General features: G+C 42.3%; 2 protein-coding genes across 4 annotated transcripts; one reads left to right on the top strand and one right to left on the bottom strand.

Moving 5' to 3' along the window:
- Nucleotides 1–29,758: 29,758 nt before the first annotated feature.
- PLAC9 (placenta associated 9) lies at nucleotides 29,759–51,699 on the top strand. Its single transcript, XM_077821133.1, has 4 exons — nucleotides 29,759–29,903; nucleotides 47,909–48,009; nucleotides 50,336–50,456; nucleotides 51,513–51,699. Exons 1-4 carry the CDS (start codon nucleotides 29,846–29,848, stop codon nucleotides 51,521–51,523), a joined length of 291 nt encoding a protein of 96 aa, XP_077677259.1. The 5' UTR covers nucleotides 29,759–29,845; the 3' UTR covers nucleotides 51,524–51,699.
- A 1,352-nt stretch (nucleotides 51,700–53,051) lies between these two features.
- ANXA11 (annexin A11) lies at nucleotides 53,052–109,787 on the bottom strand. 3 transcript variants are annotated; one of them, XM_077821132.1, is made up of 15 exons: nucleotides 109,546–109,787; nucleotides 76,949–77,009; nucleotides 75,177–75,289; nucleotides 72,721–73,110; nucleotides 72,129–72,216; nucleotides 71,584–71,678; nucleotides 71,002–71,115; nucleotides 69,690–69,780; nucleotides 69,419–69,498; nucleotides 66,888–66,944; nucleotides 64,079–64,172; nucleotides 61,561–61,656; nucleotides 56,804–56,862; nucleotides 55,725–55,847; nucleotides 53,052–53,810 (listed from the first exon to the last, which is right to left on the bottom strand). In XM_077821132.1, exons 2-15 carry the CDS (start codon nucleotides 76,998–77,000, stop codon nucleotides 53,751–53,753), a joined length of 1,512 nt encoding a protein of 503 aa, XP_077677258.1. In that variant the 5' UTR covers nucleotides 77,001–77,009; nucleotides 109,546–109,787; the 3' UTR covers nucleotides 53,052–53,750. The 3 variants fall into 3 exon arrangements, with proteins under 3 accessions (XP_077677258.1, XP_077677257.1, XP_077677256.1); XM_077821131.1 differs by having other exon boundaries at nucleotides 109,605–109,787; XM_077821130.1 differs by lacking the exon at nucleotides 109,546–109,787 and adding an exon at nucleotides 93,341–93,446.
- Nucleotides 109,788–110,696: the final 909 nt, after the last annotated feature.

Raw genomic sequence — 110,696 nt, 5'->3', positions numbered from 1 at the left:
ATTTAGTGGTCAGATCTAGAGCTGAGCAAATAACTGATTTTTCACTTCAGTGGCCCAGCCAGAAAACCAAAAAATACAATAAAAATGGTGGTTTGTTTTGAACTGAAACTGAATGGTTTTGTTTTTTCCCCTCAATAAAACACAAAACGGAAAAAAATTTGTTCAGGTCAAATGCAACGTTTTAAACGTCAATTAAAAATGGTTTAAAAATCAAATGTCAATTTTAAGTGACATTTCAAAATGAAATATCAGTTCAAGTAAACATTTAGTTTCAAAAATGTCATTTTGAATTAACATTTCATTTTGAACATATCTAGAGAAAAAATGTCAACATTGTCATAACAAAAACTATTGTGACTTTTCCAAAATTTTTGTTTTCAAGGTTTTTTGGCCAGATTATTCACAATTCAGGTCAAATTCTCAAATAGTTTCAGTGCCCTGGAAAAATTTATTTCTCAGTGAATTTGTTATTCGTAAGGGGGAAGGGGAGAAATGTGCCCAGCTCAAATATATTTGTCACACAATGTAAATCATGGCTGTTTCCAAAAGAATCAGCTGTGCTTTTCAATCGATTCTCCTAGAAAAGTTCAGTGAATGAGCTTCTTTATTTCCATGTGATGCTCCAGCGCACACATTAAACAAATATCCAGCTGTCAAAGTTTTATTGCATGCCTATAATTCATGCCATTTCACCTTCAATGTGGTTAGTAAAAAAAACCATGCAAACATGGCTTATAAACCTACTTTTCTGTGAACAGTTGCTCAGCATAACTGGAAAGAAAAAAAAAAAAGATCCATATGGAGACATTCCAAAGAGAATGAAGGAACTGTAGGAAAATTTACTTATACAGATAGTTACTCAATGCAAAGTCTTAATGCAGCTGCATGGTCATTGTTTTGAAATATGCTCTTAAAATGATGAATAAGTTTTGTCTTTTGTTTTGTCTGCTTTCAAAACTCCCATCATTGTAAATTAAGCAAAGTAGCATTTGGGGAAAAGAAAATTCTGCACACTTTATTCGAACCACAAAATTGCCTTTTTTGTTTCAAGGAGGAAAGAAATAACCACTTATTATAGTTATCTTGCAGTACCTCCTCAACTGGCTAAACTCCACACTCAGATGCAACGTAACTGCTAAATGAAACCAATAGGCATAGGACACATATAAGAGGACAAAATCTGATCCACTTAGCTCATTTTGCAGTAGATAGACTGCCAACAGAGTATTACGGGCAGAGATGACAGAAATATGGACATCCATACAAGAAGTCACTGTATGGCTTATATTAGCCCTAAGATGATACAGGAATGTAGAGACGGCTGGATGTTAAAATACCAGAGGCCTCCCTGCCTTCCCCCCATCCTCCAGCCAAAAAAATCTTCAATTTAAAAGATGATAAAATGTTTAGGATGGCTTGAGAACATTCTAACTGGGCATTTATAATTTCAATCTGTTCTGATACAGCTAATTTCACTAATTTCACATTGGGCTTTGAAATAGGTTGTATTTACCGGGGTAAGTACTTCTGGGAACACCCACTGAGTAAAGAACTGCTCTAGTAAGAATAGGTATGCTATCCTGATGCCACATTGACAGGTCAAATTCAAGACCAGAATGCAAATTCAAGGAAATTTTAAGATGATGACCTTATATAGCAAACCTCCCACTCCTAGAAGAAATCATTTGAATCTTGCTGTTCAAACAAGCAAATCTTGTGCATTCTGACAGCTGGTATTAATGAGTAAATAGTAATTAATTGCACAAGATTTTGTGGTGCCAGGGGCCAGTCAAAGCCTTAATTACTACTTATTAAAAGATAGAAGGGTACCTGTTGCTCTTGTAAATAGATTTTACTTACTTGTGGAAGTACGGTTTAAACAAAGTTGATTACAACATTTTCCAAAGAGCGTTCCTCAAATCAACGTGCTCAATAAATCCCCATGACATCTAAACCTTACCAGCTTCTGATGACTTGCACACCCTGTCCCTTTGAAAATTGAATATGCTGACAATCTAGTGGAAAGTGACAAAAATGACTGGCTATTTCAGCCATTTTTAATACTACGGTGTGGTTTGTGTGTGAAATACTTAATTTTGTTATCTACTTTCATTTAAGAAATTATGGACTCTAGTACAGTTCAAGAAAAAATTGTTTATGTATATCGAAGACCATACTTCATTTATCTGTTCTTATGTGGTCATTAGACTACTGGAAAACATGCTAGCTTATTTAGAGATTACTACTGCTCACAGTTCACCAGAATTTTTGCTATCATTGTATGATAAGTAAAAGATAGTCCATGGAAATAGTTGCAGTATCTATCATGTAACTGTGAACATAAGAACAAGCCTTTATTTATACAGGCTGTCACAGAACATTTCCTGCCTAAGTATATTGAATTCTCAACAGTATGGGAACAATATTAGAAAGGTGATATATTTTATTTCAGTTATAAGACAACGGGTCAAATTCTGCCCTTAGTTACAGTAAGGGGACCTGTCTGATTTGTATGTGTTTCACTAGTATAATTGAAAGGAAGGATTTGATTCAATGGGCCAAATTCAGCCCTACTGCACGTGGGTGAAACTCTACAGATGTTAATAGAATTGTACCTGCTTGTGTGGGCCAAATTAGGTTCATTGGACAAAGCTTTCCTAACACAGGCACCTAACTTCAGGCACTTGAGTGCACTAAGGTCAATGGGAGGGGAGGTGCTTACTTTAAGTACCCAAGTTATGCATGTTTTGGGCAGTGAATCTAATGTGGCCCCCCAAGATAAGCAGGTGCAAATCCACGGGTAATAACCATTCCAGAATGCTAGACAAAAGGCCATTCTTCCCCATAAGGGCAATGACTGAATATTCAGTCTCCTTATGTGTGTAAAATATGAAGTTATGCAAGTGTTATTTGTTAACTACAAGAGATACCTCCAAGTCCATTAAAAAGCATCAAGCTTTCCATGTTATTATAGGGTGCCTGCTTCACCAACTACCACGTAGCCATGAAGAAACTCCTGAACATGCTAGAGGATATTGCCACCCCAGACCTGCCTAATTTCTGACCACCAAACCCCGACAAACTGTCCTGCTCTAGAACACTGTCGAATGTAGCCAACTGACAGGATCTGAGAACTGTGAATTACCCTGGTTACTCTCGATTGCTCCCTCCCAGAGAGGGGTTTCCTTTCATGGAGGAAACTCATTCATATGAGTTTGTGTAGTGCTCTTGAATATTTACAAGAGAGGTCACAGTTAGGAGTCAGAATGTTCATTTTTTTAGCTGTAGCACAGTCAGAAGAGCCAAGATTGCAGCTCTCTTCTGTGGTACTGGAATTGCTATCACTTTTCTTCGCTTCCACAGGAAGTTTACTTGGGCATGCCTTGGAGCCCAGCCCTATAGGGTAGGCTGTTTGCTTGCTATATATCTGTTTGAGAAGCAAGCCCAGAGGGCATTAGAGTCCAGCTTCCTTTGTTCTGATGTTATCTAAACCCAACAAATGAGGCCTTTCTCAGAAGGGGGTCTCTTTGTTTGTTTAAGGTGAGGATGGCTGGATTCCAGGTCCCCAGAATTATAGAAGGTTGCCTTGTGGACGCAAAGTGGCCTCAATTGATCACACAGCCTGTTTGTTTGTTACAAGTAGCCGAGCTAGAACTCATGTGGTATAAGGGAAGCCTTCTCTTATTAGAAGGTCCATTTTCTAGGCTTGACCCCTCCAGTATTTCTGGAGTCAGAGGCCTCAGAGTCAGGCTGGATATTTTCTTTTGAGCTAAAGAGGTAAGTGGAACGTGGGGCTTGTCTGATGTCCCACTCATTATGAAGTAGTTGGATAATTGTAAATATATAAACATATTCCTTCGGGCACTCATGCCCCTGAACAAATAGACAACAGACTAAGTGGTGTTTTATGTGACTAAGCGGTGTTTTATGTGACTAAGCTATGAGGAACCATGTCCGCATGGATGGCCAGTCTGGAAAAAAAAAAAAAGAAGAAGAAGTTTTTTCGTAACAAGAGCTGCAGTCTAGATGCACAGCACATTCCTGGCGTAAAGAAAGTGATAACAGATGGGTTGTACCAGGGGAAAGGTTCAGGTCCAGAGAGATTTCTTCCCCTGTGTCACACAATGTCCAAAGCTGGGCTTGTTCATCAGTTCTGAAACACCCACAATTTTTTAGAGGACAAATGTGTTCTTGATGCCCTTGACAGGACCCATTGGCTTTCTTACACCACACTCCAAATAGTTCTGGAAAAATTAATGAAGGGTTTGCCAGAGAAGCATCTGACCTTTCCCATTGAACTTCCAGGCCCCCATTTATCAGTGATACCATTTTAAAAGTCAGACTTCCCTCAAATCATCTGGAAGCTGGGTAAAGTAGCATGCCAACACTGGGAGTAGGAGGACACCACTTTTGTGAATGGTTCTCTAATGATAGTGCTTACTGTCTGGCAATGGTTCCTCTCGAACATCTGTGCGCAAGTCCCATGCTTTGCATGGGCAAAGAACGCTTCTGCTTTTTTTCCCCCTTTGCTGTTATGTTCATGACAGATTAAAAGACCCTGGTTCTGAGCTTGGATAGCTCAGGAATGCCTATGAAACCCCTACACAGCTGCCTGCACTCAGATTATTCAGGTCAAGAGGGAAAATAAACGGAGCGGGAGTGCAGTGAAAGAGGGAGGTATTTGCTAAGACCCACAGAGTAGTCCCCAATCCCTAGGTCCCACCCATAATGCTGTGCTGTGGCTGAAACCATCAAGGAACTGCGGATGGTCTACTGAGTGTGAAATCCAGAGTTTTGTGGGGTTGATGGCAAGTTACAGTTGGGGCACAACAAGCTTCTCATTGATGAGTCGATATAAATGACCAACAGAATTTGGATCTACAAGTTAAGTTTCAGCTCTAGAACAGACACTAAGAGACTATACTGGGGCTATTAAGGGAGGATGTTAGAAGGGTCATTGTATGTGTGTTTATTTCTATATGATCCAAAACTCCTCTGCATAAGTCACAGTGAACAATGGTAGTGTGCAAATTTGCTAGGGATTATTTATGCATCAACTCCATTCTGATAACGCCAGTTCATGTGGATAAGCCCCCAGTTTATTTTAACAAACATCAAATCTGGGCTTAAAAAAAAAAAGAAAAGAGCCAGATTCTTTTATAACCAATAGGCCCACTTGCAGTTTGCATTCAAGATAAGGGCAGTCAGATCTCATGCTTCTAAGTCTCAAATGACTACGAGGGATGGAAAGATTCCTACCTCCGTAAAACATTACTTAGCTGAGGCCTGACCCTCCAAGATACTGAACATCTCGTTAAAAATGCTAAGCACCCTATCACCTCTCAGGAGTGGCTCAGCAGTTTACAGGAGCCAGCCTTTGTGACACGCATTACAGATTTTTTAAAAAAAACCTTCCTCAGAAGCAGGTATGGGCCTCTACACTTGATGGACTAGAAGTCTGATTGACCAAGACAAATACTGTAGACCAATCCTCCAGTCAATGGTAGTTTTGGACTAAGGACTGCAGATTCATAGATTTTAAGGCCAGATGGGATCATTATGATCCACCAGTCTGACCCCTCTGCATAACACAGACCATAACATTTCGCCAGAAATTTCTGCATCAAGCTTATAACTTGTGGTTCAGCCCTATGTTCTGAAGTGCATTTAGAACAGAGATCAATGGAAAACAAATCAATACTTGCATATTTATAAGTTATAAAAGCATCACCACCAGAAGCAATTATAAACTGCAATATCAATTTCGATGTATTTTCTCTATCTGTGTGTTATAGCATTAGCTTCACTAATTCAGCATCATCATAGGCAGAGGCAAGTCAACCCCTTCATTAGGCTTCAGCCTGACCAACAGTCCTGTCTGAACAGTCACTGTGACCTCAGTCCAAACAAACGCCATTGCTTAAAGCTGGCAGTATTATCCCTTTAACGATCTGACACCTCCTTAATATGGGAATTAAAAATGTCGCAGCACAATGAGTTTAAGTAGCTACACTTTGTATGGTTCATTCCCTCTGATGCTAATGCTACAATAATTCCACAAAGTCCCTCAAATGGATGGAGGCTTCTTCCTTAAGAAAGTCAAATGAACAATATTTACTTCAAGGCTGGCTGCATCGGTTAGGAAAGTGAAGGATCAAAGCTAAAATGGTTGTAAACATTTTTATAATTTAAAAAAAAAAATCTTAAAATGCAGAGTTCTGAGTTTTCTATTAGTTTTCATGTAAGAAATGACAAACAGCACAGATGAGAAGGGCGGTCTTGTGTTAGAGGCACTGGACTCAACTCTGGAGATATAGGTTCTATTCCTGACTCTGCTGAAAACTTCTTACATGACCTTGGAGAAGTCTCTCTCTCTCTCTCTCTCTGTAACTTAGCTCCTCATTTGTAAAAAATGGAATGATAATACTTCTGTCAGTCTTGTCTGTGTAGGTGGAAATGCTCAAATGTGTGCTTAACTTTGGGGCTACTGAATATTAAGCACAAATGTAAGGATTTGCAGGATCAGGGTGTTGGGTTGTAAGATCTTCGGGGCAGGGAACGTTCATAGCTGTCTGTACCTAGCACAACTGGCCATTGATCTCCACTGGGGACTCCACACACTATTGTAATAATTATATAATAATTATAATAATTGACAGTAGACCATGATCACCAGCAGAAAGACATCTAACATGCCATTAACACCAGATTCCAGAAATACACACAAAATAAATGTCCGACAAGACCATTCATTTTTCAATATCTCATTGACCACTTCAGGCCTTTTTCCATCAGGATATGTTTACAGAAAGGTAAAATCTTTGAATCCCATAGATAAGTCAATTCAGTCCCCATCTGTACTGGTGGGACAAGTTCATTCCCAGCGCTGCTCCACTGATTCCAGTGCAGTGACCTCAGCGATCACTTTGGCCCACTAAGAGCTTTAGAAAACACTGAAAAACTACAATCACTTTTGTTTTTCTAGGGAACTGGGAAAGGAAAGGGAAAACAAAAGGCATTACCTATAAAGCAGAGCAACAAAATACACAAAGAGGTGAAGCACAACTCCAACTATAGCACCATAAGGAGGCAGAAGGGATCCAGGGGAAGCGATGCCCGCAGCTCCAACCCCAGGTACAGCCCGGGGGCCGTCCATCACTCGTAAGTAGGAGAAAGGAGCAATCTAGTTCTAAGTCACAGAGCAATATTCTCCAACCTTTGCCAGAAAGGATCATAGTCTTCCTCTTCCCTGGAGCATTCCCTGGGAGTTCTGTTCTTTAAAAACTTGGAGTAGAGAAACTGCGCTGCAAAATTCATAGCAATTCCCAGTGTTAGCCAAAGTGGCGAGACCCCAGGCAACTGACTCACTTGCCTTTGGACTGTACCACCGCTATCAAGCCTGGAAGGGGTGTGTGCTCTGTAGGCGACTTGCTGTAAGCAGCTCTCCAACTCTAGACAGGGCAAAAGAAATGACTTTGAGAATTGGCTGCTGCTATTTAAAGAGATTATTTCCCAGGCCAGCCTGTCCCTGTCAATTTGAGTCAGGGCCTGGATTATACTTAGATGACATTCAGATGGCAGAACATGCAAAGCTTTAGAGACTTAGCTACAGAGCATGGTCTAGGTTTGTTAAATGGATCGTGAAGTTAGCAACATTGACTTCTGCAGAAAGAAACCGCAAGGAGAAGCTGCCACTTTCCTGAGGAGGTTTGTGAATTCACAATGGGGCATTTTACTGAGACCTGGGTTTTTATACTACTTAACCCACAAGCCTAGGAAGCAGAGTTTAGCATGCTGGATCCTTGGAAGTCTGGAATCCAAGCCCTGAATTCAGCAGTGTCAGCAGCAAAGTTGCTGAGTGATGGGCTGCTTTGCTCAGGGTCTTCATAGTAGGAGAAAAGACTACACAGCTCGTTCAGGGAAAGTAGGAAGACGAGCCCTTTGGGGCTGGAGGCACAAGATTACAGTGACATGTCTCATAGGTTGATTCCAGGAGCATTACCAAAAATCAGTGGCAGAGGTACAGAGCTGCAAGACTTCCGTATTATTGGTGCAGAAAGATACATTAGGAACAGGGAATCTCACTTCTTTCCCAGGTGACAGAGCATACAATTTAGACTGCTTGGGAACCCCTGCATTACTGCAAACTTGTCAAGTGTACCACCACAGCCGCAGTCATTTTCTCTCCTTCCTCCCCACAACAGGCCTGTAGGCGTTCACCCCCTCATGCGTACTCCCCAAGCTGTGACCCAGTTGCTGTGCTTTCCCTCAACTTTCCACACTTCCCCCCGCCTTTCCAGTTCTCCACCTCATTAGCTGTTTCAGGTGGGGAGGTGGCCTTGGCTGGGAACCATGAGAGGCCATGCTACACGCAGTCTCACCTCAGCAGAGTGCCACGGGTGCAGACACACCATGTTCAGGTCAGTGGCTACAGCCTTGTACATGTGAGCTAAGTCCAGGGCCATTTTATTAAGGGGCAAGGAGGGAAGGTGAGTGGACTTTCAAGGAGTCGTCAGCTGCTTTACTCAGAGAACATTTGAAGTGTGGGGATAGAGTGGATATAGGTTCACACTGCTCCTGTTGATATAAACCAATGCTCTTCATTTAAAATGTTCGGAGAAGGATCCTATTATTATTACAAGCATTTATGAGGCACTCCTAACGAATTGCCAAGTGCACTTCACATAGTTTCAATTAAAGACAAAAACATTTCCCAAGGTATAGGGAGCCCCTGCAACATTGCTGCTTTCAGAGCAGAGATGGGGAAAACTTGCACTGAATGTTAGGGAGAAGGGAGAGAGAAACGAGGACCATATATTTCAGGTATAACAAAAGTGGTGAGTGCCCCATGCTGGCCTGGCACCCCCAGGTTGAAAAACACTGTTGTAGATGCTGAAGACTGCTGTCCCCATTTTAAAGATGCTACAAGCCAAAAATTAATACTAATTTTCCATTCTATCACTTCTCACATACCAGCTTCTCAGGAATTTATTTTACTCTTTTAATACATGAGGAAGCTGAGGCACAGACAGACAGTGACTGACCTGGAGTCACACAGTGAGTCAGTGGCAGGGCTGGGAACAGAACCCACGAAGTCAACTTCTGCCAATGACCACATACTTTTAGGTTTGTACAGCACCTAGCACAAAGGAATCCACGTTTGGGACCATGAGGTGCTACTACTATTGTTTGTATTATGGTAACAGGGAATCCTTAGAACTATTTTGCCCAGCAGCCGCCAACCAGTTTACCAAGTTGAGGCTATTCTGGGGAGAAACATTCAAAACTAAACCGCCATCCTGCAAAGACACTCTCCAACTGCTGGGAGAAGACACTTCCACAGTGAGGTTCAAGTCCATGTCAAGTGTCCATATGCCAGACTGAAAGCCTTGCCAATTAAGTTTAGGCTGGAAACGCTGACTGAGCTGTATCTCAGAAGGCGCTGCATTACCAAAATTGCTCTAAGTTAACAGCTGCTATTTCCTTAACGAGAGATAAACGGTTAACCATGCCCTATTATTAGATGTCTCTTCCGCTCATTCTTGCCTGTCAAACTTCATTGTCACTGAAAGCTTCTTACACTCTGCTGGCTTGCACTGCCCAGACACACACTGGCCCTGCTTACGCACTATACCACACACTCACACTCTTACCTGCCTTGCTTTCTCCTCTTTTAAAGCAACCGGATTTTATCACCCTTTGTGGGCACCAATTTTATTTTGAATGTCTATAATTATTTCCCTGCACTTGACCTCTCTCCATCTCACTTAAATCCTCTTCATAGCTAGGCAGCCTTCATCTAGGAAGTTAATCTGGTCTCTCTCTCTCCCTAACATCCCTCTCCAGGAAATTGTATTTCCTTCCTTTTTGCTACTACTATTATTAGGAGGAGTCAGATTATGATGGTGCACTTCCCATTGCTGTCCAAAAACGCGAAACATCCAAGCCTGTCTCCAGTACTGAGTAGTAACTCTAGGGTTTAATAATGAGGCACATGATTCCCTTTTTTCTTTATAGAGACCAAGGGACCTGTCTCAGACTCTGTGCACCTTTCACTTAACATTAAAAAGGTCATATATATCCATATAAAGATATCCCAAAATAATTTATCTAACGCACATTAAGATTTAACAGAGGTGGTCAAGAAAATTTTAATTCAGAAATTGGAATTGCATAAAAATGATTTTTTCCCCGCACAAGAAAATTTTATTGTTGATTTTTTTTCCAGTTTCTCTTAACAGGAAAAAACAATTTCCAAAGAGATTTGTTTCAGAATTGTGGGTTTTCCTCCCTGCACACACACACACTTTCTTACTCCTCCCCCGCAATATTAGAAAATGGTAAGAAAGTGTGATAACAGCCATGAAGAGTTGAAAGTATTACTTTCTGTCTGGTAACAACACTTTCAGAGAAAGTCATATTTTCACCTTTCAGAGTAATGCTTCCGAACACTTAACAGTATTTCCTCACACAGTAAGAAAGTTTGTGTGTTGACACTTTCCCACCTTTTCAAAATTTCCTATGGGAAAAACTCAAAAGGGGATTTTTCCTGCAAATAATTTCATGGGGGAAAGATCATGGGTTTCCATCCAGCTCTAAAAGTAAGGGCTTGCCTACACGGCCCAACAGTTGGATTATAGGGGTATGAATAGACACACACACACACACTCCCACCCCCAAAGTACGGCACCATAACTCCCATGTCTGAACATGAACTAAAATGTTCCTAGTTTGCATTAATGTTGTTCTGTTTGAAGAGGACTAAATTAACGTGAACTAGGAACCCTTTAGTTTGTGTCCAAAGTGTTCACGTAGGGCAGTGACAGTGCAGGAAGTGGCTGTGTACTGCTGTTCACACCCCCATAGTCTGAACTGTGGGGCAGCGCAGACATAGTCTAAGAGACCCCTCCTGTGGGACTTAATTCTAGTGAATTCTGAAGCACCTAAAACCGGGGCAGCTAGACACTACTTAAGGAATTAAAAGATGGACCAAAAGCCAAACTGCAGATGTGGCTATGAACACCTCACTCTAACAGATACAGCCAAAACCCAGAGTCACATCACTGCAGAACTCCAATGGTTCCAATCCAGACATCCCTCTGGTTTAGGGAGTTTGAATTCAGCCCAGTGCGGAGAGAGAATGAGCTTCAAACTTTTGATCAAAACTCAAATCCAGGAGGTTGGTACCATCTTTAATTACAAATTTTATGTATAATCTGCAGCGATTAGGTTGTGAGATCAGAAGTAGCATTTGAAATAGCCTATTCACAATGGAAAATTAAATTAGTTCATGCTCCTATACCAACACTTTGCTACAAATATCCCCAGCCCCAATTCAGCAAAGCATTTAAGCAAATGTTTAACTTTAAGCACATTCTTTGCTTAATAGGAATGGTCTGGTTTTAAGCACATACTTGATGCTTTGCCAAATAAGGGCCTAAATCCAATACAAAACTATAGTATTTGAACTGTGTTAACCATATCACCATAAGCAACAACAACATGGTAGTTTTAGCAGTCTTATTCCTCAGTATTTCATGGTCTTTTCAGGCTTTCCCTCCCTCAGCCCCTCCCCTCCCACAAAGCACTGTAGTTGCTAGAGGTACTTTGTGCTGGTCTGAATGATCAAGTAAACATAGCAAAGAAACCCTGAGATTAGCCCCACAACTGGTCAAGTGGACACTGACTAATATTGGAAAAAGGCATTTATAGGGAATTGGATGGCTCATTGGGGGGGATTGTTAATGGGATAGAGAGTCATCACCATGAAGTCACCACACTAGCTCTCTCACACTGCCACCAAATGCAACTACTCTCAGCTGTGAGGAGGACATCAGTCCACCGGGAGCCACAGTGAAACATTTCATATAGGCCACCAAACAGCCTTTTGGTCACTACCGGCCAGCAACGGATTTGAACTAATGACCTAGAAGTGAAAGATTCTCTATCCCATTAGCAATCCCCCCCAATAAGCCATCCAATTCCCTATAAATCCCTTTTTCCAATTATTAGTCCCAGTAAGTCAGTTATTTGCAAGCTTTAGTAACTATCACAGTTGACTGAGTGACCCGCAAGGTGCCTTGTTCCCTGCTTGGTTCTGCAGCAAGCAGCATACTTATGCTTCTGCAGTACACCATCTATTTTAAGCTTGATCCAGATAACCCTTCACATGTAACCTCACCGTCTGCCTCGTGGATATGAATTACCAGCTGTCCCACAATTAGCTCTTGCATAGCACTGGATAAAGTACATTGTGTTAGATTCAATCGTTCTGAACCAGTTCTGAAACTGGAAAAAGATCACATCCTTCGGGACATGCCATCTCACGAACCTCTTATCAGCCGAGTGCAAAGGGAAGTCACCTAACTATCTAGGGAGTGGTTTGTGCATGTATTTAAAGAACAGTAACCTTACTTCCAAGTCAGCTTGCTACAATGATTTTGGATGAGTTCAAGGTTCTAGCCAAACTCTTTAAATAGCCCTAAGAGCCCTTGTAATTGCTGACTAATTTTTTTTAAGGATTTACTAGACTATTAGCCTTAGTAATACCCTGTGGCAGTGAGTTGCCTAGGACACATTGTCCCTTTCAATCTCTTCCTTGTTCATTAACTTCCCATATTGTGTGTAAGAAGTGCAGGGCTTGGGATTCACACTTTTCTCAGACTCCTTGAATATCTGGATTCAACAAGCTGAACAGAAGAAGCACGTGAGCCCTAACTTTCAGCCTCCTTCTATGAAGCAGTTTAACTCAGAAACCAATTTACTACCACCACATTTTGCTGATCTTGCATGGACTTTTTGTTCTTTGACTCAGCTTTAAATGCCAAGTATTGCAATTATGCTGGCAAAACACATTTCATAGGAATGCAATTAGTATTGTAATTGTATGGGGGAAGTAACCACAATTTTGAAACAAAACAATTTGAACAGGGCTACAGAGTTAGGGGCTTATCCTACAAACAGTTACTGCTTTGTATATTTCAGAGTCCCAGTGACTTCTCCACACAGCAGAGCCCGTGTCACCCAAAAGGATCGTAAGTACATTATACAATTAAGTGACATACAGGGATCCATTTATTCCCCACTGAAATGCAGCCACCTCCAAGTCAGAATGCTGTTGAAGAACATACAACCAACACAGGAAGGAAAAACTACCTTTCACAATTGAAATTATAATGGGAATTTAAATAGACAAGACAATGAACCCAGTGGCCTGGCTAAATTCCAGCCTGAAATAACACCCCTATTCAAATACAGAACAATTGCTATGAGATCTTTAAAGACCATAAGGGGTCAAGATCGCAAGGCAGAGAACTTCCAAAAACACTGTGTTCTTTAAACACCACACTGTAGCTCAGTACTGACCCAAAAGGGAAGAGAGCCATTATCTTCACACTATGCAGCATTCTAGGAGCCTCTGATTCATCCCACACCCACACTTTATCTGGAGCAGGGAGATCGCAAACCAAGGTAGCATGGACTATAGGCACATCTGGCAAATGGTTCCCAAGTAAAGTCAGCCTTCTGTCAGAGGCCTTTTAATTTTATAAAGAGACAATCTTTTCCATGACTTTACACAGTATACCACAGCGCCCCTCCCCCCATGGTTCATATGTTTGTGGTATTTTATTCTGGGTCTCTAATTCACTACCAGTGTGACAAGTTTTACCTACTGTAGCATTTTATGCCAATACCGAGATGAACTCATCTTCAGGGTGAATGTCACATGGAAATCCTTAATCTTTTGCACCGGCACATGAACACTTCACCTTTAGTGAAACTCAAATCTAGTGAAAAGATATAGACAGTAATAACAGATCGTCTTTTTAGACAAACATTTGTGCTAACTTTTATGCCTTTTGTACACTTCTGACACACACCCAGTCATAAAAACGCTCTGCATGCTGTACTGGGATCATTAAGGTACATCTTATTCCCCAGACAGCCTGCCCTTGGCACTGACCGCTCCCTCCTTCTCATGAAAGACATCCCAAGGCTGTGTAATGCTTTCCACGTGTGAAAGAACAGCTTGCTTGTTTGGCTGTAGCCCTTGTTTAGAAGGTTCTGTGCTGTCCTTTTTCCAAAGTCAACACAAAAACAAAGTGATCATGTTGGCTTTTAAAATGGGGGAGGAGGGGAAATTCACTTGCATGAAACCAGAGTGAACTCATTTTGGACAGCACAAGAGGCTATTATCTGAGTAAAGAAAACCTCCCTTGAATTATATCACTTAAAGGTGGGTTCACAGGATGTAGTCAAGTTTTCCATATCTAAGAGGGTAATATTTCCAATGTAAGTATAAAATGGCATGGGCGGGAACTAGAGATCTCTGCAAGGTGGAGGGCTCTTCGGGGAATTTGATTAGCTACAGAAGGAGGGAAAATGGGGCCTGTGGTAAAGCCAACGCTAAAAGTTGTAAAACATGGTAACACAGGAAACCAAAATGATCACTTAGAATTATGCTGTGCAGTGATGCAACTGACATTTTACAGGACATCATTATATAAAAACTAATGTGGATACACAAATTATGTGAGGTAAAGAGCCAACAAGAAACAGACAAAATATAGAACAAACACTAACCCATGTCAAATTTCTCTTGATCAGTTTCAAGTTCTGTTCTACCTAATGCTCTGCTCAATCTTACAGGCTGCATAACTCAGGCTTCAGTAGTGAGTAAGATCAGAATGTGTCCCCATCTGTTCACATTTGTAAAATAGCAGCTGAGGTATGTGGGCAAGGTTTCATCTTATTGTTCATTGTCTCCAGGGAGCAATTGAATAACCCCCCCAAAATGATGCAGCAGGCTGAAATGAGTGGGAACAGATGCAGCTTTCCTACGCTATGTCAGGTGGGGAGAAGGGAGGAAAACCAATTCAAAGAAAAAAGGTCTGTCAGTGTAAAACTCTGGAATGGAGTCTGAGACTCCTCTGCGAGACGTTGACTGTGTGGGATACAGACACAGACCGTGTTCATTTATCATTCAAATACACATGCAGAAGTTAGCTTCCACAATTCATATTTAGACACCTATGTAAGTGGCCTGATTTTCATAAAGGCTGAGTACCTTCACATGCCTAGGCCAGTATGCGCTAGTCCAGTGACACGCAGACCTCAGTGGTTTAGGAGCCAAATGTTGATTGCTATTATCCAAAAGAGCCACAGTCGTGTGAATTCGTTGTTTCATTTACAATAGTGCTATAGATTCGTATTTAAACAGTATGAGAAGGGAAATATTTAATGTTTATATCTTATTCTCACAGCAAAATGACTGACCAAGTAGTTTTATTTTTTCAGCTACAATTGGTTAACGTAGTAAAAGCATCCTGCCTGGTTAATAATTAAATCACACAGTATTTTAATATGATGTGCTGCAAAGAGCTGCTGGACACACATTAAAGAGCCATTTGCAGCTTGCGAGCCTGAGTCCGAGTATCACTGCTCCAGTCCTTCCTACAGTTCAGAGACAAAAATGGGTGTTGTGTGCTCTTTACACAACAAACAATGTGAAGGAACCACAGGCACAGTGGGGACCAAATGAGTGCGTTTACTCACTATTTACAGCACACTTCGCTATTACTCTGGTCAGGTTCTACTAGACTCAAACAGAAGAAACAGTGATGGCTACCAAACAGGGCTCACAAACTATTTAAAGGGATAGTACCCAACTTTTATACCTACAGTTGTGCATCTCTCTAACTGCCAAGGCTGATGTATCAGTCACAAAATGTGGACAAAAAAATTACTTATGCAGGCAACTGATTGCTGTGGGATTCATTCCTTCAGTGTAAGTAAATTTTTATACTTTCAGTTTCGTGCTTCATTTCTTATTTAAACCATTTGCAACAATGAAAGTGAAGCAACTCCCAGTTTGGTGGAAGGAAGGTAACTTTGCGACTAAAATTAGGGTGACAGAAAGTAGTGCACCCAAGTGACCTGTGGTTTAATGCCACAAATGAGGCTTCTGCTTGCCTTAACGTCAAAAAGCATCATTTTAACACAGACAGACGTAGAGACAGTAATGCTAGCACTGCAGATACACAAAAATGCCTACAAATCTATTAGAACCAACATATTATGATACTGACCAGGGAAAATGACATCCAGGTAGAGATGTCTGAATAAATTCATATTGCTCTACCACACCAGTCTTTACTTCCCCTTTTACAGACACTAGCATCCCTTGCTGACACCAGCATTGTCCCTCAGATGAGTGGTAGCAGATGGCTGGAGCCTTGCAGGTTGCCTTCCCAGCGCAGGAGAAATCAATAACTCAGATAGATTATATGTTTAGTTTGCACTATTCACACGTGTCAGTCCTGGAACAGAGGTGGTCAAACATCATGCAGGGCAACCCCATTTTTCAGAAATCACAGCCCAAAACTGATGTCTGGTTACTAGGAATTTACTCTAATTTACAAGAATTTACTCTAATCAGAGATCAAGCTCTGATGCTGCCTCACAGCTCCCTCTCCAAGGACCCTTGCCCCTACACACAAACTTGCAAAACAAAAACTAGCAATAACACAGCTTGTGTTCCAAGATGGCACTTTTGATTGCTTGCACACTAAGGAAGAACTCAGAAGAAAACTATGTAACACACCATTGGGGGACACCTGCCAAAACAGCATACTAAAGACCAAAGACCAATGAGACAAAGACGAGAATAGACAAGAAGAATGAGCATCAGGAAAGGAACAAGAGTAAACTGATGACTGAGGTTTTCCCCTTTTGTAATTCATTTACATTTATCTCCTAACACTGGAGTGGAGTGTGATCTGCCATTATGGATTAGGCAAAAAAGGAAAGTCATCCTCCCCACCCCACCCTGTCAGTCTGATCATGGCCTGAAGGTTCTGCGCACATCGTCTGAAGAGTACCAAGATGTGATCTCGATTCAGTCCAGACTTACACCCTTACCAGAAAATACTTATGCACTGTGAGTAGTCTCATTGATTTCAATGGAACTACTCATGGCTTCTAAACTTAAGCATCTGCTTAAGTCTTTGCAAAATTAGGGTCTAAGCCCTCAGACCTGCAATTGCATCCAGGCAGGAGGAACCCCGTGCAGAGCCCCTGAAATCAGCAAAGACCTGCCTGGAATCAGGAGTTGCTTGGTGCAGACTGGCATTCTTGCATTTCAGACTACTTCTTGGAGGGGGAAGTGGACTCTTCCCACCACTTTCTGGTCTTTTTCCTCTAACAGCTGTGAATGGAAGTGACACATTCCATAACTCACAAGGCTCAAGAAATACAGTATTACTATCATTTTCTATTAGCTGCCCTTCTATTTGTTTCCCCATCTGTGTAATGAGGATAATGATACTGACCTCCTTTGTAAAGCACTTTGAGATCTATAGATCTCAAACTGTTATATAAGAGCTAAGTATTGTTTATTTTTAAAACCCAATATTAACTCAAAATTTAAAAATCATTCATTTTATGTACAATGTATGTATGTCTACAAATGTAGCCAAAGAGCTAAAATCCTAATAAAAACTGAGAGCAGAGACACAAGTAGATTATTCTAGAATTGCTCAGAGTAGCTAGTATTCCTTATGGTGTTTAGTTATGTGGTGTGTTGTGTTGATAAGAGTTCAAAAAGCCTTCATTTATGATGAATTGCTGCCTAGATGTGACAGCAAAAACCATGAATGATTTAGCACTTTGCTGAAAGCAAATAAATGTTTCAGCTCAGTGTTAGACAATACATCAGGGCGGATTTGGAAATGGAACACTAAACTCTTTGCTTTCCAGTCAGCACTAGTAGTCTCAAGGTAAAGTACTTAATGGTTCAAAGTCTATTACCCTGTTCTAGACTCTCATTGATTTAAATCCTCTTTCCTAGCCTCCTGATGTGTCTGATTAAAACACTTAGCTTTGGATCACAGTTCAGGCTGTGCTTAAAATCAACTAGATTGGCCCAGTGCCAAGTAGGCCTCATTTTTTGTTGGTGCAATTGTGGCAACATTGAAATAAACGTAGTGTCTGAATGGCGGGGGGGGGGGGGGGGAGGAGAACAGCTGTGCAAAATGTATGCTTATTTGGCACACAGGCCAGTAACAATAATGAAGGGACCCTGACAAAAATATATGCATAAATAGAAAATAAACCTAAGAAATAGGTAACCTATAAGTGCCAGAATCAAACTAAGACATGAGCGAGATCGGGTAAGTGGACTACCTGTGCAAGTTTCCGGATCATAGCGCTTAGGTCCAGGAAAAAAAAAAATCACATTTACCTGGGTCCTTCAATCTCATTGCTACCCACGACCCACCTTGCTTTTTGGTTGGTCTACTCCCTATAATCATTCCCACTCATGAGTTAACTAGTCTAGAATCAGATCCTGCAGTCTTTGTGCAGTCAGATCTTCTGCTAACTTCATAAAGGCTGAAAGATCAGGCCCCTTATACTGACTATTTCCAGGACGGAAGCATGGCACTTCCCCACCTCCCACTCGTCTTACAATACCCAGTACCCACATGGGGCAGAACATTTCCTACTGCCTAGTTGACCACATTTTTGACTTTGGACCATTGCTTCTTGTCTTACCATCTTTTGAGGTGGAAAAGAGTTCCCTTCCTTAGTTGAGAGAGAGAATTCCTTCCTTGAAATTATTCATAGGCTTATTACAATTTGTATCACCTCCTCTTTTCCCATCCTGACTCTTCATTTCTTGAGCATAATCAATTAGCTCCCTAGTTCTCTCCTGTGTATTTTATCTTCCAATCTGTATAATATTTAGTGCTCTGTGAATTCTCTGTATCAGCTTTCCTCAGTGGCAATGTTAGTAAGTGACCTTAGAAGTGCATTAGCTTTCTAAGTAAAGCATCACAAACATTTTTGAAGAGGGCAAAAAAAGTTATGCCCTTGAACTACTATTTGGGTCAAGGGCATAACTTTTTTTGCCCTCTTCAAAAATGCCACACAAAATTTTATCAGCATATGTAAAAAACTAGTGTTATCATAAAACTATAACTGAGGTACCCAAACTTCACATTATAAGCAGCATCTAGCTTTCTAAATAATGCAGAGCTTCACATGAAAGCCCGCACTTTATTGCGCTCTCTGAATCTTGGTCATTTGTTCATTTCAGTTTCAGCATTTATTGGATTCACCACTGTGTCCCTGGTGTAACCATCTATACCTGAAATTGTACAGAACTGCAGTCTGGTGTATATTTCTGTGATGAATAGTGCATGGTAATAAATACATTGTCTTTTTTTAGAAAGAAACCTCAAGAGAAAAGGACGGAGGGAGGATCATAATTCATATTATGCATCTGGCTCCTGACAACATGAACCCAAGCCTTTGCTCCGGCTATCTGCATTCCTACTCATGATCACAAAACATCCGTGTAGCAAATGCAGCAATTGTTTCCAAGAAATAAAGTCTTTGGGAAAGTATTTAAGCTGCCTTTTCATGCAGGTTTGTAGCTGGAAATGAGGAGGAGAAGCCAGTGCTATATGATCAGCCAGCTCTTGTTTGACAATTTTAGGCTTATTCTACATGCCAGTGCTGGTCAGGAGCCCTTATGTGATTAACTATGTAACTAAGAAAATATCAGACACTTGCATTCTCTGCTCAGCGAGTTATGAACTGAAGTTCCCAGGCTTGTCTTTTGAAGGCGTTGTGCAGGTTTCCTTTAGGACAAAGACTGAGAGGTCAGATATGAAGTGATCGCTTTGTGAAAATTGCCCACTTCACTTCACATGGTGTTCTACAGCACACGTGAACCCCCTGCCTGTACTTAACGCTCAGTTGTACCTTGCATTTAGCTTGGACATTCTGGTTACCTCCCCCAGACCTGAAAAAAGACCTCTGCGAAGCTCATCAGCTTGTCTCTCTCACCAACAGAAGTTGGTCCAATAATAAGATATTACCTCCCCCACCTTATCTCTCACATCCTGTGACCACCACAGCTGCAACAGTATGGAAAACTTTCCTCCTACAACCTATTTTAAAGGATTCATGGCTTGCTTCTGCTATATGCCACCTGAAACATGACATATGCACACTGTATGTTATCAGAAGATGGGTAAAGATTAAACCTCATTTCTGCCGGTTCCCGCCTCTTAAAAAAACAACAACCCTGGAACATTACAGGTAACGTAGCAGGAACATGGGGGAGCATTGAACATGTCTTTTATTCACTATGCAGGTTTTCATTGAAATGGCTTGTTTGGTCCCTCCCTTTGGCAAGACATTCCCTTTTCTGAATCAGTCTGTGACCTCCTGTAGCTATGGAAAAGGGAGCATAGGCCAATGCCAAATTAGGAGTCAGATTCAGGTTCTATTCCCAACTCCACCTCTGACTTGCTGAATTGCCTTGGACAAGTTTGCTTGATATCCTGCCCCTCAGTTTCCCCACTTGTTAAGTGTTACCTATGTCATGAGGCTTAATACACTCAGGCACCAACTCACTCATGGCAACTGCTACAAAAATGCAAAGTAATACAGTGCTCAGCCTCATTGCTATTTTACAACACAACTTCCCTTCCTCCACAGCACGAGAACCGTCACTTGCTGTATTCAAGGCCTACAGCCACCTAAGCCTCTCTCAGCAAACAATTTTTCATTCCTGTGAGGAAATAGGTTCTTCCTCCACTTTCAGTTGTTTTCCACTTTGACAAGTGCAATTTACAAAGCTAACCTGCCAAAGACCCAAGCAATCTAATCCTGATCTCTGGGTTACTCAGAGAATTCCCTGACTAGTTTTTCTGCAGTATGATATACCATGGATCCATTTGACCATTTGGTAGCCCTGGTATACTCCACGTTAGTGATGGGTCGCACTCTTGTATGATCTAAAGTTGTATTATACAGTACAGCTTTACAGCAGACATGTTTTGGTTTCCAGGAAGTGTGTAACAAATGGGTGCAGCCCATTTAACAGAAAATATTCTGTATATTTTGGAAGCAGCATGCTTAGAATAGGAGACTGGGACTCACAAATTCTACTCCTGCTTCAGTCATTTAGCCACTGTGGGACCTTAGTTAAGTCAATTTCTCTAGGCCTAAGTTTACCCCTCTCTGATGTGTGTATAACTAATATTCACTGATACCTATACTATTTCACAGGGCTGTTCTGCATCCTAATGAGGCTTCATGAAGAGCTGAGATTGTCAGACCGAGGCTGGTTAAAAATGCAAAGTGACGATATTACTCACTTATTTTCCACTTGAACCCCCTATTTTCCTGTCAGTTTCCTGGCCCATCTAGTTGATCACTCACAAATCCTGAAGCAACTGCTGCAAACAGCTAGGAGGTATTAGATTCTTACCCAGTTTTGGCAAATACACTAAGCTAGATTGTATTGGCACCAAGACAACCTAGGAGCAACATTTCCAATTACTGACTCACTGCTGGCTTTCAACACAGTACAAACTGTATTGTTCTGAAGGGGGCTGGCTCCGAAGAGGTCTGCTACATTATCCGAAGGTTTCTCTCTTTCTCCCTGTGATCCTGTATGTGTGCATACAATTATGCATGCAGTTATTCTCAGCAATACATTCTGTAACCATTTGGGTTTTTTTGCTTGTTTCCACAGCGTCCGCTGTTGTTTGCATTTTTGGTGTAGTCATGTTGGCCCCAAGCTATTAGAGACAAAGTTGGTGAGATGGAATCTTTTATTGGACCAACTTCTGTTGGCAAGAGAGACAAGCTTTTGAGGTTACACTGAGCTCTTCTTCAGATTCAAAGAGCTCTGTAAGCACGAAAGCTTGTCTCCTTCACCAACAGAAGTTGGCTCAATAAAAGATATTACCTCACCCACCTTGTCTCTCTACTGTCATCTGCACCGCTGTACTTCAGTATCAGAAAATAGAGCTCTTTACCGAAACAATGTGAATCTTCATGCACAAAGTATAGAGAGTAGACAACACAAGTTCAGTTCAACTGCTATATTGCTGCTTAGGACAGTAATACTAGTGGGACGTAATGTGAAGGCATTCACAATGCAGGCTGTAGCCCTCAGAATCTTGCAGTGTTGATCAAACGTGCTCTCATGTATAATATGTCTTCAGTGGAGACTGCAGGTCCTAGGATGTCACACTCCTGATGCTTAGAAAACAATGTGTATGGCTGCCAACATGATCCTTAATTAGGCAAATACTGACTGCCCCGTCTGTGATTTGTCGTCTGTGTCTTTTTATTCACCCATTTTGTTTGCAATTAGATGAGCAGTTCTTTCATCTTTTCAGAGGATCTAAACGGTTTTCCCATTCATGTTAATTTCTTAAAGTAAGGACTGAGAAATAAAACACTTGCTTATATTTCTGTGCTTTGTACCTGGGGTTCCCACCCTCTCTTATTGGCCTGTTATATATATTTTCATACAAAAATTAGCAGATAATAGGAACAGTTTGTGTGACATTCTAAATGTTAAGGTGAGTTTAGCGCTGGTGAAATCTCTGGTCCTTGGACCTTTACTTATTCCCAGAACAGGTTACAGCAGCAGCAATGCAAACTTCCCAGACAAAGATCATCCCAAGGGCTGCAGTGCTGCCCTGGAGGGACCCACCCCTGCAGGCAAAAGGTCAGTTTAGTTTCCATGTCTATTCAACCCTCACTCTCTTGCCTGCAGATACCAACAAAGAGGGACAGGTGTCCAGTGGGACCTATCCAGTGCACACTGGAATGGATCCAGAACAAAAACCCTTTTTTTTACATACAAACAGCTTTGATAACTTCTGGTCACTACCAGCCAACCACCATTAGCTAAGTTTACATGGGGGAGATGAGACAATTCTCAGAGTACCTATAGGCATGTCTCCTTGGTTTGATCAGCAAAATGATCTCCTCCTAGTGATGAAATGTCTTATCCATATCTGCTCAGGAGAAAGCTCGTTGGTCTTCACCCCCTTCTCTCTAGTGAAGGATGTTTTTCTTTCCCTATACGTTGCCACAACATTACTGTTCCTGGGGTGATTTCCCTTTGAAGCCTATCACGGCATCTCCTTCCCTGGTCATAGGGGACTCCACATCAGACAAAATCCTTGCCCAGGACATGCCCAACCCTAACTTCAGTCAGCCCTTTTACAAGAAATCAGAACTAGGAATGCTACTGATGTTTCTCTCATTGCAGTACAAAATCTGCCTACAGACATCCCCTCTTTACTTCATTTCTCCTCCCTACAACTCAGCAATATCGTTGAGCATTTATTTACTTCTTTTATCAAGTATTGGACTTGTTCAAGTGAGAGAGAGAGAGGGTTTATGCAAACATCACTGGCCAGTGGTATGTTGGGAACATCTCAACAGCCGGATTTTGTACAAACCCATGTTTGCATGACCTAATTAGTTTCTCATGTTATGCCATTGCCAAAATGAATACACTGGAGAATGCTTTCTCCGATGGTAATTAGTAGCTTACTTTCCAGAGAACGGCATCTGTAACATTCTGTTTCCTCTGTTCCAAAACCTTCCTTCCACTCTTCTGTTGAAGAATTTACTTAATCAGGTCAGTCATGCATGTGCTGTGTTTTTTTATCTACTAAGTCACTTTGTTGCTAGTTATGTGCTCTTTGCCTGTATTTTTGTTCTGAGGCCTAGATCCATAAAGAAACTTGGGTGCCTAGCCAGTTTTAGGGACAACTGCAATCCACAAAATCCCTGCTTGGTGGCCACCTAACCCTGCAGACACTCAGAGTGCCTAAATTTCTGCCACTGGGCATGCACATTGCTGCCTCACTTCTAGCTCCCAGATGCCTCTCTTATGTTTAAGGCTCTGCATGATTCTCAAGCCAGGTATAGATAGGTGTTCCTCCCCGCCCTTGCCAGTGGGGCCTGATCCGGAGCATGCCTAACTCCTCACATAATAGCTAGGGAGGTGCTGTGGTGGCAGCAGCCTCCCTTATAACCATTAGCCCAGTTGTTAGGTTACTCATCCAGGTTGTAGGAGATGCTAGTTCAATTCCCCCCCGCCCCACACACACATCCCTGTTGAGGAGAATGGATTTGAACAGTAGTTTCCCACCTCTCAGGTGAGTGCCCTAACCACCAGACTACAAGTCACTATAAATTTAATACAAAGTGGAGCAGCTTCAACAAGAGAAAGACCACCTATCAATATTGTATAGTTCAGCTGCTCTGTCCCAAGAATGGGCCTCAAATACAGCAAGTGAGAGAGACCAAACTCTCCGCTGTCTGCAGCAGCCTCTCTCAAAGGACATCAGCATAACAAAACTAAAAGCAGCATTTCTTCAAAGAGTAAAAATGTGTGTGCATCCCTAAGAAAGAGCATTTGTAAGATTATGTACAACAGCACCACCTGGAGCAACATCAAAGTGGGGTAGATTAAAGCGAACTAGGGAATTTCTAGTGCAAGGCAGCAGGAGCCACACAGATTTCCCTTGTGCACTCCAGGTGAGCATGGAGTCGATGTACACCTCATCTTGCTCCGAACTAAGTGTTCATGTAGACAAGCCATTAGGGTCAAATCTGTTTTATTGACACAGCCAAACGTTTACGACCACTAGCCCTGAAAGGTCGATACAGCCACAGAACGAAGCAGCTGGATTCTATTCTGCCTCATGCATCAAGGAAAACATAACTGAATTCCAACTGCAGAATCTTTATTAGTGGGGATGACATAAGAGGTAGAAGGGGGACACATAGATTTTACCAATCCCAGTGGAGCTGGTAGGGATTATTTTTAGTCCTTTTGGACTGTGAACTGACCAAGGTTAATATGGAGGCTGAATAAAGATTGAATCCCATGAGGTCATGTATAAAAGCTGACTTTAAGCAGTTTTATTTTCAAATAACTTGATTTCAACTTTCCTAGGAATGTGTCAATTAGAACATAAGAAAACCTGTTTAATTTAGCAGGTGTTTTCAATAAAGGGGGCCCTGTTGATCCTGGATAGTGGCCTTTAAAAAAAAGAAACAAAGTGCATTAGCTCACCAATATATAGCATCTGGCCCTTTAGATTTGATGGTTTGAGAAAAGGCAGCTCCTGCTCAGCTATCACATTAAGAAAATCAATCTATGGAGACATCTTAGTTGGGCCTCTTGATATCAGTCTCATGAACGTCTGTTTGAAGCTAGATTATACCCAATAAGACACACTGGGAAGCTCCACCGTCCATTTTGTCTCACAAGTGGGAGGGGAAAAAAATTATAATAGGACCAAATTATAGGATTTACCAGCCATTTTTCCAGCTCGGGGTACTTAAACATTTCCATAGTGCAGACCAGACCTTATTGAATAAGTTGTAGTGTGCATCATCAGCCATCGTATGGTCCCTCCCCATCCACAATGACCATGTGACACAATGACTGCTACGTTGCAGTCACCTAACATTTTGGCAGTGGATACAACAATTTCTTTCATGGAAAACCATTCTTACAGTTTAGCTGCCTTTGATGAGATAAGCATTTTGTCCTTTAAAAACAAGTAAACAGTGTGATTGTTTGTTTTTGCCATTCATTTCATCTCTCCCTCCCCTGGGCTCTATTTTTGGAAATAAGGAGGAAGAGATGTAGTACAGGGCCCAGACAGGTTTCAGGAGGCACTCCAGCAAATGGCTGCTATGTTTCATGGTCAAAAGACAAAGTTGCAAAACCTAGGATCAGGTCCACCCACAACACCAATCTCTTTGAGTAATGAAGCTGTCAAAACAGTCTCCAGATTTTGCTGTTTGGGTTCTATACTCACCAGTTCCTCCAACTCTTGCATGGAGGTTCTCCACTGGATTGGATCACAGTGTCTGCCATGGGTCATTTACAATGAATATGGAATCAACATAATCTCAGCAGGATGACCACGTTCAGGATCTATTCAAGCTGAATCCTGTCCGTACTGCTGTATGGTTGCAAAACGTGGACATTGTGCCGCTCAGACTAGGCAAAGCTGGAAGCTTTCCACACAAAATGCCAATGTCATATATTGGGCATAAAGTGGAATGACTTCATTTATAATGCAGATGTTTGTGGTCGCTCTGGTCTACAGACTACTGGGGCCGTTGTCTGCAGACAGAGTCTTACACTTTGGGGACACATTGTGAGAATGCCAGAAGTCATTCCGGCGAATGCTGTTCTCTGGGTGCTTGTAAAATCCAGAATAAAAATTCCACCAACCAAGAGGTGGAGCCAGCCCAGAGGTAGACCCCCTTATTACAGGGGTGCGTCAAGTGTGTTCCAACTTTGGACTTTTGGCCCATCAAGCCCCTGTGGCTGTACAGGAATGGACCAAATGGCTAACTATCACTACAGCCAACCATTTGGTGAAGCACTGAAGAAGAAAGAAAGAAAGAAAGAAAGAAAGAAATGTACCACTATGTGACCAGCCAGCTCTCCAAAGACCACCAGCAAGTTCTCCATGGACTACAAACTAGTTTGGAAATCTTTATTCTCCCTTTTAAAAGAAAGCAGATTAATTACCCTAAGCAACATTTTGATTCTTTTGGATTGCTTCCGTGCTGAGCAACTTGGGACAGGACCTGAGCCAGTGTAAATTGCCATCACTCCACAAATTTTAGCAGGAGGATGAGCTTCCTAAGAAATTGTTCAGCCCCATCCGATTTCCTAAAAGGCTTAACATTTCAGAAACTCAGCTGTCAAATTCAGTTTGTCCCTTGAACCAGACTGCAGCATGGCAGTGTTAACATCCCGAGACACCAGCGAGAAGGGAGAATCAGGACAGCTGCCTACTAAAGCCACACCACCTTTGGCTATTCTGACCTGTGCTATTGACAGGAATCCAACTGTGCCAGTGTCTTGATGTTGTGTAGACAGCAAAGGCAACACCTTCCAAATAGACTCACTTTCATTTTGCTAACAATCCATGGGGCAAAGTGCTGGTTCTTAAGTTTCCAGCAGCTGAATTTCATTTTCCTTTATATCCTTTATTGTATGATAATCACATTAGCTCTGAGAGTTCACATAAGAGGCGTAGGAGGGTAGTTGTCAACGAGATACAACAGTATTGCCAGCCTTAAGACTTAAACACACACAAACAAAATTACAAATCAGGTCTCCAAAAACCTGGAGATTTTTGAACATTTAGGGCAGTGTGCACCAAGGTGCACTCCTTCACCATCCAGCACGCTGACTGTTACAATAGTGTCACCACAGAAACATAGGTACTAGAAGAATGCCCCAGTCTCACATCAGTGTTTTGCTAGTTCTCTCGTATTTTTCTAGTCCATCTGATAACCTGAGATTTCCGCCTTTTTTCATTAGAGCCAGTTAGAACTACAGAGAGTTTTGCAGAGAAAATGGACATCAGGGTTTATTTATCATTTTATCACCTGGGGTTGTTTTCAGTTCTGCAAAATTGATCTCTCCCAGGTGTAGAACAGCTTGTGAAATCCACTTTTAGGAAATTCTGAGCTTAACACTATCATTAAGTGCAGAACCATCATGCCAGTCATTCCATTGTGAAGTCTCCAGAGGCATGCTCTCCTGCCCCAGCATAACTAACTTGTTGGAAAATGGAATTACATTCATTAGTGAAGTACATGTAAAATCGACCACTATCACGTCTCAAAGCAACCATCCATGTAACATTCTCACCACCCCAAGCACATCTCAAACAAAACTGGGCACATTCAAGAGAAACACCAAGCATCTGTGAACAGAGAAGGTATTGATCAGAGCTGAGTGGGAACCGGAGTTCCCATTCTGTGGAAAATTTCACAATTTTGAAGAAAAAAAAGTTTCTGAATGGGAATCAACAATCCGAATTGTGACATTGTTTGTGAAACAGAATTCCGTTCAAGAGAATTAAGGGCAGTTGGGGAGCAGTCAGCCAGGGAGTCTGCCCATCTACCAGCTGGCTGGAAGGAAGCAGCAGGCTGACCAGTCAGCCAGCCTGCCTACCTAGTTTCCAAAGAGACTTTTGATGGGGTCAACACATTCTCGTGGGAGATTTCAATTCCGTCAAATCAGCATTTTCTGATGAGAAACATTTTTTTCCTTGAAAAATTATTGTTTTTAGCAGTTCTGGTATTTAGGAATAACCTTTAAAAGCAAGTATATTCCAAACAAAACTTGAGGCTCTGTTCTTAACTTATGTCTTTGTACTGAGAAGATGTGACTGTATCAGGCACTAAATTCAGGCACTACTTGGTAATCTCCTCCTGGAAGGGCAAAAGACAGAGTGTAAAGACACCAAGTGTTGCATGGAAACACACTGTCGTGAAACCTGCTTTGTGCAGGCTCTGTCTGACAGAGCGGCTGAACTAATCTTTTGGTACACTTAGTAAAAGTGAGACATTTCAGACTGTGGAAGACATGCTGCTGCTTTTGTTCCCCAACACTTCAAAGGAGGCACTAAGGATTTGGATCCACGTTAGGCTTCTGTTAACCTTTCTGCTCAGGTCAAAAGGTTCACAAAGGTCATCCTCAAAAGCATCCAAGAAAAATACTAACTTTACAGGCTCAGTCAGACAACAGGATTTCCAGTGAGCCCCACGCAGAACAGATGACGTTATCAAAGCCACTCCTTGCTGAAGTGGCTTTCGTAATTTTTCCCCCCGTGTGTTAATTTTCCTTCAACAAAGAATAATGCTTTACTTGTACATATCCACTTTTCCCAAGAATCTCAAAGCTCTTTACAAACATTAAGAAAGCTTCACAGTCCTGTGAGGTAAAGTAAGTATCTTGTTTCCACTTTGCAGTTGGAATCTGAGGGACAGATGGTTTAAAGCGATGTGCTTAAAGTTCCACAGGAATTCTGTGGCAGAGTCCAGATTACAGCCCAGCTGAACCCAAACCATAGTCCCATACACTAATCACTGGCCCAACCGATATAGGCTAGCCCCATTAGACAAAAATATATGTTTGGTAACAGTTAGTTGTGATCCTGTTAAAAGATAACCAAGTCTTCAAGATAAGCCTTCCTTAGCACTGAAATTTTCATGCATGACAGTATCAAAGACAAATATCAAGATTTGGGTTAGGATTTAAGATGGCTCCAAAACTGAAAATTCAGTGCAATGATCCCCAGATTAGGTACACAGCAGTACTTTTAAAGACATTAGGCAGAAAGAACAACGACTAGTAAAGGCAGTGTAGGCAAGAGCACCGGTCCAGGATTCAGAAAACCCGGGGTCTATTCCTGATTCTGCCACCAGCCTACCAGGTGATTTGGGGCAAGTCATTGCCCCTCTGTGCCTCAGTTTCTCTGTCTGTAAAATGGGGTAATCATAACCTTTGTAAAGTTATTTCAGATCTATGGATAAAAATCCCTACACAAGAGCTAGATATTACCACCACCTGTGATCAATACTATTTAATCCAGTAGAATTTTCAGCTGTCTAAAAGAGACTTAGCCACTAGCCAATATCTTTAAAAAGAAAGAAATTGTACTGCCAGGGAGATTTGTGGATTTAAAAACCCAAAACCTGTTAGACCATATGCTGAAAGTCATTATGTTCTTAATCGTTCACCCTCACTATTCCCACCCTAGACAGACTCCTAAAGGAGGAATAAACATGCACACGCCCACTTCTGTCTCAGGATCCCAGGCAGAGCAGTCCCCTCTTTTTCTTGCCCCATTTGCCTATGGTCAGGGTTCGAAGCTCTTCAACACATTCCATTCATGCTCAATATAAATAAATACAAGAATTAAAAGTTTTGGAGGCTTGGACTGCAGCCAGCTTGCCTGGTTAACTGGACCCTTTGTGGCGTTTGAGGGGTGTTTTTAAAAAGAGGAAGGAAAGAGCTCAGCTTAAAAATCTTGGCTCAGCTTTGGAGTATTTCCTCCAAGCGCTCTGGCTAAACCTCAGCACAAAAGCCTGGACTGGGAGGCTATGTAAACGGAGGAGGGACTCTGCATTGCTCCTCTCCTCCCGGACTAGGCAACATCCCCAGACAGAGCTTGGAGGCTTCGAAACCATGCTGTTCATTTGGACTCTGGCTTTTATTTTAGTGCTTCAGGAGCAAGATTTTTCAGGTAAGTGATTCCAAGCTTACAAGGAACAAACTGTAGGATAATTAACTTATTGGGTGAAGGGTTTGCATGGGGAAAAAAGTAGATAATTTCTTTGTATAGGTGCTGAAAGCAAGTCAACAAGGATTTTACGTGAAGATGACGTAGGTAGTGTTTGTAAAGCACTACATAAGTATTTTTTATATAGGAGAGGCTCATATTTTGTGCTATTAAAATGCATGTGAGCATTACAGCTCTAGTTAGAAATGTTACACAATAGGAGAAGTTTCATCACTCATGAAACATATCACTGAGCTATTGTCGAAGTTTAGAACCACATCCTCATGCTGCTTCTAATGCCCTGCGTGTTTATAATGATAGCTGTGGCAGTCTTAAAAATAATCTACACACAAAACCATCTTGAACTAACTCCACATCGGCAATGGGAGATCAATGTCCCAGGAGATCAGAAAGAAATCTACTTTGAATTTTCCATTAGTAATAACAAATTCTCTTTCTGGTGCTTTTGTAGTTATTGACTTTTACTTGTTCCTGAGCTGTCTAAGCACATAGCTCTAAGCATGTGGATACATGGTGAAGATGAGCCTAGAATAAGCACATAGACAGCACACTGGTATCTATGTTTAATTTTTATTACTAGTACATCTAGCTCTGGGCTACCCTCTAACAAAATTACAGCTGCTTTTATAGTGAGCACGGAAAATCTATTCTCAATCAAAATTTCCATTTGGCTGGTTCAAGGAGTTATAGTCCCCATGTATCCACAAATCTTGCATTGCTGAATGTTTGTTTTATGTGTTTTCTAATAGCTAGAGCCAATCATTTTTTCCTCTCCTCTTACTGCTTAACAGCACTTAACTTTTTGGATTTTATGACAAGTTAGCAGGTTTTCTTTACAACCAAAACAGTTCCTGAAAAACTAGTGGTACCTTTCCCCTCCCAAACCTAGGCCAACCTTCACTGTTATTGTACAAGCCTACATCTTTCAGAGATTATGCCAGCTTTCAGCCTAGATGGGTTTCCTTCACTTTATACGAGCTCATTACCCTTTCCTGCATTTTGTGACTTTCAAGTAGGACTGGCTGCAAAACAGCATTTGTGTTTCATCAAAGAGTCTGAAATGTTGAACTTTATTTTCATTCTGATCCAAACAAACATGAGCAAGACCACCCCAGAATAGCCAATAGACCAAGGTATCGATTGGGAGCAGGGGCCTGAACCTGGGCCTTACACATCTGAAGTGAGTACCCTAGTCATCAGGTTATGGGTATTCTGGGTCCTCTCTCTCCCCTCCCAACCTGAGAAAGTCTTGTCTGAACTAATACATTTCCACAAATTGGCATTTTCCACCAAAGTCACGGGTCTCTGAAAAATTCTCACCCTGCTCTACTGACAAGTAGCTTGATGAAGACTAGTGGTGGCATGGAGTCTCCTAGATTAACATGCACATACTCCCTACACTGTGCTTCACTATGGCGTGCTGGGCTATTCGATGGGGTTCTGTTGCTGCTGGGGTGTGCTAGGCCACCCAGTGCACTGCAATGGCTGCCCCCTCAGAACAACTGGCTCACTCAAGTACTCCAGCGTGATACCCCTATCTGGGCAGCTCTATAAAAGGTACTCAGTGGGCTGTTCTGAACTCAGTGCTGAACAACCCTTAGATCAGCAACCAGACTTGGATGCATAGGTGCCGACTTCCCCTCTGCCCGGTGGGTACTCGACACCCCATCCCCCCACCGCCCCTGGCCCCCACCCCTGCCCTGCCTCTTCCCACCTCTGCACCGCCCTCACCCCATCCCCCTTGCATCCCTTCCCAAAACTCCCTGCCCCTGCCCTGCCCCTTCTTCACCTCCTCCCCCCCGGAGCGTGCCACATCTCTGCTCCTCCCCCTCCCTCCCAGAAAGTCCTAAGTGCGGCCAAACAGCTGTCACGCGGTGCAGGGGCGGGAAGTGCTGGGAGGAATGGGGACACGGCGCGTTCAGGCGGGGAAAAGGAGGCAAGGGGGGGGGGAGGAGCTTGGCTGCCAGTGGGTACAGAGAACCTGCTAATTTTTCCCCCGTGGGTGCTCCAGCCCCGGAGCACCCACGGAGTCGGCGCCTATGCCTGGATGATCAGCATGCCTGAGCATTTGAGAGAGGAAAAACGGCTTCAGATCAGTCTATTCCTGCCAAGTCTGGCTGCATGCATCTTACAATTGCACAGTGATGTGCTTTGCATCCAGGAGTCTACACTCCACTGAATACATTACTCAGCAGGAGAAGCAAATCCATTGTTAAGATTTTAAGAGCATTTCCACTGTAAGCTAGATTTTTGTCCTCCATCCCTCATGTCATAAATCAGTTGTGAGTTAGTTCACATCCCCCAGTCACGGACATTTAATCTCCATATGCAAGTCCAGAAGCGCTGATACACAGATAACATATGCAGGGGTAACCTTTGGGTGGGCTAGAGTTTACTTCACTGTCCTTCTCCTACAGCCTAAAAAAACCCAACTCCCAGAGCAAAGCACATGGAGACCCAGAATTCAGTCACTGAGGATTTTCAGCAATGAATGCATAGAGTCTACACAATCAAATTCAAAAAGAATAATTAATTTAATTTAATAATTAATTTCATTTAGTAGCAATTTTACATAATCTTATAATGATAAAGCAACATAAATAATAACTTAAGTTTTACAACATAACATGGGTACTTTATAATCCACATATATTATCTTCACAGTTAGACAAAAATTAAATCTAAATAGGTCAGTCTCCACAGAAATGCAGTGAGAAGTAACTCCGAGTTCCCAAAAGCAAAGGTTGAGCACACCCAAGTCTGAGTTAGTCTTTCATCACCAACATCTACACAGTCTGCTGGGTCTAAAGCACTGCAACAGTGTCTTCTTTCCTCTTGCTTGTAGAAACTTCCAACGGAAATCCATGCAGACTCTTCCTCTGCTGAAGTCACTCAGTTAGCTAATCAGCTAACTAAGTATGTAGATAAAAGAAACCTGTGGCAAAACCCTTCAGAGTTGGGGGAAAACAGCCTGCTTTCTGCTCCTAGGTTCAGCTTTTCCCAGCCCACACAGGGCACATGGCATTTATAAAGCAGCTGCCCTGACTGCTTGCCCTCATGGAGTCTGAGTCTAGCTACAGGGAACTTATTGAGCATACCCAAAACTACCACACCCAATTCCAGAAACTTCTGGGTGTGGAGAGCTAATTGTGCATCTGCCTAGCAACAACGAACATGCAACACAAAAAACCTTCCAGGTGCCTTTTATGAAGTTCTAAGGCTACATATGTAACCTCGTTGAATACTTCCAGGATGGAGTCAAATGGTCAATATAGACTTGGAAGCTGTTATCTTTTCATACAATAGAGGTCCTGGAGACTACACACAGTATTAAGCAATCATATTTCTAGGAAAGATTGCTTGAACTATTTGTACTGTATAAAGCTTTTCTCTAACTGTTCAACCTCTAACTCTGAATGGAATTTTATCCTTTCCAGAAGAATAAAGAGAATCATGGCCTGTTGAAAAAAAAAAAACAAAAAAACAACGAACCAGACAACTCATTCCTACCCCCATAGATCTCTTTAAGAGATATCTTCCTATTAAGCACTTAGGTTACACAGGCATTGTTATCTGGGAGCTCTGATGGGGGAGGGAAAAGGAAGGTGGCACAATAGAGGGGTGTGTGTGTGTGTGTGTGTCTGGATACAGGGAGGGCTCTGAGCAGAATAAGATCATAAGAACTTAAGAACAGCCAGACTGGGTCAGACCAATGTTCCAGCTAGCCCAGTATCCTGTTTTCCAACAGCGGCCAATGCCAGGTGCTTCAGAGGGAACGAACAGAACAGATTATCTTCAAGCAATCCATCCCCCATCACCCATTCCCAGCTTCTGGCAAACAGAGGGTAGGCCACTTCAGAGCATCCCTGCCCATCCTGGCTAATAGCCATTGATGGACCTAACCTCCATGAACTTATCTAGTTCTTTTTTGAACCTTGTTATAGTCTTGGCCTTCACAACGTTCCCTATCAAAGAATTCCACAGGTTGACTGTGTGTTGTATGAAGAATCAGAGGTCTGAAGAAGGGGTCCAAGTAGGATTAGGCTCTTTACCAGATTTAATAAACCCTTCAAAAGTCCATGTTCCAGACTTTACATTCCATTAAGTGGAGTTTAGTTTATTACTAAATTCGTAAACTAGTCAAGTATTAAATGGAGCTCATAAAAGCCACATGTAACAATCTTAACTCCCAAGAAAGTCAGGGGTCACGTGGCATTTATAAACCCTATGCTGTTCAGCTGTATTTTTAAACAACTGTAGTTGATCTGCTCTGGCTGAAGGAAGCATTGGGTTTAAAATGCTCGAATCTTGCATATTGAATATATACAAGGCCCTACTTAACTAGCAATATTGCACATTCTGCAATATTAGGCTTCCACTGCATTTTTGACAGCGGGAGCCCCAGGCAGCAGAAAATCGCAGAAAAGGAATAGTGGACTTTATTACTGCAAATAAGGTCTAGTATTACTTTTCCACAATTTTCCATGGCTTGTCTACAACTCAGCCACAAATTTTTGACAATCATCCTGCAATTCAAGTAGAGCCTTAAATATACCATATTTACACCACATAGAATGATAGGAAAATGTAATCTGTCTCCCATCTACAGCAAGCTCTCAGGAGTAGCTAAGTACAGTCTGGAAAAAAATAAAACAAAGGAAATCTCCAGAGAGGCTGCAAAGACATAACTTACTCCCACTGTACTGTCCTATTTCTGAAACAAGCTACCTACTTTCACAAACAGCCCATACAAACTACATTCAGTATGGAGCTGACAAGTTAGCCCCAGAGACTCCTGGCATGAGAAGCTACAACAGCTTTCACTCTTCTATCTACTAGATCAGAGGTGGGCAAACTTTTTGGCCCAAGGGCCACATCGGGGAATAGAAATTGTATGGCGGGCCATGAATGCTCACAAAATTGGGGTTGGGGTGCGGGGTGTGTGTGTGAGGGCACTAGGGTGGGGCTAGGGATGAGGAGTTTGCGGTGTAGGAGGGTGCTCTGGGCTGGGCCCAAGGGGTTTGGAGAGTGGGAGGAGGATCAGGGCTGGGGCAGGGGTGCGGGAAGGGGTGCAGGTTCCGGCTGGGGGTGGGGATAAGAAGTTTGGGGTGCAGGAGGGCGCTCTAGGCTGAGATTGAGGGGTTTGGAGAGCTGGAGAGGGATCAGGGCCGGGATAGGGGCGTCGGGAAAGGTTCACGGGGGTGCTGGCTCCGAGTGGCGCTTACCTCAAGCAGCTCCCGGAAGCAGTGACATGTCCCTTCTCTGACTCCTACGCAGAGGCACGGCCAGGCGGCTTGGCACGCTGCCCCATCTGCAGGCATGGCCCCTGCAGCTCCCATTGAGTGAGTAGGAGCTGGAGCGGGGCCATGCCGCAGCTTCCAGGAGCTGCGTGGTTGGGCCCCCAACACATGCCCCGGCCTGAGCCACATGGTGCGGCCCCTGACACAGCTTAAAATGGTTTGCGGGCCAGATGCGGCCCACGGGCCGTAGTTTGCCCACACCTGTACTAGATACAGATTAAGAGATATGTCTCCTTAGGCCAAGAGACAATTTCTGTCTCCTTATCTACTGTGAGATAGATATGGTATAAAACCAACCTAGTTAAGCAACTGCCTAATGGAGTAGGTGTACCTTCTTTCTTGGGGTTCTTTTAAATTCAATTGCTTAACTAAAGAACAGGATTCAAGAGATCAATTTAGTTTTTTATACATCCTTAACAGCAGCAACTAATAATAATAATAAATAATAATAATAATATAGGATATAAGAAGTCAAAAATGGTACTGGACTATGATTTGGCTAAGAAATAAGAAAATTGGTTGATCTAACCATTCAGGTTTTCAGATCAAAGCACGTAACCACAATAGAAAAATAACTCATGTTCAGCCACTATATTGGTGACTTTCTTTTAGATTTTATGACTAATTGTTGCTCAGAACAGGGCCTCACTTGTGTCAATTGGTTATCAGCTCTGGTGTTGCTAACACAATATAGGAAAAACAAATCAAAGATAGATCACAAAACAATTCGGTCAGTTACTCACATGCCAGTTCACCAAAGTTTCCCTCCCAATGGATCTATGGGAGTCAACCCTCATTACCTATTTCCTAATTAATGATATTAGTCCTACAATCTGATTAACACTCCTACAGACTGAGTGCAGTTAAAAAAGCTTGCACCCTTGGACTCATTTCATATCTACATACACATAGGACTTGAAAGGCTGTGTGAAACCATTGACTACGGTAGACATGTATACTGTTCTATAATCCTAGTTAACAGTACCTTATTTAGTTTTAAAGCTACTTTACAGCAATCTCGAATGGAACTGGTTACAAAACAAGACACACCCTGTAACTCTGACAATCTTTAGAACATACACAGGAGCGCATATATTTCCTTACTAATTAGGTACTCTGTTTCAGGAACTGATCAATTAACTGATTTGGGTCATCACTCCAGAAAAAGTCTGTATATTACTTACCATTAGATTTTTGCTCAGTCACCAGTTTTCAGCTACATTATTGTATCAGGTGGAGTGAAGGATGGACACAAGTACAGTCTTTTCCCAATGTGCTAGTGGGCAACCCATATTGCTGAAAAATAGGAAGACAGTTAAACGTGCCTGTAACAGGGTCCATGACCCACCCCTCTTCCTGGGGCCCGCTTGCTGCCCCCAATAAGGCTCAGAGAGGCTTCAGGGTTGCGCAACACCCGTGTCTTTATTTACCGACAGTTATCCTACCACCAGCGTCTATCTATTTACAAGCTTTACAGGATGATCCAACCTCTTTTACAGGCAGAGTCAGCCTTCAGCTAGGAGGCCTCCAGTTCCCTCCCTGACTGACTTCTCCTTGGCTGCCCCCCTAGCTTCTGGCTCCCTCCCAGCCTTTATAGCCCTTGGCTTGTCAGGCCAGCAGGTGTTGCCAATCTTCAGGCCAGCACCAGGTGTTTTCCATCAGCCCCAATCTATTTCCCCTGATTGGAGCTGACTGAGCAGGGGCTAACTAGGTGCTTTTGCACCAGCACCCTGCTACAGTGCCTCTCCAAGATAAGCACTTGATGTCACCAGGAGGGCTCCAAGGTGGACAGCCCTGGACCACACAGTCTTCTCCCTTCAAGTTGTCTTTGGCTTTTGGGAAGCAATGTGCTGAAGGAGACAGGTAGTTTTATCCTATTTCTGCCGGGTGGCGCAACATGGTTCCTTTCCTTGGAAGTGCTGGCATGGGCAAATCAGATTGTTACTCACACTTCTTCTGAAGATTCAAAATGTCCAACCAAAAATGAGAGTCTTCCTCTCTCACCATCCAACCAGGGAATAAGACATCAGACACCCACCCCAGCTTAATGTTTTGTAGCAGCACTGATCACTCCAATGACTGAGTGCCTCAAACATCTGATTGGTCTTCTAAAAACTCTAATGTATAGTCGTACGAGTGCCACGGCATGCATCTTGTTCCCCTTCCAGATGAAGTCATGCAGATGCTGCTACCCACCGCCAGCTGCCTTGGACAAGTGCCAGCTGCAGTCTATAGAACACAGTGCCTCAGTCTCTAAAACAAACAAATTATATTTATAAAAAAAATAAAAAGTGAAAAAGAAAAGCACCTCTCCAAGGATATAGGCACCCATACCGTACGTTAAAAAAACAAATAAAGTTCAGCCATTTGAGGGAACATCAAACTCCCCTCCCCTTTCTGCTTTCCCCCCAAAGCCCACCTCTGCAGCCATTTGCACAAGCAGATTGGCAGCATGGCCTGGAGGTCAATAGTCTTGGGTTATTTTGGACCCAAGGGACGCATGTTCCAGAATCCAGGGCAGAGGACCTGTAACAGAGAATGTTGTACTGCCTGCCCCCTCTTTTAAATCACTGTTGTTGTACAGAACAAGGAAAAAGCTAGTCTCTCAAGTACCAATATCCTAGGGCTTCTCTACACAGTTGGTTAATGCACTCTATATGGTGGGTGGGGGAGGGTGATTTCTAAAGCACACTAATGTGTTGCACATTCATTGGTCTGGGTAGACCGTGCTAGTAAGCCCTAAAGGTTCCCCACTGCACTTTAATGTAGAAGCATTTCAAACAGCACCATATTAAAGCACACCAGCAGGGTCTGCATGGACCAGTTAGTGTGCAAACCATTAGTGCACTTGAGAAACCACACCTCTGTAGAGTGCATTACCCCCACTAAGTAGGCAAGCCCCTAAGACATGTAGGGCTTTATAGACCAAAGCCACAAAACCGGTGACACATGGACCACTGCATTCTATATCAGTATAAATCTTCAGACAGAAGCAAGTAGATGCCCCAGGTGGAGTGCATGGCAGTAATTCCATCATGGGGTGACAAAGGCATGGATCACAACAGCAAAATCTGCATCCAGATTAAATGGTTTCAATCTCCTGGACGGGTGCAGAGAGCAAAAAGTATCCTCGGACCCTGTTGCTTCTGATTTTGCCTCCAAACAAAATACGTAGCAGCACCAAACAATGTCAAACATGTGCACACAATGGCAGAAATGATGCCAAAAAGGAAAACTAAGAACTGGTTTTGTAGTGTGCCTATTTCTTATGTTGACTTTACCTCTATTATTAACTCATCTGGATACACAATGCATGGGAATTCCTTTTCTTGGTACTTCTCTTTTTCAAGGAAAGGCATTTAGCATTTATAGCAGGTACTGCATGAATAGCCCTGGAGATTGAAGTCTTAGAGATTACCTTTAAACTTTTTACAGTTAATGGGCAAATTCTTCCTCTCCAGTCTGCACTGCATACTTTATTTGTAAATTTGGGTCACTTGCTCTTTATAGAATTTGCAGCAATGTTCTGCACTGTAAGTTGGAGGAGAATCAAGTTACATTTGTGCACAAATATGCAAATCCTTGCACTACCTCTGGAATGGAGCACGCAGCCTATGTACAATATATACCATAAGCTCAAAACAATCTTTGCATGTAACTTATTACTGCACTGAGCCTCATCAATATAAATTCCTAAAATACAATAGCTGAACATTGTATCTTAACTGGCGGTTGGGGGTGTGCGGATAGTAGCAGACCCAGTTAGTGACACGAGTTCATCCAGTACCTCTAGCTCTGGAGATGTGAGCGTAATGGAGACTTGGGATTCATGGAAGGTGAGTGATGCCAATAGGTAAGACCCTAATGAGCAGTGATCCACATCACAAAATCACCATATATAGTCTACCAAATTAAGCACGGCAAACAGGGGCTCAGGGCAGAGCAGGATCAACTATCTGAAGCTTGCAGTGGGCCTATTTTTCACTAAACTTCCAGCTAACCACATCAGTCCCCATTTGTAAAGTGTATAATTTGCTAAGCTAACAAGCTCGAGTTTAAAGTGAGATACATTTTTTAAAGCGGAGCACAACACTGTATTTAGATATGGAATCATTTAAGCAGAGAAGGGCAAAGCCCTTGGGAGGTCAGGGCTTCTAGAAGCCTCTCAAATTGTTGTTTTGGTTCACCATGAACTTTTCCTAAACCCATTCTAACCTCCCCACAACCCCAAGGGAGATAGTCATTAAGGGACGCTTCTGCTATGTATCAGGACGAGAAGGATCCTTCCATTCAGTTGTACCCCTCCCCCTACCACACACACACACACGTGCTGTTATCTGCATCAGTTACACCCTTCCTCTCCCCTGTTATATTATTCCCTCTTCCCTTCCACCTTTTGGATATTTTCAAGTTCTCACACTTGTTATCTGGTTCCTGTTTTAGTCTCACTTGTCTGTCATTTAGCTTGCAGTCTGCTCTTTAATTTGATTTTTAACTCTCACTTTTCTCCCCCCCTCTTCCCCACACACACTTTCTTGAGCAGATCCCAAACCCGGTAACATTTCAAAGCCACAGTGGTGTTGAAATGGAGCATTGCAAGTGTTGCGGATTCATCCCTTTGAAGGTCAGAATAGACCATTATTGACTATTTAGCCTGACCTTTACAGACCACAGAACCCCACCTAGTAATTTCTGCAGCAAGCCCATAACTTCTGTTGAGCGAAAGCATATATTTTTAGAAAGATATCCAGTTTTCATGTAAAGACTACAAGTAATGGAGAATCCCCCACATCCCTAGGTAAGTTGTTCCAATCGTTATTTACTGTCTCTGTGTAAACAAACTTATTTCTAGTCTGAATTGGTCTAGCTTCAGCTTCCAACCATGGGACCTTATTATCCCTTCTTTTAGGCTGAAGAGCCAATTACTATCAGAAAGGTCTTCACCATGTAGCTACTTTAAGGCTGAGTTTGCTTATCCTTAATACTAAATCAAATTATAATGAAGTTCAGGGTTTTTGTCAAGTAAATAAAATTATCTAAAGCTTTCCACTTTCTGGCAGGGGAACAATAAGTGCCCTCTGTGAATTTGGAATTGAACCTCACACAGAGAGCATGTATGCAAATAGGCACACATTTAAGGGAAGGCATGTTTGGAAGATAATCACTACATGGATCAGAGTGGGCTCTGTATGTCATATATTTTTATTGGAGTCAATGACATTACTAAACTTAATCGCTTCATCCCCAGTGGAATTTTTCTTACTTGAACAGCTCCACTCCACCCTTGGCTACAGTCCAACAGTGCAACTGGCTGCTATATTTTAAGATAAACCAGAGAAAATTCTGCTTTGACATACATTCATACATCGGATTATTAAAGGATTAGATGTTGATTGAAGTGTCCTGTTAACAAGGTTGGCTAAATCTACACCTGAGTGTGGGCAGCAGTTGTACAAACTTCCCTTCCCACTAGTCTTCTGCACACAAATCAGTCTTGACCTATAACACGGTCATAGGCCTCTGTGTGCTGCAGTTTGTGCTTGCGTTAGAATAAGGACAGATGTTCTCAGGACTAGACTAGGAAGATCTTTTACTTGTGATTTGAACCAATAACATGACATCCTAAAGAAACAATGATCTTGGGAGTAACACAGGGTTTGTCCTCACTGCAGTGTCAACTCATGATGTAACTCGAGTGTTGTCCTTAACTCGCACAAAAAGCCATGTGTGGTGGTGCTTTTAACTCAAGATGGCTGAAGTGTCGGTGGTAAAGACTAAAGCTCAGATTAGCACAATTCGTCAGTGCTAACATGACCACTCTGCAGCATGGACACAAGCTATCGCCACTTGAGTGGCAGTAGGCCTCTAATCCCTTCTCACAATTCCCTCCATCTGCCCAGAAAGGACAAACAATGTCTCCCACAGTTCGCTGGAAAAGAATTCATAGAGCAGCTCAATTTACTGCAGTGCAAAGAACCATGGGACATGCCCCCAGAAGCCTTAGTGCCACACATGGGTGAGTGAGCAGCTCAAATGTTATTTCACAGTGTGGCTGTTCTCTCCGGAGCAAGGCTAACTCCAAAGGAATAGCTTGAGTGTAGATAACGAGTTAACTCTGCAGTGAAGACATACCCACAGAGGGGTGCAAGTAGATTTTGTTGTTGTTGTTTAGTTTGCTATATCACAGCCAGCTTTTGAAAGCAATTACAAGAAATTATGGTTACAACTGGGATTAGACTGGCCCATATGGAGGTCTACAGCTGTGAGAGCTTCCCTACATGTCATCAAGCAAAAAGTTTCAGCTGATGAGCCACATTATGTCTAAAATCGCTGTGTAACCCAATATCAAACGTACACATTATCATTTACTGGTACAACATGGCAAACATTCAACCCATTACTGAAAGTTATGGGCCTGATTCTCTCGGTCATCGAGTGCAGTCATTTACATGAGTTCAGTTCTCCCCCAGCTATAGTAACAGTGGACAAGGCACATGTGGCTGCTGGTGTTTCAGCAACCACACCACACAAACCTGGTGCTTCACACTGGCCACCAGCTGGAGCTCTGTCTCCATCACTCAGATGAATTAACAGTTAATTACTGTAACCATCCCCTATAAAAAGGCGAAGTCCTGTCCTCTAGGGATGGAAAAGACCGACTAGATCAGAGTCCATCCCAAAGTACTCCATTTCTTTCCTACATATCCATGAAAGATTTTTGTTAGCAGTTGATTAAGAGATTTACCAATTTCCTGGTCCCTCTATTAGTTATGGGCTATACCACACAAGGAATTTAAAGTTATTCAACTCATTGGCATAGACAATTCAGTACTTTTAATCAAGAGAAAGGGAAAGGGGGAAAAGGACAGCACAGTGCATGTAGCAGCCTTTTAAAGTTTCCAAGTGCATATACAATGGTCATAGAAATTGTAAGTAACTCTTGATAACACACGAACGTAGTTACCCTGTTACTGCAAAAAGGCTAATTTTTCTGAAGAATAAGCCCTCTTTCTTAATTAATAGCCTATTTAGCATAGAGTTTTAAAAACCGTTTGAATATTAAGATGTCAACCTTCAGAGTGAGTAGTTTGGGTTTTAAGAGTCTGCTTAGCATTTCACTTGCAAAAAGTAGACTGTAGCCCAGGGGTCTTGGACTTGAAGTTTGGAGAGGAATTTGGCCCACTACGACTGATTTTTCCTCCAGATTGAAACGTTATTGCAAAACGTCTGAGCGATCTAGTCTGTTAAGTAAATACAACTGCTTGGAAGACAAGATCGTTACGTCAAAGTTTTGTCCCTTGGAGAATAGCCTGACAGCCAGACGTCAATCCTACACATACCTAAATTTCCAAGATTGACTAGTGATTGAGTGCCTAATTTGAAACACTTTCCCACCCTCTGAAAACCAGGCCTATCAAATTAAGCTATCAAATTGAGCACCCCCCCAAAATAAAAAAAATCACGTGTTATTTTTGAAAACGTAGTCATCTATGTCATAGCGTATAAACTCTACATAGCACAGTACAAAAGCAGGTGGCCTTCACGAGTTCTTTATTATAAACTGCCCATCAAGATTTTACTCAGAGTGGGTGTGTAGATTCTACTGCACTTCTAATCAGAGTTTTCTCACGTGACTTTTCTAGAATAGTAGAGCATGTGCATGGGAACACCTGAACCGTTCAGGTGTGCTTTGTCTACACAGGAACGACTTGTAGCTGACTTATTCTTGGCCTAGCTCGTCTTAGCTTGTTACAGTTGCACTCTCCCCCACCCACAGCTTATTCCTGAAAAAGCTCCATAAAAACCACACCAGAGGAATCGGAGTTTCAGAACCACCTTTAGATTTAATTCTTACCCAGCTATCTTGAGACACTCTTTGTATTACGCTCTTTGACTGTCCTCTTACTTGATCTCCCAGTGAAATGTACCTGCCCTACTTTGGGAGGACTGCTGACTCGTCCTGGCCCTGGCCCTGGCCCCCTCCCCCCGCCCCCTCCCAGTGCTCACCTGCTGAGAGCAGCACTCAGGCCAAGCAGCGTCATGTTGAGGTGCCGCCTATAGAACAGAATCTCACAGGCACCCGGATAGACAAGGCAAAGTAAAGACAAAAGCTGGTTCTTTGAAGAAGGCCTAATTGTACCATCCCTGCTTCTAACTCCCATTTTGCCACATCGTAGTCAGCAGTATTCTCCATGGCTGCCAAGAGCTTATCTACACCTACCTGGGGATCAACGTGTGGCAGTTGATGCATTGAGTCTAGTGAAGACCCGCTAAAGCGACCACGGATCGCTCTCCCATCGACTCCTGTACTCCACCAGATCAAAAAGAGTAAGGGGAGTCAATGGGAGAGCGTCTCCCATTGACATAGCGTAGTGTGGACTCCACCGTAAGTAGATCTAAGCTATGTCGACTTGAGTTACACTATTCTCGTCGCTCAAATTGCGTATCTTAGATCGACTTTTCCCTGTAGCGTAGGCAAGGCCTAAGTCGGGGCCAAGATGTAAGGAAATCTCGTGGTTCCAGGCACTGCAGACTGTTGGAGGAATTAGAGAAGCAGAGAGAACCCCAATATCAGAGTCAGTGTCCAGCAGCACAAGTGTCCAGCAGTGTCCATTCATGCCAATAGAGCCCTGTGTTTTCTATAACCTACATGAACGTTATAAGGATCATAATGAGAGGAGGCAGCATTGGCTAAACACTAACTTCCTTGCATTCTGTTTCCATAAAGCGAGCAAACTTAAATGAATCTGGCACTTAAAGCTGACCAAAGGGTACTTTAACAAATGTACACACTGGATGCTGGGTCCCTACTCAAACCTTCCCCATATCCTCCTGATCCAGCCACCTACCATTAGGTTATCGCAGCACTCAACACTAAAGAGAATAATATTCCATTGTGGGATTTTTACACGGGGTTACCTTCCTGTATTTGCTGTACTAAGCTCAGAACAAGAGCATTCAGTATGCATCAGAGGTTATAGATGTCAATATTCCTTTCCATTTTCATGAATACCACACATTTTACTTTTACAGCATTTACCCACTGTGGTTAAACCTGGGGAAGTTCTTAACAAGCTGAATTAGAAACTGTTTCCTTCACATCTGACCTGCCGCTATGCTCTGTTAATAAATCAACTTTGCTAATGAGAACACTGCATATCTGAGAATCATACATGTAACTTCTGAAAAGAATAGCAGCAGGCAAGGTACGCATGCAATTCTCCTTGACCGAGGTCTTCTAGACAGGAAAGGCTGCAACTCAGCATGCTGCTGAATCAGATCAGTCTTAAATCTGTAAATATTGGAGCGGGAGAGAGATTTTATTAGCCTCTCTCAGTAGAATGGAGCTTACCCCATTATGATAGTCTTGCATAACTGTCATGACAAATTACTGTTTCATAACTGATCTATGCAGTCAGTTCTTATAGCCAGACTTCCTTTTTACTTGTAGTTAAGATAGCATAAAAATGTTTCCAGATCAATAGTAGCAACAAAATATTGATGACTGTAGTGTTCTGTATCCATTTGCAGAATACTGAGTAGCTATGTACAAGCCAAATTCCAGCAGTCCTTGCTGAGAGTTAAATTGGCATATTGCTGTAGTAGGATTCAGTCCCAGCAACGCCACCTATTGGTGAATTCACTGAAACAAATCAAAATCTACCTTCAAAGAGAAGATTGGAAATGGTATCTATTTAAGCATTGACTAACCCATTTTAAAATAAAGATCAAATCACATTGTAGATTAGAAAAAAAATAATCTAGCTTCAGAAAATGTCTTCTTTTATCTGCGACACTCCAGCCTAGTGAATAAAGCGGGGTGGGGGGCGGGGGGAGGGAACAGGGACACAGTAAATGTGATATAACTGGATTCTAGTAAGGCTTTTTGACACAGGCCCACATAACATTTTTATAAGCAAACAAGGGAAATGGGGTCGAGATGAAATTCCTATAAGATGGGTGCACAGCTAGTTGAAAGACTGTACTCACAGCATAGTTATCAATGATTCACTGTCAACCTGGGAGAGAGGATCTAGTGGAGTCTTGCCTGGGTTCAGGCCTGAGTGTGGTATTATTCAATATTTTCATTAATGACTTGGACAAAGTGGTGAGTATGCTTATAAAATCTGCGTATTACACTGAACTTGGAAAGGTTGCAAGCACTTGTGAGGACAGGATTAGAATTCAAAATGATCTTGACAAATTGGAGAATTGGTCTGAAATCAACAAGATGAAACTCAGTAAAGACAAGTGCAAAGTACTTCACTTAGGAAGAAGGAAAAAAAAATCAAATGCACTACTGCAGAAATAGAGAATAACTTTTAGGCAGTAGTAGTACTGAAGAAGATCTGGGGGTTATAGAGGATCTCAAGTGGAATGAGTCAAGAATGTGATGCAGCTGCAAAAAAAAAAAAAAAAAATCCAATCATCATTTGGCAGTGGGTTAACAGGGGTGTCATATGGAAGATGTGGGAGGTAATTGTCCCACTCTACTCCACACTGATGAGGCCTCAGCTGGAGTAATGGGTCCAATTCTGGGCACCACACTTTAGGAAACATGTGGTCAAATTAATGAGAGTCCAGAGGAGAGCAATAAAATGATAAAAGATTTATGACCTATGCAGAAAGGTTAAAAACCTGGGTATGTTTAGTCTTGAGAAAAGATGACTGGGGGTGGGGGGAAGCTGATAAGTCTTCAAATACGTTAAGGGTGGTATGTATAAAGAGAACAGACAATCAATTGTTCTTGTCCTACTTTCACTGGACCCAGAGAAGTAATGGATTTAATCTGCCGCAAGGGAGATTTAGGTTAGATATTATGAAAAACTTTCAAACAGTGAAGGTAATTAAAGTCTGGAATAGGGTTCCCAGGGAAGTTATGGAATCCCCATCACTGAAGGATTTTAAAAGACAGGTTGAACAAACACCTTGCAGGGATGGTCTAGGTTTATTTGGTCCTGCCACAGCACAGGGGGCTGGACTTGCTGACCTCTTGAGGTCACTTCTAGCCCTACATTTCTAAGATTCTGTTCAAGGGACAACTTTTAGTGCAACAATTGTGGCTCTTAGCCACTTTATAACTGTACTTAAGAAATTCAATAGAATATTCATCAGCTAATGTATATTTTGTACCCATTTCCCCTCTCCACAGTTTGTAGTAGAGCGGGGGGTGGTGGGAGGTGGGGATGGAAAAGGTGGCTCAGCACTTATAGATATTGATAGAAAAAACTCCCAATGAGTTCCATGAGCGTTAGCGAACAAGCATCTTGTAACAGTGACACATTCTGCTATTAAAAAGGGCATGATCTATTTCTTTAGTGTTTGTCAGTTATCTTTTTAATAGGAGGTTCTTAAAATTAACTCATTATTATTTGTTTAAGGCCAGAAAGGATGCCTAGATCATTTACTCTGACATCCCACATACCACTGTCTACCAATGCCATCCAGCACCCACACACTGAACCCAACAACAGAAGTGAGACCAAAGGAAAGGAGACGCTCTGGGTCCTGTACAAACACAGAGACAATCCCATCCCAAAGACCTTAAAAGTAAAAATAGACAAGATGTGTGGGGTGTATTAATTTGCTCACAGCAGATCAGTGGCAGAGCCGGAAATAGAACACTGGTCTCTTAGCTCACACCCTTTTCCACAGGACTGTCCTGCATCCTATCCTTTCACATTCAGCATTCCCAGCTGAAATGCTTGTGTCTTTGGAGGTACCGTTAGTTATGAATTTTGTTAAGAACTGATAGGGTTTTAGTAAGCCTTTGTGTAAAATCCTAATGCAGCAGTGCATAACAGACATGAAAGAATTATTAAAGCGAATTCATCATGAGACGGCGACATTAATGAATGAATGCTGGCAGACTCCTAACCCATACCCATGGTCCTCTCAGAGGCTACAGACAAGAAAATGAAAAGTGCACTAATATGAAGTGAAAGGAGCTCATTAGTGCCCTCAGTCAAGTCTCTGAGTAAATCAGGAGGAAGAGCAATGCAAACAATCAACAGCACTACTAAGCAGATAAACAAAGATTAACCGCATTGTAAACAGCCCCACAGACACACCATTTGTCAACAAAACATCATTTGTACACGTCTTGATTATTTCTCCTCCCTGCTGTGAAACTAGAAAAACAGACACATGTTCAATGGCAACAGGCATCACCAAACAGATAGTTGTATCCCTTCAAGCAGCGTAAGCAAACAGGCCTGCCCTTCCAGGCCAGGGTACACCACTTTCCTTTAGTGAAAGGCTAGTACAGAGTCAGGTGGAAGGACAGCTGCACCTCTTTGACCATCAGGATATACATTAGTAGAGATACAGCAATGTTATGGAAAGCACAGAATATGCATATAACAAGGGCTACATGTCAAGGAAGAAAATCAATGGTCTCAAAAAGCGTACAGCTTGATCCCAACAACCCCAGTGTGTGTACCACAACATAACACCTTAGGGACTGGTTTAGGGGGCTTACTTATTAGGACCACAGGTTCAAAATCTTATGTTGGTGTTTCATTGCATTCTCTTTAACATCCCAAGAGCCCTTCAGTCGTTAGAACTCCAAGCTGGGCTGCCTGATGAAAGGTCATCAACTGTTAGCAGTAGCAAAGCCCTGTCACATGACTGTAATGGTTTCCACAGCTGCCGCAGATCCTGTCAGCATACTACCTGGAAGTTCAGGAAGGAGCGATTGGTGCAATGAACACAACACAATCCATAGGCGCTTAGATGTGATCGAAGAGGTAAGAACTGCTGCCACCTGACCCCAAACCAGAGCTTTGTCCGAATAGGCTGACCAAAAAGGTGGGGCAAGAGGCCACATTTTCAGGCACTTTTCCTTCCCAGATTCAGTTTAGCCAGGCCAGTGTTCTTGCCCTATCTGCAGCAGAACTAAGTGCTTAAAGGCAGGAGATAAAATCTTGGTGCCACTGAAGTCAATAGGAATTTTGCCACTGACTTCAGAGGAGCCAGGATTTCACCCATAGTACATCTGTAGGTTGCTGGACCAGAGCTTCCATAGAGATTAGGCTGGACCTGAGAGAAAAGAGAAGGGGCATCTCTTTCCATGCAGTTGTTTAGTTGGTTTAGTCATCATGTGTTATATCAAGGGTACATTTATAGCACTTAATTCTTCATTAAGTACTACAAACATGTTACAGACTGGAGCAGTATGGGTCATAGATGGTCATATGCCCCTCAAAAGAAGGTGTTTCAGATAAGTTATTGAAACTGGGGACCTACTTCCAGAGAACCCCCTCATAGCACAGGGTGGCGCTGCAGCATTCCTACCCCAGGTTTGTATATCTCTTCTAGGGATTCACATGGCTTGGCCCTTCAAGTGGATCACCACCACCTTCACCAATAGTCCTACATTACATAAATTTACACAATTCTTCTATCCCTCCCAGGCTCAACCCTGTTCTTCTGAGCCTTCACTAGAGCGCCGATTCCCTGAGCTATTCCCTCCTGGGAATCCAAGCACAACAGAAACCAAAATGGGCTTCCATCCCACCTGGGCTTCAGCTGATTTAAATCGAGTCTCTCTCCCTCCTTACTAGAGCGCTGCTACACAGGATTTTCCCTCACAGAGAGCCTACATCTCCCCTGGAGCAGAAGAAGTCACTCTCCACTTCTTCCTCTCCCTCAGCTCCGTGGTCCTCTACAGGAACACTGGCCCCCAGGGCTGCCTTCCTGGAACCTGGCCTGGTCAATGACTTATCTGAAACACCTTCTTCTGAGGGGCATATGACCATCTATGGCTAGTTCCTTTGTTCCAGGGCTCACTACAGGAACTAGCCACACCCCTATAGCGCTTTCTAATAGGCCCACCTCTGCTCGCTTCATCCCTTCTTAAAAATCCTACAGCCTGCACAGGTGTGGCATGGGAGGGCATTGCTAATAGAAAAGGGCTGGCCCCACGCCTCCTGGCCTGTAAAGGGCAGGTCACACCTGTTGTATCCATGGTTAAAGATCATATTAACTTATTAGGTTCAACCCCTGATTAACTATTTACTAAGAGTTCACTCATTCACCCTTTATAAAAATCTAATCTTCAACATGCCAATCCCAGCTTCTTAGTGCTTCAAAATATAGGCTGCAAACAGAATTTCTTTGAATATTGGATTGTCCCAGGACAGGACTAGTCCACCCTACCCCTCGAATTCAACTTCAAACCCAGAGAGTTTCCACTCTTAACCCCCACCCCCATTCTTCCCAAAAAGTCTGCAGCGAAGAAGATTGCTTGTGCAGTACGGCTGGAAGGTTAACAAGGCCATTACCTATTTCCAGGTGCTAGACTGGAGAAAAGCCTATGGCAAAAGACTGTGTGTCCACATCAGTGCTGCTGGCTGAGGTGTCAAACTTATGACTGGGTTCATATTGTAGCTCACAGCACTGATATTTAATTGCTCCTAGTGCCCAGCCAAAGCTGTCACATCAGATCATTATTAGCTGTGAGAGAACATTAACACAAGTTCCTTGCAGACTTCATGGCTGAAGGAGGAGGCTGGGCTACTGCAGATGCTTAAAACCCAAATAAAGGCAGTGAATGGATTTCTAGTCAAGTTGGGCCCTTTAGGGTCTTGCCATAGTGTAGGAAGCATCTGCAATACAAGCTTTATGTTCAGCACCCAAGTGTTTTCAATAAGCACACGCGCTGGCTCCTAATCTGCCTTTTCTCAGTTCTTAACAGGCAGTCCCTCCCCCTGGCACCTCTGACCCAGCTTCTCCATTGGTTGGGTTTTCCTGGGTGCTTTGCTGGCTCAGACAAACACATCCTTTCTAACCCGTCCTCCAAAAGCCAACATTACACACAACTCAGTTTATTGACCTGCTACATGTAAAAAACAAAAATTTAATGAAGTGTGAAGGTTTAATCTCTCATGGCCACCAGAGGTCAGTATGACACAAAAGTTATTAAACCAACAGGCAGTTCAACTGATTAGAAGACTACAGGACTGAAACACAGTTGTAGCTCACGTCCTGACCCTCAGTTACCTATTTTACCAGCAAGCTGGGTAGTCTTTCCCCTCCATCCTATCCTGACTTCCCTGCCTCTGTTTTTATTAGCAGGTAGAAAAAACAGTCGAGTATCTTGAGTCAGAAGTGAAGACGTTACTGAAGGACATCAGTGAAACAGCATGGAGTGCCCCAATTGCTCCTGGAATCCCCCTCATGGACATTTTTGATGGTCAGTATCTCCTAGGGATAGTTTGTAGGAAGGTCAGCAATAGTTTTTGTTGTGCTACACCAAAGTGTCCATTTTTCCCCCCCAAGTTGTAGCCCCACATATAGTCTTTTGAAAATCACTGGAAAGATTACATTTTTGGTAGCTTGAGTTTACTTTTGAAATGCAGAGCTTGAACACCAAATGCATGCATGCATGAAGAGCATCTGCAAACCAACATGCCCAGAGAGGTGAAGTGACTTCTACAAGGTGACACTGCAATACACGATTTTGCATAGAACTCATCACTTTAGTAGCTGAGTACCTGCCAGTCATGCATTAAGTGAAGTGACTAATATTTGTCACATGTAGTTTGTTCTCTCTCCCATTCACTCTTCAAAGGAAAAAAAACCTGTGCTTGGAATATAGGATTTTGTTTTGGTGAGGTTTTTGGTTATTTAATGTACACACGGCTGGGTGTTTTGAGAAGGTAGGTTGCAGAAGTGTGCCTTGCACGGGCACATGGAGCCCAAGGTTTATGATGGACCTTGGTTCGTGTGGAAGTTCATTCCAGTGCCTCAGCCCCCCTGAGAAACCTGTCTCCAGGTCAGCATCAAGAGCTAGGTTTAGGACCAAGGGCTCCTGCATCCCAGTCCAGTGCCTATTCATTATACCATGCTGTCTCTCCTTTAACCACAGTTACTGATCAGTACTGAATGCTCTCCCCTACCTTAGCTACACGTTTTTCCAAAAATGAAAACGTTTGAGGGACTATAAAATGGAAGTCAGATGTAACCTGATTTGTAGAATTAGGAAAGAAGACAGTGTTATTTATATTTTACAAGGTACAGTATATACTAGGGAGGTGTGGGGGAAAGGGAAGAAATTGTTGAATTATCAAGAATTGTAGAGAGACTGCAGGGGTCTTCCCTCTGTGACTCAATGAATCAGTAGAGCCTCTCTCATACTTAGCAGAGCCACTCTCTTATTTGTTCTTTAAAGTGTCAAAAAACTCACACATGTGAAGTATCTATTTCGCCTTCATATCACCAAAAATATCATCAAACCTTCTCCCCACAGATGCCAGCTGAGCACCAGGACAATGGAAGAGAACAGAATTTAATAATATTCCACAGTATGGTTGTCTCAGACAGTTGCACTTTGTTGCTTTAATATGCCTTGTAGGATTTCTAGAGATTGAAGAGGGATGAAGAACACTGAGAAGTCAATTACTTTGTGTTTGTGCTTTTTAATAAAAAGAATTGCTTTTCAGACATCGTTGTAAAGCTTTATCTTACAAGCAATCTAGACCCCACAGTGGACGAAACGTGCATTTGGAAGGTGAGATTTTCAAAGATCCCCTGACATCAGCAGTTTTGAAAATTTCAGCCTGATCCTTTCTCCTTATTACCTGGGCCAGATCACACCTGACAAACTCAACTACCACAATCTCAAAGTCCAGGAAGTGGCTGTTACTCCTTTCTACCTAAGAATTCAGCTCTTGTCACCAGTGTGTACTGGTGGAGACATGTATTCAATTATGACTTCCGTTCAGAATTTTCTTAACACACTCCTAGACTGGTCTGACAGAACTAGGGGTGTTCTGAATTGGTATACAAGTACATCCCTACCTTTGCCTGAAATGCGAGTGGCATATCCATATCTGAAGCTAGAATGTTGGATACAGTAGGAGGTAACAAACTGGAAGTGCAGTCACATTATTGTAACAGCCTCACACTGCTTGCCTTGGCTTTTTTGTGGTGAACTGATTCCAAGGCCAAAGATGGAGGCATTCGCAGCAACTAAAACTCTAAAGGCTGAAGGCCAAGGAGCTTATTAGGTGAAGGTAAATTTATTCCCCAGACTATTCTGAGGAAGGTTTTACTAGGCAAAGGTTAAGACTAATTGAGCTGTAAAACCACGGTAGGCAAAGCAGGTTTTTTTAAAAAAAAAAAAAAGTTTGAAGTCATTTGCCTCCCGTCCCATCCCTAGCCAGGCTCCTCTCCCCAGAACAACACCAATAGGTATTTGCTTACATGTTGTTTCAAACCTGAATTTGGAAGGCCTAGGCTTCTCCCAGTGTAAACAAAGTAATTTATCCTAGGAACAGGCGCCTGGCTGAGTTTTAGTAGATAAAAGTGGAAGGAACAAGATCAGAGAACATGGCTTTGCATTTTCTCTAAATCTTTCCCTTTCCCTCACCTCCTACTCTCTTGAAAATTTAAGCATTTTCCTTCTTTGGGAGTGACAAGATGAAGAGGCATTCATGTTGTGGCAAAAGGTCTGACAATTCAGAGCGTTACAGGAGCCAATCATAGAAGAGATGAGTCAGAGTAGAGAGATTTGCATATTTGGTACATGCCTACTGAGAAAAAACAGAGCATTGATTAAACAAGTCAAAACACCCACATCTAATCAGTGTGCGAGAAATTGCATAAGAAAAGAAAAACAGAATAGCTATGCAAAATTAGCAAGGCACTGCCATTGGCTAGAACAGTTCTGTTTGTGGATGATCCTTACTCAGTTCCAGCAGAATGTTTCCATCTAAGTCCCAAGTAATGTGGTTTAACTGAGTCAAAACACAAAATGTAGGATGATATTAAAAACAAAAGGAAGCTGTTGTAGGTGGTTTAAAAGATACATGGCTTTAATTTTACAGTCCTCGTAGATTTATGCATTGCTTTTAAGGCACAATCCAAAAATATTAACTGGAGAGGCTGAATTGATATTGATGCTACATTCTTGTGATATTTGCAGTGAAGCATAAAGAGCAGAGCAGGTCTTCCTTAAAAAAAGTATTTAGTAAAACTTCTTTAACAAACAATATAATTAGATGCAAAACAAAGTGAGGGTGGTTCCATTCATGCACACAAAACCACTGTGTGCAACAAATACAAGAAAATTTGCATGTGGGAAAAAAAAAAAAGAGAGAGACTCATAAAATGCCCATAGAAAAAGCATCCAAAACAAAACCCCCAATCCTCCCCCACCTTTAAATCAACAACAAGACTGATATTTTTTTTTTAAACCAGGAAACAAAATTATTGTAGCTAAGGATGCAAGCAGAAATAATCATCTGTTATTCATTAACTAGAAAGTGATTTAAAAAAATCCCGAGCAGTTTCTACAATAGCTAGATTTTCTTGTGTTTATTATACATTTTTGGATGGAAAGGGGAAGATATGGAGAGTTAGTTTTACACATCCATAGTAGGTTTAGGAAAACAATTCACGGCCTGTTTGGTTTTTTGGAAAACAAAAAGAAACCAAACCCAACATTGATATTTTAACGCAATAACAGAAAAGCAGCAAGCTCCACTTAGTCATTTCCACCACACAACTTGAGCAGGATTTTCCGGTAGTCTCCTGAAGTATCACCCTAGCAACAAATCCAAAGGAAAAAGTTAGGGAAAGAAAGCCATCTAATTGTAACACTTCTTTTTTGTTTCTGTTTTTTGTGAGGGAGGTGAGAGAAGATGCACTGTACGGATCCCAACATTTAGAATGGCCAAAAATAGACTGAGGGTAGCCTTTAATAAAGAGGAGCCTTCATTATTCTAGACTCCACATTTGAATTCCAGATCCCAGGGCTAATAAAGAATTGATTCCAAACACAGTAAAAGTCCACAGAAGGATCCTTAGGATTTATCTAGTAAAAACCCTTCAAGAATATATTTCTTCAGAAGACCGTCCTGGACTCATAAGTACTATGTTATGTTTTCTGTCATGGAGGACACACCAACTTGTCCTTCGGTATTCAAATTCACCTAATTTTCCAGCAGCAGCATAAAAACATCTCCCCTTAAAAAGATGACCATCTGCTATGGAAATGTGATGGAAACTGGAAAATGGGGCCCGTATTTTCTTTCCCTCTGACCTTCCATCCAGCTGTGTTATGGGAACATGCAATGAGAATAAAGCCCTTATAGTGTTCTACCAGACACCAGTATGGCTGAAATGGGTGACTTCACATTAATGACTCTAGCAGCATGATTTCTCACTGCTAAAACACATCTATTGCATTCTGTGGCATGGTTTAAAAGAAAAAGCAAAAAAGCTTCCATTTAGGCCCAAACCAAGTGAGAAATCAAAGAAAGTATGTATGTGTTGGGTAGGATGAAAGAGAGGGAAGTAAAAAAGTTACAAGAGACATCTTGCAGCTAACAAATATCTCATGACAAATGCCATACTGGCTGAAATTCACCAATGGTTCGTATAGAGTCCTGTCCTCAGGAGCAGAGACATGCCAGCTACAATCATTTTAAATATCTGTTTCTGAATGACAATGTGCAATACCTTTTCCAAAGAATATTGTGTACTAGCTAAAGCCATGCTACAATCTGGTTTTGGACATGGCTGCGAACTGTTCTGTGTGGATTAACAGTGTCACAGCAGTTCTCAGCTGTGTTTGGAAGTTGCTTCAATACAATAGGACAAATCCTCAAAATGTAATAATCAGATCTATGCCATGGTCAATGGAAGGAGGGGGCTGTTGTGCATTAAGAAGGGGAATATGGATTAGGAACCTGATCCTGTTTGCATTTAAGTCAATGGAAGTTTCCACTTTTACTTCAAAGGAAACAGAAATAGGGCCATATATATTATAACTACTTTTTAATTCACACCCACAGTCTCCTGAATAATCAGAGTCTAATAAACGGAATCACCATGGGTTCATATCTTTGAACCACAAACTCTGTTTAAACTGATTAGCACCAGCAATTGCTGCTGCCTGGTAAAAAGAGCTGATTTTACACACAACCACACAGCCCTTTCCCACCCAGCTGACAGCATGTCCAATTTTCGGGCTCTAGTTTACATACTATTAATTATAGTGCAAATGCATCTCCACCCAAAGACAGACTTGTAGTGAGCATTTGCTAAGGGTTGGGGACAGTAGTCCACTCCATATCTTCCATGGCCAGGTTACGGAGTTGCTGTGCAGGCAGTTTCTTGGGCTGCCATTACAGCCCGTTACACTCCAGTACAGGCTGGGGACCCAGCACATCTCATCTGCAAGTGAGGTGGCTGCCAGTGAATCTGTGGAGATGCTGATCCTTTGGCCTCTCTCCAAACCCACATTCCACTGCTGCCATGGAGAGCAGACAGAAGCCACCCATATAGCCTCTTCCCAGTCTCCTCCTCACACAGCTGTTCCATGGCACTTTGGCCCTCCATGCATGAAGAGAGAAGCAGGGAGCATACACTCAGTGATTCAGTGTCAGGGGTGGGGTTTTATGGTACGTACAAGAATCAACAGTAGGAGAAAAATAATTAAAAAAAAAAGTCTTACTGTGATGTCCGCGTAGAGGGATTTGCCATACATCCGCTTGTATTCAGTGCGTATATCCAGCAAGTCAACCTCGCTGCGCGACACCATAATTCGAATCAGAGTCCTGTCTTTTGTTCCCGCTCCCTGTGAAGAAACCAGTTAAGTGCATGAATACGATCAGCTTGCAAATTCTAGACAATTCAACGCAAATTGGAGAGTCCAAGGGCCAATCCTTCCCCATGTTATGCCAGGACAACCCCACCAAAGTCAATAGGATTGAAACCGTGTAACAAAGGGCAAATTTAGCTGACAATGCTTTAGTGAATGAAGTGTGTGCTAACAGGACATTACCACTTTCAGTTCCTTGCACAAAGAGCAACCAAAGAGGATGATGAATTTCCACCCATTTCCACACATTCCCATTATTGTTAACCCTTCCTTGCTTTGGTCATTTGTGTAAATAAATGCACTGAGTTGCATTTCTGAGGAAATCCCAGTTTTAGACTCATGCTCTGGCTCTAAGAACAAGAAATAGAAGCTAAATACATTTGTAGGAAGGTGTGAAGGCCAGGGGTTTGCATTACAACGGTTATTAGTTTAACTTTAGTGTCTTGACTTGAATGGGACTTAAGCACACACGTAAGTGCTTTGCTGAATTGTGGCTTTCATAAATAGACAGCAGGTTATGATCATGTGCAGTTCTTTAATAAATCCCCTACTGAAGGCCAGATTCCATCAGCCTTACTCCTGGGTGAGCAATACCTCACTCCTGGAGTAATTCCATGAAAACATATGTAGAGCTTATCGAAAAAAGGTGCTTTTCAACATGAACAAGGGCCAGATATGGACATTAGTAAGTACAGTAATGCCTATCCTAACACAGACAGCACACCCCAAGTTCTTCACATCATTTACAGCCGTAACTGGGATGATTTTCATCCTCACGGCCTAATTAGCTTTATTCTGTGCTCGCACAATAACTGACCAAATCCTTGCTCAGTCAAAAACACTCAACACATTTGACCCATTACTAATGAAGTTATGTTTTATCAGTGCCAAGGCACTTATGCAAAAATACAATGATGCACGGAGAGACCTACCTTCATGGCTTTATGGAGTCTTTCTGCAAAGAAAGCTGGTGTATTTTTCATGCACTTAACTGCAAAAGAAATTGTATTAACAGGTTAGCTACTCACAGCTAAATAAAAATCATTGTACTTCACTGGACTTACTCTGAATCAGGTATGTACTTCTATATATTACACACACACACACACACACACACACACACACACCCTACCCTGTTCCTGCTCACTTGAGTTAGTCACTGAAATTAACTTTTAATTTGCAAGGCAAAGTTTGTAATTTTGCATCAGACTGGCGGTAGTTGTAGTGTCTGAGAAACCTCAGTACTTCCTTGCTAAAAGTAAATCTTTCAGTCAACGGACTGAGTCTAGTTATGGAACTGAGGCAGGGGAACAACATTAGGTCTTTGCCAGTCTTCCTGATGCTGAGAAGTTCTGGTGCAAATTTTCTGCAAGGGGGATTCAATTTCTTGTCCTAAAAGTTCAAGGAAGTGGTGAAGCTGGTCAGATGTGTCCCATTCTCTCAACTTTCCAGCCTCTTGCTGTATCATCAAAAATACTAGTAATTTCCTTCAAATACTTGACAGCTGGTTTCCCTCCAGCTGCCAAGTCTGGGATTTTTAGACAGAGAAATAACCAACAACAGGAATTTAGGACAGTTCATGGCACAGCATTAATTCCAGGTAACTTAGACAACCTAATAGCCGTTGGAGCACATGCAGAAACAGGTGGCAGTTTAGCAGCTACACAGCCACAAAGAATTTGTATTTTAACAGTTCTGAAACATGAAAGAACTATAGTCAGCATAAAATTTGATAAGCTACCAAGCTATACTAGCAGTTCAAATTACAGTTGTTGACTCTGGGGAAGATTTTCAAAGGTAGGAGTATAAAATTTAACTCCTAAATCCATTTAGGAGCCTAAAATCAGTGGGTTAACTTTCTAAAGTTGCTGAGCACCCATAAGAGTCATACTGAGTCAGACCAAAGGTCTGTCAAGCCCAGTATCCTGTGTTCCGACAGTGGCCAATGGCAGGTCCCCCAAAGGGAATGAACAGACAGGTAATCATCAAGTGATCCATCCCTTGTCACCCAATCCCAGCTTCTGGCAAACAGAGGCTAGGGACACCATTCCTACCCATCCTGGCTAATAGCCATTGATGGACCTATCTTCCATTAATCTATCTAGCTCCCTTTTGCACCCCGTTGTAGTACTAGCCTTCACAACACCCTCTGGCAAGGAGTTCCAGAGGTTGAGAGTGCGTTGCGTGAAAAAATACTTTCTTGTGTTTGTTTTAAACCTGCTACCTATTAATTTCGCTTGGTGGCCCCTTGTTCTTGTATCATGAGAAGGAGTAAATAACATTTCCTTATTTACTTTCTCTATACCACTCATGATTTTATAAACCTCTATCATATCCCCCCCTTAGTCACCTCTTTTCCAAGCTGAAAAGTCCCAGTCTTATTAATCTCTCCTCATACAGAAGCTGTTCTATACCCCTAATCATTTTTGTTGCCCTTTTCTGAACCTTTCAAATTCCATATATCTTTTTTGAGATGGGGCAACCACATCTGCACACAGTATTCAAGGTATGGGTATACCATGGATTTATAGAGAGGCAATATGATATTTTCAGTCTTATTATCTATCCCTTTCTTGATGATTCCCAACATTTGCTTTTTTGACTGCCACTGCATATTGAGTGGATGGATTTCAGAGAACTATCCACAATGACTCCAAGATCTCCTTCTTGAGTGGTAACAGCTAATTTAGACCACATCATATGTATAGTTGGGATCATGTTCTCCGACGTGCATTACTTTGTATTTATCAACATGAAATTTCATCTGCCATTTTTTTGCCCAGTCACCCAGTTTTGTGAGATCCTTTTGTAGCTCTTCACAGTCTGCCTGGGACTTAACTATCTTGCACCTTCCACTGACTGATTTAGGAGCCTAAATTGGGATTCTAGTTTTGAGTCCAGCAGCTGCCTTCAGTGGAAGCCTCACCCTTCACTTCCAGGCAAGTTATTTGTTCTTTGTTTTAGTAACTGCACTCAGGTTCCCAAGGACTTTTTAAAATCTTGGCATCCCCATCTAAGTGAAATCTAGCTTGAACTGGCTTTCCATAAATTGTTAGAAAGGTAAAAGAGCATATAAAGAATTTACTGACAAAAATCCCACCCATCATTTCAATAGAATGAAAAAAATCTACAAACTGATCCCATATTTGATATGAATAAACAGTCAGTCACGCAGTGTAAAACAAACTATGTAGTAACCACACCACACAACCGTCTCATTAGGATGGTTCATAGGGAATTACAAAAGCATGAAAAGCAACCAACTAAGATCAGGGTAAAACATAAGGAGCAAATCTGAAAAGGAGTGTTTCATAGTAATGCACACTTTATATGGAAAAAATGTAGGTTTCTTGGTTTTTAATTGAAAAGTAGATGGAAGACAGCAATCCACATATATATATATACACACACACACACACAACTGCCAAGGATGTGCACAATTCACTTCAAAACAGAGAATTACAAAACATTAAAATGTATGTTTTCCAATTACCATAATCAGCTAAAACAATCCACTTGCACTGCAAGATATTTTGAGTTTATTATTGTAAATTACCATCTGTACAATCCAGAAAGCTTTAAAGAGAGCAAAACCAAAAGGAAACAAATATTTACAATTAGACTTTTGTAGACTAGGTACAAAGAACAAATCATCCTAGGGAAAAGGCTGATTTATGCAATAAAAGAAACTGATCAAAACCAGGATTTCAAACACACTAAAAAAGGTTTCAGAGGGGTAGCTGTGTTTGTCTGGATCAGTAAAAACAATGAGGAGTCCTTGTGGCACCTTAGAAACTAACAAATTTATTTGGGCATAAGCTTTTGTGGGCTATAACCCACTTCATCAGATGCATAGAATGAAAAATACATTAAGCAGGTATAAATATACAGCACATGAAAAGATGGGAGTTGCCCTACCAAGTGCGGGGGGGTCAGTGCTAATGAGGCCAGTTCAGATAGGGTGGATGTGGCCCATTCCCAGCAGTTGACAAGAAGGCATGAGTATCAGAGGGAAAATTATTTTTTGCAGTAACCCAGCCACTCCCAGTCTTTATTCAGGCCTAATTTGATGGTGTAAAGTTTGCAAATTAATTCCAGTTCTGCAGTTTCTCATTGAAGTCTGTTTTTGAAGGTTTTTTTTGTTGAAGAATGGTAACTTTTAAGTCTGTTATTAAGTGTCCAGGGAGATTGAAGTGCTCTCCTACTGGTTTCTGAATGTTACAATTCTTGACATCTGATTTGTGTCCCTTTATTCTTTTGCGTAGAGACTGTCCAGTATTGCCAATGTACATGGCAGAGGTGCATTGTAAAAAGGGTTATTGCTTTGCTCGCCAACTAGAGTCCCAGTCCTGTAACTGGATCCACATATCTGGCCCCTTGCACTCTTGTGAAGTCCCACCAAAGTAGGAGTGACTCCATGCGGGGAAAAGGGCACTCCTACAGGGAATCAGACTGCAGGGTCCATGCTGTGACAATAGAGTTTCTTTGCTGTGGCAAATGGTAGCCTTTTCGTATACATCGTCCTCAGTGTTAAATACGATGCCAAAGGTTTTACTGCGGTAATATGTACTTAATTTGCCATTATTTCTGTTCTGTAGGTCTGGCTTTCTAATGTTAGGATATGATTAATCTGCTATGAATTTTTCAATCATGGCAAAAGCCAAAGAAATAAAGTCCCATTTAGGGTTTCAAAAAGCCATTGGAATAACAATCTAGCCAAGCAGAGAAATACAAGCAGTTAACTAAGAGAGCAATCAGTCCTAAAACTAGATTTCAAAAATGTTAATTATTAGTAAAGGATGGTTACCCAGACACTGTGCACATGAGCTAGGGAGTGAAAAATAAAGGACATTTACATAAAATTCAACATTTTGTAAAGTTTTGTTTGGAACTTGCATAAAATGAACCCATAACTTTATCTTAATGCAGCCAAATGGCCTGTTCTTTCTCCTGTTGCAGTTAGCTGTAGTTTTGCTATTGATTTCAGCAACAGCAGGATCAGGGCCCCAATTTTTATGGTCACGTCCCTGTTCTAGTCACTGTTAAACCATGTTAACCAGTTACTTGTTAATGTAATTAAGGAGAAGAAGAATTAGAATTCTGTGAGGCTGCACTCGAGTGTCATAGCACAGCAGTTATTTAGAGGAGGTAATTTGGAACAGATGTGTAAGTAAATTATCTTTAACAATGTGCTTTACAGAGAGGATGCACAGCAATTCTAAACTGGTGAAGCGAGACCCAGTTTAGCTGCTGTTTAAGAATTTGGGGCCTAATCCAAAGCCACTGAAGTTAACAGCCTGATTTTCAAAAGGCACTCAACACATATCACTCTTGTTGACTTCAATGGAAGGTACAAGTGCTCAGTACTTCTGAAAATGAGGCCAAGTATGCTTAATAATTACATCTCCTTTGTCTAACAAATTCTAATTTTAAGTCCAGAGGCTGTCTTTAGTGGAAACCCCACCCTTCCTTTCCAGGTAAGTTATTTGTCGCGTTTTATTAACCGCAGGCAGGTTCACTAGGAAGCTCAACAAAAAGGCAAAAAACTAGAACGACAGGTCAGGTTTCCTCTGGAAAAAAAACCAGCCCAACTCCAGCAAGAATGAGCAGTTCAAACACCGCAGCTATACCTGCTGCTACCATCATATGCTGCAGCAGCTTCTATATACTGAAAGAAAAAGAGACACACCTACTGCCACCATGCCACTTTCGAGGTCCCCAGACATCTCACGAGATATGCTCTTCTCGATATCACGGTTACACATCCGCTGGTACTCACTGAAAACTAGAGGGGGAGAGAGGAGAAAACAAGAGTCTTGTATGGTGGGCATTGATTCATGCCTACACTTTTCAACTTCCTCTGAAGTTATACTTTGCTTACAGAACTTTTACAGTAGCATTTGGTGACGGTGGTTCAAATGCTTTTCAGGCCAAGTTTGCCAGTTTTCAAAATAAAACAGGAAGTTTATCCTTCATGCCCGGCAAGACTTCCCCACACTTTGTACTCCATTTAGAGGCCATGTATTTACAATCTACACCTTCTCTTCATGGTAACTGAAGGGTGGATGTGGATAAATAGGAAATGCCTTCCTCATATCTCCCTGTCTTGATTTCTGCTTCTTCAAGGAGATAGAAGTCATAGTCCTGCTATTGGCGACAACCTTTTAGAACCCAGCATGAACAGAAAAGGTGTCTGTGGTAAAGAGAGGTGTGTGTGTATATACATACATACATACATACACACACACACACACACACACACACACACACACAAAAATCAAATAAATCAATCTTTAAAAAGATCTAGAACACAGCTCTAAATGTAAATGTTAAAAAAAAACAAAACTTCACATTCAAACAGAATAATTAAAAAAAAAAAAGCCACCACCCTAACAATCATTTAAGGTGCCAGACTGACAACCTGGCGACTCAGGTTGTCCAATCACAGAAGAGGTACAGAATGAGCAAGCTTCTCCAGGTAGCCTAGTTAGTGCATTTGGAGGCTGGGGGTGAGTGGGTTGTTCATTCTCCATACTTCTCCATCTTGGCCTCTTTGAGACTGTCAATCATACAACAACTTTCTGGTCATTGCCAGCCAGCGCTGGCTTCGAACTAGCAACCCCGTGGTTAAGGTTGGGAGCCTAATTCATTTAGGCTCCTTTGAAAATCTCAGCATAAAGACTATAGCCTGGTCACAGTTCCTTAAGGTTAAGCAGTTCATTTTTAAAACTGATGACAGACTGGAAGGAAACCTTTAAGACCTTCGTACAGTAAGTGCTACTCTGTTAATCCAGGATTAGCCAGCTGCCTTTTAGCTCATGTGGTAGAGGCTCGTGCACTAAGCTCCAGAGATCCCAGGTTTGATCCTGCCCGCTGAAAACTAGGGTCTGTCAGCGAGACACATGCACTCTCCAACTTAAAATCAAGAGCACTACTAGCTTAGCAACTTTAAGGAGATACTCAGGCAATACTAGAAATAAACAAATGTACTGTTGGTATGTAGTATATTTACACAGGGTTTCTTTCTCGGGGGGGTGGAGGGATAGCTCAGTGGTTTGAGCATTGGCCTGCTAAACCCAGGGTTGTGAGTTCAATCCCTGAGGGGGCCATTTAGGGAACGGGGGCAAAAATGGGGGATTGGTCCTGCTTCAAGCAGGGGGTTGGACTAGATGACCTCCTGAGGTCCCTTCCAACCCTGATATTCTAGGATTCTATGATCACAAGGAGAACCAGGGATGTGGGCGGGAGGGGAGGGCGAAGCATCCTCGTCTACTCTGTCACCATGGGGCATTTCTAAGGCACATCTCTTAGCCACGCTGAGCATGTTGTTACAGAGATCCAAAGGAAAAATGAAGTCCAGGGTCCATACGCAGACTCTCTCTCTGTATCATGAACAAGATATAGACCTGGGTGACTGCAGACTGTGACCATATGAAACTTCAGTTGTGTGGGAGGACAAGGAGAAAAATGCCGATACAAAATCTTCTACAGCTGCAAACTGACATTCTGAGCTATTATGGCCGTGTCTGCACTAGACATATTCCCTAAAATTTCCTCTGCTGCAGCTCCGCCAGTGGAAGCATTAGTGCAGAGCAATTTTCAACCATCATGTTGTCTAGCCCTGCTCAGAGATGGTGGTAAAAAAGCACCTTGTCTACACTATACCTCCCTTGCTAACACCAGTGGAGCTGCACTGAGAGTAGCAATGCTGAGACAGTTTAGGGATGATAGAAGACAAGAACAGAGAAGACCCATGTTGAGATCAGAGCACTATAGCATTGGATATAGAAGAACTAATTGAGCATAGCACCAGATTTAAAGGATGAGATTCAGACCTTCTTTTCCTCTCTCATGCCACCCCAGAGTCCCAATACCCAGCATTTAAAAATGGCGTTAACTGTAGAACAATTACAGTATTTGTGTATAGACTCCAGAAGAGCTATTGATATGACTGTAACGAGGAACATGTGGGATTGCCATGCGGGCACATGGATGTAAAAATTAAGTAGAGCGCCTTAATTTCTTCTGAAGGCACACATTCAGACAAAAGATGAGTCCCTATAATAGTTTTAGATGTAGGAGAGATGTATGCCTACATTTTTCACTGTTACACACACACACACAGCAGGATAAGCTAAAAGCAACGTGTATGTGTGTAATCTAAGCTCCTTAGGACACATTTATGTAGCAAGTCAGGACACCATTACCTGCCCTGAGGTGAGCTCTGCTCCTGGTACACAGAATGGCATTGAACTTGGATTCGTCAGTCCCTAGACGGTTCTCTCCAGCAGCATAGAGCTCCTAAACACAAAAAAGAATCCACACTTCATTAATTAGTTTCCCAGTCTGGTGGCTTTTCGACCTGCCTTCTAGGCACTTAGACACTTCCCCTCTTCTAACACTGACCACTTGGTCCGAACATTGTTGGAAAATAGGATCGAGCAACAAGTGACCCGAGTGGCACTAGACTGAGTCTTTATGCACATTATGAACCTTCTCTGAATCCATAATTACCAGTGAAAGATGCATAGATGCTTAACTACAAGAGCTCCAGAGTACCCATGTTAAGGGGAAACCCCTGGAAAAAAAGATTGGCCACACAGGGTGAGAGTAATTCTTGCCAGTGATAAGGTTCAGTTCTAGTTTTCATCCTAAAATATTCCCAGACACTATCAGAGATCCTCAGAATTCTTCTAGAATAAAATTCACCATGCAAAAAGCTAATTTTATTACTATTTAGTTCACACTAGGGCACTAAATATGCCAGGCATGGTACAGACCCAGAAAAAGGCATAGTTCTTGGCACAAAGATCTTATTCTCCCCCTTCCCCAGATAGTAAATGCTATGACAAAGTGAAACATTTCGTTAGGATCCAAGTGTCTCCCTGCTGCACAAATCCTGGGTTAATGGGCTTTGAGTGGTTGGGAAGGAGAAGTTTTCCTCTGCTCCAAACATGTATTGCACTTAAAAAAATGGGTTTTCAGCCTGTGGATGCTTCACATACTTCCCTTCCACCCACCACACAAGGGCTTTGGCCAACGGATCCACAAATGTACAGAATCAGAGCCTGATCAAAAGCCCATTGAAATCAATGAGAGAGTCTTCCCATTGCCTTCAATGGTCTTTGGATAAGGCCTTCCCTGAAACACACACTACTCCTGGGGGAATTCTGCGCCACTGCGCATGTGCAGAATTTATGTCCCCCACAGATTTCTTTGCTTCCCCTCAGAAAAATGACTGACTTTCTGACAGGGAAGCAAAGAGAAGCCATAAGCATGGTCATGTGACCCTCCCCAGCAGTATGTTTTGAGTGTCCAGGGCAGCCAGCAGAGAGGTAAATCACTGTGGGGCAGGGGGTGGGACTGGGGAACACCTGGCTGGTGGCTCCTACCCTGCACCAGGCTCAGCTGCTAGTCCCGGCTGGGCTGGGGAGGGCAGGACTTCCTCTTCCCCTGCACGGCATCCAGGGCTGTGTCAAACCCACCCCCAGATTTCTCCCCCAGCTGTTGGAAGCTCTGCAAACTTCCCCTCCCGGCGCTTCCTCCATTGCTCCTCCGCTGCAGGAGGAGGGGGTCACTGTACAGGGAACTGCTCCCCACATCCGCCCAACCTCCGCGCAACCAGACCCCCTCATACCAAGACCCTGCCACCGAGCCTTGCCCCTCCCGCCCCCCCCGCACTCAGAACCCCCCATCTCGACAAGTACCACTTCCCCTGCACCTGGACCACCCAGACGAGTCACCCGCACCGGGATCCCCACCCTACCAAGCCCCAACCAACTGCACCTGGATCCCCACCCCACTGGGCCTCACTCCACCTGCATCTGGCTCCCCCCACGAAGCCCCCCACACCCAGATCCCTCTGCCAAGCTCTTTCCCCCTTAAACCCAGACCCCTTCCCCCCCCGCTGAGCCCCAACCACCTTCAACTGGACCCCCATTTCAGAGTCCCATTACTGGTACACCCAGAGCTCCCGAACAAGCCTCAGTGCACCCAGATCCCCCCCACACCTAGATCCCCCACTGAGCCAACTGCACCCAGATTGCCCCACATAGAACCCTCTCCACCCACACCTGGATCCCCCAACATGAAGCCCCTCCACACTTGGATCCTGCCTACCCACACCTGGTATGGAGGGGCAGGGTCCTGGAGTAAGCTCTGTCCTTGTGCTGTGTCAGGGTTGAGTACAGCCTCAGTGCCGAGTTCGTGTCCCGCTGAGTCCGTGGCTTGTGCTCCCCAATGCCATGCTGGAGCCTCCCCATTTATTTGACAAATAAAATTTGCAGAATTTTAAAATATGCACAGAATTCCTCTTTTTGGCACAGAATTCCCTCAGGAGTAACACTCTTTCACCTTCTCCATCTCATTCCTCAAAATCCACTCACTGGGACATAAGGAGCTCCTCACTGAACACAATTCCACAACACGAAAGGGCTGTGTCCTCCTAGCTTAGGATCTCCATTTCCAGCCTCCTGCAGCGGAACCACGCAGTTCTATTGCTCTGTCAGGTTGGTCCACAATGCAATTAGCCACCCACAGCCGGCCCATACCAGCTGACTCGGGCTAAGGGCTGTTTAATTGCAGAGCAGATGTTCAGGCTTGGGCCGAAGCCTGGGCTCCAGACCCTTGTGAGGTGAAAGGTTCCTAGAGCCTGGACTCGAGCCTGAGCCTGAACATCTACACTGCAATTAAACAGCCTCATAACCCAATCCTCATGAGCCTGAATCAGCTGGCATGGGCCAGCCGTGGGTATCTAATTGCAATGTAGACATAACCTCTTTGATCAGTCATTTTTACAAGTAATTTTTAAAAAGGGTCAAAAGAAAATATTTGTACAAAATCAACAAAAGTAGTAACAACATTTTGAAAGAGAATAACTACAAATAAATCTCTCATTTCAAGGTGCCCAGTTTGAGTAGACCAAATCCTACTGGATTTCATGGGAACTGTGCTACTAAACTCCCACGTACGGCGATAAGATACACACCTGTACATGAGGAAGCATTTCTTACTAACCTGAACATCCCTTTGGACAAGTGACATGTCTACATTTGTACTTTCATCTCTGTTTCCCTGAAAGAATTACAAATAGTAGCGATTAATATACACACTTTTCAGTTAACAAAACAGCCCCTTCCACTCAAGCTCCCACATACCCCCAAAAAAGCCACTAAGTGGTTACACTTTAATGTTTATAACCTGGGACAAACAAAACCATTTTTGCTTTGCTACTGTGGGGATTTTGGTTCTGAAGGTAAAGCAAACTGCAGACCCTTTCACCTTGGGGAAAATAAAATTTCTAGTCATAGAAGTAACAGATAAAAATATATGATTTACTTGTAATCAAGTAAAGAAAAAAATAGTTGTGTGCAAGTAATAGTGTTCACGTGAACTCAGGAGAGCGTGTTTGCCTTACTGTTGCAATGCACTGGTGTAGGCATAAGGACAATGGAAAGAATGACATTGTTACCATCTTCATTTACTCCAAAACCCACCAGAAAACGTTATGAACCGACCTGTACTTAAGTGGATGCCAGCCCAAACATTACAGCAACACAAGTTACTCTGTTTACCTAAACCTAAGTAAAGCAAATACTGTCCTCTATCATAATCCTATATGCTAAATACAGCCTTGTACTGTTCATTTAGATCATCAAGAGAGAAGCCTAGATTCTAGACTGGAATATATCTACTGTTATTCCATTTAATAGACAGACATTATGTTATAAAATGTTTTTCAAAGTAATTACTGGGTAGAATATCCTACTAATCCTTGCACAGGGACGGGGAATTAAAATAAATCCATGAAGAAGGTGACATGAGGATTTATGTACGGTAGTTACAGGATAGCAATATTATCCAAAAATGAAGAGGCACTCGTCTTTTTATTTCTCAAAATTAAAATTATTTTGACCTATTTTTCTACATTTCCCCCCACTCCTTTCACTCATCTCTGAAGACCCAGCAGCACTAACACAGACAGAATCATTTTCCCAACTGGGGATCGATCTCTGAAATCATATACTGATTTCATTGGAAGTTTTGCAGGAGTGAAGTTTGCAGTACTTGCCCCTTTTATCACTGCAAAATAGGTAAGTAGAAACCAGTATTAGAAAAACAGGAAACTAATTTCAAACATTTCTTGCTCTATTTTGCATCAAAATTTCAAAATTGAAAAAAAAAAAAGAAAAAAATCAGATCACCTGTGCGTGTGGGTGCACGCGCCACAACAACAAAATTACTTTCTAAACGAGTTTAGTTTAAGCACTTTGCTTCTTTCTTTTAACGCAGGTTATGTGATTCCTGGAGAAACAGCGAACTGGGTTAATTACAACTGAGTTCAAAAACTAAGGCCCCAGTTCTGCAAACATTTATGAACATGTCCCATTGCAGACCTTCAATACAACTGTAATGCGGTTTAAAAATTAAGTTGTGTCCCGCTGCTACATATTATCCTTTCTTATAAGACAAGACAAGAAACAGGGGGAAAGTGGAGAAATATTTAGTGCCTTCAGGCTCCTCCAACCACTTCAGACAAGCTGTGTGTGGGTCGCTCTTTGGCATCGGCTTCTGGCAGACTCCACACGGGGGCATGCCCCCGCCCCAGGAGAGGGAAGGGAAATGGGGGGGGAGGCAGGGGAAACTCCCAGCAACAAGGGTTCAACTAGTCTAAACTAATATTAAAAAAAACTATTTTTAACTATTTAAATAATATATATGTATTTTAAAGAAATATATACAAACAACAAGCAAGCTAGAGGATCACTCATTTGAACAAGAGAAGAAACGCTCCAACGACCGTCACTGACGGTAAGAAGGAACTGGAGAGGCGCAATGGGTACCGCCAAGGGAAAAACCTTCTGGCAACTGTGCACGCAGTGTGTGCACATCTAATTGGAATCAACATGAGCAAGCAGTGGAAGACTACTTATTACTTAAAAAGAAAAGGAGTACTTGTGGCACCTTAGAGACTAACAAATTTATTTGAGCACAAGCTTTCGTGAGCTACAGCTCACTTCATGGGATGCACAGTCTCTAAGGTGCCACAAGTACTCCTTTTCTTTCTGCGGATACAGACTAACACGGCTGCTACTCTGAAACCTACTTATTACTTATTTCCCTTTCTTGTAAAAAAGGCAAGAAAAGAAACGGGGGGAAAGTGGAGAAATATTTAGAGCCTGGAGGCCTGGCCACATGATAATTTTAAGTCTTTTCTATCTATCTTTTGATTCTTTTCTTAGCCAGAATAATTCAACCTGCGTTGCTAAGAGACTTTCACCATCTTATACCATGTGGCACAGTAAGGACCACGTGCTGCTGTGGTGGCCATATTCCTGACAAAAAAACAGCACACTTCAATTTTAGAGGCTAAAAACACAAGAGAGCAAATCCTCAGCAGCTGTAAATTGGCACAATTCCACCAATGCCAATGAAGGATGCCAGTTTATATCAGATGAAGAGCTGGATATCCATCTCTCTCTCATCCCACTATGTCCACTACTTTTCAGGAAGGATTGTACAGAAGTATTACTTGAGTGTTGAAGTACCTGAGAAAGTGAGATTAAAAGCCTCTGGAAGTGTCCAGATGTGTCACTTCGTATAGCTTCCTCCAGAGTTTTCTTAAATTCTGGAAGACCGAAAGTCATTATGCATATCCGCTCATTTCATAAGTACTTGTACACAATTTTACTACAAATCCAGGATTAAAGCCTCCAATGCCTGGTGGAGGCCTCTGATTTTTTTCCATTACTGTTATGTAAATGTGCTCTGAGGGGTGATCAGAAAAAGTACAGTTACTGGGACTGTGTCAAGCCTAACCTGTTTTGTAGGTCCTACTGATTTCTCGAATGTGCTCATTACTGCGAGAAGACATTATTTCAATAAGACAGGCTTCATCTGTGCCAGCACCCTATATGCAAAGAAGAGGGGAGAAAAAAAAAATATACACACATATCCTGGACACAGCTCACTGCTGTAATGTACTATCATGCCAAGAAACTATCGCCAGGTCAGAATTAAAACTAGGCAATTCAGAAGTCATTTTGTGTAAGAAATATTCCAGCTGAATAGTTCACACATTGCTCATAACACAAACACACATTAACAGGCTTTTTTCCCCCTGAGAAAACATAAGAGCCATGTTAAGGACATTAATTAAGTACTTACAAAGTATCTTACGTGATATCATCATTTATATCTGATTTTATACAGCAAATTTTACAGTTAAATGTGTCTTATAATGAACAATACTTGAGAAAGACTGATGTGATCTAATTCTGTTTCTGAGGGCAACTAATGTTATTAACTGTTGTTTCAACCCCATGGCTACTTTGCCTATACCCTGCACCTGAGACCTTCTATATAGACCTTGATGCTGTGATTCAGGGACTTAGATATTTATTTCAGCTCATTTTTGTAAGTTTATCAAAAAAGTTTAAGAATTAACATGTTGAAAAATTGAACTATCTTGAGAATAAAGTTTGCAAAACAGTCTGGAAACTTTCAATAATAATACCCAACATTTCTATAATGCTTTGCATCATTTAAAGCATTGTACGTGAAGTCCTAGATGAGATAGGAAATATATCCCCATTTTACTGATGGGGGAAACCAAGGCCGAGGTTACAGCCAAAGTTTTCGGTGCCCAAGTGACATATTTAAGGACCTGATTTTCAGAGGTACTGGCACCCTAACCCAAAGGAAGCCAATGGGAGCTGTGGGTGTTCAGCACCTCTGATTATCAGGCCCATCATGCCTCAACTTGGCCATCCAAGACTGGAAGAACCTCAAATTAGCAGCCAATCTGGAAAATTTTCATCTAAGTAACTTGCCTCTACCCACACTGCGTGTTAATGGCAGAATCAGGTTTAGAACTCAGTTCCTGAGTCTCACCAACACAGATCCTCTGCATAATGTTGTTTTTCTCTCTCTCTCTCTCTTTTTTTTTTAAATAAAAAAGAGCTTCAAATCTATTTCACAATTACACTTGGTTGTTATCTACTTGAGAGGTGGGGCATAAACTATCATTTAAGAGACACAATCCAAAGACAAGTTTATGGGGGAAATTTAAGCACCCAACATGATTAACAAAAACTACATAATCTTAAAGGCTTAATTTCCCTAAACAAACCTTTATAGCCTCCTTTATTTCACAAACATCATACATGACAGGTGTCTTCAGCATTGCCAAGACTGTCTTCTCAAAGTTGCCCGACAGCTCAGATTTAAGATCTTTGATCAAATCCTGATTGGAGATAATTTTTTAAAAAGGCTCAGAATCAGAGATATTGACAAATACTAGCATTAGATTCTTGCAGCTTACTGGCACTTTTTCACATTCAAGAATAAGTAGCACGTACACAATATAAAATTGTTCCATTTAACGTTACTAATGGTAGCAACTGACAACAACTTTAAAAAAAACAAAAACCTTCAAATGTTGTGTACCGAACAAAAGGTCAAAACGAACAGTTAGCAAAGTGGACTGACACCTTTCAACCAAACTGGATTACAGGCTGGAGGTCAGGGAGGGTAGAGCTATACCTGCATGGGCTATGGTGGCTGCCCACCCATACCAGCACTCCTTTATGAGTGATATCAACATTGGTTAATTCTCAGTGTTTTTTCAAGCATTGGGTCTGTTTGGCCCGTTGATAAAAGGCATGGCAGCAGGTGGTGGTTGGCTCTTTGTGGTCTGCTGTGAAATACTTGCCTTTCCATAAGCTGTTTTGAAGGACAGGATGATCTGCTGCCTTTGCTTGTTTGAGCGACTTCCAAGACATTCTATAATCGCCTGCTCATCAGTTCCTGTGAACACAAAGGGTGCATAATGTATGACATTTTAAGGCTATCACATTCTATTAGAGTCTGATCCTGCTCCTACTTATGTCAGTGGCTAAATTCTTTACTTTCTTGACTTTACTAGGAGCCGAATTGTACCCTTACTGCACAGCGTCCCCAACGTATCAGATGGGACATTACAGCAAATATTCTAGTTATATGCTATGATTGCCAAATTAATTCCAGCACTAATCTCAACTGCAAATGAAATGGAAAGAAACATAACAGACTCATAACGCTAGTTATTCTTGTGGTCTCTCCCAGCTGATTACCTCAGATAAAGGTTTAGTTTCTTACAGGAAGGATAATAGTCCTGGAACTATTCCACTCTTTGCAAGTGAAACAATGAAGAATGGCAGCAGTGGAGCAATGCTGCAATACCACTTTCAACAGAAACTAAGCCCATGGACCACTCACCAAATCCTTTCATAGCTTTTCTCAAGACTTCTGCATCACGCAGGGGGTCAAATCCTGGTGCACCAATGATTGTGCCTCGGTTTCCAGACTAAGTCATGCCAATAAAAAGGATAACTGTTAGATACTGAATTAGCTAGAAAACTGGATTTCATATCATTACTAACTTGCCCCAGTCACAGCCCATGTCAGTGAAGAAACGAAGAAAATTACAATGGAATTTAAATGGTTTATTCATTTTATACTCAAACTATGTGGACATATGGAAAAGAAAGCCTCACGGGACCTAAACACAGCATCTCATTAATTAAGGTTTCATAAAGTGGTTTAGGGAAATGCAAATATTTTGTTAGGAAAGGCAGATTCAATAAGAGGGATTTAAAACTCGCCTTAAGAATTTAATTCAGGATAATTTTGCTAAAATTAGATTTAATGTCACTCAGTCTGTATTTATATTGTTGCTATCAGAATAAGAGCTCTCTCTCTGGCCAAACCTCCTTCTTCGTCCATGATTTTATTGAGCCGAGTTTGTTTCTGGTTCACGCAAAGGAAACATGCAGCAATTAAAAATTAAACACACTGAAATGTCTCTTACTGCTCCAGGTGTGATTGTGGGCATCACAGATCCTGAATAAGAAGGCACAGAAGGATTCACAGCTGGGCCTGATGGATAACTTGGCATTGGCTGTTGCCCAGGTGGTAGCACTGGCTGCTGCCCTGGGTAGGTCATTGGCTGCTGCCCTGGGTAGGTCATTGGCTGCTGCTGCCCTGGTGGTGGCATGGGGCTGCCTGGGTATCCTGGATAAGCTGGCATTCCTGCTGGTGGATTTCCTCCAGGTGGGGGGTACATTCCGTAAGAGGCTTGCTGTCCTGATGGAGGTTGCCCGAAGCCCCCAGGAGGGAGAGGGGGATAGCCTCCAGGTGCAGGAGGATATGCGCTTTGTGGTACATTGGCACCTCCGAAGATTCCTGACAAATTAGAAGCCTGCAATGACCGACAATTAAAGCAATATAGATTAAGATGGATCAGGTGTTGACTTTCAATTGTGTACTTGGCACTGTTTAAAAAAATAAATAAATAAATAAAAATGAAGTAGAGAACCCCCCCCCCGGTCAGGAGAGGGAAGTGTATGTCCATGTGTGAAAATCTCCTTTCCCAAAGGAAACAGATTGACCAGTGTTGGGGAAATGGCTGTTGACCTTGCTGTTGAAACTGACCCCATCCCATTCTGGGGCAAAATCTATGCACTACATGAAACGTATGCAAGAGTTGTAATGCATGCATATCTGCTACCATCTCTTCTTAAGTTTCTCTACCTCAGCCACCAGAACTACAGTCACATAACCACAGCCTCCAGCATTATCGTCCCCATGCTCATACAACAAGCACTAGTAACCACGCCATCCTTACAGCTAAAAAGGTAATCTGATTAACACCAAACACTAAAAAAAACCAAACAAGGCAGAGGTCAATTCCTTCTCTGATCATGATTGTTTTACTGTATCAGCAGGGATCTGCTCTCAGATACTGTGAGTAAAACACATTTGCCCTCCTCCCCGGGGTATTTTATGTGGCAGACAGATGTGCTAGTAGCTCATAATTCATAAAAGCCTCTGCAGCACACTTGGGCATCTGGGTAGAATCCCACTGAACCATCCTTCAGTGATTGCACTGTGCTCTTGCAAAGTACTCCTTTTCCAGTAGCATAAATGAGATTAGAACAGAATGGTTCTAGTCAGTTTCATGCTGCCTGTCCTGCCACTTACACTACTGAGAACACACTGCTTATTTCAATCTGTAGCTACCAAATATCTCCATATATTAAACACTCAGGAATTCACTTTGTGGTGCAAATGTCCACACTTTGCCCAAGTCCATTGTATAAACAGAGAGACCAGGTGGGTGAGGCAATATCTTCTATTGGGCCAACTTCTGTTGGTGAGAGAAAAGCTTTCGAGCCACACCGAGCTCTTCTTCAGGTCTGGGAAATGTTCTGCCAGTGTCCCAGCAAAATGCAAGGTGGAACAGATTGTTTAGCATAAATAGTTAGCACATTAGGGACCATTCAAGACAGAGTGGCTCCTTAATACCTCTGCAGTCTTAGGACAAAAAGGGGGGATACTGAGTTACAGATTTTTGTAATAAGTCATAAATCCGGTGGCTCCTTTCAGTCCACAATTTTTAGTGTCTAGCAGAGTAATGTATTTAAGCACCCAGGCTTGTCTTTTGAAAAAGCGTAGGTTTCCTTTGAGGATGAGGATTGATAGGTCAGATTTAGATTGATCACTTTGTGTATAAACAGCATACAGTGAAAGGATATTTATCCACCATTTCAGTCTTCCTGCAGCTTCTACTTTGAGCACAAGAATAAAATAAAAATAAAGAGATAAATCACTTCTGCATTTTCCTAGGTCTACAAAAGTTACTTTCACCATAATCTGTTGCAAGGAGGAATATCCGGGCTTAGAGAAGGAGTGTAGGAGACAAGGGATGAGACACTGTCTCACACTATGTAAACTCAGCTAAGTCACTTGTTTGAGTGAGCAAGGCTGTGAACTGGCTGAAGAGTTAGGTAAAAAGCGGAACTTGGACTGAGTTTTCCAGTGTGAACCAATTAGCCATATGCACCAGCATTATTAGTTCTTCCCCATCCTCTGTGCACTGCGAGAGTCACAATACCAAGCCAAGATTTAAAAAAAAAAAAAAAAAAAGCCAACTTTCCCTGAAGTTAGGCTCCTAAACCCATATTTAGTTGACTAAATTAGTGGCCTGATTTTCTTAAATGATGAATTCCCAGCAGCACACATTAGCCACAAAGGCAGTACTTTTAAAAATCAGGCCATGAATTCAGCCACTACATTCTTCCCATTTCCCCCCCTTCCTGGGAATCTTGCCCCCAGAACGTATGGCGCTTTGGACTACTCCTGTATGTTCCCAGGCAAAAACACACAAACTGAAAACATACCCAACCCTCTCGCTGCTACGGTAGAAATACAGCTTGACATTGAAGTAAATCATATTTAAAATACGTTAAATGGAAATATACTTACCATCCCTGACATATAGTCTGGATTAAACTGATTGGCATAGTTGGCAACATTTTCCAGTCCAATTGGAGGTGGATTTGCAGGAGGATAGCCAGAACCACCCCAGGGATTACTACCTGAAATAATCAAACAGTCACCTTGAATCACAAAACTTCAAATGAAAAGGAGTACTTGTGGCACCTTAGAGTTAATTAACTTAGGCTTGAATAGAGACTGGGAGTGGATGGGTCATTACACAAAGTAAAACTATTTCCCCATGTTTATTCCCCACCCCCACCATTCCTCAGGCATTCTTGTCAACTGCTGGAAATGGCCCACCTTGATTATCACTACAAAATGTTTCCCCCCACCCACTCTCCTGCTGGTAATAGCTCACCTTAAGTGATCACTCTCATTACAGCGTGTATGGTAACACCCATTGTTTCATGTTCTCTATGTACATAAATCTCCCCACTGTATTTTCCACTGAATGCATCTGATGAAGTGAGCTGTAGCTCACGAAAGCTTACGCTCAGATAAATTGGTTAGTCTCTAAGGTGCCACAAGTCCTCCTTTTCTTTTTGTGAATACAGACTAACACGGCTGCCACTCTGAAACTTAAAATGTTTTTCTGCCCTATTCATTACTACTTGCATTTCTTAACTGTAATATCTATTAAAACGTAGGCTGCTTGGACAAGAGGAAAACAAACTAAAAGGTCTGCAAGGTTCAAATGAGCAGATCTCACACCTACCCATGGCGATAACATGACCATAATAGGAAAAGAAACCTGACCAGAAACATGCAGTCATGTGTGAAGTATCCGTGGACCATTATGTTCTCTATTAACAAAAGCAAACTTGGTAGAGTTATATAACAGAATATAGTTAAAGACACTTCAATCCTCACATGTAAGGACTTGATCTATTTTGGGATTGTAGCAGTTGACACTGGATATTCAGCAGGCCGAGTGTTCCAATAGGAGGGACATTCTCAGGCACTTCACAGTTCTGGTAACACAGCTCTCTCTTTTTATCCCTTCATTTTCAAATCGGGTCAAAGTTCAAACACTGTTCTAAAACAGTAGCTACAGAAGTTTTAGTTCCAGCACTGCTGGGAGCCCTCGAGCAGCCTTGTCTGTTTGATATGCATTTGGCGGTGTTCACTGCTTCATCATATTATGTAGTGCACTGGGGAGAACGTTAGGACCAAGGCCCATGTGGCTTATTGGTCTCAAATTACACAATAGATCCTCACTAAGCATGCAGCAAGGCCCTCTAGTTCTTTCCCCCATCCAGTGCCAACAAGGGCATTTTTTCTTGCTATTTATTTATTCTGGGCAAAATTTTCAGAAGCGACTATTAATGTTGCGTGCACCAGTTTTTGGGTGCTCAACATGAGACACTCTAAGGGGGCCTGATGTGCAGAAAGTGCTGAGCCCCTTCCACTTGGAAATCAGGCTCCTTTAAAGGCAGCACAAGTTGGGTACCCAGAATGACTCATCACATTTGGAAATCATGGTTTCCGGTATCAAAATCAATGCATTTTCTACTGACCCCAGTGTTGAGTGTGCTGCAAGTACCTGTCCATTAGGAGCAAGACTGAAAGTCAATTCATTTCATAAGAGGCCACATAACCACCAGACATAACAATGCTCATTCACTCCTGTCCTGAATTTTAACTGATGACCTAGACACAAAAAGGTTCTGTGTTCCAATCCCCAATTCCTGAAACCATTCAGATCCCTCTTTTTTGTGCTTTGTCTCCACTTGAATTGGGTCGTTTGGATAAGTCACCTGGAGCTGCTGGGGGGTACCCGCCTGCTGGAGGATAGCCTGGGTAACTCATTGCTAAGATCTGAAAAGAAAAAAGAGAGAAGAATTTATGAAGTTGTTTTAACAAAATATTCTGTGTTTTATACACCACATACATTTATTGTGTAGATGGTGGGCTAATAAACTTTAGATCTCTCTGCGCTACCCTTATTGTGTAAACCACACAGTTCTTTCTGACACACACACACGAAGACATGAACAGAGGTTCCCTGTTCCCAGCTCCTGGTGCTGGATCAAGGGATATTATGTGTGTGACAGTGTGGTAACACTTCACGTTAAGAATTAAGTAGCAGTACAAGTGCGCATACTCAAATGACACAAAGAGCAACAGCAATTGACAGCATTCAAACGTTATATAATTAACCTTTATACCTGTAAACTTTGCCCTTTGCATGTGTTAATCATACCTGCCTCTCCATCTACTAACTAGCCTGCCTGACCCCCCAGTTATTCATTAACAACATGGGGGCTAGTTAGTTATCACAATGATTATCTCCCTCCCCCAATAATCATGTAAGCCTCGATCCAACAAAGTGCTTAAGTTTTGATGATTCTAGTCCATAATTAGCTAGCCAACCTTTCCCATTCTTTCAGTATGACAGGTTTCAGAGTAGCAGCCGTGTTAATCTGTAGTCGCAAAAAGAAAAGGGGTCCTTGTGGCACCTTAGAGACTAACAAATTTATTCTTTCAGTAGATTGTTGACTAGCCACTGTTCAATCATATAGTTAAGTGGGCATTGCCCCAACCCACTTGTAATCCTTACTGTACTAGTAATCATCATAGTTCGTCTTATTAGCGGAGAGTATGAGTGTTAGTTCACTAATGTTCCCCATGCCTTGCGCCGCCCTACTCTACAAGGCCATGCATAGTGACTGCATTGGGGTTTAGAGCTTTCACTGTGGGATGTAATTTTGGTCACTGGGTTTGGCATGTGGGTGCTTGCATGGGTGGCCTGTGTTATACAGGAGATCAGATTAAGTGATCTGGTGGTCCTTTCTGGCCTCAAACTCTATGGCTATGTTTATACTTAAAATGCTACAGCAGCACCGGTGCTTCAAGTGTAGGCACTCCCTACAACGACAGAAGGGGTTCTCCCATTGACACAGGTAACCCGCCCCCCCCCCCCCCGAGAGGCGGTAGCTAAGTTGACAAAAGAATTCTTCCGTTGACCTAACGCTGACGACACCAGGGGTTAGGTGAGCTGAGATATGTTGCTCAGAGATGTGGATTTTTCACACTCCTGAGCGATACAGCTGGGTTGACCTAACTTTTTAGTTTAGGCCAGGCCTAAGAGATGGTGGGGCACAGTGGAAGTGCAGGAGGACATATGCGATACTTGATATTAACAGAATTTGTAAACAGGTAACAGGGAGGTGTGGGGGGAGAAAATCAGGTCAAATTTTGGCTACATCAGTCTTGACAGTGTCCCTTTAATCAGTAAAGTATATGAAATAATCAGCTGCCAAAATAATTGCAGAGAGAACAGAGATCCAAACAGGAAAGACAGCTGCACAATCCCAACAATGGTTTCCCAAGATGAAAATAAAGGGTTTGGGGTTTTTTTAATTACTTAAAACAAAAAGCAAAAAAACTTGACCCAGAAATTAAGAGGAAACATTTTTAAATGGTGTGTGAGGATTTTAGTCTTGTGACTCCTACCAACTAATTTATCTGAGTCATGTGGTTACCCAGACACCACTTGGTTGATTTCTCAGGGTGTACACAGTTTATCATTATCAGGAGCTTTTTTGAGTCTAACACTTTGCTAGTGATCCTACTGAAACACTGATTCTAGATTTGAGCATCCTAGTAAATGATAAGGAAAACCTTTGAGAAGCTGTTACCTATACAATGGGATTCACGCACTCGCCCTTTGTTGTATATTTATCCTTCCACATGTTTTGTGAACTATTTAAAAGAAAAAGTGTATATTTCTGACTGTAATACAGTCAGTCTGTTCTTTAACCTTTTTGGTTGCAGAAGCAGGATCTCCAGGCATTAGCCAGCAGTGTAATGAAAGCAGTATAGGAATCTGAGATTGACAAATGTCCAGTGAATCTTCACTCCTAGGTTTTTCAGGTTATTTTTAGTGGTAAGAAAATACCAATGTCTATTTTAAAAAAATATTGTGCAGAGACGAGCCCTTCACTCATGAAACGTAGTATACATTTGGATATGCAGTGCACTGACTGGAATACAGCATCATCTCTCATTACCACTTACTGGACATGCACATCACATGCTATCGTCACTCATCAGAGCTTGAAATGATTGGTAAAGCCACAGATTTAACTGTGGATAAACGAACCAGACGTCGTCTTTAGAAACACATTGTGACTGTTTCAGTGAAATTGTTTTATTAGAGAATGAAAAAGGTTCAAGACTTCAACATGTAATCAATTTGTGATAACTACTTGTGGTTGCAAACCTACCAGCCTTTCACCTTTTCTTGCTCATCAGCAGAAATAAAGGAAGGGACATCAATGACTTAAAAAATTATACCTCGGTCTCTAAATTTTATGTCCTCTCTTATTTCAGAGATCTCCTGTAATGACTCAGACTAGTGAGAAAACACTATTTTTTAGTTTGTTCACATTGGGCACATGACAGCATTGTGTGTCTAGTCAGTTTCGCTATTTCTTCTGCCTTCTTGGATTCATTTCCCTCTTCAGTTTGCATGGATCTTTCACAAAGCAAACAGTGTACGAAAACCATTTTTAAAGAGGCACTGGGTGATCAGGAAAGGTCACAGAAAGTGGCAGGTGTAAGTGTTGTACCTAAAATGCCTATAACCTCATTCTAAAAGACTGACTGGGTTTCAAATTGCTGGTGCTCATTTAACTTAAGAGACAAAATTTGAAGAACTGCAATACAGATTACACTAAACAGGGTAGACTAACCAAAGTCCAAAGAAATAGGTTGGATATACAAGAAAATCTATTAGACTGGGTACTTGAGAATGTACTTTCCTGGTGTGGAGTTCAGCATTAGAAAGGCAGAGAGTATTGTCTCACTTCCAGTACAGTCAGAATGGGATGTCTGCTCACATAGGACCAGTTCCCTGAAATAAGGATTTCCCTGCACACTAACTTAGCCCGGGTATTTACCCAATCACTCGTCCCCTGCGGCTAGTGCAGTGGAGGCTTCATATTGCTGCACCCAGGAAGAACAAGTGGCTCCTTCAATTAACTGTCCCTGTGTCAGGCAGGGAGCATTGAGGAATAACAAGGGCTACACTCTACAGCTGCAAAAAGTATCTGTGAATGCTGTAATGTCCATTCTCTACAGCTGGTGTTAACAAGGTTAATTATTTAACCAACTCCACCAGTCAGGAGAATGAGCAGGAGGAATCTCAGCAGAAGGTGCGGATGTTTGTGTATATTTAGGTCTCAATCCTGCAAACTGATCCTCACAAGCGGACCCTCACACACATAGAAAGCCCCACTAAAGTCAATGAAGCTGCCTTCTAGTGCTGGGATCCATCTGTACAGATCTGATTGCAAGACCATGGCCATCATTTGGCTTCTAATGCCCAGCCAACCTACATTTAAAAGAAAGGGGCATTTAAAAAGGAAAAAATTCTGTACACCGCGTGAGGTGCCCCCTCAATATTCTACAGAAAGCAGTAAACATTTCCCACATATCCCACTGTCCCTGGTTACTTACATAAGCACTTACTGACATGGTAATATCTACATTCACTGAAAGCATTTATAAATGCACAGTCGTTGCTCGCAATTAACTTGCCACCCACACACAGAGGAAATATTTAGCTGCAGGGCCACACTAAAGAAAAAACAGATGCATCTTGCACTCATCCTAACAACCACCAAGTCAGGAACTGGCAACTGTAGTAAATATGATCCACTAGAATTAGCAACGGGCCAGGCGAAATACTAAAATTTGGTCTCTCCAAATTTTGCAGGTATTTTTCAGATCTGAAACCAAAACTTTACAACTCACCCAGATCCCCATAATGTCTCACGCCAAAACCCCAGATCCAGAACACATCTAGACTTTGACGAAGGATTGGATCAAGATCCAAATTTTGTAGATAAGGCCTATTTCTATTTTGAATAGATTTTTCATCAGATTGATGAAAGACCGGGTAGGCAAATGAATCCAATTCTCTAAGATATCCAGACTGCTGTCAAAATCCTATTGCTTACTTTTCTCATCACCACATTCTCACAGCTTCCCTCTCCTGCTCTCAGGGTCTTAGGCCATGTGGGCACACAGTATGACCTAGTAGATAGAGTACTGGACTAGGACTCGGGAGACCTGGGTTGTATTCCTGGTTCTGCCGTTGGCCTGCTGGGTGACTATGGGCAAGTTACTTTCCCTTCTGTGCTTCAGTTTCCCCATTTGCAAAATGGGGATAATGGATCTGACCTCTTTTGTACAGTGCTTTGACATCTATAAGAGCTTTATAAGAGCTAGGTAGAGAAGCCTAGAGTATGTTAATGCACATAAGCTTCAGAAACAACAATAGCCCGAAAGTTATTCGGTAAACGATAATCCTTGAATCAGGGTGAACAAGGCAGCTGATATACAAGGTCCCCCTTCTTTCATGACTGCCAAAGAGTTAAGGATTTAAGAACATGGGGAAAACAAACAAAAAACTCTTTCCTCTATTGCAGTTAGAGAAACTTCAAGAGTTTGTGTTTTATGCTACAGTATTTACAATCCAAGAATACAGACACCTTCACCCACCAAGAACCATCTTCACAGTATAAATATCACAAATTTAAGAGCTATATTCCCTTGCACAGACTTGGGAGATTGAGCTTTTTGCTGCCATGTCACTGGTTTGAATTTGGCATAGGTTCAACAGCAGCATAAAACAGGTGTCAGCAGATGTGTGACTGATCAGAGGCCTATAGAGACTCATTCCTTCCCAGTCTTAGTGGAGACACGATGAAGCAATTCAGACAACCCCTTAGATTGTCATGGGCTTGAGATAAGAAAAATATCTGTGAACAAAACTCACTTTAGAGATTTTTTTTACGATTCATCTAGATGGTGCAGATGTGCAACTCTTCCCCCTTTAGCTAAGGGATTAACATGGTGAGTCTCATGCAATCATCCAGATCTTGCCCTCAGATATGCGCATGCAATTCTCTGACTTCCCTGTTGATCGAATGCACCCCAGTGTTTGTACAGTCTACCTAAATTCAGATGGTCCTCTACCGTACTTCCCCTAAGACAGACGCAATCTTGCAGAGTGCTAGAACCCCCCCCACACAGCTCCCACTGTAATCAGTGGTATGTGAGCATGCTAAGCCCCTGGCAAGATTTGGCTCTTTAGAGCTGTTTCATAGGAACAGTTACTGCTTCGTGAGATTTTTATTTTTAAATTATTCTTGCAGTATTTTTGGTCTTTTAAAAAGCATTTCACTTTAAGAAACAAAACGAAAGCAGAAAAGAAAGAAGAACATGACAAGGATTAAAGAACAAGAATTTGCTTACACATATTTTTTCCTAAAAGTGGGTTAGGAACAATGTGCCAAATGAATGTGTTATGAATTATTCCTTTTAAAAAAAATAATAAAAAACCCACACAATCTCTAGGTAAAATAGATTGAGCAAGTTTTATGCAGCTGTTCCACACATCACATCTGCTACATGAACACTGACTTGTGTATTTTGAGCTCTATTTGGTAGCTCAAGTTCTTCCAAACTGGGGAATTAAAAAAACAAAACAAAAAAAAAACACTACAATTTGACAATTAATACCTTGCAGCCCAATGGGGTCACTGAAATAAGAGGCTTTAAGGAACGGAAGAGATGTAAAGTATTTTGGAGTCAGTGGCAGAAATTCAGCTGTATTTGTTCGGCTACTGAAGTGCTGTATTTGTTCGGCTACTGAAGTGCTGTATTTGTTCGGCTACTGAAGTGCTGTATTTGTTCGGCTACTGAAGTGCTGTATTTGTTCTACAAGCCAGGTAAGCTGCAGTCATCTCATGTAAAACTTCCCAACCCTTGCTTGGATTCTGCAACTTCATCATCATTTTAAGGACAGATTATGATCTTGCTTACACCTGCATAAATCAGGAGTGACTCTGCTGAGGTTATAAACAGAGCTAGTAGGAAAAGCAATTTTTGTCAGAATTTTCAAACCAAAATTGGGTTTTCAACTAAATAAAGTTTGTTGTAGACAGTGCCAGCTTTCCATAAAAATTTTGAGTTTTCATTGAAAGAGTGAAAGTTTTTGGTTTTCAGGTGAAAATTTCTTCTTTCCTCTCTCTTTTTTTTAAATTATGTAAAGTCAAAATTTTCTGCCAAATTTTTTTTGGATTTTTTTCCCCTTCATTTTAGTCAAAATTTTCTGCAGGAGGGAAAAACAACAACAACAACATTTTCTAACCAGTTCTAGTTATAAACTGGTAGAATCCAAATTAGGCTCAAAAAGTGTATCTAGCTCTGTGCCCTAAGGGACCACAAACTGAAGCATAGGCTGATGAACCTGGGAGGCAACAATAGCAAGAGAGGTCAAAGCCAAATCACCCAGGGAACACATTCAAAGAAGAGCTGGAAACTATATTGGTGGCTGTGTTCATGACGGAACAGAGATGTGCGACAGTATTGTGACATTCTTCCTCCTTGAGCCCTATGGAAACCCCCTCCACAAGTCTGCAGATGCTGTTGAGAAAGACCACAAAACATCACCTCCCTTAGAACTCAGGTATTTTCCACACAAGAAACCTTCCCTGCACACTGAAAATGGCAGGGAAGGGAAGAAGTTTCGTTCAGCCAGAAGGTTCACTGATTCAAAGCCCAGTGAAGCCACTTCAGTATGCTTCAAGTTGATCCTTGAGGTGCTCCTCTCTCGCCTCCCCTCAGGCATCAGTTGGTTTCCAGACACTGTGACCGTGACTCTCTCAATACCAACAGTGGCCTTGTGAGCATACATTTCCAGCTTGATCTGAAGTGGGAAGTAGCAAGGGATGAAGGGACAGGGAAACCAGGCCCCACCAACAGGATGCTGTAGTGGAATTTTGTATCTGAGGGAGTTTCCAGTCCCACAGAAGGAATGAGTCCCACCCCGACCAGCTGGGACAATGATTGGAGGGAAACCTCCATGAGTCAAAATTGCCGTATTTTCAAACAAATTTTTCCAGTATAAACAACCACCTATCTCAACATTTGTTCAGTGTTTTGGCATAATCCAGAGAAGTGCTGGAGCAGTGTGAAATATTTAATAGTAAAGGACACAGTCAAGAGCCCCCTGCCCTTATATTTCCTATCATTCTCCCATTTCTATTGCTCACAATCAGATCTTAAATCAGATCAAAATCAGATCTCTGGAATTGAGATTGCTCTGCTTAGCAGTATTTCCCCCTCCCAGTACCCATGATGGGGGTGGGGGGGATGTCTGTCTGTCTGTCTGTGTGTGTTGGGGGGGATACGGGCATTAAAGCATTTGTTTTGAGACTAACTATAAAACATTAACACATGAGGAAAAACAGGGAGGTCATATTTTTGACCTCTGGTCTCGACAATGTCCTTTTCATACTGGTAAACAAGTTTCAAAAGTGGATCCACAAAAGATTTAAAATAATAAAAAGAGACAGGGTGGGTGAGGTAATATCTTTTATTGGACCAACTTCTGTTGGTGAAAGAGACAAGCTTTCGAGCTATACAGAGTTTCCAGCCTGAAAACCACCTCTTCCACTAACAGAAGTTGGTCCAATAAAAGATATTACTTCACTCACCTCATCTCTCTAATATCCTGGGATCAACATGGCTATAACAGGGGAAACAATATAAAAAGTTAAATTCTCCATTTTTTATTTCATCAGCAAGTACATTATATAAAAACTTAAAGTATCAAATCAGGACTAAAACCATACACATAGAGCCCATACTAAATGAGCAATAAGGACCAAATTCCATACTTCGATGTTAACCCATAGATCCCATTGACTTTACTGGGAGTGCCATGTGCGCATCCAAGGACAGAATTTGGCTCCATTGGCGAGCTAGCAGTAACAGAGCATAAAAATCTCAAACTTGGGAAAAGGTCTCTGGTGCTCAGAATCTCTCATCTATTGTCCAATAAGTCACCAATTTTTTTCACCATTTTTACTGATAAGAAATGCTAAGACAAATACTGTAAAGTTATGGTGAAAACTGTGTGTCCCCCCTTTTGCAGGATATAAAGAGAGAACATTCCAGCCTGAAGGTTATTCACTGCGATTTGTTTGTTTTTCTTGGAAAGCCATTGTAACTCTCCACAATGTAACGGAACATAAGAAAGCTGAGCTTCATTAAAAGAGGCTCAAATCCACATCATACTAAACATCCAAGTGCCTTTTTCAAAACTGTCTTATCCCAAAGGATAGTTCATTACTGGAGTTAGTTCCAAACTAAAAGACCCTGTGAGCCATCCATATAAAGGATTTTCTGATTCCCAGTGATAATGGCACCACCTACAAAGCAAAGTATTATTTAAGACTTCTAACCTAGGCTGAAGGCAGAACTGTTTTTTCCTGTGCCTGGAAAAGGTACAGAGGACCTCTTCCTTCTTGCCCATCTTGTGGATTCATACAGGAAGAAAGAGAGGTCAACAACTGAGGATACTCCCCCTATAGTATGAGCATTCAATTGATTTGGAGATGTAGCCAAGGCCCTGCCCCAGCATGGGCTTGGTATCACCACCAAGCAGGCATGGGAAACTACATGTCACACTTTCTCAATGCAGAGGCAGTGAACCTGTGTACAGCCCTTCCTTTCTATCAGCTATACTGTATGGGCAGAATGCCTTGGGAAGCTTGTTTGGCCATTACAGCTGGTAATGCCACTACAGCTATTTGTACTTGAAAGGACAGTTTAGCCCAAGTATGGGGTGGGGGAGGGGGAGGAGGAGAAAAGCCACAGAAGTTATGTAAAAATTAAGAGAAAATTGTTTGGCAGCTCAAGTCCTTATTACATATTAACTTGCTCTACGCAATAAAATCTGACCTTTTCCAAGTGTCTTTATAGACCGACGCCACTAGTTTTTTGTTTTGTTCTCTCTCCCTCCCCACCCCCTTCACCTTTGGAAAATGGAACAGGCCTATTAACATACAGAGTTTTCTGGCAATAAAGTAAACCCTGCCTTTTGAAACGCATGAACCTGAGAAAATACAATATTTTTTAAAAGCCTATACTATTTCCTCATTAAGCAAGTTCTATTTATTAGTACTGTGTAGTACAATATAGCACAGCTTCTTACAAAGCACAACAAAAGGGAGAAACTCTTGTTAAGGAAACCTGGGTATAGATACGCACTTGGTGGATTAAGACTGATGGTACTTCCTTTTAAGTTTAAAAAAAACAAAAACCAGCCAAAACACTGGCCCTGCTCCAGCAAACCCTATTGATCCAGATACCCATCCTTGAATGCTGTTTCGCTCAGTTTATATTTTTCACAGCCAAACTATTTCAGCACCCAAATACAACGTTACCGCCTCCAGGTTTAAAATAAATGCAGAGCCAGCAGGATATTCTGAAACTCTCAGGACTATTTTCATTACAGAACTCCAGAAATAAAATCAAGTGTATGTGTGTGTGCGCGTGCAGGGGAGAACACAACAGACCAGACCTTAACAACAGATTACAGAGGCACCACAACAAATTTCATACAGGTTAGTCAATCACAACTTGTCCTTCCATTCTATCTTCCAGCAGAACCTTTTAAATATTAAGATGAAATTAAATTAAAAATTGTTTTTAAAAAAAGCCCATATAGACCGAGTTGTCAAGTTAGAGAGAAATTTAGAAACATCCTTAGGAGACTCAAAAAGCAAGACTACTACTCAAGACATGCTATTTTCCACTAGAAAGGCAAGGAATCCTCAATATGCAAAATATGTTACATAAAATCCTCTAATCCTTTTGGGTAAATATATTATTCATGTGTTATTAGAATAGATTTTTTTCAACATCACTTTGATTTCAGTCAAGTCCCGTCCACCAGCCAGCACCCAAACTTCCCACTCTCAACAGCTGATTTGTTCACAGCTTCTTGCCTGCTCTGTCAATTTTTCTTGAGACATTTCGCCACCTCTCCAGGTTACTTGAACTGCCATAACCCTCTGTCCCCCTCTTCCTAACATTTCCCCAGCCTGGTGCATGCAGCGAGTGACACATGTCCAATGAGGAGAAAGTGCTTAAGTATCTCATTTCAACACTCATTGTGCCGGAACCAGCTATTTCAACATTCTAAACCTGAGCAGTTGAAACAGGATTTAGAATACACCCCATTGTGTAAACACAGTGAGCATGTGGCACATGAGTTGCAATATCTACATTTCCTTAAGCCACCGATGAAAAGCACAGAAGTGCTGGATATTCCTTCCAAACCCCACATAAATAAAAATAGAAAAAGGGAGTATCGTTAAAACAGAACAAAAACAACTACAGTCACCATCCTCTCTCGCTGAGATCAATCCCACATCCCTTCATAGCGTTCGCCCTTGGACACAGCCTGAAACTCTGAAAAGCTGTACAAGGTTCTACCATAGCAATACAAACTACCTGACCCAAAATTCAAACAGGACTCCTTAGCTATCCAGGACAAAACAGGAAGTGCCTACGACTCAACAAACAGATCTATCTGTAAGAGACATAGCTGGTAACATTTTTTTGAGAAGTTGATGAGGGGCTCACTCTTCAGTAAACTCCCCCATATAAACCAATGTGGTGGTGGTGGGGGGGGAGGAAATCATGAGACAGCATTTGTTTTACAATATGCATAAGACCAAAATGCAAAAAGGTAAATAAAATTATACAGAAAAGGCAGCTTACTGCACAACTAGAGAATTAGTTGGTAATGCTGGCAGAAAGCTTGTTACAAAGGGCAGCAAGAAAAAGCTTCACAAAACTGTATAGGATGCCCAGAGTTAGACTGTATAGGTGCCATGACTCAGGAGCATGAGAGAAGGAACGTCATGGTCTATTTTTGTTCTAAGACCCCTTTTAATCTAATTAGCATAATATGCATCACAGTAGCGTGTAAAGGCCCCAGCCAAGATCAGGGGCCCCTTTATGTACTGTACCAAATATATAGTAAGGAAGTGCCTGCCCCAGAGCCCTTGCAGTTTAAAGAAGACAAGACAAAGGATGGAGGGGAAAACATGCACACAGGTGAAGTGATCTGGCTAAAATCTCATAGTAGGTTAGTGGCAAAACTGGGAATAGAATCTAGATCTCCTGACTCCAGCCTAGCACCGTAATTCTCAAAACCATGCTGCCTCAGCTCCTCTCTTGTTGAGAAATTCTATCCAAGTGTGGTGCCAATTCTGTCACACTTTACCAATGTTTAATCAAATTAGGCTATAATGCTGAACTCATTTATCAGTCAGTGTAGATGAGGACAAGGCACATTCAGCATCCTATCAGTTAACTGTGATTAAACCCAGGGCTGAATAAGATATAATTATTCTCATCATTAAGTCAGATATGTCCTGGTACACACTGAATTAGGGTGACCAGATGTCCCAATATTATTGGGACAGCCTCAAATATTCAGGACTCTGTCTTCCATAGACACTTATTACCACCCCCCCTCCCCCCCAAACACACACCTTGTCCTGATTTTTCACCCTTGCCATCTGGTCACCCTACACTGAATGTAAGTCATGTTCATCATTATGTCAGATTAGAGTTCTTTAATACAGCCCTCCCCCCCACACCCCATAATGGGAAGTATGTGTGTTTATTTTATACAATTTCAAATACTTGTCTAGACTTCCCCCATTTTAAACTGTAGATATGACCTACTTCAATAAAATATTTTGAACCCATTGCAGTAAGTGTAAACATTGACTCAATCTGTGATTTGACATAAGCCCTATCTCATGTGCAGAAAGTGCCATTCATGGTTTCTCTTCGGGAACCTTTCTGGTTTCCATCCAAGAAACATGTTACTGAGAACCATGTATAATCATCCTTAAAAAGGACTACAGTCTTATTCACTGAGCCTGTGATTCCCTACACAAAAGGTGCTTTCAACAACCCATGAGATGATGGTAAATGAGGAAAACAAAAAATGAATTCACCTAAAAAACCCCTCACATTTTAAACTGTGTGTTGAAATTGCCTCTGGAGCAGAATTAGGAGAAAAACATTACTGAAGTCTGCTAATTTTATAACACACCATAATGCTACTTTCTTGGAAAACATCCCAACTTTTTCTGTCCTGGCTGTTGGGGGGAAAAAAATAAAATCACAGAAGCAGCAGTTACAAACCCTGGTCAAAAAAAGGTCAAAGCAGGGTGAAAAACGCTGTTTCCACCACACAGCAGCTCAGTATGAAGGTTCCTCAATAAAGCAGCTCTGTTAACAAAAGCATACTACAGAGTTCTGTTATTTGTTTAATTCGTATTTATTTTCAGTGATACAGAACCATACCACAGTAGGATCAGAAGCAAAGCTAGTCTTAGTAGTATTGACTAGTATTGTAGTCAATAACTACAAATTTCACATTATTCAGAAAATACTCGTGTCAGACATTTCCCAGCATATTTGATTCTGGTATTTAGAGCCTGTTTACTTTCACTTTCAGTGATATTAATTATTTAAGCCATTTTGTTTCACTTCAGCCTGTACACAGCAACTCAGTTCAACTGCAATCAGACAAGATACACTAGTATTGTCACGATTCCCTGCAACAGACTGTGTAGTGACCATCACAGCCTGGAAAACTGAAAGCAATCCACTGATTTCACACAATAGTTTTCAGGAATTTTGACAGTTGTCATGAGTACCGTTAAACAGACCTCAAACTGTTAGAAAAACTTAGTCATTAACACTAAGTAACTAAGGATACATTTAGTGCCATAAAGTCCTGCACAGTGTGTGAGATAAAACAATTTTGTGAAACAAAAACATTCAAACAGGAAAACAAACGAAGCTCACATTAAAGCAGATGTTTTCAGATCCTGCAATCTAACAGGAACATTAGTTCACAGGAACACTAACTAGCCCACACGTTACCTGAATGTAGTGCAACTTTATTATTTGGATATCAGAGAGGGACTTCATAGGGGAAAGATAATTAGAAGAGCATTATTGCCATGACAGAAGAGAGCCATATGTGAGAGTGAGAAGAAGGCTAGACTGGTGGTCTGGCTTAGGAAGGTAAGGAGGTAAAACAATCTTGATATCACTGGACAAAAATACACTTCATGTGAAACACTAATCCTCCTCTCTTGCCCTCCCCCCACCTCCATGGATATGGGGCTCTTTTCCTCACACACCTGAATATGGGGTCTCAGTGGTGGAAAAGAGCTACTAGGCAAATGCTTAAGCCTTTGTAGGATCAGGTAGTCAAAAGTTAATGCAGGAGCCAAATGGAGGTCGTGGGGAAAAAACAGTGGTGCAAGATTTGGGAACCAGGAGAAAGGTGCCACATGGTAAAATCGAGGACAATCTAGGGAGAAATACGCTAATTCATTCCTACGTAACGTGGACACTGCAGCAGAGTCCCCCTACAGATTATCAACTCCACAGGGACTTGAATTACTGACACACTAAGCCCTTTGTCTAAAGTGAAGGTATTTTCCTGTTCAGGGGACATTTGTTAAGCTGGGGTCAGGACTGTATCCCTTTATAGGGTGTTTCCCACAACTGCACATGTAGTATCTGATCATCCTTTATCTGCTCAGAAAAAGAACTTTCCTCCCTTCCCCTTAAGTGAAGTTCTACATTGATTGGTTTCCAAAGGTTGTTTCTCTCAGCCAAATGTTTTCTGACATCCTTGTTTGGGGAAATACTGGCTTAAACTTGTGCATCCAATGGCACACTCAAAGACTATACCTAAGAATAAGGGGGTAAAAAAAAAAAAAAAAAAAAAAAAGTCAATATACATTGGAAAGCATGGATAACATTGGCCAAACAGCTGCAACTCTGCTCCTTCTCTGCTTTCAGTCTGCAGGATTACCAGAAAAAACAGAAACAAAAACAGAAAACAATCCTCTTTGCTATCAGTATAGATCTTCAGCATGCCAGCAACTCTGAAAACAGAGAGGATCTCACTGAACCATCTTAGATTAGATTTTAGACTCTGTGTACTACAGCACTTAAACCAAAGTGCACCCATCATGATGCTACAGTAAATTACTCCTGCCTTCTTTAAGCCACCAGAAGACCACAAGATTTTATCTTTCTTGCTCAAAAATGACCACATTCCAGACAACTTTTAATGTACACAGGTTTTCAAGTGGTGTCACACTGTAAGAGTCAGTAAGGATAGGTAGCAATCTCTTAAAGGCCAAACCAAAATGTATACAGTTTGCACACTAAGAAGTAGGGTGACTGCAAAGTTACTTTTAATATCATACTGCTGTGAGCTGGGTGAAATATGCTTATGCTCCTGAGGGGGTCAGGGCCTCATGTGAGGCATGTCATCACCACCTCCTGTTAGCGTTAATCTCTTGTTTATGAGCTGCCTGAGACTAACAGCCTCTAGCCATAATAAGCACTGTCTTCCAGGTCTCCGCAAGCCTTGCTCTCTCTGTGCAGACAAGCAATAGGCATATACCAACCCACCAACCCCCTTGACACATCTCTGTCACTGGACACTCACAGAAATTAACAGGTTTGCAGGCCCCAAAAGACTAGTATGCACACAGCTAGACTGGTACAATTCAGAATCAGGTCCTTGATAACTTCACAGCACTGAGATATATTTATAGTGAAAACAATTGTAAGTTTATTATTAAAGATTAAGATCTAAGAGACAGTAAGCAAGGCAACAAGTGGGAACAGAAATGGTTACATAGAAAACAAGAAGGTATAACATGCTGCTTAAAGTCTCAGCTTACCTTTTACAGGCAAACCATCTGTCTAAAAGCAGTCTTGTCTCACCCAAAGCTTTTTCGCAGCATTTCCAACCAGGACAAGTTGGGATCCCGTTTTCATGAATGTAATTGCACTGATCAGTTACTCCCAAGGTGCAGGATAACCGAGTCCCCCAGTTACAATGCAGTAAACCTTTCAAGTATACCCCCCCACACACCAATGTTTTGTTCTCCAGTGTGCTCTTTACTGTTGATTTCACATCCCCCAGTCAGTTCCGTATGCAAAATGGGTTTCCATTGTGTTGGCTTACAGTGCTTGATTTAGACATAAACATAGGGAGACTGGAGAGTCTACATCCCTTTGTCTGACAAAACTTGTTTGACAAATCTGCCTGGGACACAGACTCTAAGACACATTTTTGCACCTATACGTAACTCCTTAAAATCATCATGCGTACATCTCAAAATGATTATGAGTATCGGTAGGACAAACATTTATTAGTCACCTCCCAGGCCCCCACAACCCTTTTTTAGACAAATACTATGAAAGCAGCACATTAGGAGTTGCTGTTACAGAAGAGTGAACCCTTCGCCAGTAGGCATTGCAGGGTTCTTAGGGTCACAATGGGTTCAGACAGACACCATGCAGCATAGGAGATTCCATCTGGCTATTCTGTATTCATGTTTCCAGAAAGTGTCTGAGATAAAACACACCAAATAAGTCATAAGGTAAAAAGACAACCACAATCTAAGCAAGACATAATTTTGACCCCTGCAAATACTGGGTCCCTGCATCCCATACTCCCATAAGTAGTTCCGCTGTGCCTGTGCAGTGGTTGACTAATTACCCTTGAAGAACACCCACATAATAAAAGGCAGGCATTCCAGGGCAAGTTTGGTGTCATCACTAAAAACACTATGCACTTAAGCCTCAATCTTGCAAACTTTAATGTACATATGTAACTTCATCCACAAAGTTATGGATGTGTTATGCAGGATGACACCCATAACTCATAGCCCTTCCACCATGGGGATTTACATGAGGGTGTGAACCAATTCCCAATTAGTGAACCAATTCCTGTTGTGCTATGTCTTGTTTAAGTGACAGGACAAGAAAAGGAGATGGCGTTTTGTAAAGTAAACTGACAGCTATGGGAACAGCTACTTTCAGTGTCAAAGCAAGGCCAGTATAAGATAGGACAGCACTTTCCCATTGATTTTTTTTAAAATGCATTCTGTTCCATGTAAAACCCCAAACAGCTTGAATCTACCATTAGCAGGAGCGAGTCAGGCCTGCAACAGCCAAAGATATGACCTGTGCAATAGCAGTATAATGTCATGTAACAAGTTATTGGCTTTTTATTCTTGTATTGATTCAGGCCATTTAAAAACTCTCCCTACATTAAGGGGGACACACACACAGAAACCAGGCTCAGTGAAGCAAAATACTTTCCCAAGCAGGAAATGATCCCAATTAAACCATCTCACCAGTTCCATGAAGAACACAGGCCTAAAAAGAGCAGGGCTTACAATCCATAAGAAATCTGTGGTGAAACAGGCACCCACCTGTTTGGAAGGGACCCCATAAGAGAGGCAAACTTGCTCATCAGTCCTTCTCCAGAAGACATAAGCAGTGAGCATCCATGAATGGTGAGACATGTGGCTGCCCCAGATCCAGTTTCTGGAGCTGTACACCAGCCTACATCCCCGGAGGAGGCCTACTGACATTTCTGTCCCTCACTGAAAGCAGAGGAAGCATGGTCAGATTTCCCTCTAGTACTCTTACTTGCTAGCTGCACTCCTTACCAGGGGCTACTCTAGAGCCCCAGTGACTGTGGCTAGGCAGTTCCTTCTGCCTCATACTAGAGTTGAATCAGATCGACCACCAACTGCTGCCACTAACAGGAGTGATTTCAAACCCTTCCTTCCCCCAGCAACTGCTTCAGGATCCTCTCCAGCACCACTGCTACAGCCACTACCCCCCCTCCCCCCCCAACAATTCTTGCTTAAGATCTCCTTAGCCATAGCCACAGCCTGGATGCTGCCTTCTACCTTTGCCCCACACTCTTTGGGTCTGCTGCTCCTCTCTGTTTTAATCAGCATGGTGTGGGGGGACAGAAAATGGTCTTCAGGAGCCCCCCCGATCTGCTGGAATTGCCTTGGGACTTGAGTAAAGCTAGAGAAGGTACCATGTTATTTTGAAAGAGTAGGGTGTGAAATTACTGGAGTTCTACTCTCAGTCTTCAGTTGTTACAACTGAATCAAGTATATCACCATCCAGCGTGGTGATAAAGAGACAGACAAAAGAAAGAAAAGAGTTCTACCATATTTAAGATGGTAACAAACTGTTGCCTTTCTATTCTATGTCCTTGAAGTAGCAAAGGTTTCTTTTACCGGTGGTTATTGAGAATTCTGCATTTCCCACATGAGACTTGACAAATCACTATTCTTCTGAATTACTATCTATACCTTGTGAGTCACCACGTGGCTGGGAAAAAATGCACGATATGTTCAAGCGAGACCTCAATGGGACTACTGTGGAGTTTCAAAGGCTGATTTGATGAAATGAGCAATTCAGCAGCTCCACACTAAGACTCTTTAAAAATGATTCACAGTAGGTCCCAACTATGTTAGCACAGTTGGTTGCTAGTGACTGAAAGTTGTAATTCGATGGCTGTTTGGCAATCTATGTGAAATAAATGGGCAGGGTAAGCCCATGTTCTCAACATCATCATGCCACCGGGACACCCACATTTTCAGGAAAGGCCAAGGACTGAATGAGCTTGTAGCCTGAACTGGTTTTCAGCCGTGGATGTCGTTCCTCCAAATCAGCCTAGCGGTATGACAGAGGAGCAACACAAAAACGTCTGCACCTATGCCACTGCACATTCTGGGACATTTGCAGGACCATGGTCTCTAGCACCATTCACCAGCATTAAGTCAGAGGAAGTCACAGGCAAAGGAAAGAAAACATCTGTATGCTTATTTTTAAAGGAGAACTTTGCATTAAGATTCCAGATTAGTAGGGAAAGGGATAATATATTAAATAGCATGATATGGAGCAGCCAATCATCATCAGCTCGATTGCTATATCCACAGAAAAGTCCAGCTTTTAACTCCAAAAATCCTGTGCTATTTGTATCATTATTATGCAGCTGAACATTTGTTTCCCAATCATTCAGTTCTGTGCTCTTTGGGAGTTCAGCCCCTGCGGATTTGGGAGATTACATTAATGCGCATTAGGGAACTTTTAATGAATACCAGCATAGTCCACGAGAGCCAGCTATTGAGCAACACATTGGAGTGCCCTAAAATGTATACTCTTCAAGTACAGACTATAGCACCATGTAGACAAGCTCTTGGTTTATTAAAAAGTCTCTAAATACCTACTGGGGGACAACAAAGACCAAAGCCTTTAACAGTGTCTGTACAAGCTTCTAACTTCCCCACCCAGTGTCAAAACATAAACAGAAATGGAATTAGTTGACAAGAAGCCCTGACTGATCATTTTCCTTTTGTAGCACCTCGGTAGTTCATTTTGCAATGCTTCTTGTACTTTCATGGTCCAAAATGTTTTTTTTACTATACACTCATTATTACTCTTGCTTTGAGATGCACTGTAAGAACAAGATGTTTGTATAAAGAAAACATCTTCAACTGACATCAAATTAGGTCTATGAGCTCTTGGAATAGATGATTCAATTGAACTGTTATGATTTAATCCTAATATTTTCTATACAGTCGTCATTTGAAGAATAGATAAAAAAGCCTCCATAAAAATATCATGGATGTTCTTCAGAGTTCAATTACTCCTCAGAGGTTTAGAATATTCTATTTTAAAAGGGCATATGTCCAACACAGCCCAAACCTTGCAAAATTTCAGCCTTTAATATTTAGCCTTTTTGTCTTAATTACTCTGAGTAGGTTTTTTCAAAGAGTCAAACAGTACTAAAATAACCTTGCCCTTTTCTTTGGTATGAAAACACAAACACAGGAAAAAGCAGTCATATTTAAGTTGTCTAAAAAAAGAAAACAGACATTCCTAACCATGATAGCAATTTGTATTACAAACCAACGCCTTGTTTACAGTTTATAAGGTTGGGCCTTAGAGAATGTAGCAGCCACCCTCTATGGCCTAAGGGTTCAGGCATTCTCTCCACCTAGCTCGGGGAAATAAAAAAAAAGAAATACAGAAGTCTTTCGAAACCTCTATTGCAAATACTTGCATTTCTGTTCCAGAGACTGCAAAAGAAGGGGAAAACAACAACAACAATACCTAGCTCTTAAGGAGACAGTCTCATACACACTAGGATGGAAAACCCCAGTGGCTCTCAATCTTTCCAGACTACTGTACCCTTTTCAGGAGTCTGATTTGTCTTGTGTACCCTCAAGTTCCACCTCACTTAAAAATTTTACTTGCTTACAAAAAAATCAGACAAAAAAACTACAAAAAAAGTGTCACAGCACACTATTACTGAAAAATCGCTTCCTTACTCATTTTACCACATAAATTATAAAATAAACTGGAATACAAATATTGTACTTATATTTCACTGTATAGTATACAAAGTAGTATAAAAAAGTCTGTATGAATTTTAGTTTATATTGACTTCGCTACTGCTTTTTATGTAGCCTCTTATAAAATTAGGCAAATTCCTAGATGAGTTGGTGTGCCCCCTGGAAGACCTCTGCTTAGCCCTGGTTGAAAACTACTGGCTGGAAGAGACCTTTGAAGCTGTATTTGTGAAACCTATGCAGTATAGATATATGAATATATATGCTCTGTAAGAAGCTAGCTAGATTTGGCAAGACCATGCTCAAAGCACAGTTAAAAATCAGTCAACAGTTTGTTTTTAATGGAGACTAGTATAACAACATTCACTACATACTTAACTCCCTCAGGTGCTGAATTGTCCAGGAAGTCAATATGCAAAGTACTGTATCCAGTAGTCATACTTCGACAATGTGCTTTGTTCATTAATGACGGCAAAAAGTTAGTGCTGTGCCTCAACTAATTCCTCACAGGGACCATGTTAACTGTATTTAAATCAAAAATCCATGCGTTCCACAGTAATTAAAATTTTACTAAAACTGTCAAAGGGTAGTTAAAAGAAAGTAACGCTTTGTCTACACTAGAAAATTAGGTCAGCTTAACTACATCACTCAGGGGTGAGAAAAAATCCCCACTGTAGACAGCACTACACTGTTTTCTTCCGTCAACTTAGTTACAGCCTCTTGGGGAAGTAGATTACTTACACCGACTGGAGAACCCCTCCTGCTGCTGTAGCTAGGGTCTACACTAAACCCCATCTCAACCCCAGCACATGTTGAATCAACAAAACAATTTTGAAAAGAACACGGTCAATTTACGTCTTTAACATAAAAACACTTGGCAGAATTCAATTTTTTAAAATAATTTTAACAGATATTGATGTTTATTTTTAAACTTTTTTATCAATTTAAATTTTAACAGTTGTATGAAATTATGCCTGGGACAACTATTTAATGACAGACATTAAGATTCAAAAAGTTAAAGTTTTATTAACCGTTAAAACACAAATTGTCAACATCACATGCCAGAATATAGATCTGCTTAAGTCAGATTCTGTTTTCACAATCCATTTGCTCGTCCATTTGTAAAGCGCCAAAGTCTAAATTATTGGATTTTGACCCTATCAAGCTCCGAAGCCGCATTTTTCTTACTTCGCTATCTGTAAACATTGTTAGTTTGTGTGTATGTGGTGAAATCAACATTTACTGACATTTACCAATACAATCCTTTTAAGCCTAAACATTCCATTTCTGAGACAGTCTCCTTTCTATATAATCTCCAGATTTTTAACATTAGTATTGAAAGAAAGAGAAAGAGAGAGAAAGAAATTGTTCCATCAATTTTAAGAGTCTTTTCAGCAATGGAGAAACTGGCTGACTTTACAGGGGTCCAGTCTGATGATATCCAAAGTTCTGTCAAAGGTAGCGGATAACTTGCTACTTGTAACTATCCCAGGTACAATATTTTCAGACAAAATGTGATTTTCAGGTTGGAAGTGTCCCTTTATAAACACAGGGCAGGCTGAACAATGCTATTAAAGATCAGCCCAAACTAAAACCTGCTTCCCGCAGCTCCCATTGGCCGGAAACAGCGAACTGCGGCCACTGGCAGCTGCAGGCGGCCATGCAAAATTACGCAAACTGTCTCACGGCCCGCCAGCAGATTACCCTGATGGGCTGCGTGTGGCCCATGGGCCGCAGGTTGCCCACCACTGCTCTAATGGAACCATCTAAAACTGCCTCAAAACTCCCTTGAACTTTAAGGAAGTTGGATCTGGACTTTGTATCCAAGGACCATCTTCCTTGGCTGTTCAGTGGCTTCAGTGAGAGAATGTGGTATCACAATCCAATGCCTAGCTGAGAAGACTAGGAGTAGCACTGTATGTAAGGGAGCAGTATGACTGCTCAGAGCTCCAGTACGAAACTGCAGAAAAACCTGAGTGTCTCTGGATTAAGTTAAAAAGTGTGAGCAACAAGAGTGATGTAGTGGTGGGAGTCTGCTATGGACCACCGGACCAGGGGGATGAGGTGGATGAGGCTGTCTTCCGGCAGCTCGCAGAAGCTACTGGATCGCACGCCCTGGTTCTCATGGGTGACTTTAATGATCCTGATATCCGCTGGGAGAGCAATACAGCGGTGCATAGACAATCCAGGAAGCTTTTGGAAAGCGTAGGGGACGATTTCCTGGTGCAAGTGCTAGAAGAGCCAACTAGGGGGGGGAGCTTTTCTTGACCTGCTACTCACAAACCGGGAAGAATTAGTAGGGGAAGCAAAAGTGGATGGGAATCTGGGAGGCAGTGACCATGAGTTGGTTGAGTTCAAGATCCTGACACAGGGAAGAAAGGTAAGCAGCAGGATACGGACCCTGGACTTCAGGAAAGCAGACTTCAACTCCCTCAGGGAACAGATGGGTAGGATCCCCTGAGGGATGAAGGGGAAGGGAGTCCAGGAGAGCTGGCTGTATTTCAAGGAATCCCTGTTGAGGTTACAGGGACAAACCATCCCGATGTGTCGAAAGAATAGTAAATATGGCAGGCGACCAGCTTGGCTTAACGGTGAAATCCTAGCGGATCTTAAACATAAAAAAGAAGCTTACAAGAAGTGGAAGCTTGGACATATGACCAGGAAAGAGTATAAAAATATTGCTCGGGCATGTAGGAATGAAATCAGGAGGGCCAAATCGCACCTGGAGCTGCAGCTAGCGAGAGATGTTAAGAGTAACAAGAAGGGTTTCTTCAGGTATGTTGGCAACAAGAAGAAAGCCAAGGAAAGTGTGGGCCCCTTAATGAATGAGGGAGGCAACCTAGTGACAGAGGATGTGGAAAAAGCTAATGTACTCAATGCTTTTTTTGCCTCTGTCTTCACTAACAAGGTCAGCTCCCAGACTGCTGTGCTGGGCATCACAACATGGGGAATAGATGGCCAGCCCTCTGTGGAGATAGAGGTGGTTAGGGCCTATTTAGAAAAGCTGGACGTGCACAAGTCCATGGGGCCGGACGAGTTGCATCCGAGAGTGCTGAAGGAATTGGCGGCTGTGATTGCAGAGCCATTGGCCATTATCTTTGAAAACGCGTGGCGAACGGGGGAAGTCCCGGATGACTGGAAAAAGGCTAATGTAGTGCCAATCTTTAAGGGAAGAAGGAGGATCCTGGGAACTACAGGCCAGTCAGCCTCACTTCAGTCCCTGGAAAAATCATGGAGCAGGTCCTCAAAGAATCAATCCTGAAGCACTTACAAGAGAGGAAAGTGATCAGGAACAGTCAGCATGGATTCACCAAGGGAAGGTCATGCCTGACTAATCTAATCGCCTTCTATGATGAGATTACTGGTTCTGTGGATGAAGGGAAAGCAGTGGATGTATTGTTTCTTGACTTTAGCAAAGCTTTTGACACGGTCTCCCACAGTATTCTTGTCAGCAAGTTAAAGAGGTATGGGCTGGATGAATGCACTATAAGGTGGGTAGAAAGTTGGCTAGATTGTCGGGCTCAACGGGTAGTGATCAATGGCTCCATGTCTAGATGGCAGCCGGTGTCAAGTGGAGTGTCCCAGGGGTCGGTCCTGGGGCCGGTTTTGTTCAATATCTTCATAAATGATTTGGAGGATGGTGTGGATTGCGCTCTCAGCAAATTTGCGGATGATACTAAACTGGGAGAAGTGGTAGATACGCTGGAGGGCAGGGATAGGATACAGAGGGACCTAGACAAATTGGAGGATTGGGCCAAAAGAAATCTGATGAGGTTCAATAAGGATAAGTGCAGGGTCCTGCACTTAGGACAGAAGAACCCAATGCACAGCTACAGACTAGGGACTGAATGGCTAGGCAGCAGTTCTGCAGAAAAGGACCTAGGGGTGACAGTGGACGAGAAGCTGGATATGAGTCAGCAGTGTGCCCTTGTTGCCAAGAAGGCCAATGGCATTTTGGGATGTATAAGTAGGGGCCTAGCGAGCAGATCGAGGGATGTGATCGTCCCCCTCTATTCGACATTGGTGAGGCCTCATCTGGAGTACTTCAGAGTAACAGCCGTGTTAGTCTGTATTCGCAAAAAGAAAAGGAGTACTTGTGGCACCTTAGAGACTAACGAATTTACTGGAGTACTGTGTCCAGTTTTGGGCCCCACACTACAAGAAGGATGTGGATAAATTGGAGAGAGTCCAGCGAAGGGCAACAAAAATGATTAGGGGTCTGGAACACATGACTTATGAGGAGAGGCTGAGGGAACTGGGATTGTTTAGTCTGCAGAAGAGAAGAATGAGGGGGGATTTGATAGCTGCTTTCAACTACCTGAGAGGTGGTTCCAGAGAGGATGGTTCTAGACTATTCTCAGTGGTGGAAGAGGACAGGACAAGGAGTAATGGTCTCAAGTTGCAGTGGGGGAGGTTTAGGTTGGATATTAGGAAAAACTTTTTCACTAGGAGGGTGGTGAAACACTGGAATGCGTTGCCTAGGGAGGTGGTGGAATCTCCTTCCTTAGAAGTTTTTAAGGTCAGGCTTGACAAAGCCCTGGCTGGGATGATTTAATTGGGGATTGGTCCTGCTTTTGAGCAGGGGGTTGGACTAGATGACATCCTGAGGTCCCTTCCAACCATGATATTCTAAGACTAAATCTGAACGTATTGGAATTTTTTAAAGGAATCAAAAAAAGTCTATTTGGGGTCTGTTCCACAGTGGGAGATTCAAACCTGGGTCTACCAGACCCCAAGCAAGAACTCCCAACCACTGGGCTAACACCAACACGCCACTACCTCTGTTGTATTAAAAAGAAAAAAAAATCAGTGCACTTTCAGATCCACTGGGACTGCATTTTTCAGTCTAAAACTATTTGTCTAAACATTTTTGCCCAGCTCTAGATAGACACTGGTGTAGACAGGGCTCTAGTATTTTTACCACCATGAAACAAAAGCCTGTTCAGACCAAGTTGTCATGACATAATACCTGAGCCCCAGCTACACCAATTGTTTAGCACTAGTGCAGCTGCCACACAGCTGGCTTCTGCAGTAACATGGATGCAAATTCTCTTAGGGTAGATGCACCAGAGACCAGCTTCACAGCTTGCAGCAAATATCTACTGCTTGGATACCCAAATCACATGTGATTCCTCCCTTTTAAAAGGCAGATAAATTGTTGACAGAACTAGCTCTGTATCAATGGTCAGAGGAAGCTTTATAAAAATCAATGGTCAGAGGAAGCTTTATAAAAATCAAAGGGCAGAATCCAGAATTAAGACTGGAAGCAATACATTGTAAATATTTACTGCTGACCTTTTCACTACTTATATACCTGGAGCACGACAGGATATTTCACCCTGGCAGCTGCCAGAAGGGAAATACAATATTTGCATAATATCAGAAGCTGAAAAATACCATAAGGTCTCTGTTGTTCAGGTCAACAGCCAACCATTTTGCTGAGACGCTGGGGCCAATAGCGGTGTTTTACCATAATTAAAAAGGACTACCTCCATCAACGCTATTCATTATAAAAGGTGTGTGAAGGCAATCACCTAAGCATCAGTACACTACTTATTAGTTCTACCTGTGCATTCTATCCCTATATAATTTCTGTATATTGTAGAAAATCGAGCAGGCTCGGTTTTGAAAACCCTGGTGTTTTAGTATCAAACTTCAGATATTTGCCAGTACATTTGAATCATCATTGTTATTCTGATGACACGGAGTTCCAATATTCTCTTTCACAGGTTCTCTCTGTGCTATTGTGTCTCCCGCAAGTCCAGAGCCAGATGTTAAATCGTTTGCTTCAGCTGAGCAGTGACAAAGCTGAGTTTATTGCAGGTGACCTCCTTGCATATTTGTGGTGACACTGCCTCTAGGTAGGCCCCATGAATAAGGCTACATTTTAGCCACGGGTATTTTTATTAAAAGTCATGGAAAAATTCATGAGCCCATGACCTATCCAAGACTTACTAAAAATACCCGACTAAAACTGTAGGGGGTGGGGGGAAAAGGAAGAGGGGGCGAGTCATGGCTCGGGGTGGGGGGGATGCTGCAGGTCCTGGGGAGGGGGGCACAGGTGCAGGGTGGGGAGTCGCTGCCCGGGATAGGAGCAGGGGAGAGCGCAGGTGCTTGGGATGGGTTGGGCATGGGCGGGGGGGCTGAACCTTGCTCCTTACCCAGCTCCCTAGCTCCACGTGCTGCCTCCGCTCCGCTCCAAGCCCTGGTTCTTCAGCTCCCATCGGCTGGGAGCTGCGGGCAGTGGGAACTGCGGGGGCAGGGCTTGGCTGCCGGCAGAGGCAGCACGCAGAGCTAGGGGAGCTGAGGGAGGGGAGCCTCCCGCCCCCGGTAAGCAGCAGCCCCAACCCCAAGGCCTGAGCCCCCCCACATCCAAACTCCTGCTGCTGGGGCGCAGGAAGCCCCCGGAGACTGCCCCAGCAGCAGCCAGTGCAACTGACCCCGGTACTGCCGGGGCTGCTCAGGTGGCTCCTGGGCCAGCCGCATGGGGCTGCTGCAGAAGTCACGGAATCTGTGACTTCCGTGACAAACACGGAGCCTGATCCATGAACTACTAAGTGACTCCTTTGCCTCCAGATTTGCCACAGGGTTCTGCTCCACCGCCTAAATTTAAATTTTTTAAAAACTACATTTCTAGTGCTTATGGTTGTGCTGAAAAACCTTCCCAGTATATTCTGTCTGCAAACAGCTTAGAGCAATAACTGAAAGAGGGGCAAACTACTACCCTCACTTGTTACAGGGACATTAACTCTGAAATATAAGCGACAAGACGTTTAAACTGCTTCTTTTCTTACCTTAAGATCTAACTTTTATGCTTATTTTACAAGCCCAAGTTGCCTTTCGAGGTGTCCAAAGCCTAAGGTGTCCCCTAACCAGTGGTCAAGACTTCATCTTTTCCCCATATAGCTATACAACACAGTTAAGCCCCCACAACGCATAGCGTTACATTGGGTGTATAAAGTGACTCAGTGAGAAATGAAGGTCTAGGAATAGTGTAAAATTGATGTGATTTGATATGAAAATAAATAACAGAAGGGAAAGAGCACTGGTTGTATTACTCACTTTCAGATTTAATTCAGGATAAGTCTACAGCTATGAATTTACCTGGCACGGACACAGGATTTCCTATATGCAGCACCAAGGAGTCATACTAAAAAGAGTACATGGGGCCTTGCCTTTAGAGTCAGCAGCCCTGTTAATATCACAGCTACTGTCGCATCTGGCCAACATCTTTGGTCATATCTGTATTCTGACCAGAACTTTTCTCTTGCCATCTCTGGATCATAATTACTTTTCATCCCATGCTGCCTCTTTCCCATGCTACCAGATGGTAAATGGTCCTTTAGAGGCTGCATTTACAGTAACTTGCTGATTTATGAACTAGTACATAAAATATTCTGTAGGCTTGAGCTCAGGCAAAGAATCGCTGCGTGGATTCTTATGCTAACTCTGCTTTTCCCCAACTATTTTTCTAACACAGTCATTACACTGGCTTCCCCTTAAATATTACATACAGAGCTGCTTTGACAACTTAAAATGATTTTTTTGAAACCACATCTCTGGATAGGGTTTAGATAGTTTTGACACCATGATGCTGGCAGACCAGGTAGCTCATACCAAGGTCCCCATCTCTCAAATGAACACTGAAATACATAGCTGGAATCCATCTGACTCACCTGTGTGTTAGTATTATTAAAATAGGTATTAGAATTCTAAGCAAATGTTTAGTGTTCAAATGTTATGAAATGCTTGTAAATTGCTGCATGCATTCATGTCATAATATCTGTATCCCATGTTATAAGTAGGGCTGTCGCTTAATCGCAGTTAACTCCTGCAATTAACTAAAAAATAATCGCGATTAACAATGTGATTAAAACTGTGATTAAACAATAATAGAATACCAATTGAAATTAAATATTCTTGGATGTTTTTCTACATTTTCAAATATATTGATTTCAATTACAACACAGAATACAGAAAGTGTACAGTGCTCACTTTATATTTATTACAAATATTTGCACTGTAAAAATGATAAAAGAAATAGTATATTTCAATTCACCTCATACAAGTACTGTAGTGCAATCTCTTTATGGTGAAAGTGCAACTTAAAAAAATTTTTTTTTTGTTACATAACTGCACTCAAAAACAAAACAAAACAACAATGTAAAAACTTTAGAGCCTACGAATCCAGTCAGTTCTACTTCTTGTTCAACCAACTGCTAAGACAAAAAAGTTTGTTTTTATTTATGGGAGATAATGCTGCCCACTTCTTATTTACAATGTCACCTGAAAGTGAGAACAGGCGTTTGCATGGCACTTTTGTAGCATTTCAAGGTATTTATGTGCCACATATGTTAAACATTTGTATGCCCCTTCAGGCTTCAACCACCATTTCAGAGGACACACTTCCATGCTTATGCCGCTCATTTAAAAAAATATATATATATGTATTAAATTTGTGACAACTCCTTGGGGAAGAATTGTATGTCTGCTGCTCTGTTTTACCCACATTCTGCCAAATATTTCATGTTATAGCAGTCTCGGATGATGATGACCTAGCACATGCTGTTCGTTTTAAGAACACTGTCACTGCAGATTTGACAAAACGCAAAGATTGCTACAGCACTCAACACAAGGTTTAAGAATCTGAAGTGCCTTCCAAAATCTGAGAGGGACGAGTTGTGGAGCATGCTTTCAGAAGTCTTAAAAGAGCAACACTCCGATGCTGAAACTACAGAACCCGAACTATCAATAAATAAATAAATAAATAAATAAAAAATCAACCTTCTGCTGGTGGTATCTGACTGCTGTGGATCGTTATTAAGCAGAACCCATTATCAGCATGGACGCAAGTCCTCTGGCACGGGAGTTGAAGCATGTAAATATCCTGCAATGCTGGCTACAACAGTACCATGCGAACGCCTGTTCTCGCTTTCTGGTGACATTGTAAATAAGTGGGCAGCAGTATCTCCCGTAAATGTAAACAAACATGTTTGTCTTAGCAACTAGCTGAACAAGAAGGAGAACTGAGTGGACTCGTAGGCTCTAATATTTTGCCTTTTTTTTTTAAAACAGTAATTTTTTGTACATAATTCTACATTTGTAAGTTCAACTTTCATGATAAAGAGATTGCACTACAGTACTTGTATGAGGTGAATTGAAAAATACTATTTTTTACAGTGCAAATATTTGTAATCAAAAATAGATGTAAAATGAGCACTATACACTTTTTATTCTGTGTTGTAACTGAAATCAATATATTTGAAAATGTAGACATCCAAAAATAAATAAATGTTGTTCTATTATTTAAGTAACAGTGCAATTAATCACACGATTAATCGTGATTATTTTTTTTAATCGCTTGACAGTCCTAGTTATAAGGCAATACTGAAGTGTTTGTAACTGTAAGTCACCAGACAAAAGAGAAGCATTGAGTGTGACATATTAGTTTCCAGCAGGAGACATTATCTCCTGCCCAAGAAAAGAAGGCCACCACCACCAGACGAACCATTGGGGAACATCAGAGGACAAAACACTTTGTTGACTGCTCCTCCTTCCCCCTTCCCCACCAGGAGAGGTGCAAGTGAATTCCTCCCAACAGCTGAATTTGCAGATGGTGGGAAGGAATCAAAAGCCCTAGCAAGGATGAACTGTATCTTTTATGCTGCTTGAACTCTGAAGGGCAAAGATTATTAAGCATAAACAAAAGAATACCTGTGCTTACTCTAGGTTAGTGCTAAAGAACACAGAAAGTTTGCTTATTATAGAAGTGTCTATTACTTTTGGAAACTTAAGATCAGAACCCATGTGTTTTTATTTATGTTTACCTGCTTTAACCTTGTAAATAACACTTATTTCCTTTTCCTAGTTAGTAACTCTTTACACAGTTTATTACAAGCTTGGCTACAAGCATTGTTTTTGGTGATAGATCTAAGGTGCAACTGACCTGGGGTAAGGGACTGGTCCTTTGGGACTGGGAGTAATCTGAATATTATTGTGATTTTTGGTATAAGGGACCATCTATCACAAGAGAGATCAGAGTACCCCAGGGGACTGTCTATGACTCCATGTTAAGGCTGGTATAGTGCTGGAGGAATTTACACTTGATAATAGGCTAGTGAAATCTAAGTACAGAACTCAGAACCAATTTGAGGTTTGTGCCCTGGTTCTTAACAGTCTGCCCTGAGGTTGGTACCTATGCTCTTAAGCCACTGCAGGCATGACAGGCTCTCATGATGCAGGACTTCTGGTGACTACGAGGTATAGGATTAGCAGGTGGGATTTCCAAAAGAACCTCAATGAGTCTGGGAACTCGGCCTTGCTCAATAAGGAGCTCGATATGAGGCCAAGTTTTCTGCTAGCATAACTCCACTGTAAACAGAGAAAACAACCTTATAGGTATTTTAAGGCTTGGTTTAAGGACATTTATTTCTGATGGCTTACCCAATGGCAGTTGTATTTATATATTTTATGGGTTGAGGGAAAGAGCCGCCATGCACACTCTCATGTCTGTTTTTCCCAATGCAGTTTCCCCTCACTTCCTGAAGCATCACTTGCAATTCCCCCTTGAGACACTAGATCCACCCCGTATATGCTCCACCTCATGGCAGGGATTCCCATTCATTCGACAGTTTGTTTCTCTGGCTATGTTTACATTTGAGCTGCAATATGTGTCTCAGCTCACACAGAGGTACCCACGTTAGTGCCTAAAGTTAGCTGCATGTCCACAGTAGCATGGGTGAGAGCTTAGACTTGCCACCCCAGGACATGGCCAGGTGGTCGGGAAGGTTTGTACTCCAGGCCAAGTGGCCGCCTGTGCCACCAATGGACACACCACTATGTTTAGCGCTACACAAACTGCTAATCGCACCTCCCAGCATGAATAAGAACATAGAACACAAGAATGGCCATACTGGGTCAGACCAATGATCCATCTAGCCCAATATCCTGTCTTCTGACAGTGGCAAATGCCAGGTGCTTCAGAGGAAATGAACAGAACAGGTAATCATGAAGTGATCCATCCCCTGTTACACACTCTCAGCTTCTGGCAAACAACGGCTAGGGACACCATCCCTGCCCATCTTGGCTAATAGCCATTGATGGATTTATCCTCCATGAATATCTAGTTCTTTTCTGAACCCTGTTATGGTCTTGATCTTCACAACATCCTCTGGCAAGGTATTCCACAGGTTGACTGTACATTGTGTGAAAAAAATACTTCCTTTTGTTTGTTTTAAACCTGCAGCCTATTAATTTCATTTGGTGGCCTCCAGTTCTTGTGTTATGAGAAGGAGTAACTAACACTTCCTTATTTATTTTCTCCACACCAGTCATGATTTTATCAGATCATATATCCCCCCCTTAGTCGCCTTCCCCCCACGGATGAAAAGTCCCAGTCATATTAATTTCTCCTCATATGGCAGACACTAAACCCATACCCCTAATAATTTCTGTTGCCCTTTCTGAACCTTTTCCAATTCCAATATATCTTTTTTGAGATGGGGTAACCACATCTCCACACAGTATTCAAGATGAGGAAGTACCGTGGATTTACATAGAGGCAATATGATATTTTCTGTCTTATCTATCCAATTCCAAACATTCTGTTCACTTGACTGCCGCTGCACACGGAGTGGATGTTTTCAGAGAACTATCCACAACGACTCCAGGATCTCCTTCTTGAGCGGTAACAGCTAATTTAAACCCCATCATTTTATATGTACAGTTGGGATTATGTTTTCCAACGTGCATTACTTTGTATTTATCAACATTGAATTTCATCCGCCATTTTGTTGCCCAGTCACCCAGTTTTGAGAGATCCTTTTGTAGAGCTTCACAGTCTGCCTGGGACTTAACTATCTTGAGTAGTTTTGTATCATCTGCAAATTTTGCCACCTCGCTGCTCATCCCCTTTTCCAGATCATTTATGAATATATTGACTCGGTCTGGGCCCAGTACAGACTCCTGGGGAACACTACTATTTACCTCTCTCCATTCTGAAAGCTGACCATTTATCCCTACCCTTTGTTTCCTATCTTTTAACCAGTTACCAATCCATGAGAGGACCTTCCCTCTTATCCCATGACTGCTTACTTTGCTCAATAGCCTTTTGTGAGGGACCTTGTCAAAAGCTTTATAAAAATTGAAATATACTGTATTCACTGGATCCCCCTTGTCCACGTGCTTGTTGACCCCCTCAAATTCTAGTATATTGGTGAGGCATGATTTCGCTTTACAAAAACTTTCTATCTTCCTCTCTAGGATTTAACTTCTACTTTTTAAAGGATGTCTTTTTGCCTCTCACTGCTTCTTTCACTTTGTTGTTTAGCCAAAGTGGTACTTGTTTGGGTCTATTGCTAGGTTTTTTAATTTGGGGTATACTTTTAAATTGAGCCTCTATTATGGTGTCTTTTAAAAATTTCCATGCAGGTAGCAGGGATTTTAATTTTGGTGTTGTACCTTTTAATTTCTGTTTAACTAACCGCCTCATTTTTGTGTAGTTCCCCTTTCTGAAATTAAATGCAACACACCTAAGAAGAGCGAGCGATGTGACAACATTCTGGATGGGAATTCAGGTGAAGAGGAAACACTTTCAGCTGACCAAAAGGCACATTTATAACCTATGTAACATTTAACAATATATTTCAAGAAGGTTATTTGTATTAGCCACTTTCCTGAAGCTTACCAGGAAGCAATCACATGGCATCACGCTATTGGCTACTACCCAAAAGAAGTGTAGGAAAATGTGTGCATAGGGAGGCATGTAAATATGGAATTTTATACTTCTCCCCTCCCCCCATATACATACCGCTCCTGTCCTTTTAGTAGTAGTCACTGAGCAGTGCAATTGACACGTATTGCCATTGCAGCCCTGCCTGTGGCCCCCATTGTGCTAGGTGCTGCACGGCACAGAAAGACGTTCCCTGCCCCGACAGTCCCTGCGCCCCCCCGAGTTTGCGGTCTAATCGCAGCAGCCCCCCCGTCAAGCTACACCAGAAACCCTGGGTACGCTCCAGCCAAGGGGCCGGAGTCTGACTGGTTCTGCCCGGCTGCAGCTCCCCGGGCTTTCAGCGGGTGCGAGTTTCCCTCGCTTCTGGCTGCCGGGAGACCGGCCTGGGGCCGGGGCGCCAGGGTGTGTCGGGGCTGGGCGCGCCGCAGAAGAAGGGGGCGAGGAGCTTGGGGGGGGGAGGCTCCCGCCCAGCCCCGTCCAAGTGCCACGGTCGCTCCTGCGCCGCTCCCCGCTGTCCCCCCCTCACCTGCCAGCCGCCTGCGCGCCTCGCCTGGCCCAGCCACTCCTGCACCCCCGGGCTCCTACCTGCGGGACGCGGGGCTCCCCGGAAGCTGAGGCGGCCGCGCGTCCTGTGGGCCGAGGCGCTCTAGGGGAGGAGCCGCAGCTGCTTACAAGATCTCTTCCTCCTTCCCCCGCTGTGAGTAGAGCAGGGCCGCGGGCGGGGAGGAGAGAGACTTTCACTCGCCCGCAGCCCCACGCCCCCGCCCCCGCGGTGGAAAACGTGACAGCGCGCCCCTGGTCCCAGCGGGCCGCGCCGCTCGGAAAACGCAGGTGTGGCTCGCTCCGCGCTCCGGAGAGCTTCGCTGTGCCCCGGGCGAGCTCCAGCACCAGCCCCTCCCGCTGCCATCCAGCCAGGGGGCTGCCCAGGCAGCGGCGCGTGGGGTTCCCCGGGCTGGGCGGGTCAGTGTTACAAAGGGTTAGCATGGGTGTCTGGGTGGGGCTTGAAAAAAATCACCCCACATGGACTACATAACTACCCTGTGACCTGCATGTGGAGTCAGGGGGTCTCCCACGTACTGGGCTTCCTTTCCACTGTCACTAAACCGAAAAGGAAACTGACGGAATATTTGATGCCATTTTTTTCTTGCAACATCCTTTTGACTAACTCTCAGCTGACTGAACCCTCCCCAACCTCGGTGAAGTCACCCTGAGGTTGCACAGACTGTAGGTCAAAACAGCATTTGGGTCAGGCTTTTTAATAGCCCTTTAGACGTGGAGGAGCCAGCCCCTCCCTCACTAAGTCACCACTCCACTGCTGTCCTTTCGCACCCACATTAATAATTATTCTTTACAGTGCCCCAGTACCTAGGGACCCCAGCCCTGGATCAGGACTAAGCTTCTGTACAAGCACAGAACAAAGACTGGCCCTGCTCCAAAGAGGTTGGTACATAGAGGCAATGGTGTGGTAGTCTCAGGCTACACATTTTGTTTAGAAAATATTGCACTGAGGACATGGTTATTTTGAAAACACCTCTTACATTTACACCCTCCCTTTCATCCAGCAAGTAGCTACTTTCCACACAACCGCCCTGATTATCCCTTCTGCTTCCATTCAGATTATAAAGGTGAGAACATGTCAATGATGAGGGGAGGGAGAGGGACAGGCATCAAAAGATG

Source organism: Eretmochelys imbricata, chromosome 7, assembly GCF_965152235.1.
Source record: "Eretmochelys imbricata isolate rEreImb1 chromosome 7, rEreImb1.hap1, whole genome shotgun sequence".
Lineage (NCBI taxonomy): Eukaryota > Metazoa > Chordata > Testudines > Cheloniidae > Eretmochelys > Eretmochelys imbricata.
The sequence above is the reverse complement of the archived record's forward strand: the minus strand, read 5'-3'. Positions and strand labels throughout refer to the sequence as shown.

Bases quoted from the DNA above. Each gene is read 5' to 3' on its own strand.
- PLAC9 (XM_077821133.1), top strand. From the start codon at position 29,846: ATGCTGTTCATTTGGACTCTGGCTTTTATTTTAGTGCTTCAGGAGCAA. The intron at 29,904-47,908 runs GTAAGTGATTCC...TGGTTTCCACAG, and splicing joins TCAGGAGCAAGATTTTTCAG to CTGCCGCAGATCCTGTCAGC. The intron at 48,010-50,335 runs GTAAGAACTGCT...TGTTTTTATTAG, and splicing joins GCTTAGATGTGATCGAAGAG to CAGGTAGAAAAAACAGTCGA.
- ANXA11 (XM_077821130.1), bottom strand. From the start codon at position 93,433: ATGTCTCACCATTCATGGATGCTCACTGCTTATGTCTTCTGGAGAAGG. The intron at 72,217-72,720 runs GTAAGAGACATT...GGCATGACTTAG, and splicing joins CCACAATCACACCTGGAGCA to TCTGGAAACCGAGGCACAAT. The intron at 64,173-66,887 runs GTTAGTAAGAAA...TTTTGTGTTTAG, and splicing joins TTGTCCAAAGGGATGTTCAG to GAGCTCTATGCTGCTGGAGA.